This window comes from Sinohyriopsis cumingii, chromosome 14 (assembly GCF_028554795.1).
Source record: "Sinohyriopsis cumingii isolate HCF-2022 chromosome 14, ASM2855479v2, whole genome shotgun sequence".
Lineage (NCBI taxonomy): Eukaryota > Metazoa > Mollusca > Bivalvia > Unionida > Unionidae > Sinohyriopsis > Sinohyriopsis cumingii.
In genome coordinates this window covers 28,693,776-28,837,954 of record NC_142974.1, presented here as the reverse complement: position 1 = coordinate 28,837,954, position 144,179 = coordinate 28,693,776, and the positions used below count along the sequence as shown (strand labels likewise).

General features: G+C 37.6%; 1 protein-coding gene across 13 annotated transcripts; it reads left to right on the top strand.

Moving 5' to 3' along the window:
* Positions 1 to 51,354: 51,354 nt before the first annotated feature.
* LOC149783493 (perforin-like protein 1) lies at positions 51,355 to 131,527 on the top strand. 13 transcript variants are annotated; one of them, XM_089931741.1, is made up of 6 exons: positions 51,355 to 51,600; positions 84,480 to 84,623; positions 114,001 to 114,078; positions 116,469 to 116,575; positions 117,819 to 117,967; positions 126,494 to 131,527. In XM_089931741.1, exons 3-6 carry the CDS (start codon positions 114,055 to 114,057, stop codon positions 127,831 to 127,833), a joined length of 1,620 nt encoding a protein of 539 aa, XP_089787867.1. In that variant the 5' UTR covers positions 51,355 to 51,600; positions 84,480 to 84,623; positions 114,001 to 114,054; the 3' UTR covers positions 127,834 to 131,527. The 13 variants fall into 13 exon arrangements, 10 of the variants coding, with proteins under 10 accessions (XP_089787867.1, XP_089787868.1, XP_089787865.1 ...); XM_089931742.1 differs by lacking the exon at positions 51,355 to 51,600 and adding an exon at positions 81,308 to 81,479 and having other exon boundaries at positions 84,484 to 84,623; XM_089931739.1 differs by lacking the exon at positions 51,355 to 51,600 and adding an exon at positions 81,308 to 81,479.
* The last annotated feature ends 12,652 nt before the right edge of the window (positions 131,528 to 144,179 follow it).

Here is a 144,179-nt window from a genome sequence, read left to right as displayed (position 1 = left end):
CGATTTTTGCGTGGTTATTAACGACGGCATTTTCCGGACTGATCAGTGAACCACATGGTGATTACTGAGATCTCGTACGTGTTCAGGATGGGATAACAAATGAAGGAATTATGACGCAATTGCAGGAGCGATCCCGATGAGACGTTAATAGCCGTAAAATAAATCATCTTGGAGGCGATCCCTGAGCGATCGACAGTTAATGAAGAGACTGTTCAAGTCTTTGATGTTCGCAGGAAGATCTCCCTCAAGCTTTCTATTGGGCTTAAGAAAGTACCAGCACTAAACTCAAGTTTGGATCAGATCGAATTAGGAATGTCAAATCCCACGCGATAACTGGTCGAGAGGGTGATTCTGGTTCGCACAATGCAATAATCAGGTTCGATGTTGACATTCGTGGCGATGTGTCCGTTGTCGGTGATCAATCTGGAGATTTCCTTGGAGATGTCGGTGATGTTGTATCAGCCTGGAGAGATCGTGATCGTTTGTCGTTGAGCTGTCGCTGACAGCGCGGAAGTCGAATAGAAAAACTGATTGTTACTCGTGGCCACGTTAAAGAAGCTGTTACAGATTTCGGCGGAGAGAGGCGTGATATCCTACATCGCCTGTTGGTCTAATTTAGCGGAAGATTATACCTCACCGCAGAAGTGACCGAACGTGAACCGAACAGCAGTGAGGTATCGCTCATAGTGCCATATATAAGTCTCAAGTTTTCTTAAATCGATATAAGTTGTTGTGACTAGAGTGGATTTGATTCAAATCTCCCGGTTCTTTTCAGGCAGACTGTCCACTGCTGTATCCACTGACGCTTGTTCATATAACCGAGAAGACTCTTATCCTTCTGGAGCTTTACTCTGCTTTACTAAGGGCATTGTAAAGGTTGGACCTGACAAGGGAAACATAGGTCTGACACCTGAGCGGTAGGATTTTTCTCTGACTTTTAGTTCCTCCTCAGTTCAGTATTGTAATCACTTAACTATCCGAGCAGCTGGCTCATGTCTTTTTTGTTCTCGTCCTTGTTGTGCTGATTCGACGACCCGTACTTGAGGTTGACATAACTTAACATGCGACGTGCAGCAACCACTTTAAAAGAATTATCCTCGGTAAATGATCCTAAAGTCACATACTACTTTATGCGTGGAAGTGCTTCTCTTACACAATTTTCCAAGCCATTCTTTATTTAAAACAGTACGATTTTGATAACCGATATTAAACGCCAAATCATTTGAAGCGAGATTGATCTCAGAATGCTCACGGTTTGTCTTTTTTCACTTCCGAAAAATTACTCTGAAACTTTTTTTTCTCCATCTGATCCCAATTTTCCGTTTTCTTAGCGATTCAAGGCCAGCTTCGGTTCTTTTCTTCTCTTCATTCTTTTGTTTTAGCAATTCTGCTGTTTTTTTACTTTATGTTTCATTTCATACAGTTTGGCTTTCCTGGCTTCTCCCTTTTGTTCTACTTCAGCGCGCCTCATCATCGCAGCGACGTCACCTTCAGGAGAAGGAACCAACTCTTCACGTAATCGCTGCTTAGATTCCTGAGTAGATTTCAGCCTGTTCAGCAGCTGATCTAGCTTCGTATCGTACGTCATTTTTGCTTTATTGAATTTAGTGATAATATGCTTGAACCAGTCTCTGGCGACATCCAGTTGAAAGGACTGCTGACCTATCTTGTCCTCGAAGACGCGTTGGTGTAACGCCGCCCGCTGTTCGATAAACGTTTTGAGAATGTCCTAATGTTGACGGAGACTAGTGATCTTTTCAAACGGAATGATATATTAGACGTTTTCTAAAGCACATGCTGCTCGAAAGTTTGTTGATATACAAGCCAGGTATGTATAATTCATCAAAGTTATTTCGATATATTTCATAAATCGTTTTCGCATCGCGTTGAAACTTTATGTTTGGATCCAGACATCGCAACCACGTAGCAGTCTTTGAATTTTGCGCGACAATGCCGCAGAAATGATCTATCGCGATCGCGTCGATGTCCCGTTTACACAGACCGGAAGGCAGTACAAACCACCTAGTGTTACGTCGGATGTATTTAGGTACATCGTAGTATGACTAAGGGAGATATAGGCTGCTGAAGCGTTTGTTTATCGACAGCGAAAAATGCTCACAGATGCGGTTCATGCTCTCTCGGTCGATCATGATATCGTCGAACACAATGATCTTATATGTGTCATAATCCCGTTTTTCTACAGGTTGCATCTGATATGGATTCACGTGGATAATGACATCATTGCAGTTTAAATCTCTGAAAACAGAGTTTTCTGCAAGCAAATGGCAGGAAACTGCTATCCGAGATCATGTCTCCAAACTCTCACAGTGTACTTTATTTGTCCTGGATTTAACGTGAAAATGATCACGCGGTCGTAGTTCTTCATGTTGTTCAGGGACATATTCATGAGCAGATTCGTTTTACCACAACCGATCGGAACCACAATCATGTAATGGCAATCTGACATCAAACAATGATGCTGGTGAGCTTTCGTTTTCGCCAGTATATCGAAATTAATGATGCTCATTTTTTTAATATAATTCACGTGAGCCGATCTTATCTGCAAATAAGGTCTTATATTTCGTTTGGAACGCTTATCGGGTCAAGCTGCCATTCTTCTGATAGTCGGGATTAGCTTGAATAAAACGTCAACCACGGCAGGATTCCATAATCTCAACATGAACGGTCACAGCATCACCAGTCTCAATGATATGTTTCCCACCTCCGGATGACAACATCGCACGATGGTCGCACGTCATTAAACTGGCAAAGGCAAAATTGTTGTTGACCGGAGTAGAAATGACAGGAAATATTTGCATGGGAGGAAAACTATTTATGGTTTACCAGCTTCAACAGGACAGACTCTTGTATATTCTCAGGTCGTCTCGTCAACAGATCTTGATGTAGCACTGGCTAACAAACATGATAAAACTGGAGGTGTTATATCTGGACATTTATCCGTTAGTGGCCAAGTGATTAGCGATCTTTCCATGTCATCTCCTCCCTCTGGAACAACATCGCAGAGTTGGAGTGTATAACGCGCTGAACACTAAAACAGCTATGAGTTATCAAGTTTGTACCATGAATCGTTCTTTCTGGATCGACGAAGATGGCAGCGGAAATTATAATCCGATCGAAGTCCAGACCGTTGTAAGCTTCATAGTTAAGAATGATGGTTATGATCAAAATTTGACCATCAATAATACAAAGACTAAATTGTTCAGAACGATATCGATGGAAAACCAAAAATTAGTCTGACTTCTCACCACGTGGCCGATCACGGATAATACCCAGGTGATATCGTACTCACAGCTGAACTCGTTTGCTGGCACAAACTTATCTACCAGTGGAGGAACACTCACAGGAAATCTCGCCCTGGCAAATAGAGTTAAAATCGCAGTTACGTATCATTAACCGAAGACAAACAACGAGAGAGGCACGAAAATATACGTGGATACGCGCCATGTCATAAACAGCTCTGGGCACATTACAAAACTCACAAAATTAATGGAAAACGGTGTGGAGTTTGTGTATCATCATCGCTGAAATTATCTTACCAGGCATATTATGTTTTCGCAAATCACCTGATGGCGTCCGATGATGGAAACGAGTGTCCACGGCTAAAACTACATCCAATTTCTGGCTTCAGGTGCAGTTACCTGCTCAAGTAGCCATCTGGAAATTTCAAGTGCATGGACGCAGCCCTGGAACACAGCGCATTCATAAGTGGAGGTTAGATAGAATAAAACCAGATAGCACTGCTTATGCGCTTTACGACAGTACCTCTCCAATCAGTTCCACTACGCTCGAATTTTACATATACGCCGCACGCACGAAGTATTCCACGTTTAAGTTTACTGCGCTCACGGTAAAATCTCCTAATCCTGTGTTAGGTTATTTCAGATTTTTTACACTAGATGATCTGATATAGATCATTGTGGCCAGATATAAGTCCACAGCTGGAGGCCAAAGGAAAATACAACCAAGCAGGCCAAACTGTCGTATCAGAAAATGCTTAATAAAGTACATTCGTATCTTCGTGGAGCTCCATCTGACATGAAATTGCTCATCAGTGAGATGAGAACCGTATACGATCTTATCGTGGACATCGTTGGCAACAAGTGCTAAGTCGATTTGAGAAATATTACAATAAAAATTACGTTACGTATTATATATAGAAAATGTCTGGCTACAGCAGCTATACTGTCGGTCTTGATGATGGAGAGGTCTTCGTCACCGACGTAATCTTGCACAAACCAGAAGCGCTACATGAAGTCATTGCACCGCTGTTTTGAAATAATGTTCATGTGATGCTCGAACTGACGCTTACGAAAACACAGGGAGCAGCTTGCAAGCACGTGTTACTCAAGCGATATTAGCGTTCGGATTTATCCAGAATTAGCATCGTGAAAATCTGTCACGAATAAGATCTGATCAGACAGCGCTGCATGAGATGCATGAGTGAAAAACCCTTATGAAGCTCTTAAAATTATTTTTGTCATAGACATAGAAAAAACATGGCTGACGTAGTTAACCCGGTTAACGATCCCACCCGATATTTCACTTATGTCATCGTGGAAAATCGAAAAGATCTAGAGGATGCCAATCTGAATGTGTTCCACCTCACCATAAACATTAGCAAGGCAATCGCGTTCACTAAGGTGGGCGGGATAGGTAACGATCTTGTGCTATTTAAGGCGGCGGAGCAGAAGGAGCTCTACGACAATGGCACGCTCAGCATCGTCTACGATAAAGGTCTTATTTTTAAACACTGCATCTCTTGTATGCCTCGAGAAGAACTCATTAAACTGATACATCGACAATAAAGCATTATTTTAATTTTAAAAAGCAAATAAAAACAACCATTTGTCTCTATCCTGTCCAATATCTTATCGCTCCTTTTTGATATTAAAATGGATCTTATCTCTAAATTGTCTAACTGATTATCAAATTTATCACCGATGAGATGAACGACGGATGGAAACAAATCCACGATGAGCTTTAAACATAGAATAATGACGGTATATCGTGGCTCTGATCCCACCTACAAACATTGGTACCGAATCTTACCACGTGACTTATTTTATTGGGTACGCTAAGTACATCTCATTTTATGTTAGCTTCGCAACGACTAAACACGGGATGAACTCTCCATGACGTTCCTCGCACACTTGCGTCATGCTTAATTCTTGCAAGAAACTCATCGAACACCGCTGAATGTTTTTTGAGTCGGTGGGTCTTTCTCGATTTCTCTTATTAATATTTAGTCGTTCTTATGTTTCGGCCACCACAACGCTGACATACCTGCAGCTGACCTCGAAAATCTTCTTGACTTCCAAGGCAGGGTCTAAGTCCTGGACTTCACATCTTGATGAGGGCATTATGCTGTACACAATACTCTCCCAAGGATGCCTTGTTGTACATTTCCGTGCTGCCTTTGGGTAATGCACAGTTATTTGATCCACGCATAGGCATTTTATAACAAGCAATTGAAGATATATATATATATATATATATATATATATATATATATATATATATATATATATATATATATATATATATATATATATATATATATATATATATATATATATATTTGTATAGCAAAAATAACATGCAATTAAAGGAACAGTCGCCGAACTATATATATACCCAAGATTAGACTATTGTCTCTGAACAGACAAAAATAACAATCAATTAAGGAAACAATAGACGGACCATATATACTTCTCGTAATTTAAAAGATTTTATCCTATCTTGCTCGTCGTCTCATGGGCATTACTCGATCGTTGAAAGAGGCAGGATTCTGGAAAACAACATCAGCAATAAAGTTGCTGTATCCAAGATCGAATGCATCTCTACACGATTTGATCGAACAAATCTGAGGAGTCCTCAACAGGATGCAAATAAGCGCTTTACGTCAGAAGCTCGTGGGCGAATACAAAACGCTGTCTGGACAAGAAGTAAGCACCACGCAGCAGTACATGAAGCACCCTCGAGACAAGTACAAGGCGCTTACTGGAAATACCGCTAAACCTTCCAAACTTCGTCGACATCAGCATGTGACCACGAGTCGATCACGAGGAGCTGACATCGAGAAAAAACTACCCAAAATCGATTCACAAGTCCTTCAACAGCAACGCGCTAAAATTACGGAGGTAGCAACATAGTTGTCCACAATGTTTGCACTGCCGCCACCCAGACGTTCTTTAGCAAGTAGTTTATTAAGAACTCCTACAACGCATTATAAACCTACTGTGGATGAAGAACTGTGCTCACACACAGCCATCAAACTTGGAGTAGCTTTCAACGTGTATTTTGTGCGAGCCATGGATTAAAAGAGCATCGACGCTTGGATGAAATGCAAAACGCAGTGACGCTTTAAGTAATATCGTCAGCGCCGCATCGAAGATTATCAAGAGTCAGGATCGGCATGGATCTTTTCAGGAGTCAGTTCTGTCTCGTTTCAAGCTTCCAAATTTACACCGATTCGAGGAAGTGAACAGGTACCCATTCCAAAGCAAATCATCGCGACCAAATCATGCATCAACGTCAAAACAACGACGATTTTTGTCTCGTGTGGGCTGAAGATCATGTCGATCGTGTTTCCAGCTACAAGCCGTATTTTAACACCGTACGCACCACCGGGATCACCCTTCCGGTGGCGGTCAAAGACGTCACTACACATGAATTGCTCAGCGATTGACTCTTCATCAACAATTTTGGACTCGATGTGAAGAAAGCAGGCAAGAAACAGTTCGTTGTCTATCCATGCTGATCTCCAAAACAGCCTCACAGCATCAAATTTACTTTATTACCAAAAACCATTTCGTGTACATCAACGATTTCGGTCGGTTATGCCGATCTCAGATAACATAAAAATCATGGATATTTCTGTTATCCTTGCCAACAATGCTTTCATCAACCACAAAAACTACATGACCACGTGTAGTCGGGATACTGTCAAGAACTAAAAACCGTTCGGATGCCATGGGATGGAACACTACAGTTCGAAAGCCATCACAAAAAATACGCACAACCCTTCCATATCGACTTCGAATCAGAAGCTATCTTTCAAAAAGTGGAAGGACCCTCGCCTGACACGGAATATTCTTTCACCCAAGTGGAACATAAATATGTCACATGCGCGATCGGATATAAAACATGCTGATCTGCGGATGAAAGTTTGTTTTCACCATATCGTCAGCATCGCGGTGAGGATTGCGTCGTCTGGTTCTTTGAGTAACTCGTGGCTGAATGGAAACCATCAACGACCACCGAAAAAATTCAGCAACGATGATTTCACTCAGGCCAAAACATCTGAGGCAATACATAGCAATTCAGCGATGCCACATCTTCAAAGAGTACTTTAAGCCGCATGATAAAATGTCAGAAAGCATTGCCATATCACCGGTCAGTATCTAGGAGCTGCTTATACTAATTGCAATATGCGCTTCAAAGATCCAGACTTCCAACCGGTGATTGTGCATAATCTACGAGGGTATGATGGACATTTTATCGTTGCAGCGCTCAGTCATCCTCGTGTCAAACAACTTCTCGCCGTGGTTTTGAACACAAATTAAATGCATCCCCAGCAATTTTAAAAAGTACATGTCGTTCTTGATTGGTCCTTTCCGTTCATCGATAGCGTTCAGTTCATCCCGGAGTCACTGTAAGAACTCGCTGTAAACTGTCCTAAGTTTACACACCTCGAAAAGAGATTTGGCGTCAAAGCGGATTTGCTCACACCAAAAGGAATTTATTCTTACGAATACATCAATGCGTGGTCGAGACTCCATAACCCCAAGGACGCCTTTTAATCCCATCTGCACCTGTCAGGGATTACCGACGATGAATACCAATACACAAACAAGATACAGAACGAATTTGACTAAAACATTATTGCGACATCTGCCTCATAACGGATGTGCCCCTGCTCGAAGACTGGCTTAACAGTTTCAGGCACACAAGCATAGACCGTCGTCTTTTCGAACCACGCGGGTATTTATCATCCCCAGGACTCTCCTGGGACGCTCTCTGCAAACAATCCGGAGTGACCTTAAAACGCTTTACCGATTCAGACATGTTTATGTCCACTGAACAGATGGAACGATCTCCTTCATCAGCATAAATACACGCCGTCGCCAACAACAAATATGTGAAAAACTACGATCCGACAAAGCCACCAGTGTACATCCTATACCACAATAAAGACAACTTCTATGAATTGGCGATGTCACAACCTCTTCCCGCAGGAGATTTTCAGTGGATCATCGGAGAACAGTTACTCGAAGAAAGACAAGCGTGATACCAGGACGACTTGGGCTATTTCTTTGAAGCCGACCTTGGATATCCACAGCAACTCCACGACGTCCATAATGATTATTCATTCTGCGGTGAAAACATTATTGTCACCAATTCAATACTTTTTTGGGAACAACTGCAACAGAAAAACAAATTAGGACTTGGAAACGCCAAGGTGAAAAAAACTGATACCCAGTCTCGCCAACAAAACCAAAATACAAAATGCATGATCGACTGCTCGAACAAGCTCTCCAACATGGACTAGTCAGTCACCTTGGATGAAACCCTGCATCAACTTCAACACAATACAACAAGCCAGCGCCACCAGCGCATTCGACAAATATTTCTTCAAAGTTAGAGTGTGTTCGGAAAAACCATGGAAGACATTAGGCATCGAAAGAAAACCGAAATCATCAATAACCTACGAAGAAGATATACTCTCGTGGCCAACGATGCCCTTATAAGCATGAAAATGTTCGGTGAGATCTAGTTGCAATCGAGTCCAGAGAAACCAGTCTCAAGCTGGACAAGCCCATCTAGGTCGGTTCACCAGTTCTCAATCTCTCACAAATGCTCATGCTCAAATTTCATTCCGATTTCATCAAACAGAAATACAGAGACAAGGCAACGTTGTTCATGACCGATACAGACTCCCTCGCGTACAAAATTCACACCGACGACGCCTAAGCAGACCCATATCTAAACCGACAACTGTTCGATCTCAGCTATTATCCACAAGACCACAACTTACACTGCGACGGTAATAAATAAAGTGATTGGAAAGTTAAAAGATGAAACTCACGGGGTACCCATCACTGAATTCATCGGACTTTGATCCAAAAAGGTATTGTATCACACTCGACGATGGAACCATCATGAAATAAACCTAAAGGTGTCAAAAAGCCTGTCATAGCACACATCGCTACCAACCATCATTTCACTCAAGCATTACACGAACATCTATAATCTCCTACACTACACTATGAGAACTTTCCGATCACAACAGCACAAAAAAATCTACAAAGCTTATTAACTAAAAAGAACTATACCCATTCGATGATAAACGATACTCCGCTTATGGCATTCGCACACTCGCACATTGACACTACCGAATCACCATATATGTAAACGCCGATGCAAACAATAGTCGTCAAAATCCAGCGTTTTACTGACTACCCACTGACCCAGAATCTGCTTGAGTGGTCTAAAAATATTCATTAATTTGCGTTGGAGTGACCACACCTGGTCCAGAACCCCCATTTACGTATCCCAAATACCCACTTGTTCTGTGCGTAAGCCATCAGCATGAACATTTTAAAACGCTGGTCCAGAACCCCCATTTCTATATACTACCGATGTGCTCTTGGTCGAGAGGTCGAGGGGATTGGTGCGTGCCGGGTGTAATAAAATAAATCAACATATATATAATATTGACCGCCGGTTCGAAATGTTACATAGAAAAGTGACCCACTATCATAAATCTATATAAAAAACGACCCCATACTATAAAATATTTACCTCAGCCATATAATTTTGACCCTACAAGAGGTCAGTTATAGGTTTTAGACTTATATGTATGTAGCAGAATGACCCCCGGTCCATATGTTATGTTGATGAATAGAATTGCTTATTTTTGTCTGGTCTTTACTGGCTAATTATCTCGCAATAAGTGTTCTCTAATATGGCACACGAAATTTAAAACATTTAAATAAGTCCAGGATAAATGTCTTACGGTCTCCACTTAAAAGTTCATATGGTCTTTGGTTGGCCGAATGGTGTTTAAGATTTGCAGCACATTATAGGCTATACATACACAACGGTCGTAGTTTTAGTGGTGAGGCAAATGATCCCCTCCTTCCATGGTAGAACCAGTACTGCATACCTCACGCTATCTGCAAGGATTGACACTTTCATACTTACAAGACGAGCTTACAGCGGGATTCGAACCCGCAGCGGTGAGAAGGTTTGCAACGCAGCGACTTTACAATCACGGTAATTCTTCAGTCAGTTTCTTTTTCTTCTTCTTCTTGCCTTGGCAGTCTCCACTAATTTGTAGAGAAGAAATTTTCAATCTCTCGATGTCGCTCCCTAGTATTTAGCAACTACAAGGAAATTATGAGCAGCAGCATTAAAGACATATAAATGCAGTAAATTAAGGCCAGGCTGCATATTGTACAGAGGCATCATCAATGAAAATTCAAGGCAAACGTTGACCCGACGTTATCCGTTAGATCAAAATATCGTTAAGCTAATAATGGGGCCTGTTTTTCCCACCATTTGTTACCTTAGCCATGAATCACAGGGAATATTATTACGCATATGCCTTCATTGAGAATGGTAGACATTCCGCAACTTAAAAGATACAGACTAAGAAAAAAATTCAGAAGAAAATGCGGCCCCTTTTACAGAGAAAAAAATCAACTTGTGTGTTGTGACAAGAAAAATTGAACTTGAATTTAATACAAAAACGGTGCTTTTGAGTGTACGCAGCCAGAGACATGGAGAGGGTCTAGGAGTTCTGATAACAGGGGTGTTTTATTGCACATTTTCAGCTTATGAACAGCAAAGCTAACCGTAGGTAATTACGTTATACCCCTTTCAAACCATACATCATCTTAAAGATAATGGATAATACGTCGTCGTCAAAGTTTTGATTCAAAAGACATCTCTTCTGAGATTGCTTTGGCAATCGCTGAAAGAATGAGTTAAGTTTGTGCAAATCATGATTTCCAGTTGTCATGACAACGGAAAGAAAAAAGTTAAAACTCTTTGAAACAGCTGCTCAGCATCGAAATAATTTCACAGAAATTATGTCGAGTGACCGTCCATCAGGTTTGTTCAAGCTGGGTGGATTCGTCAAAACAACGTGGCTGCCAGGGATTGGGCTTATTTTGCTTATGCAAGCGTATTATGCACAACTTTAAAAATCTTCATATTCTGATAGGGGCACCAGGTGGCCGAGTGCTCGAGCAGCAGAGAGACTGGGCCCACCAACTTTTTCGTCAAACAGGACCATCTATTAAAAACTCTTCTGATAGAAGTTCTTATTTCACAAAATAAACCCTTCCAGCCAGAAACTATGATGACTAAATCCTCTTTTCTGGCCGGAGGGGTTATTTCGATAGCGATAACTCACTATAAAAAATGTTTCTTGACCGGGGGTGACGTCGACGACGACGTTGGTGGCGTAGTCTCTCTGCTGCTAATCGTTTTAGGATTTTTAGTTAAAAAATGTATCTAACCCAACTCGGTATCGTGTCCGAGGATCATGTAAATTTATCGTCACAAACCCGTGTGGTTTTCGTTGAGCATGACTAAAGAAATTTTTAAATTTATTGAGGTCTATGTCACCACTGCACCAGGTCTGATGAATATTTCTCAGCGTGTGTGCGTCAACTCCGTTAAACACCGCAAGAACGTTACAATTATCTCTGATCACTTTTGGAATTTGTGTATACCGTTGAGTCACATAAATGACATCAGTGTTTTTGTGTCGACCACTGGAGAATATTCTGGCTGGATTTTTTTGTTTATCCAGCATGACATCGTCGTACACAACTAGGTTGTTAATTGATCCATCAATGTCGTCGACGGATGGAGCTTCTTCGATGTCAGTTATAAAATCAATAACATCTTCGTGAAAATCACTTTGATTTTCCATTATCGATTTTGCACTTTCGTTAAAATCTTTTAGCACTTGATAACACCGCTGATCGTCCACAGACGGGGCAATCAAATACAGTTTATCCCACTTCATCCACTTCATTATCAAATTCAACAACAGCTGTGTTTTACCCGACCAAGATGGACCTATGATAATCATTCGAACAGAATTTGGTAGCACTGAGTTATGCTTGATTGGCTCTCGTCGCTTTGTCGCGGAAAAGTCAGTGATTTCCATTAGATATATCATAAAATAATATGGATTTATATTGTGTGAAATGCCGAGCACGTACCCCAACTACGGATACGACAACAATTACAACAAAAAATAATCGACAAGCGCTCACGGGCAAGTGTGAACGATGTGGCACAAAAAAAATTAGATTTATTAAAAAAAAGCGGAGGTGATATCGCAGCCAAGTTAACAGCGCTGCCAGGAGCTCCGTGGGCTAAATGCCCAGGAGAAAAACATCTTCCAGGATATAATTACTGTGGTCCTGGAACCCGACTTGATATCAGACTTGATGCTGAGGATCAACCAAAACCCAGTGAGTATCCGATAAACGCTATCGATGCAGCGTGCCATGCTCATGATGTAGCTTACCGAGGCAAGGATTTGCAACAGCGCCATCTCGCGGACGTGAAATTAATTCACGCGTTAAATGCCATCCCTGATAAATCTTTCAAAGAAAGGTTAGCGTCTTGGTTGATAAAAACTGCAATGAAGGGTAAATTAGCGTTAGGTACTGGTATATAATGGAGTCGATTTATTATTCCCCAAGCGGATACTGGAGAGGTAACGCGGCAATTGATAAACTTGCCAGCGCGGCATCAGTAACACGCGCGGCTGCCAAAAATTGGTTATCCCGACAGGCAATATGGCAAATTTATCTACCGCGCCCTAAACAAATTCACTTTGCGCATTTCGATGTTAGTGTGCCAAATGAGGTTCATCAAGCTGATATATTATTTCTGCCACATGATACTATCCGAAGATGCACATACAAGTACGCGTTAACCATAGTTGATGTTGCCAGTAGATACAAAGATGCGGAACCGTTAACAACTAAAACAGCATCTGAGGTTGCTTCTGCGTTTGAAAGAATTTATCGGCGAGGACCTCTGCGATGGCCACATCTGCTACAAGTTGATCCTGGCAAAGAATTTCAAGGTGCGGTATCATCGTTGATGAAACAACATAACATCACCATACGACGAGGACACACTGAAATTCACCGTGATCAGGCAATTGTTGAGCGATTCAATCGAACACTTGCTGAGCGGTTATTTGGATATCAATACGCGAAAGAATTCATTCAAGATACGAGATCGCGCGAATGGGTTGCAAGATTACCAAGCGTGATAGCTGCGCTAAATAATGAAATAAATCGAACAACCAACATGAAACCTTCCATCGCGATCACAAAAAAATATATACAAATACAACGAAATAATATTTCAACACAGCCAGTGTCGGGTAATGTCACAGTTAGATATTTATACGAACCAGGCGAACTTGAAGGTGGTAAACGAAGAGCGACTGATCCCATCTGGAGTGTTACCACACATAGCATATCCACCGTGACAAGATCCACTGGGAGAAACGCAAGTGTTTCTAGACCAGCAATCTACAGGTTGGATTCAACTGCTCCTCAACGCGGATTCACCCGTGAGCAACTTCAGGTAATTCCCGAGGACACACAATTGCCGCCAAAATCACTGAAGTGACTTAACTAGCGCTGGCACCCCGACGTCGATTGCACTCAAGACAGGTCAACATGACATTATCACGTGTATGACCGCGACTGTTATCTTTTCTATCTACGGTAAATTGTCTTGAATTTTTATTCGAATACTGCCATAGCATTATACAATTACAGCTCGCACAGTGATTATTCTGCTGTTGTTTCAGCGCAACAACGAAGTCAACATCAAGATCAAAATCGCGATTATTTTTTTTGTCACTCTGTTTGTAACCGGCGAGTTTTTTTCTTATTACATCACCATCGGTGTTGTTTTCATTGTTTGATTTAAAATCCGAAGGATTTTCCAAGACAATTCTTCGCAGTTGAGATATTCTTCTGACTCTGGACACCGCCAAGTAGACTAAGTTGGACCATTCGATTCGATCATCAATGATCCAGACAGTTGTATCAGAGATAGTCAGTCCTTGAGAACAATGAATTGTCATTGCGTATCCTAGCGTCCACGGGGATTTATTCATCGCTAGTGCATCCTCAACAGCATCGATGTCAACTAACACAATATCATTCAATACTAAATTCTGTTTCTCTGTCTTTCCTGGAATATCAACATCTATATTTTGTAGCCGTGTATCAGTTGGTCTATAACATAACGGCGTTGGCAGCATTGGAAACTTTTTTTTTTGTAACTGAAATAGCTGTTGTTGAAGTGTGTCTCTGACTATCTTTCTACTCGCCACTATCAAATCGTTTGGTTTCCACACGCGTAAAAATTCGCTCATCGAAGTTTCAGGAATCATCTCGCGCATGATTTCACATTGAATTTTATTCGGTTGTAGCCTGATTAGTGTTTTAAATTCTTTCAGCGTTGCATCAAGTGCTCGGTAATCATCAGTTACTTCTTCGTGATAATCAACAAAATTCCTCAGCCAATCATGCGGAGATGCGCCGACAAACGGAGGTGGTTGACCGTGATCGCCACACATAATCACTGCGGTATTTTTCCTTAGCACCCAATCAAGAAATGTTTTTAACGTTTCCAGCGGCACCGTACATATCTCATCCCAAATTATTATATCATTGATATATTTTGTACCCATTCGATCTGGCGTCCACGTACCGCCGCTGTATTTGAAAAAGCTGTGATAAGTACAAGAATTGACTCCTCACTGTTTCATCTCTCTGGCAAGTCTGTGTGTGGGTGTTAGCACAATCATATCCGAATTTCGAAATAATTCAATCGCTCGAGTTGTTTTACCAGACCCGCCCGGCCCGTTCAAATAAACAGTTTTATGTCTGGTGATTGCATCATCCACAGACGGTGTGGAAGATATTTCTGGCATTGTTGATTTATAATAATCGTCCTCTGTTGCAACATCAGCGGATTCACAATACCCGTGCAACATCTCGGCTTTTATTCTCCACGAACCCCATTCATCTCCGCCGCAGAATTTCATTATATCGTTCAGTGATTCTGAATATTTCTTGTCGATGTTAAATGAATCCGTGGCAACTCTGACTGCGGTGTCAGGAAATCGATTTATCATCGATAACAAATTTATAGAAACATAAGCCAGCATTGAAGATCTCAAATGTGTATATTGAGGTGATTCTCCGTCGATATAACTTACAATTGTGCCCAACTTTTTCCCGTCGGACAAGAACACATCCTCCCTGTTACAAAATATGTCTCTGGCAACCGCGTCGGCGATTATAAAATCCAATTCAGCTTCATCGATAATCAACCGCGAGTGATGCATTTTATGATCAAATGCCGCACCCTGAGTAAATTTACCGATTATTCTTCGTCCAAGATCTTTCGCTGTACTTTCACTGTTTTTGAGTTTAATCTTGAGAATTTCAGGAGCTCCTTCGCGGATAGCATCAAGAGGAGTTTCTGGACGTGCTTGTGTCCATTCTTCGATAACTTCTTCGAGAGTTACACGTTCTGGTGTTGGCAACCAAACTGATGTCTGCGGTCGATAACATATGATTGCTTCGCTGACAGTCAACGATACCAGTATGCCGCTGTCAAGCATGTATCGCAGCAACACCATGGGTACCCAGCGCTTTTCGACGAAGTGTCTACCAAACCAAACATAACAGCACGGATGAAGTCCCGTGGCGAATTCAAACGAAGTCACACGAGCAAATCCTGTCAGGTCAGCGTCGGGTAAAACGCTGTTTACGGCGACTCGTGTCATCGAGTTCGTGGGATGTCCAAACCGCGCAAAGTATTCGCGGCACTCGCCGTTCCCGAGAAAGCTTCCTGGGTAGCAGGCAATCATATCCACGGAAATCATATCCCGGTAGTCATATCGGGTATTCCACAACCCACCATGACCATACTCGACACAACTTAATTGTATATCCGAAAGAAACTGACTTCGGGTTGGTCTCCACGAATTTCTTTCTCTGGCGGCGTGAGCGGCAACACTTGGAACTGTAAAACAATTAACCAATAACTGCTCATCGCTGGCATTTCCCATATACGTTTTTGCGAGTTCTTTCATTTGTTGGTGCAACGACTCTGTTCTGTATAATTCTCCGTTGGGTCTCACAAATTGATCATAGTCGCCATCTTCGGAGCTCCTAAATAACCACACCGACACAGGGTCGGTTTTACTCAGCGCGTAAATAACCTCGTATATGTTTCCACGATAAAACTTGACAACACGGTCTCGTGGAAATATTGTAACCGCATCAGTCCACGCGTGCGAATTATGATCAATAATTTCAATCGGTGTTCCTGACTTTTCATAATGCTTCGAACTGTATAATATTTCCCCGGTTAGTGTTTTTACTGTTATTGAGTATTTTAATTTACTTGATAGCGCAACAACATCATTTATTGTTGCTCCGGTATTCTTAACCGAATCGCCCCAGGCTGTTATTTTTTCACGTCGCAGGTCGGTTAAACCGTTTCCTCGTTTTGTGTTTTTAAAATGTTCCATTACTCGCTCGGCTACACAATTCAACACCAACGATGTAGTCGTCGACGTAGTCATTCGCATCGGAGCGAGTTTATCAATTTTTGGTTTTTTTACAGGATATATTCCATAAATGACTGCGGTTACAGGATACGCTCGAGCGTAATATGGTATATCAATCCCGGTCAGCATTCCTGGTTTACAATTGCTGCTTAACAGAGCGGTCTTTCCGTTAGCAAGAACAGGGTCGAGTTTGTCACGGATAATCCACGTATCGTCGTCGACGTTGACAATAAATTTTATTCTGAAAAAATATTTCTTTTCACGTTGATTAATATAATCAATAATTGTTTTTGCTCGGGCATCAGTCATTGTAGCATCGATGATGTCGTCGTCGCGGATAATTTTAAATGTCGACCATACATGAGATGCGCCGTCGTCGCGGAATTCTTTCTTACCCTCGCTGATAATATCAAACAGATCAGTTAGATGCCGTCGTCGTGGATCCGGGTTTAGCCTGTCAAGATCGAATCTCCCGGCGCCAACTGCGGTTAGCCTAGAAAACTCCTCCATTGTTATATTTAAGACAAATATTTAAATAAGAAAATATAGTATATACAATGAACAACTGCAGATGGTTAAAAGTTGGATCTGTAACAGTCTGTGGTAAGCCCTGTAGGAAGGAATTCTGCGGTGAACATATACAGAGCATCAAACGAGGAAGCACAGGACCTATTCGTTGCCTGCGATGTGGCATTGGTGTCAGGGGTAAAACACACTTATGTGCGGGGTGCGGGGGGAAACGATACCGGGAACTCAAGCGATATTACAATTAAAAAAATAACGGAGACGCGCTAAAATCCGAAAGTGATTATATAACTAGGTTTTCAGACAAATTATAAATTAGACAAATACATGAGGTATAAATGAATCAAGAATTTGTCCCACAACCCACAATCAAGAATTACGAAGCATCTCGCGAGGGAATAGTCAGACACTGTAGGCGGAGAAAACCAGTTGGTGCTGTTAATAATGCTGGTTATCTCCATTTTAGGGTTGCTGGCGGTAAAAACTATTATATTCACATGTTTGTGTGTGAGGTATTTAACGGAGAGATCAAAAAAGGTCTTGTAATTGATCACAAAGATAATAATAAACTTAATAACTCTCTTCAGAATCTGCAAGCCATTACACCAAGTGAGAATTCTGCACGAGGTGACGCTGGTAAATTTGCAAAAATTCCCAGAGCTGTAAGATCTCTCAATAAAAATACTAATAAAGAAAATATATTTCGCTCGATGTACTCAGCTGCGAAGTATTTTGGTATTAACTCCCATTCGGTTCATCGTGTTGCAGAGAATATTATCAAATCAACTTTTTCAAGTAAGTTTGATAGCTGGATTATATTTTATTATGTAGATAACTCTGCAGCGACTGCGTGAAAAGTCAATGATACAATTATTTCCCCGTTGTCACCTTACAGGTACGAGCAGACGATTTTCTGCACAAGGAAGTAAATAACTTCCCTTGTTTTCCCCTTGACAAGTCAAGGTGACAGCACAAGAATGATTTTATCTTCCGGATTTTATCAGGCAAACGCGTATTTATCTTTTTTTTTTCACAGACAATATCGTTATTTTATTACACTTGTTCTCGTTTATGGCTCATCTGTGGTTTCCACATGATCATATTTAAGAAAATACGTTTTAAACAAATCACGCTGAGCTATTTCTGGACTTTCAAGTATCAGTCGGTTTATATACAATATCGTCCTAATACCGTATTGGGGTTTCGAAACCCAACGAAGTTGCACACGTACTCTGTTATCGCCCCGTTTCGGGGTAACCTTTTACCCGGAAACAGGGTTGATTTCAGGGGGTAGTGTGCAACTTGTTGGATGTAGAATTATAACCCCGCATTGTGTTTGTACCGTCCAAGATATATACAATTGTAAAATACAACTGCTGTAAATACTATATGTTTGTGCCGTCCCTATATGTTATGTGTTATCCCCATATGAGCCTTGCTAGCATATCAGATGGTAAGCTAGGAGGTTCACAAATGGGGAATGTCTCGTCGTTTCGCAAACACACCCTCTGGGCCTTCTAGACTGTTATTTGGCAGTTTAGGGGCTCAATCGGGGATAAGTGTTTCCGCCCCCTCCTGAGTTTGGTAGGATGTCATAAGACACCCTAGAGACTCAAAGGAGATGCGATGTTTTTTTATTTTAAAGATTTAAAAATATATATAAATATGAATCAAGAAAATATCAATAATGTGATTGATGCTATTCAAAAATTAGAAAAACAAGGATTTAAAATATTACTAAATGTTGAAACTATTCTGTCAGATTTTGAATCATTATACGAAGCTAAGTGCGCAGGGCGTTATATTCTTCCTGCTCAGTATCGATTCATAAAGATGATCCAAAATAATTTGTATAAATCGCTGGCCAGCGTAGCGGAGACACAAATAAATGAATTTGTTCCACTGTCTCGTGCAGTCGAAAAGATCAGGCTGGCATTGGCAGCTGAGTATGAAACTAAAAAAATAATTAACAATCGGGTCCGGAAATTAAAGCATTGTATGTCCGCTGACGAAGTCAAGGATGATGAAGTCAAGGGTGAAAGCAATGATAGCTTTGTCACCGATGACGAAGTCATTCACGAAGTCAACGGGAAGTAAAAATACCTCACCTTGATTGCATTTTACCTGGAAGTGAAATCGGGTACCTAGAAGTGAAATCGAAAGTAAAAAAAAAGTAATATTTTTTTTACTGTGTAAATTATGCAACTGTCCGATTTCGTTGGTTTTCATAGCAAATCCACTATCAAATCGAGGAAAATGGACAATTTCGCTGGTTTTTACTAGCAATTACCCCTATGAATCTGTGACTTTGGACTGTTTCTCTGGTTTTACTAGCAATTACCCTATCAAATCCACGACGCTGGTCTGTTTTGTTAATTTGTACTAGCAAATACCCCATCAAATCCGTGACTTTGGTCTGTTGCAGAAAAATACTATAATAAAAAATAAAATCCCGCAGGAAAAATAATTATTATAGTATTTTTTTTGCAACTGTCTGATTTCGTTGGTTTTCATAGCAAAACCACTATCAAATCGAGGAAAATGGACAATTTCGCTGGTTTTTACTAGCAAATACCCCTATGAATCCGTGACTTTGGACGATTTCTCTGATTTTTACTAGCAAATACCCCATCAAATCCACGACGCTGGTCTGTTTTGTTAATTTTTACTAGCAAATACCCTATCAAAACCAGTGAAATGGACGATTTCGTTGGTTTTCATAGCAAAATACCCCTATGAAATCGGGAAAATGGTCAGTGGTAAAAAAATGTGTTATAAACTAAAATATTTTCAAAGGATTTTCACTGAAGTATCTTATCAAGATGATCCCGTGAAATGCACGAGTGAGCAACATTGAGGATTTGGTCTGCATCACAAGTAATCATCGTGATATTGTTTTCGCGGAGTTGCTTCAGCTGAAAATCTGTCAGTAAAAAGTCATCATTGCCGTGTTTATCGATGATTATTTTAACAACGCCCGGGGAATGATTTCCGGTAAATATTTTTCGAATGAATTCTTCAAGCGCACGCTTGTCAACGATGGAACATTTCACGTGTTGATACATTTGCTATGTTATTCGCGTTCATTTAATATAATTTATTGTGACAGTGCTGTCATTGATGATGATGCCGTTAGCGTTTCCCACAGTGCTATCATCGTCATCGTCGTCGTTGTCAGCGAAATCACTGTCGGAGACATCTTCGTCGTTGACAACAAAATCACTGTCAGAGACATCTTCGTCGTTGACAACAAAATCACTGTCAGTGGAAACACTTTGTGTTTCATCCTCGTCATCATCATATTGTTGGTAATTCGAAGATTTTTTGGACATTATTATGATATGATATTATTAATTGAAAAATACTTTGTATTTTTACGATGGAAATCGTTTCACGATGAAAATCCTTTAGGATGAAAGTCTTAAGACGAAAATCCCTTAGGATGGAAATCGTTTCACGATTTCACCAGCAGATTAATACTAACAGTCTCCCCACACAGGTCCAACAGTCGCTGTTGTTGGTCAGTGACTTTAAAATTCATCCTTGTCAGCGTTGGGTTATGGCACCGAAGAAACACCGGATTGATTGGCTCCTGCACAATCAAAAATCCAGGCGGTTGTGTAGGGGTAAACGAATACAGTATAAACCCTTGCTGGGCTTGATTTGATATTGTCGTGGTTACGCTGTAACTGCCATCGATGACGTCACACACAAGATTAACCGCGACGACATCAGTGATATTTACTATTCCCGGAGAGATGTGTCTGCCATCACTGGCTTCGGAATTATCATACGCCGCGATGACAGGTTCTAGTTGTATTTGTTCGTGTCGTGCGAGTATGTCATCAAAGTATTCATCGATGATTTCAGTGACAAATTTTTGTAGGTCACCGCGGGAAACATATCCTGGTAATTTGAAACTTGGTAGATCAGCTTCTGTCAGCGAGTACTTATTCAAAAATTTTTGTCTATCAAAAGATGCGTAACTGTTGATTACCTCGTGAATCACAATATCGTTGATGTACTCGTTATCTGCGGCAAGTTGGTTTAGTATCTCAATTTGTTTGATAATTTCTTCGCGCGAACTCACCAGGGTGTTCCTTTTCGCGGCGATATGTTCTTGAAAACGTTGCCGTAGATAACCTCGGTGTGTTTCGTGCGCGACACTGATATCCGCCAGGTACCCAACGATGTCGTTTAGTTTCATGGGAACCCCAACAGTAACCGTAGTTTGTTTATGCTCGTAGACAAAATTAAACATAATATCTGACCCCTGCGCTTGAGGAAAAATCCCACCCTGCAGTTTATCACGGCGGATCTCATTGAGACGTTCTTGATACGGCATTGTAATTTTGTGATACGATTGCGCGTCAGTGATATAATCCGACTTCACAGGTACAGGTATTGGTGGTTTTTCCGTTGGCCACCCTAGCACGGTTCTGATTGAACTGTTATAGATATCAACGGCGTAACCCGGCGTTGAGATTTCGATGATCGTGGATAACGTTGGCTCGTGTGCAGTGATTGATATTTTTGCTTCCTTTCCGGTGACACGTTTTATTTGACGCTGTATTTCTTTGTTGATTTCCTCTATCTGATAACTCCCAGTGGGTAACGCAATAACGTTCCAATCTGGGGTTCCATCAGCGTTATTCTGATATGAAAATACAAATGAGTTATTCGGCGATTGTCCGTGAAATGATGTCGACCTGATATTGGGCCAACTGTGATATACTCGTAATTGTGCCAACGCGATTTCGGTAACTGGAATTGCAGTTGGAAAATTAATGCTGAACTCTGGTTGCGTCGACGACACAGATATCATTGTGGTCCTTGTCGGAGTTGTATTCGCGGCTATGTCGAGCAACGCTTGGCGCTGAATTATTTCCATCGTTATTGTTATTGTTGGTTTTCAAATGAAAACCGACCCCGCGTTCGTAGTCGTTATATATACCGGACATCAGCGTGAATTTAGAATCTGATATGTTGTTGTCGTCTACACTGGATGATATCAACGAGGACAATTTCGAGTAGGCGCTGTTGGCCGCGTTGGCTAGTTGCTGATACTCGTGTAATTTTGTTATCGCACACGAGGATATTTTTTTCGCGATGATGTTGGCGACTCCCGCAATTGTCGCTGAGGCTGAAATTGTGATTGTGATCGCGATTGCAGCAGTTACCGGAGTTAGCGCAGACAATAGCACACCAGTGGATGCAACTACCGCGGATACCGAATACACTGTTATGTCCAGCGCGGTCACACGGCGTTTATATTTTTTTATTTTTGTTGCGCATCTGTCTATGGTGGCTTTCAACGTTGATTGCCATTCGCGTACCTGATCATACCGGTATTGTTGAGCATCTGGCGTCGTTGACATTATTCAATTACGCGGTAACCAATTGAGGCGTTGTTGCGACGAATTCCAAACACCACCAGTAAGATGTTGAGGTTAATTTCTTGTCTGCGGCTTCAAGTATAAATATTTCTTCGGTTCCGCTGTTTAGTATTACGGTTACAACCCCGGAATACTTATCGGTGGAATGTCTCCAAGGATATGTTGTGAAGATTTCAAATTTAGCGGCTGAAAACACAGACAACCTGTACACGCCAGTGACCGTTGCTGTGTATTTGATAGTGTTATTTTGTCGGGACCATGTTGCGAATCCCGATGATACCCTGAATACGATGTTGGTGATATGCCCGGGAGTAACTCCAGTGGAGCAGCAGGGAAGTTGTACAGACCAGAGTTCCAGACCAAAATAAACCTTCCTGCGAGAACTTTCTCCGTAGAAGCCTCAGATTTCATTTTTGAAGCCTCCTACGAAAAATAATTTGCGTAAAATCCCCACCGAGTGCAATTTTTGTGTGCATTCAGGCAAGGAAAAAAGGAAGATTTTCTGGGGGGGGGGGGTCCGGGATATTTTATTGTGTTAATGTGATTTTGCATCTTTGGGCTGCTTTTTCATGAATAAATTTGATCGAGACCGATTCGATACCTACTACGCGGATCATGAAGATTGATCGTGATAAAACCGTGCGGTGTTGCCTGAGCGCGGCTGAATAAATTTTTGAATTTGTTTATGTCCATGTCACCGTTACACCAGGTCTGATGAATATTTCTCAGCGTGTGCGTGTCTACGCCGTTGAACACCGATAAAATATTACAATTGTCCCTGATCACCTTTGGAATCTGCGTGTATCGCTGTGTCACGTAAATCACATCGGTGTTCTTGTGTCTGCCACGCGAGAATATCCTAGCCGGGTTGGTTTGCTTGTCCAGCATAACATCATCGAAAACAACAAGATTATTAACATCGCCGTCTAAATTTTCCACGGTTGGAGCTTCATTAATGTCTGTGATAAATTCGATTGTGCCTTCGTCGGTATTGTCGCTAAATTCCTTTAGCACTTGATAACATCGCTGATCGTCAACGGACGGTGCAACCAAATACAATTTGTCCCATTTTAGCCATCGCATTATCAAATTTAGCAACAACTGTGTCTTTCCAGAACCAGACGGGCCAATAATTATCATCCTTATCGAATTCGGTAATACCGCGTTATGTTTCACTTGCTCGCGTCGCTTCGTGGCGGAAAAATCAATTACATTCATGTTAATAAGATACATGGATCTATATTGTGTTAAGTGTCGCACTCACACAGCTACGTTAAATCCAATCGAAATCGTCACACGCAACAACAGAAACGCAATCAAGGGAGAATGCGAAGTTTGCAAGACTCGCAAGTTTAAATTTGTAAAAAAAAAAGTAGAATCGGAGGAGACATTGCCGCCTCCATGAAAAATCTACCCGGGCTGCCCTGGGCGAAATATCCCGGAGAGAAGCATCTACCAGGATACAATTACTGCGGACCTGGAACAAGACTCGATATAAGACTCGATGATAATGACCAACCAAATCAAGGCGAAGATCCAGTAAACGCCATCGATAACGCGTGTTACTATCACGATCTTGCGTATCGTAGCGGGGATTTACAACAACGGCATCTCGCTGATATCAAGCTAATTCACGCACTAAACGCGATTCCTGACAAAAGTTTCAAGGAAAAATTGGCGACTTGGTTGATAAAAGGCGCAATGAAAGGTAAATTAGTACTCGGCGCTGGTAAATAATAATGGAGCAGATATATTATTCTCCGCGAGGATTCTGGCGAGGAAAATCAGCAATTGCTAAACTCGCCAAGGCCGCCAAAGTAAAACAATCCGTTGCTGAATCGTGGCTATCGAAACAGGCAATTTGGCAAATATATCTTCCCCCACCTAAGAAAATACCATATGCGAGTTTCACCGTCAGTGTCCCTAATGAGGTCCATCAGGCTGATCTTATGTTTCTTCCTTACTATACCGTTGACGGCGTCACATACAAATACGTGTTAACGGTCGTTGATATCGCTAGCAGATACAAAGAAGCCGAGCCGTTATCGAATAAAACAGCAACAGAAATTGCCAAGGCGTTTAACGAAATTTACTCACGATCCCCATTAACATGGCCGAAGCTTCTCCAGATTGATCCAGGACGAGAATTCCTCGGTGCGGTTTCTTCATTGATGAAGAAGAACAACGTGAAAATTCGACGTGGTATTGTAGGTGTTCATCGCAATCAAGCTATCGTCGAGAGATTCAATAAAACACTCGCGGAAAGATTATTCGGATACCAATACGCACGCGAATTCATTCAAGATAATCGATCTCATGATTGGGTATCGAGGTTGCCTCACGTGATTAACGCGCTAAATAACGAAGTAACTCGAACAATAGCAATGAAACCCGCAATTGCAATTACAAAATCGAATATACCATTAAAGCGAGATTCTACGATTCCGCCTGTGCTAGGTAGCGTCACGGTCAGGTATTTATATAAGCAAGGTGAGGCCGAGGGAGGCAGAAAAAGAGCAACCGATCCAAACTGGAGCGTAACAACACATAAAATATCAGCCGTAACAAGATCATCGGGAAGACCAGCAATTTATATCCTAGATTCGTTAGCGCCACAACGAGGATTTACCAAGGAAGAATTACAAATAATACCAAAAGATACTCAACTACCGCCAGCGTCACTAATGTGATTTGTTCGAATTCTACCTAACTGAGATAATTTTCTTACTCTCGACACGGCTAAATATACCAAATTTGACCAGGAGATTCTATCATCGACGATCCAAACCTGGCCATGCACAGTCAATCCCTGCGATGAATGTATCGTTGTTGCGTATCCTAGTTTCCATGGCGATTTTTCTGCGTTTATCGCGTCATTGACAAGATTAATATCAACGAAGATAATATCATTCAAGACTAAAGTTTTTTCCTCTCCGCAGGGTAAAGTAACACTGATATTTTGTTTCCTGGTATCAGCGGGCCTGTAACAGAACGGCACCTGCAGCGTTGGAAATTTCTCGCAGTGCAACTTGAATAACATTTCCTGGATAGCATCACGAACAATTTTCCTACTAGCAACAATCAGATGATCGGGACGCCACAAATCCAGAAAATTATCCATCGGAGTCTCGTTGATTATTCTTCTCTTCACATCACATTGAATTTTATTCGGTTGTAATCGAATTGTTTTCTTAAATTCGGTCAGTAAAATATCAGTAGATCTATAATCGGCGTCGATTTCCTCATAATAGTCAACGAAGTTTCTGAGCCATTCGTGAGGCGATTCACCATCAATCGGATCAGGCTGGCCGTGATCTCCGCACATTACCACGGCGGTATTTTTCCCCTCTAGCCAGGTCAATATCGATTTTAGCGTGACTAGATTAACCGTGCAAATTTCATCAAATATAATGATCTTGTTGATATATTTGTTTCCCATGCGAGCCGAATCCCATAATCCACCGCTGTATTTGAAATAACTATGATACGTGCAAGAACCAACTCCGCGTTGCTTTATTTCTCGCGCTAATCTATGAGTCGGAGTCAACACGATCATATCGGAATTTGCAAATAAATTTATCGCTCGCGTTGTTTTACCGCTACCACCAGGACCATTCATGTAGACGAATTTTCCGCGTGAAATCGGGTCAAATGCAGATGCAGCTGCCGAAAAATCTTCAAATTTATCTCGATGAAATTTATCGCAATCTTCGACATCGGCGTCTTCACAATAATCTAGAATATCCTCGTTTTTTATCCTCCAAGTTCCCCATGAGCTACCATCGGTGATTAAATTTTCTAGCCTATACTGGTATTTCTTATTGATATAAAACGAGTCCGTTGCAACTCTTACCGCGATATCAGAAAATTTATTTATCATCGACAGCAAATTTATACTCACATAAGCGAGCATCGACGACCGCAAATGTGTATACTGCGCTGATTCTCCGTCAAGGTAACTAATCACGGTACCTAACTTTGCTCCATCAATGATAATATTCTCTCTGTTGCAGAATATTCCTCGCGATACCGTATCGGCGATGATAAAATCCATCTCGGCATCGTTGATAAACAACCTAGCGTGTCGATGCTTATGATCAACGGATCCACCTTGAGTAAATTTACCAATTATTTTTCTTCCGATATCTTTCGCGTTGTCGCAATCTGTCGGCAGCCACACCTCGGTTTGTTTCCTATATGATATAATTGCCTCGCTTACTGTCAACGACACTAACATTGACGAATCCAGCATATATCTCAACAACACCGTAGGAACCCAACGACGCTGGGATAAATGCCGACCAAACCAAATATAACAAATCTTATGCAAATTTTCAGCAAACTCGAATGACGTAACACAAGCGAATCCGGTCATGACAAAATCAGGCAACGGCCCGTTAATCGCTACTCTAGTCATCTCGCTGGTAGGATGGCCAAATTTAGCAAAATAATCCGCACAATCGCCATATCCAAGGAAACTTCCAGGATAACACGCGCTCATGTCAACGGAGATCATATCTTCGAAATTGTACTTGGTATTCCACAATCCGCCATGGCCATACTCGATACAGCTAAGTTGAATATCATCGAGATATTCATTCCTCGTAGGTTTCCACGAATTTCTCTCTCTGGCAGCGTGAGCAGCAACAGATGGAACCGTAAAGCAATTCGTTAATAGCTGATCGGGATTCGACGAATATTTCACCGCGAGATTTCTCATCGATTCGTGTAATATTTCATCACGGTAAATATCGCCGCGTGGCAAGATAAACTGATCGTATTTTTCTTCACTCGAGAATAACCAAATTGATATTGGATCAGACGCGGCTAATATTTTGATATATCTGAACATGGCATCGGAATTGTCCTTCGCGGCATCTACGGGATAAAATTTAACAACACGATCCCGCGGAAATATCATTACCGATTGCGACCACGCATGTGAATTATGATCGACAATCTCGATTGGTACTCCTCGTGATCTGTACGGAGACGAGTATAATATTTCTCCCGATAGCGTTTTCACCGTGATAGGAAACTTAAGTTTCTTACTCAGCGCAGCCACATCATCCACCGATGCACCATCAGCAACTGTCTTTGCCCACGCGTTAATTTTATCCAACCTTAACTGGGTCAAACCAGATCCGCGTCGAGCGTTTTTCATATGCTCGATAACGCGCTCAGCAACGCAGTTTATCTTCGGCGATTCTTTCATCGCAGGTAGATTTTTCGCGTCAGGATTATTATTTAGCCGATAAATTCCATAAACAACAGCGCTAGATGGATACGCCCTGGCATAATAGGGACCGTCGATTCCCAGTAATAATCCATGCTTAGAGTTTTTATCAAGAATAACATTTTTCTTACCGCCACGCACGGGATCTCGTTTATCGCGAATAATCCAAGTGTCGTCCGGCATTTGTGCGATAAATTTTATTCCGAAGATAAATCGCTCTTCGGAGTGTTCGGTTTTTATGTGCTCGATTATTTTCTTGGCTCGCTCCAGATTCATCGTAGCATCAACGGAGTTAGTTTTCCATGTAGACCAAACATGAACCGCTCCATCATCGAACAATTCTTTTTTCGCCCGATCAACTACAGGAATAATATATTCTGCCTCATCAAGATCAAATGCGTCCATGATTATATTTTAGACAAATGTTTAAATTATAATATGCATTGCGCGTGGATACCAATCGGATCAACAAAATCATGTGATAAATCCTGCAGAGGTGATTATTGCGGTGCTCACATATATGCGATTCGACGTGGCAGTAAAGGACCACAGCGGTGTTTAGTTTGTCAAGTTGGCACTCGAGGAAAGACCCGGTTGTGTTTATCCTGTGGAGGGAAAAATTATCGAGAATTACGGAGATATTACGAAAAGAGATCCTCGTCGGTAATAACATGCGAAGAGGATTATATTAATCGATTCAAGGCAAATTATGATTTAGACAGATAAATATCATATATGAATCCCAAATCGACGATTCCTACAGCAACAATCACACACGAGTTCAGATCTCATCCAACCATCGAGGGATACGAGGCATCATCGGATGGTACCGTCAGAAATGCCAAAACAAAGTATCGCGTCGGCAAGATTAATAATTCGGGGTATCTCATATTCACCGTCAGCCAAAACAAAAAACAAAGAAAAATAAATTATCTCAATCATAGGTTCGTATACGAGTGCTATCACGGACTAATAAGAATCGGACTTGTTATCGACCACATCGATGGAAATAAACTCAATAATAAACTTTCCAATCTTCGCGCGGTAACTCCGAGTGAAAATTGCATCTCTGGTAATTCCGGTAAACATCCGAAATATGCCAAGGCTGTAAAATCGATAAATCGAGAAACAAACGAGGAACTCACATTTACGTCGATGACTGCCGCTGCAAAATATTATAATATTAATCCGGCCTCGGTACGATATATGACAGAAAAAAAAATCAACGCAACATTTTCATATAATCTCGGTGCGTGGATCAAGTTTTCGTATATTCCGATAATATTCGATTCGGAAAGTGAGGACGAAGAATTTTTGAAAAATAATTGAAGATTACAAAAATTTATATATGGACGAACAAAATATAAATGACATCATCGAAGCCATTGATGACCTGAGGAAAAAAAATATAAATCTTCCCTCGGAGTTGGACGCGAATAAAATCCGATCCGAATTCGAGACGATTGTTCAGGGAAAACTCGAATATAAATATACTCTACCGTCCGAATACAAATTAATAAAGAAGATCCAAATCGCGATGTATCAATCACTTGCGACAGTCAGCGATGATCAAATCGAGGATTTCGTTAAATTATCGACGCTAGTAGAAAAATCTAGGTTGATTTTATCAGACGCATACGAATCGAGAAAAATTACAAGCTCACGTGTCAGGCAGCTGAAAAAGCTAGTCGATGAAAAGGTCAAGGAATCCTGAGAATCTTCCGATAATTCCCGAATCTTGAAGATTTCCACAAACAAAAAAAAAAAAAAAAATTAAAAAAATATATTAATTTTGAAATTTTCCTTGGTTTTTATTTATTTTTTTGGCCTGTTTTTTTTCCGTGGACAGATTTAAAATCGAAGATTTTTACGATCTCACCAACAGGCTGATACTTAGTGTTTCTTCGCGTATATCAAGTAAATTTTCATTCTGATCCGTTAGTTTGAAATTTATCCTTGATAATAATCGATTATGACATCGCAGATAAAACGGATTCACCGGCTCTTTTATTATCAAATATCCCGGAGAGACGCTAGGTGAAAACGAATACAAGATAAATCCCTGCTGTGCTTGCCTTGACACGGACGGATCAACATTGTAGCTGCCCTCGACAACATCCGCGTTAAGATAAATCGCGATGACTTCCGTTATATTAACGATGCCCGGCGAGATATGCCGCCCTTGCCCAACTCCGTCGTTATCATGCTGAAGAATTGATTTCGTTTTTATTTTGTTAGTCAGCCACGCGTTATATAATTTAGGGAATAAATCATCAATGGTATCGGTGACGGATTTTCTCATTTCATCAACGTTGTAATCGGGAAATTTATAATTCGGCAGTGTTTCCTCGGTCAATCCGAATAATGTCATAAATTTTTGTTTCTCTCCTGAATTCCTGATCAGCCTGAAGCTGCTCGCGGGAAGATCATAATCAGCAACTGATATATCATCGATTATCGCCCGAATGAACATGCCATGATAATATTCAACATCAAGCGCGAGTTGATTAAGGATCTTCACACGTTCGATGATAAGTTTGTTGCATGATTCTGATTCTTCTAAGATACAATCATGAAAAATTTTTTTTAGTAAAATTAATTGTAATTTATGTTCCTGATTAAAATCCTCAATGGTTCTTCTCACTAAAATGCCATCTATTGGTTTTCGTCTAGGTTGTAAAACATTGACATCGAGAACATCCGAGGGGACCTTAGGAAGAGGCAGCCATGAGAAAATCTTATCCCGGAGAGTGAAAGCAAAAAATAACGAGTTGGATTTGTGATTATTCATGAGAATGATGGCATCTTCGACAAGATCCTTGTGTTTTATGGCTGTTTCGTAATATCCTTCATCGGTGATAAAATCTCTTTTTTTTGGTTCAGGTGGATCTGGAGGGGATTCCTCGTGCCAACCTGGAATAAAAACTTTCAGTTTTTCTGGTTTTATCGGAGGGGCTATTTCAGGCCAACCTAGCACTGTCCTAATCGGCGAATGGTAAATATCTACCATGTACGGAGGGTTTATCTCGATTATCGATGTCAACGTTGGTTCGTGCGAGGATATCTTTATTCCTGGAGTAGCATCGCCGGTTATATTTGATATCCTGTATGCGAATTCCGCATCGATTTGTTCAATTTCGTAACTGCCTGTTGGTATACTAACGGGAATCCAATCGGGGGTTCCATCGGGGTGTTTTTTATTAGCGATAACAAGCGAATTATTTGACAATAATCTACCGAATGATTTAGATCTGATATTGGGCCAACTGTTGTAGACGCGTAACTGTGACAGCGCAATTTCCTTGACGCTAATTGGCGTTGGAAAATCAATGCTAAATTCTGGACTGGTTGAGCTTAACGATATCAGTGTTGTTGTCGGCGGTGTCGTGTTTGTCACGATCTGGGCCAGTTCCGACATTATTAATATTCATTTGTTCAATCTCCGAGTAGATATTTATCATCGAGGAAAATTCTAGATCGGAGATAACGCCATCGTTGAGACTCTCAGAAAGCAACGATGATAATTTTGAATACGCACCGTTGACCTGGGATAGTTTACTCGTGTATAGAGACAATTTCTCATTCGTGCACGAGGATATTTTTTTCGCGATGATATTGAGAACACCAGCGATTGTCGTTGTTGACGAGATTATTATCGTTGCAACGATCGGCGCGATTGTTGTTACCGCGGATAAAATTATTCCCGCACCGGCGACTATTGCACTTGCTGCGTACACGGCAACATCAATGGTAACTAATCTACGCTGGTATTTTCTTATTTTTACCTGGTAATCGTCGAGTAGTTTTTTTAGCGAATCCTGCCATGACCTCGCCTGATTGTAACGGTAATCCGATGCGGTCATTTATTAGTTAATTTTCTAGCCAATTGAAAATCTCATTGGATTAGGTTTGTCAACTGGTTGACCTATCTCGGCAACTACAACCTCGGGTTTACCAACTGCAGACCATATCGATAAATATTCGAAAATTACAAAATAATACACCGGCCCTGTGGTGGTTCTATCCGGTGGTGATAGCGTAAATATTTCCGCGGCATTTTCATCCATAGAAACAATAAAAAAACCAGGATAATATTCGCAAATTTTATGGGTACCTGCTGTTGTCACGTTGAAATTTATCGCCGAGATAAGATATACTCGATATACACCCTGAATTGGTGCGGTAAAGACAAATGTGTTATTCTCGGGTGTCCAGGTAAGATTCTGTGACCGCAACACAAATGTTAGATTGCATGGAAGATTTTTTGTTACCACCTGATCTGGCACGTAAAATCGCGCCAATTTTGGAAGCAATGGCGATATTTTTGTGTTGATATCGTCAGCTTTTGTTGTTGCGTCGAGAAGTTTCGTGTTAATATCTCGAATTTCTCCGTCGTACACTGATGTATCGACCTTTTTACGCGCTAGTTCATATGTCAAGATGTTTCTACTGTCAACACTGTTAACAAGCTCGATGACTTTGTTTATTTCATTGATGATGTCGTCCGATTTTTTATCGACATTTTGACGCGCCAGTTCAAGTTCTATGTTAATATGCTCGTTAATTTTAGCAATATCATCGTTGATTTTTTTTGTTCTCTCGTAGAGGTCGTCGTGTAATGTTTTATCGACTTTTTCATTTGCGATTTGACGTATCGCGGAAGTTTCCTCGGATATTTTAGTAATATCTTCGTTGATTTTTCCTACCTTATCGCTGAGATCATCGTGTAATTCTTGATCAACTTTCCTCTTTACTAGTTGATCTGCGGCAAATGATGTATCGATGGATTTTTTTATCTCCTCGTCAACTTTTTTGCTAAGTTTACTTAAGGCATCATCGAGTCTTTTAAGATCATTATTCAGCCTGTTGAGTCTTTTTGTCAATTTGTCTTGAGCATCGTCATATGCTGCCTTATCGACCTTTAGAAGCAACGTCGCTGATAACTCGTTGTCCTTTTTTTCTACATCTACGATATCAGCCTTCGATGGTAACTTCGCGATAAGATCAGCGATGTCAGTGATGGATTTTGTTACCGAATCTGACAAATGAGTAAACTGCTCTATTCGTTCGTTATATTCGTCTCGCTTGATTATATCAGCTATTTTGACGTTGCTGGTTTGTAATTTTCCTTCGGTATTTTGAAAAACAGCAACTTCGCCAGGATCTATCTCTGACAGCGATAGGAGATTATTGATATCACTCTTGGTTGCGAATTTTGATATATCGACGCCATCTACTTCCTTTTCCTTTTTCCTAAAGAGGGATCTACCATAAATGTCAACCATGGTATTTATCTACGGTATATTCAAATAAAATTTTATGATACGGACCGGATGATTTTGAAATCGCATCGAGGACGTTAATTGACTCTGGGCCGCATATCGGTGGATCCGTTAATGTCTGCGTTGGAAGCGTCGAATACCAAATCGGAATATTCAACGAAGACACGTAACTGATGAATTCCCTTGGTGGCGCTAATCCGTACGAGTCGAAATAAGCAACTTCGCGAGGATTAATCGCGTAGGCGACCCAGTGTGTGCCAGGGCCAGTATTTGAATCGAGATTTATTATTCCTGTCTCGGTAGTGTTTGGTTTTTCTGGTAGTTGATCCCGCATAAATACGCCTCTGAAAAATTTTTTTTTTTTTCTTTGCTTCGCTGAGTAAATCTAAATTTGATAAGGGCGCGCTAATCTTATGCCGGATCCGTATATGGGAGGAGGTCGTCCCAGTCTTAGGCCGGATCCTGGTTTTTGTTGTTGTAGATAACGGTCGAGTGCTGTTTTTTTCATTTGCATATATTTCCTCAAATCGCCTACGGGTAAGCCGCCGGGGAGAAGGGGGAGAAAACCCCCCTCTTTTTTACGGTATCGACCTCCTGTAATTTTTTCTATTATTTTTTTACCTGCGAATCCGGCCACGGCTGATGCTGCTGCCGGAGCAAGCGCGGCTATTATTCCGGGAATTGCGGCAAGTAGCGCTGGGATAAATCCACCTACTTTGACCATGTCTCTGATTGCGCCTATACTAAGACTCACATGAACGCCGGAATTTGCTGATTTGGCTTTGGTAAAACGTCCATGTTGATTCTTAGTTAGCGATAGTTTGTTAGGCCCACCGTGAATTTGATCATTTTTCAAGGTTAATTTCATACCGCATCGCTTTGATATTGCTGATTGGAGCTTTTTTATCTGACCCGGGGTCAGAGTTACGCTGACGTGTTCGTAAGTCATATTAATTAATCACTTAATCTAAATTTGGAAATATTTGATTTTGTCACATTTTCTCGACAGGAGCGTCGATGACTCTCATTCTGCCGCTGATTCCTTCCAAGATCATTGTTCTATCACTGAGAATCACCGCAATTGCTCTTGCTGCTCCGGCTGTGTTAATCCTGGCTTTGAAATGAATATCGACAACGGATTGTCTAAACAAGTCGAGATGTTCCAAGGAAAAGTAATAGATGGGATAAAGTTTATTAAAATCCAACTGTGATATTTGCAATCCGGTATCGATATTTTGATCGCGACCCATGAAACTTAACAAGCGATGATACGCGCGGGCAGTAGAGTAATTTTCAAAATTGATGGATATTTCCTCGGATGGTTCTTGTTGGCCATTTATTCTCAGTGAAACGTTTGTTGCTGCGAATTGATCGAATATCATATGACTGTGAGTTTGATCATATCTGTTTGCGTTTTGAAGAGCAACGAAGCTGTGCCTAGGTGCCGAAACGCCCTGTTGTGACGCAATTCTCCAGGTAAATATTCCGTTAATATTAACATCGAAAGAGTCGGTCATAGTTGTCAACCAGGACATGACGGATTTTCCGCCTTGATTCATGAATGATAACAATTTTTCTTCTTCGAGCATCGATGGAACTATCGCTGGCATCCACAAGGTAAATTTAGTTAGTAATACTTTACCGGCATCACCCGCCTCTCGCCAGATGGCCCTGTTATTACCCGCGGCGTCTCGAACGAAAGTTATTGTATGTTTTGCTCCGTAAATAACTTTTCTGAAATGCCTGCAAAATCCAAAAATGTGAGATAGTGGAATTGCACAGGAAAACGTTCGTTCACCCCCATTTAGCATAAGCTTTCGCGTGGCAAATCCAAGGTTGTAATTGTTATTGGAGCTGAGCATTACAGCTCCAGTATCGGCGGCAGCATTATTAGCGGCATTTCTCGGCACACCGATATTATGCGGAATATGATCAGCGTGATCAGAGTTATCTTTGGCGAACATCATACTAGGACCGGCTGACCTGGTAAAATCATCCGAGTATCTCGCTAGGCCTATAATCGTCGTTGCTATATCAACGTTGTCCGTGATTGATTCGATTTCTCTTCCATCGATCATGTAAGTGGCGCTCTTGAATAATGCCATGATACCGTTGTTAACGAATCCGACCTTAAAATCAGCGCCATAGTCGGTATTATCGTCTTTCTTAATTTTCCCAACAACTTCGATATACGCCTCAGATGGAAGAAAATATCTTGTTGTATCGTGGACTTGAATTTCAATGCGATTATTTGTATTTGGGTCAACCGCATCGTACGAAAAATACTGGAAATCCCGCACGGATGTGTCCCTGCCTACAGGTTCGTCCATGTCGAACACTTCGTTTGACACTTGTGCGAACATTTATTAATAAGATTCTCATCTAAAACGAAGACCACTACCTGAAATGAAGCTTGTATTTGCTACTCCCCTTGTTAGATTTGTCTTAGCAATTTCATTTGCTAGATTTGTCTTAGCAATTTCATTTGCTAGATTTGTGTTAGTAATTTTCCTTGCTACTTCCTGTGCGAGGTTTGTGTTAGCAACTTCCTGTGCTAGGTCGTTTATCTTTTTATTTGCTGCGTCGTTTATGGCTTTGCTGATTTCGGGTGGCATTTCGCTGGTGCTAGGTAATTTGACGGGCTCTCTTTTACGCGTTAAATTTGTTATTTTTTCTCTGACAAAATCGTAGCCTTTGCTGGCTAATTTTTTGATACCAGAGATGAGAGCAGTCTCACCAATCTTTCCCATTGCTTTTGATGCAATCTGTTTAGCTATGGGTCCGATTTTGGGAATTACTCGCGTAACGAGACTTCCAACAATGTCGCCGAGTCCATTGCCGTGGATATATTTGTATACGGGCAATCGAGAGTTTACTATGCGGACCTGTCTGGGTCTGCGTTGATGTTTGTGAACAATCATATTATTTCAATTGTGTTGTTTTAATCGATGAGTTCATCGACGAGTTCCTTGTAAATGTAAGAGTCGATGACACCGCCGCGGAATAATCGCTGACAAATATCTGAGGCCTCGTTGATTATTTCATGAGAGTTATTTCCGGCTCGTTTTCCTCCGATTAATATTTCGAGGCGAGACACATCGTTGACAACGCTGTCAGGGCAAACGGTATATCCGCTTCCTGTCTTTGGTTTTGGTGTTGATGGCGTTGATGGCTCACTAAACCACTCCGACAATACATCTTCCTCTTCTTCTTCTTTCTGTTTTATTTTTTCTAGAAAATTTTGGTATCCCGGGTCATCAAAATTGACGGATTGTTTCTTTGAAGCAAAATATACCGCGGGGATCCAATCTTCTTCAGTAAATTGACCGACGCGTCCAGATTTCATGTATTTGCCTCGTTCACCGAAGCCAACTCTGGCAACGTTGATTAAAGTATCCTCGTTGGTATTAAAATAATCGATGGAATCTTTTTCAAAATGTTGGTGAGGAAATTTTCCCGAGATATCAGTTTTTTTTATCTCTGTTGGGGAAAGTACCGGAGGTGTATCGGGGGATGTGATTTGGGGTGTTTCCTCTTTTTCCAAAGATCGTAGCGTTACCGAAATTTTAGGTTTTCCTTTCCCCCGAGGTTGACTCATATTATACGTAAATCTATCCTGTGCGGATTTTTGAAATCGATAAAAAATCGGGTCACCAGGAGATATCTTCTCTACATTAGCTCTAGCTCGGTATATATTTCTGTACCAAGCATCTCGCGATTTAATTTTATTTAATCCATCCTTCGTTAAAAATTTCGATCTAACGCCAAAGGAATCCTCGGCAAATACACCAAGTTCATCAATATTATTACCAGATATTTCGAATTGTTTTTCTATTGCTTTCCAACCATCATCAGTAAATTTATCCTTTATTACTTCCCGAGGTTCTCTATCGCTTTTTTCTTCTTCTTTTTCTTCTTCTTCTTGTTGCAATTGTTCTTGTAGCTTTTCTTCTTCTTCCTGCTGTAATTGTTCTTGCCGCGCTTGTGCTTTTTCTTGCCGCGATTGTGCTTGTTCTTGCCGCGCTTGTGCTTTTTCTTGCCGCGATTGTGCTTGTTCTTGCCGCGCTTGTGTTTGTTCTTGACGAATTTGATCCAATCTATCCGGAACTACTCGAGTGTGTTCCTCAATGTCTCTCGTCATGGGAATAAGCCCGAGCTTCCTAAGTTCCTTTTCTTCTTTTTTGTCACCATATGCGACTTGCTCGATTGCTCCAGTGACCGGACTTAAAAATCTCGATGACAAATCAGTAAAATGATATTTCGCATCTTCGTAATCACGAACATTTTTCTTAAATAATTGTTTTGCCGGGATAAGTTTCTTTACTGCCGCTAATTCTTCTCGCGCTAATCTAGCAGAATGAGGCTCTCCAACTGTGCTAGTTTTCCGACTCATATTATTTTCAAGTATATTATTTTAATGTGACGTAAAATTGGCCAAAGCAGCCCAAAGTTGCAAAATCAAATTAACACAATAAAATATCCCGGACCCCCCCAGAAAATCTTCTTTTTTTACTTGCCTGAATGCACACAAAAATTGCACTCGGTGGGGATTTTACGCAAATTATTTTTCGTAGGAGGCTTCAAAAATGAAATCTGAGGCTTCTACGGAGAAAGTTCTCGCAGGAAGGTTTATTTTGGTTGGAACGTCTGGTCTGTACAACTTCCCTGCTGCTCCAGTGGGGACTTTAATCAGACTGGTTTTGTTAACGATCTCAGGAATTCCCGATACGATATCCTGCTATGTTTGTTTGATCGTGCTGATGTCGTTCTGTACATCGGTGAGTTTCACATCGACGACTGGAGGAGCCCAAAAGAACTTATCCACGGTATCACTAGTTTGTCGATAGTTTCTTTGGAGTCTTTTAAACCCGTTCACGTGAACATCATACTCTACCTGCAGCGTATTTAGTTTACCGTCGACGGTGTCTACGTATTGTTTGTTTGCGGCATCTTCGGGACCTTCCGGATTTATTAGAACGGTTATTTTGTTGCCGTTCATGCTGAGTTCGCCTGTCATTATGTCGCCGGATTTTGCTACACGCGTCGCTGCGACTCTTCGTGCGTCATCTCGAAGAGCTGTAATTGATATCAAAAAGTGTCTGATTTTGCCGCCGTCAGCGAATACAACGATGTTGCCTGCGGTACTTCCAGAAACTTTGACAATTATGTCACCCAACGGAACGTTACTAGTTTTTAGTTTGCCGCGTTTGTCCTGGAAAATAGCAACCTCATCTGGGTCGACCAGGGACAGATTTAAAAGATTATCAATTTCATCTTTGGTTGCATACTTCGATAAATCGACGTCTTCGCGGCGCTCCTTGGATCTGCTTGATCTTCCGTAAATATCAACCATTATCTGTTATGGGGTTGTTTAAATTTGGAGATGATTTTTCAACGTGTATTCATGCACGACTTTATGAGGAGGAATCGCTGGATGTTTTGTTATCGCGTCAAGAACATTCAAAACCTCTTGACCACATATCGGAGGATCTGTTAGTGTTTGTGTTGGTAACGTTGACTGCCAAACTGGAATTAAAAATCCTCCGGATTTTAATCCTTGGACGTACCTGAGAAACTCAACTGGCGGTGCTAGCCCGTACGAATCGAAATAGATAATTCCACGCGGATCGATCGCGTAAGCAACCCAATGAGTCCCAGGGCCTTCTCGGTTGTCAAGATTAATAATTCCTGTTTCCGGATTATTCGGTCGTGCTGGTAATTCATCTCGGTTAAATACACCTCTGAAGGATTTTACACGTAATTGTTTAGCAGCATCGAGTAGATCAAAATTACTCGCTGAAAGCTTCACCCGGGGAAGATTCCCCCCCGGAAATGTTTTCAAACCCGCTTTGGGTACCATGACGCCGGAGTTCCCGGTAGTTCCCGGTAGTCTTAGACCCGCTCCGTATTGTTCCACTGGAAGTTTCAAACGATTGGGCTGAGGCATAGTTGTCTTTCGGGGGCGTCTTGTTGGTTTTTGTGTTCTTGTTTGTCTTTTTTTTAGACTTTCCTTGTGTAAAATTCCTTTTCCGGTTACTTTCTTTAGTGCCATTCCAGCAGCGGTTCCAACTGCTCCTAACGCGGCTGCCTTTGCCGCGGCGGCTGCTGCTGGTGCTAACGCGGCGGTAATTATTGGAAGAAATGGAAGTATTCCGCCGGTCTTTTTGACCATATCTTTGACCGCGGCCGGAGAGAGATCAATTCGAACTCCAGTCGTGCCCTGCTTCGCGCTGTTGAAATGTTTTAGCTGAGTTTTGGTCAGCGACAGCTTGTTTGGACCGCCCGCTAGCTGATCGTGCTTTAACGTTATTGACGTCCCACATGTGCTCGCGTTTTTCGATTGTAATTTCTTCACCTGACCAGGAGTCAGTGACACATTAACGTAACTGTATGACATTTTATTTAATACGAGATTGATCTAATTGTTTACACGTTGCTGCTAGCAATGTTACATATTTTCCACTGGAGCATCGATGACTCTCATTCGTCCACCAACACCTTCAAGCAACATTGATTTATCAGAGAGTATGGCAGCAATTGCTCTGAAACCAGCGGGACCTGCAATTACGACGGGAGGTCCGTCCGCGTCAGCTTCTGCAGGTGGGAAGAGGCCCACTTCAGCCTTGAAGTGTATATCAACGACAGATTGTTTGGTTAGATCCATATGTTCCAGCGAAAAGTAATAAATCGGATACAACGCTGCGAAATCCAACTGAGATATCTGCAAGCCGGTATCAATATTTTGATCACGTCCCATAAATGGCAGCAGACGGTGATATGCACGTGCAACCTTATTTTCGTCAAAATTTATACGAATATCTTCGGACGGTTCTTGATGTCCGTTTACACGCAGCGAAACTTCACGGACGTCAAGTTTATCAAATACCATAGGATTTCTTGTTTGATCGTTTAATCTCTTATACTCTTGGAATGCAACGAAAATATGTCGTGGCGCTGATACTCCCTGCTGCGATGATATATGCCACGTAAAATGCCCGGCACCGGAACCCACAATGGAATCTGTTGTTGTTGTCAACCATGATATTAATGATTTACCACCTGTGTCCATGAAAGAGAGTAACCGCTGCTCCTCAGCTAATGACGGGGACATCACTGGCATCCACAACGCAAGCCTGGATAATACTACTTTACCATGAAGTGCTCTAGTTGTGGCAACATCATTACCCAGACCATGCCAGATAGCGTCGTTGCTATCACCCTTTCTGACAAGTGTAACCGTATGATTAACTCCAAAAAAAACCTTTCGAACACCTCTGCAGAATCCAAAGATGTGAGATAGCGGAATTGCACATGAGAATCTTCTGGGATTACCCGATAACATCGATCTACGCGTAGCAAAACCGAGATTATACTCGGGATTTGGCGCCGAGACAGCTGTGACAACTCCTGGTTTGTTTGGAGTATCTGCTAATTTATTGACAGTTGCTGCAAAAGAGTCAGCTAGCATTGAATATCTAACAACAGGTCTTACATTCGGATAATCAGTATTATCCTTAGCGAACATCATAGTCGGACCAGCTGATCTAGTGTAATCATCTGAGTATCGTGCTAATCCGACGATTGTCGTGGCAACGTCAACGTTATCCTGAATTGTTTCAATTTCTTTTCCGTCAATGCTATACGAAGCACTTTTGAATAGCGCCATGATGCCGTTGTTAACAAAACCAACCTGATCATATGCTCCGTAGTTTGTGTTATCGAGTTTCAAAATACTACCTTCGACTTCAAGAAACGCTTCCGCGGGTAGGAAATATCTGCTTGTATCCTGAACTCGTAATTCAATTCGACCCGACTGATTGGGTGATGTTGCTTCGTAGGAATAATACTGATAATCGCGCACGGACTCATCTTTGAGTATTGGTGCATCCATGTCGAACGCTGGGTCAGATACACGTTTGAACATTATATAAAATTATCGTCGTCTAAAACGAAAACCACTTCCTGATAGCAGGCTCGTATTTATTTGTTCGGGTATTTGGTTTACTAGCGCCGCAAGTTTTTGATTCGCGGATTGATTTATTACTTTACTGACATCCGCGGGCATAAGTTCAGTGCTCGGCAATTTTACTGGCGGTGGTTTAACCGGTTTTGGTTTACGTGCTAACCGTGACAGTCTGTCCTTGATTGACGTGAATGCTTTACCCGCAAGATTACCAACAGCTCCAAGAGCTTTATCCTTGACAACATCAATCGTTTTCATCGACAGTTGTTTCGCAATCGGTAACGCCTTAGGGGCTATCCTTGAAAACAAACCCGTAACAACATCACCGAGACCATCTCCGTAGGTTGCTCTGTAGACCGGTAATCGTGAATTCACTACTCTGACTGGGCTGGGTCGAGTATCGTGTACTATCATTTTATTTAATTGTTGTTTTCTCTGACTAGTCGCTGTAATAACCATCCGCGAGTTCATTAACAAGTTCACGGTAGATGCCGATATCCATGATACCACGCTGAAATAGTCGTTGACAGATATCAGCCGCTTCATTAATTATTTCCGGAGAGTTGTTTCCGGCACGTTTTCCTCCGATGAGAACTTCTAACCGAGATACATCACCGATGATATTATCGGGGCAAGCAATAAAACCAGACCCTAAACCGCTCCCGGATATTTCTCCAGGGTCAGAAAATTTCTCTTTAGTGGCTCCCTCATCGGAGGATGATTGTGGTCGTTGTTGTCGTTTCTCTATTAACTCTGCCACTCTCTCATTAAATTTTATATAACCAGGATCGCTCGTATCAACGGGTAAATCATGTTTACCAAAATATACCACTTTTGCCCATTTATCAAAGGTATCAATTATTTGTTCACTATTTTTTCTTAAAAATTTTTCTCTCTTATCAAAATTATCTAAAGCAAAAGTGGGAAGATCAACCCCCTTCATTTTACCAAGACCTAATTTCGTAAACAACATCCGAAGAGTCTTCTCTTGGGTCTGCTGCAACGGAGGAGGAAGTCGATATAATTCTTCTGATTCTTTTTCTGTTGGATCTGCGACGACTTGCGGTTTAGCTATTATTTTTTTCGGAGTTGGTTTTTAATGCCGTTTTGTCTGTCGCATTTGGATATCAAATCGATCTGATCCTGACATATACTCTCGATAAAATACATCACTGGTATCTAACCGTTCAACACCCTGTTTTATTTTATAAATCCCATCGAGAAATTGTTGTTTAGTTACCTTTTGATTAGGATCTTTTATAAACCTTTCTCGAGAGTGATAAGCCCTAGCAGCTTCAGCACCAAAAGCAATTATTTCATCTCTATTTCTGACTGGACGATTTTTAATTTCATCCACAAAACCTTCAACGAAATCCGTTTTATAATTAAATCCTTTGATAGGTTTTGGCTGAGCCTTCTTAAGTTCTTCTATCGCCTGAAGAAGACTTTGTTGCGGTTTATCAGGATCAGGTTTTCCTATGATAGCGGTTTTTATTGTTTCAGTAGCTGTTGTTACGGGTTTAAATAATTCTGTTGTACCCTCCGTGAATTCAACTTTTGCTTGCTGTCGTTGTTATAATTTTTCTCTGACACTATCACGAACAGGAAGAAAATTTTTATTGCTTCTAGTCGCTCTCGAGCTAGTCTAGCAGAACGTGCTTCTCCGATGTTGGCCATTATTGTTAACTTAAATTTTTAATTCACAACAGAAATCCTAAAACGATTAGCAGCAGAGAGACTACGCCACCAACGTCGTCGACGTCACCCCCGGGCAAGAAACATTTTTTATAGTGAGTTATCGCTATCGAAATAACCCCTCCGGCCAGAAAAGAGGATTTAGTCATCATAGTTTCTGGCTGGAAGGGTTTATTTTGTGAAATAAGAACTTCTATTAGAAGAGTTTTTAATAGATGGTCCTGTTTGACGAAAAAGTTGGTGGGCCCAGTCTCTCTGCTGCTGCTCGAAAGCGTTCACTTTTACCGACCACAGTCATTTCACAGCTTTCCGCGCGGGTTCGAGTCTCGGTCTCGGCCAGTGTGGATATTTGAGAAGGCTTGTCAGCAACTTCCTGTGTGTAGGTGGTCCTTATCGAGGTTTGCCCTGGTTCTTCCACAAGTTACACTGGCCGCCACTGCATGAATACGTAACGGTGGCCATTGTTGCTGTTGAAAGCTAAGTCATTATGCCACAAAGTAGTCATTGATACAATAATGCATCTAAGAATATTCGTTTTCAACAAAAATAACTTACAGAGACATTAAATGTATTTAACAGATCTGCTGGGTGATTTTTTTCCCCATCGTTTCCACTATTATGCCCAGTAATTATTTATATGGGAATAAAGTTAAGAAATCCGTCAAACAATCTGTTGCTCTGGTTTGATGATTGTTTTATTTTTAATTATTATTGTCAGGCTTACTATCCGAAACGTGACATACTACCCCCCCCCCACCCTCCACTCCCATTCACGTGCCATTGAAAAGAGGTTAGAACAAAAATGAAAATATCCGTACATTGCTAAACTGGGGTGGGGCATATGGGGGGTCAGTGGGGGGATGGGTGTGAGTGGTGGAGTGGGATGGGGTGGGAGTGTACCTACGTGCGCGACTTCGCGTCAAGCTCAAATTCCCCTCAGGCAAGTTCAATTTTCGAAGCTACTTGCGCAATGGCATGTCCGAATCAATTGAGGGAGGGGGTAGAAATGGGTCGTGTTCCGTTTGTAATGCCACAATACATATTTCCAGTTTGATATCAATGTCATAGTCACTCATTTTCTTTAAGATAATGAGAATATATACCACCTGGAGCAAGTTTTGACAAATAAGTAATATTTATATTCTAAGTGATCAGTTACATTTTAATTGTAATATCTGTACGTATTCGGGATTCGCAGACTTTCAGGTTCCTCACCTAGCCTCTGGCAGTTTGTTAAATTGCCGACTTTCAAGATTGTTTTGATGCATGCCACCATTTATAAGGTGAGTTAGGTGTTCATTCTTAATAATGCTCTCGAAGATTTTTTAGACAGGTGTTTGGAAATAAAAGGCACTCGTTGCTATCAATCAAGAATCATAATTCATTCAAAGCATGATCGACAAATAAGAAATGTTAACACCCAAAATCAGTGTTTATGACCTGTCGTTTAGGTGGTAATTAACAGGTGACGGATACGTAAATACTGATTGGCAATTAAATATATAAAATAAGTATTCTCAATATCAATTGCAAAAGTAGGTTTGTCAAATATTTTCATTCATGTCTGCGATTTCAGTGTGTGTAGATAATAATAAGCAGACCTTGAGTAGACCCAACATTCTTCAGACGAACAGATTAGAGGGAAATCGTTAAAATGTTTGGAATATTGAGTGATGAGCTCATTTCTGACTTCTTTTCTTACTAAATGCATACTTAAAATGTGCATGATCCTTTAAAAAGAAAAGTTATATGCATGAAGCCATGATTAAAGTGAAATTAATGCAGTTATATTAATGACTTCATCTGTCTGTCTGTCTGTCTCTCTCTCTCTCTCTCTCTCTCTCTCTCTCACACACACACACACACACACACACACACACACACACATATGAATCTATTTCCAAAACATTTTCTACCTAACAATCTGTAGCACAAATTTTCCAAGGGCAAGTTCAATTTTCCAGTCATTTTGTGTGTGTCTGTCAGTGTGAGTGTATGTGTGTTTCTGTGTTCATGTACATAAGATATGTGCGCACTCATATGGGTATGCTTGCAAACGTGAAATACCCTCATCATATTATATCATTGTATTTTAAAGAAAAAGTGCCAAGAACATGTGCTTTATTTGGTTACCTGTAATGTGTTGTATATTCTTTAAATTAACTTCTGAAATATTAAAGTTTCCTAAAGTGTTATAAATATACATATGACATAACAAAATTGTACTGTATTGAGTCAACTCAATTTTTTTTAATTTCTTCCCACTTCGCTGTTTTTTTTTGGGGGGGGGTGGTTTTCGTGCGGCTTATTTTTTTATATCTTTTTTTGTTTAAATCCATAGACGCCGTCATTCCTAAAATGTTTATTCCCTTAAATATCCACTCGATGGTGATCTGGGATTTTACAAGCAAGAAAGATGTATGTATTTGATAATGTTCTATAGTCATTGCATGTACTTCTGCTCGAGTGCATGCATTAGTAACTCGTGACGAAAAGTTTACACCATCGCTATTTGCTTGACCGTGTGTCTGCTGTCCGTCAGTTCCTGCTATTTTGTTCTTTCGTCTGAAATTTAAATGTCTTAGGGATCAAATTTTTTAAAAAGATCATATTTTTAGAAAAGATAATTTTTGTGACAGCATCACATGATGTGAATACATAATATTTTGTGAAAAGAAAACACATTTTGAAATATACCATAATTTGTGAAAACATCTGATTTGGTAAAAATCATTTTATGACATCACATTTTGTTATTAACATTTGCTCTTTGCTTTTGTTCTATGATTTGATAATTGATATTCATATCAACATTGTAATCTAATGAATTAACAACCCTACTTCTGTTGAACTTTCACTTTAACATTGGCTTTGTTTTAATACTAAAACTTAAGGCAGTGTTGTCCTAATTCAAAACTTGAACTAAGGAATAATGGTATTAAAAGCCTTATTTACAAATTGGTTTGGGTTTTGTGGGGTTTAACGTACTGTTTTTCAAAACATGATAGGCTATTCGTGATTTTTGTATATTTTGGTAGAAGAACCTGGTAAAACCCCAGTAATGATATTAGGTAGCCATGCTTCTTGTCACATCTAGAGAAGACAGATAAGGCATGTTAAATAATTTCGACTTCTGATATGTAAAGGGCAATATAAAGAATAAGAAAAGTAATGATACAGCAAGAGTAAAGTGAACGGTACATTATGTGCCCTCTACATATTTAATAATTCCACATGTCCATAGCTGAACATTTGCCCAGAAACAATTGGTTTTCCTTCAGTCAGAGTGACTTTGACCTTTTGAACTCAAAATCAATGGGTCATTTCCTTGTTAAATGTTTAAGCCATCCGAATGTTTGGGGTCAGTGTATCGTGTTGAACGTGTTTTATTTTACGGATAACATCTTTCTTCGTTCAGTCAGTTTCCTTAATCGTTGACCTTTTAACTCTGAAATCCACCGGTTTCTCTCTTAACCGAATGCAAGCTATTCTGAAATAGTGATAACTGTTGACAGTAGAGAACTCAATTATTATGTTCCCTCTGTCAGTCAGTGACCTTGATCATTGACCATTTGAGACTGAACTATATAGGGCTCTTCTTCCTGCAAGTGCTAGCCATCCACACATTATGTAACCGTAGTTGTTGGACAACTAAAGATATTGTGCTCAAAGCCTAAGTTAACAAATGGACGGACGAATTAATATCAAAACATAACATGCTCGGCAGGTGCATGGGATTAGACAAATTAATAAATGTCAGTGCTGTCGTTGTCAGTGTTGATGAAAAAATGTATGTAGAGGCAGTACAATTGATGTTTTACAATAAAACTATTAACGATGGGCGGAAAGATTGTTTGTATGTGCTTACAGTTGACATTTACGTGGTCAAAAGTTGTTTATTTGAAAATACTTATTGATAATCTACATCATACAACACAAATATAACGAATTACCTAACTTTGAAAGAGGGATCGTAGAAGATAGTATGGGTGTTATAGTAACTGCTACAGTCTCTGGACTTTTATAATAATAGCATTTTAATTTACTAATTTAAGAAATATTCATTAACTTTTCCACTGTTAAACACGAAGCGGATCCTGCATGACGTTTGACTTGTCTAGCAATTATTTATTTCGTATTTATTTTATTTTAATCATCAGATATGATAAAAAAAAGCATTTGAGGAAGTAGTATTAATAGTAGTTGTAATATTGTTTTGTTCTTGTTATTATTGTTGTCCCCAGGAAATTTAAAGAACGAAATGGGCATTATGTTGCATCTCGCGTATATCCGTCCGTTCGTCCGTCTTTTACCATATTACCTCCTGAACGTCGTATTTAATATGTGCATTTTATACCATTTGCAGAATGAGGTGGGGGTTTTGCTTTTACTCCTTTTATGGCTTTGGGAAGATCTAAGGGTCAAATCTACAACCATTTAAAATGTAGCAAAATCTCTGTATTTATAATTACAAAACCTTCAGGTGGGGTTGACCGCTCCGGTGGCCTAGTGGTTAGAGCGTGCGCCTCGGATGCGGGAGGTCGTGGGTTCGATCCCCGGCCGAGTCATACCAGAGACTTAAAAAATGGTACTAACAGCTGCCTCGCTTGACGTTCAGCATTAAGAGGTTAGTGTTAGGACTGGCCGGCCTGGTGTCAGGATAATGTGACTGGGTGGGACATCATGCTACATGTCTGCGGCATGATGCCCCAGTGCTAGACATCACTATAAACTGCTACACTGCAGACATCGTAGCGATATGACTGAAAAATTGTTAAAGCTACGTTAAAAATCAATATCATATCACATCAGGTGGAGTTGCTCGTAAAAGGAATGTAGGTAATGTATATACACAGTTCGGGTATTTGCGATGGTGAGATATGAAAGTTGTCTCCTTTCTTGTTTTTACAGTTACTAACATTGCTTGAAAATGATTGTGCTTTTCGTAATGTCAATGTTTTACTTTAATTTTTACAATAAATCTTGATTGCAAACATATTTTCATACAACAGCAGTTTGCAAAATGTGTTTTGATGTAAAATTATAAGTCTATCTATATAATGTCAAGATTTACAGTAGATGTAGACGACGTTCTTCATTCCTTAGCATTGATAACGACTTAATTTTTAAATCGGCATTGCATATCACGAATAATATATTTTTGTGAACATTGATTGTTCAATGTGTCGATGAAACAAGGTTTGAAGCAGCGGGAAAATCAATGAGGCAACTTGGATAAATTAGAAGGACAGTAGTATAACATAAACGAAAATGGATCTCCTAGCGCCTGTGGCGAGAAGCACAGGAGACAAATCAGCATTTGCTTTCGGCACCATTTCTTCTGTACAAAAATTGAATAATTACCGTCAGCGTTAGACAGATTTTTCACTAGTAGAGTTTTCCTTGGATCATCGAATATGTCTGTCGTGACCGAGTATCCACATTACGATGTGCCCGCTGCGGCCGGTTATAATGTCTATTCTAGATAAATAATCAGTCAGAAACAATGTATTATTTTTGAAATAACCGCTGATGTCTTGTAACAGCAAAATGTTATCATGTACATGGCCCTAAGCAAACTCTTTTCAGTATGAAAATAACAAAACACTGGAAACCTGAGAGTGTCAGTTTAAATTACAAATAAATCACTCAGTGCAATGTGTATTTTTGTTTAAGATAAAGACTGTATATGTGATATATGGAGAATGCATCATCTGCATCAAATGTTTATGTAGTAACAGGCCAAAGGGCTGATGTAGCTATTAGTAACTTTCTGACTTGGTTCGTTTTAGTTTAGCACTCTGACTGCGGGATTCGACATGTTTGCGAGCGCTTCATAATTTGTTTGTTTTCACTTCATAGTCGTAAAGAATGTAATAACAATTCTTTACTTATAATTAACAATTCGACTGCGGCAAAATAAGAACAATTGTCTATTTTCTCAAAACTTTATTATTGTTGTTGTTAAGAAAAAGCAAGCGTGTTGTTTTTTCACTGTATAAAGGTGTGGAACTTTGAAAGATGAGTCAAAGCGAAACAATAGCTATACATTTCACGACAACATGGCGGTAAAACTTTTTATAACCAAGAGTCAGATTTACTTCGTTCCATCGACCCTTGGCAAATATAGGAAGCCAAACTCGTGTTTTAAACCATTACCTCTTGCGAATGAAACCTTAGTGTCCATATCCAGCATAATTAATTTACTAACCAGATAACTTTTGTACCTGTCCTGTTAGGTTTTTCAATATGGTGACTTTCAAAATGTCCACAGAAATTGTTAAGTTGGTGAAGTTTAAGCGATACTTGTGTAGTGGTCTACCGAGGCTGATGTGACTCTTCCTCGAATAACGTAACATTTAAATGTTCAGAAACCCAGACAAATAAAACATTTATTCATACTCTCAAAATATCTTTATTCGTTAAGAAAAACTCTTGACCATTAAACTTTCCTTGAATTGTTACCAAAACACAGATTTGGGGAAATTTTGTACGAATTGTCTCTTCCTCTCTCCTGTGTTGCAGTGTGGCAGTTTATAGTGATGTCTAGCACTGGGGCATGATGCATCAGACATGTAGCACGATGTCCTACCCAGTCACATTATCCTGACACCAGGCCGACCAGTCCTAACACTAACCTCTTAATGCTGAGCGCCAAGTGAGGCAACTGTTAGTACCATTTTTGTAATTCTTTGCTATGACTCGGTCGAGGATCAAACCCACGACCTCAGGCGAGGGATGGAAGAGGGAGTGGTGCGCTCAATGCTTTGTAATGGGCCCCGAAAAGAAGAACATATATATATATATATATATATATATATATATATATATATATATATATATATATATCGGAAAATTGTTGTTTATTCATTTTAAAATTCTGAAATATTTTTACTTTGCACGGCATTCTAACGAGGATTAAACTGGAGCTGCCCTCTATTAAAGTGGATCGCTCAGGTGGACTGGTAGTTAGAGCATCCGCCTTGGATGCGGGAGGTCGTGGGTTCGATACCCGGCTGAGACATACCAAAGACTTACAAAAATGGTACTAACAGCTTCCTCGCTTGGCACTCAGCATTAAAAGGTTAATGTTAGGACTGGTCGGCCTGGTGTCAGGATAATGTGACTGGGTGGGATATCATGCTACATGTCTGAGGCATGATGCCCCAGTGCTAGACATCACTATAAACTGCCACACTGCAGACATCGTAGCAATATGACTGAATTTTTTTTAAAGCTACATTAAAATTCCAAATCACACACACACACGTTAGTTAGTTTACGTACACTTATTCTCTAAGTACTTTAGACATCTCAGATAAGAACATATGGTCCTTTATCGTGTAGAAAACAGGATAATCCTAAGACCCTCGACTTTAGATTGGAAACCACTTGACCCTTGCACATGCTGAAGCCAGTGAGAAAAGAAGAAAAAAAAACCGGGACCGTCAAGATTCTAAGCATGTGTGCTATCAAGATGCTTTCTCAAAAATAAGTTTGTTAGATGAGTCATAGATGGGTTACTCCATTCAATAAACATTGTTCTATTGTTCACAATACAGATGTAATTATTTTATTTTATTTTACGGTATTTGTTAAAGTATATATGAATGTTTTTCTCTCTCTTTCTCTATCTCTGTCTCTCTCTCTCTCTCTCTCTCTCTCTCTCTCTCTCACACACACGCACATACACACACACACATACATAGTTCAATAATGTATCTATCAAATACGATATATATGAAAAAGTGAGAAAGATTTGACTATGTTTATAAGTCTCACATTCATATATTTTCTGTAGCTCTTTCCTCCCTTTCTTCCTATCGTTGTTTACCATATTGTTCATACATTATAGTTCAATGTCACGTAGCTCTATGTCGTATAGTTGACGAATTTTCCCGAAAACGCGGCCGCGGTGTCAAACTCTTTGGTTCACATGAAATATAATTTGTGTGGAAATCAGAGGATTTTTTAAAACGTTTTGTGAAAGGATTTCAATATCAGGAGTCTCAAATTTATGTATATTCCTGCCAAGTCAGTCCATACTGTCCTAATTAAAGTATACCATGGTATATATCACCCTGTACTATTTACCAAAAGCAGTTCGTTGAGTTGTATTCATTCCGATTTTATTTATTCGTTCGTTTCAGGTGTATTGAATATAATGATATGCACTGTTTACCAAAAGCAGCTCGCTGAGTTTTTAAAAAAATCATATTTAATTTATTATTTTCAAGTCCCTTGATTATATCGTTGAAGTAATTTTAAATGATTTAAACACACTTGCCAACGCGATGTAATTGTTGCATTAAGTAATCAGCAGAGTCAGAAGAACTTCATTTGGGTTTATATTTGAATAGTTTATTTTTAATCCCTTGGTAATGGAGTAATTGCTGGTTGGGTTGACATATGTGTAATTTTTAGGGTACACCTATTTATGAATTGGTGGATAGTTCCTATTTCATTTTATACAATAAAACTCTAAAGTTCAGGGAGGATTAGGTATTATTAGATCGTATCTAACTCCACCTCGATTGCCAACGAAGCATTTCAGAAGTTATAAAGGTCAACGAAATTCTTGATGACTCATAGTCACACTTGTTATTTGAAAGGCTGCCTTAACCTTAAACATTTTGTCGGAAAAGGTAAAATTCATACTTATCAGCATCTTTGTGATTCTAAGTGCCTGTTATTACAATACTCCACAAGCATGCGGTATACTTCGGCGGCGACTTTATGTATCAGCTAAAGTCGAAACGATAGAGGGAAGTACCTGATGAAATTAGAGCAACTCGAGCAATAAAACGAGATCAATTGGCACTACTTATATTCAACAGGTGAGCAATACTGTTTTTGCGAAAAAGTATCTATAGAAAATTACGACCGACACTTTGCTTCAATGCTTTCATGTTTCGATTATTTAAATTACTTCCTTGAACAAATATAATGATATTCTTTGACCTTTGCCCCGACACAAAAAATGGTCATATAATTTTTCTTCTTATTATTGAGTGAATTGTGTGGCTTTCGCAACACAGTATAAAACAATCAACGTCCTTTCATAGTTTGTGATCAGGAGAGGGGTTGTATAACGCATGGCATGTAAGATTGTATCATCCACTAAAAAGTTTAGTGTTAGTGGCTTTCATATATATTGGTAATTTTTTTTTTAAAAGGAAAAAGAGCGAAGGGCAAAATAGAACATAGAGGGTACTCCGTTATTGACGTATTGTACACGTATTACATTGGCCTTCCTGTTATATAAGAAACAAGCCAAGCAAGCGAATTATCACTATCCTGTATGCCTCGATTAATGTTTTCAGTATTTATTGATCTTCTAAATGATACAAGATTTTTAGATCTGAATAATTTGCTCCGATTATATTCCCGTAATCTACAGTTGCTTACCATTTATCAACAAACTTTGTTAGGGCACCTTGGCATGAATGCATTCTGAGACCTGAATGGGAATTATGCAAAAGATCATATTTCTGTATAAGTTGGTTGAAATAAAAAGCGTTTGTTAAAGATGTTAGATAGGTTGGTAAATATTTTCTAATATATTTATTATTCAATGGAGAGATGAATGTGTCCCAAATATTTTCATTTGGGATTATCGATAATTGTTTCAAGAACAACATATATGTTGTAACAAAAGTAGACCAAGATGTGTAAAAATCTTTGAGGTCCGGGTGCATGGAAAATAGCATTCTTGTCCTTTTACTAATGTTTTGTAAACTTTTTTTAGCCAATATATTTTAGACCGTTAGAACTTTCATAGAAGTTTTCAAATGTATCATTTTGAACCCACCTTCTTTTTAAATACTACTTTGGTGACGAAAGAATTCGATAAGTTGGAAAGTTATGCCACATTTTTTTCCATCTCGTATATGTATACAAGAACATTAAAAGTCAAAATTAAAATTCACTAGTCTAGCAGAAAGAAGGCGTATTAGGATGAAGAAACAAAAAGATAGTTGAAAAAGCAAAAAACAACAAAATTCCGCCGAAGATGGACTTGGGAGTATTTTGAAACTCCTTAAATATTACTATACCGTCCATATCGAAATAAAATCCTAAATAATTACTAGACCAGACAGAAAGATGTTTAAGTAATGGTGTGGTCTGAAGGGATATTTAAAGGAAAGGCCATGAGCTGGGGGAACTAATAATACTCGTGTTATGAGTGAACCATAACTAGATTGGTAAACAAAAGGTACAGTCAGCAGCATCCATAATTACTTTATTCTATATGGTCTGCACCAAGATATAAATGCAATATTCTTTGAATTTCTTAATTTTCGAAGTTTCAGACACAACTATATTTTTCTTTACATGATGATATATTTTGTCTACTATTATAAAGTTTAATACACACTAATAACTACTTCTGTGTGACATTTGAGTTTGAATAATAAGGGTAAATGCCACAGTTGTATTTACAATTAAGAGAATGTCTTCCTTTGTCAACGCTAGCGCATCACTATTCATGCAATTATTGGGTCTTAGTAAATGAGATCCCTTGTTCTTGGTGTATAGTGTTGATTTCAAAATGAATTGCCTACTATTCAGTTTCTTGCCAGGCATTAACCTTGTCTATGTGTAATCGAGAACCACTGCACTGTATACGAAAGGTGACTATATAATAAAAACGAATCAAATAGAATCCGCTATAAAAAATGTAAGCTCTGAGATTAGGTAAACTAAAGGTTAAAATCGCTGCATACAAATACAAAATTAAGTTCTTATGTGAATGCATGTGAAAGCTTTGGAAGTCAGAAAGGCTCCATTGAGACGTTGTGCCTGAGGAGCAATTCTCCAAAGACCACTTAACAAGATAGAAACATAACTGGAAAATAAAAGATCAATAATTAATGGAGTACAAAGTCAGACGGTGAAGTGTAGATAAAGATCTGCTGTAAGGTAATGGCCTCTCACTGGACATGGTAATTAGTGTAGTTACAACATAGCTAACCCAAGGCTTGGATCTGTAGAAAGCGAGCGGACGGACTTGTACTTTCATTATTGACTGTACATTACATGTGGTTGGAGATGCAAATAATATTTATAAAACCATCATGGAATTTGTAATTGCTAGTATACGTTTGCTCACCTTCATTTGCAGAGAACATCAAGGTGGTGACACAGGAGATTTAACATCTGTCACAATGTGATGATCCGTTTATTGAAAACCTCTCTATCTAAAGTAAAATACCATGCTCGAAATCGTTCATGAAAAATGGTCTCTAGAACATTTTACAAGGATATGCCGGAATGAACGACTGAATTCAGAGGCTATTATGTGAAACTGTTATTAACATTAAATTTACTTTTTCTGGTACCATCGTGAGTATATCACGAAGATGCACAAGATTTTGACGGCATTTGGAGAAGATGTATACATTTTTGGTTATCTTAAATGTACTTTTCTTAGTCACATTCCCAAATAAATGTTGTGTGGGTTTCTTTACTCTTTATATTTGGTGAGCTCATGGTTCATCTCACATTCAATTATGCGTTCGATTAGCATATAAGCATGGGAAGAAAATGGCGTTCAATTAACGATGATAAATTTTAAATATTTCGTAACAGGCTGGGTACAGAACGAATGCTAAAGGGTGAAACAAGAAATTTCAGTTTTAGTGCAATAATGCTGTAATAAAAAGTCGACTTGTTATCAGCTTGTAATATGATGGTTCGAAAGTGTTATTTGAATATAAAAATGCACTTATTTCTGTTCGTAAGCCTGACAAACCTTCGTGGTTCTATCGAATGATTAATACTATGCATGTATGTTGTAGCTTTTTATGCCACCTCAGCACCAAGGTGGTTATGTACTGCGAACAAAAAGTTTAAGTTCGAAAAATGTAACAAAGAAATGCACGGTAATTTAAGAACTAAGTCCTTTCAAATGGGTACAAGAATTTGACCTACTGTCTGTGGACACTGTCAGTGTACACATTTTCCTCGATGATACCTATCATGAGGTATCCATGGTTCAAGTATGTTGGTCCGATACGCGTCCGGCAAAATACCACCACTAACCCACGATTTGTTATACACATTTCGTATGGTTAAATTCCCATAGGGCGGCTGTGGGAATCCATGCGACAGGTGTTGTTTGCATCGGCTGAACTGTTTAGATGAATTGCAAACAGTAGTCAGTGATTCTTTATGATATCGATGGTCATGCACAAAAAACATGTTCCTACTCCGTGACTTCATTAAATCAAGTCAAATTTTCAGGAGGAAATAATAATGATTTTAATTCTCAATAAAAATACTTTTCGCTAAAAATCAATTATCTGATAGGACTTGCATCTCCAGAAATAACCAGCCTAACGTTGCACTCGCCATTTTGAGTGGGGCGAGTGTAATCCCTAAAATTGATAAAGTGTTTCTTCTTTGTGTTTTATATAGGCAATATGGTAAGACTTTCCAAACATGACTTACGTGAAAAAGTATCGACAACAACAAAAGCGACATCTGATGCAACATTTCGTCTCTGTAAGTCATAACGTTCGCCAAGATTAAAGGTCCATGAATTTTGCAAACGTTGTTATATGACTGACAAGAGATAAGATATACTTTCAAATCCGTTTGTTACAACTGTGTAGGTGGATGCCTCAATATCTGTACATTTTATTATGATCAAGAAAATTAATTTATACATGTTTGGCACGCACAAAATATTATTTTTCTTTAACTTGTTACGACATTGTACCTACATCCACTGCTTGCACGTTTATGTCATCTGAAAACATGCAAAATCTATTGCTTTATTTCGCTCGTTCACCCAACATGATTCACTAGAACAATGCCTCCTTCAATGTAATTTTTACTTTGTTATGTGTTCTGGCTAGCATATTAACCAAATGAGATAATAATGTGAAGTTCTTTATTCACCTTCTTTTTGTAAAAGTATAGACAAGCCTGTTTGAATCATCCTTTGCCTGTTGCGTCATGTGAATACAAATTAAACACTGTGTCCAAACAATAGCATATAGATTGGCCCTAACTTTCTTGTATTTATAAAGGAAACATTTTATATGGACATACAATCTAGAAATAGTTGTTAACTTTAAATTCGTGGCTTAAGACAAGCAAAATATACACAAACGCTGCAGTCATGTAGATTATCGGTGTCCGCATTTCAGCCATGGACAGTCTACGAAATGAAAATAAAGATCAGGTCAAACGCAAAATCAAGGATGCATTTTAGGTGTCAAAATAAAACCCGTATCCAATGAAGATCGCTTATTTTGGATGTTTTGAGAACGATTTGGTATCCTGGCAAGTTGCATTGATAGATGAAACGACGTTCGTTAAAGTTGAATATTGTATAATTTTCTTCGTATTCTCACTTTTAAGCGATGCTTAATACATTCGTAAAATGATTTCTTTAATATATTTTTATAACATTTAGTCTAGATTTTATGATAGCTGCGAACTTGAATCAAATATATTCGTATGTAATACTGTTAAAAATAACAAACTGACTTCCACTTTGAACGTGATGACCATTCTAAACATCATGTTTCTTGTTTGTCCTACCTTGGTTGTCCTTTGAGTTTTCTCAAAGACTTTATATAAAAAATGCAGGTCTTCTTACCTGAATATGCAGCTGATTTAATGTATACCATTGTTGCTAAATGCTTTCTTTACACAATCGTTATATCTTCATTGTGTTTTCACGTGCGGTGTGCCAGCAGAACATTATTCCAGTTCTTTAATTTCCAATTCATGCTTTTTTATATATTTATTAAATATCTTTTTTAAACATTGCTCAAGATCATGCTAACGATAGTATTTAAACCGTCAACTTCAAACACTTTTCTTATGCCGAGAGCAACGTTTGCAGACGACAAATCGTATATGGTCTCTATTTTGTTATTTATGCAAAACCCAGGAGAGGGAATATCGATTTGTCTAGAATGATCAATCTACATTATAATAATAGTGTTATTGAAGTTGTAATAAAAGAAAATAAGGTGAACATGACAATAAGTTTGATTATGAACTTTATTTACGTTTATTCTTCTCAATCAACCTTTATTCAATAGCATTGTTAAAATAAACTGTTGAACTTTTGACCCATGAAATATGTTTGTCTCATATATCAGATTGCTACCTATGTTCACAACAAACTGAAAAATATATGAAACGAAAACAAATCTGCAGAGAACGTTTAGCGATCAAACAATTAACCTTATAGAAAGAAACATGTGATGCAGAACATTTTTTTCTTTCTTTGGAAATTAAAAAAATGTTTTCGATAATCTTAATGATGAAATGAGAAGAATTATTATTATTTATGATGCAGTCTGATTGCATATTTAGATGCCTGCTCTTCAACCAGTTTCTTCAAATCGAATTTATGGTCCTGGAACAATACGACATGATTCCGACTACTTGATTGTGCGCCTTCTTCGCGTGTGTTTGCTTTATGATCGTAGGACAAAGTGCCGCTTATGCGCGAACTACTAAATCGGAATTCAGTGACATTTATGGGGAATATATGCAGATAGAACAGAGTTGAAGATGCAAAGTCACCGCAGCAAATATAACCTTCAAAGATATTATGGATAGATTTGAAGCTTTGTCTATGTTTGTATATTTATATGTATATACGTATGCATGTATTTGCCTATGTATGCATGTATGTATGTACGTACGTACGTACGTATGTATGTATGTATGTATGTATGGTTGTATGGTTTTACGTATGGTTAAATGTATGTATGTATGGTTGTATGTATGCTTGAATGCTTGTGTCGTTGCACGTATGGTAGCATGCATGTATGGTGGTACCTTTTATGTATGTATGTATGTATGTATGTATGTATGCATGTATGTATGTTTGTCTGTCTGTATGTATATCTGTCTGTATGTATGCATGCATGCTTGTCTGTCTGCATGTCTGTCTGTCTGTATGGATGTATGTATGTATGTATGCATGCATGCATGCCTGCCTGCCTGCCTGTCTGCATGGATGGATGGATGGATGGGATGGATGGATGGATGAATGGATCGATGGATGGATGGATGGACGCTTGTATGATTGGATGGCTTTGGCGTTGTATGTATGGTCGTATTTACGCGTGGTTGAATGTATTTATTGCTGTATGGTCGAATGGTTTTATATATGGTTGCATGCATGTATGGTGGTACTTCTTTATGTATGTATGTATGTATGCATGCATGCATGCATGCATGCGTGTTTGTTTGTATGTATGTATGTATGTATTTGTGTGCGTGCGTGCGTGCATGCATGTATGTATGTATGCCAATTTTGTGTATTAATATTATCTGTTCTGTCTTGGTAATATACCACGAAATGTATACGTTTTTCATGAACGAAAAACTTGTTCGGCCGAATTTCGTTGGATCCTTACTTTATTGGAAAACTATGAATGTGTTTCTTGTATGACTTGCACGTCCATTCAGATATAAAGACACACCTGTGATTCAATCTTGAATATTGGTTGAATTAATAAATTCACTAGTCTGGTATAGCTAGCGTAGTTGAAAGGCAACGTGCGCCTGAATAGAATTGTAATGAATATAACTGAATGGCGAGAGAAGGTGAGGTAATGAAAACATTTAAGTTGTTGATAGGCGATCCAAGCATTCATTATGTTTCACTAAGTATGCCACTGACGAAGATTTTTATTTGTAATCCGCCCCTCTCTGTTTGTCACTCATGTTGTGAGTTAATTATATTAAAGGAGAGAGAGAGAAATGGATTCATGTACTTATATAGGTGCAAATGGTCTCTACAAGAACATTTTATACATTCAATAAGTAAAACAATACTTCACATACGTACATATGACACTTATATAAGGTAGTTAGGTTTTGTCCCTGCAACCGTCTGCGAAGGTGTATTATTATTAGTAGTAGCAAATTGTCAGTTGTGACCCTCTGGCCCCTTTGGATTCCTTACGCCATGACTTCTTGTTAGCCCAGATCCAACCCATGTCTTTTTTTAGCAATTTATTTATCCACGTATGTGATCAGCCATGGGGGAAGAGTCTACGACGTATGTCAGTGCCCAAGAGCTCATAAAGGGCAAATCAGCAATGTATTACTACTTTGTGTTACTTGTTTGCTAAAAGGTTTGCTGCATATATTAACGATCGATATACTGCAGAGCTACAATAAATTACTGCAGCCGCTACAGGTTCGATGGATAACCAGGCCTCTGCATGAAGAGGGGCTCTTTTTACTTAACATTTACTTTTTGCGAGTCCGCGCTGTTTCTGATTTGTATTTCTAATTGTCGGCTATTTTCCATTCTGCCAGCACACCGTCAAAACATGCCACATTGATTACGTTATCCTCGATTGTCACTGAATATTGTTTACTGATCGTATTGAAACTGCTTTGTGCGGTTGCAACCACCACCAGAGACTTGAGCTGCTATCGATATAGCTCCAACAATATTTTCAGTTGGTGAACCTACAATGATTGATGTCGTCGTGATTCCAGTCAAACCAAGACGAACAGTCGCTGCCGTAAGAAGATAGCAAATAACATCTAAGACCAGAAATGTGCGTTTGCATTTTATGATCAGCACGGTTCTCTTGGTAATTTCATCTCGCAGTTGTTGTTCCACTTCGAATATATTTTATTCTCACGTTAGTACGACTGAGGCTCCATCGTGGTTCTTCTATTAAAAATACAATCGCGTATTTTAATTGTATAATAGGCAGACCTTGTCCGGTTTCATCATCACGTGCAGGTGTGATACATACGCGCACTTCTAGCCAATTGTTCATTTCAGCTGGTACAATTGTCATACAATTACAGGAAACCTCTGCTCGGGAATAATTAAATCTCCGGTAATTGCGCTTACTGGTTGTTCAACGCATCTTTGTTTTCAAGAAAGCACACTGATTACTCGAGAACCTTTTGCATCTAAAGGTTGTCTTTGCCGAATAATTGTTACCCGAACAATTGCATCCTTGTTGAATAACAAACGGGACCTTTAGTTTCTTATTTGAATCAATGGTGGTTTAAAATATTCATTGGTGAACGTAACCATAGTGGATACTCGGGTAAATGCTACTGCACCATTGTAGATACAATCCGGAGTGCTTATGCATATGATGTTGCAGTCAAAGCTTCTACGGTTTTAAGTGTACATGAGAAGATTCCAAGCAGGCCTCAAGTTGGTTGTCGTATATCAGGTTGATTCCATCGTTGATGTCTGTTTGACCCTAACAAGATTATATTTGATTGTCTGGTAAAACCACTTTGAAGTAAATATTCGTTGACAAGTGGAAAGAAATCACCAATGATGCTGACATCCTTTTGTTAGGTCATCTAACACCTCGTCGTTAAATTATGCAACCTCATCACCGCGCTCAGATTCCATAACTTATATACAATGGCAAAATCTAAACTGAAACACAAACATCGAAGACGGTTAAGTAACCACTGGAATAAATGTTGATGACATGATCTGCGAAACTAATGATGTTGGTAATGGAACTGTAAAAATCTATAATTGTACTATTTGGCTGGCTAATAAATAGCACTTCAGATATAAAATCAAACCTTAGATGTCGTTTATCATTTACCAGCAACCCTGTTCCACCCCATGAACCTTTGATTCCAGTTATTATAGCCAAGTATGATCCTGATTCGCGCGCCTTTAAGATGTGACGATTAGGTTTATAAAAACCAATTACATCAAAGGTAAGAATAAATAGTCCACTTGATCTAATGCAATGAAACTAGTTTGTTCCTCTCCTTCGTTGGTTAATTTTTCATAAAAATGGCTCCATGAAGTTATGTTGCTGCAGGTACGTTAGCGATTTGTTATCCCCATATTGCTTTGATGTTGCTTTAGTATCATCAACATACTCTGTGATATAAGTCATCGAACTGTCTCTGCTTCCTCCGTTTTCAGTGACCTCAATCAGGTTCTTTACTGCCTTTAAATATTTAAATGTCTACCATGGAAGGAGAAACCTAAACGTATTCTTCACTTATAACTCTATTTTTAATTGATGGGATCCCTGGCCGGATGTGAATAATACCGAAAATCTCGTGTTCTTTGATTCACTAGTTCAGGCGCTCTCATGTCAAATGCTGGATCAGATATATCTTTAAACTGAGCTATAATGAGACTTTAGTTTCCACTTAACACATTATTACACATTATTTCTTTTTTTTTTAATACAACTACGTGATAGTTTGCCATCCAAATCAACATCCATTGCCAGATTTGTAATCACTGAACCTGACAATCGTAATATATAAACCGAAGGTGGCATAAATTCTTTTGATGGCAGCGTAACTGGCTTTTATGGTGCTCTTGTCTCTAATCGTCGCAGTCGATATGGAAGTGTTTTAGCAACCTCCGATATCATTTGCTTTATCCGATCTACCGCAGCACTTTTGCTCCTGTCAACTACGAGTGTCATTTCAGACCTGCTTTCATAACTACCACTGACTGCGTCACAAGTTAAATTGACTTGCGTTGCTCATGTAACCCTCACAATGTCAGGCGCGATATGATATCCGGTCCATCTAAGATTTGCTTATTTTCGGAAATATCTTTGGGACAACCAAGAACTGCTCTCAACGACGACGACTGCATAATTAACCATATATTGTGGAGATTCAATGGCGATAACGTAGGTGATTGTGGACTCATGTTCACGTATTGAAATTGTTGATTCTTTGCCAGACAACACCGAAAATCTTTGTCATAGCTCATGATTGGCGGCGGTGGCGTAAGTTTTTCAGTATCCCATGTTGTGCTACGACCTGCTGATAACACTAATGTATACATTTGTGAGCAGACCACCAAATGGTTGTCATCGGATATTAGACCAACTGTAATAAAATTTCAGCGATGTATGTGCTATTTCAAGTGTACAAGGCCACCAGCAGTAACAGGTGCGACAACCGTCACACTGAATTCTGGTTTCGCTGTTGAGATTGTAATCATTTAGGTAACTCTCTTGGCTGTATTTACAACCACCTGTTACATTGAAGTATATATTTCGCGCAAACCTAGCAGCGTCCCAACCACACCAGAATGCATTATCGGTGTATGAATTTCGTTCGTCGCATACATCAATCCACATCTTCAACAAGTTCACGCATCAACTCAAGGTAGGTATCTCTACCAATGCTGTCGTTAGTGAGCAATGAATTCAGATGCGATGTTACCAGCACAAACATTGTGTTTCAAATCGATCGGCATGTTCGTTCCGTTTATACAGTCCACCAAGGCCCTATCCTTTTCTCTGTGGGTGTAACCTTTGGTAACGCTTGCTGTATAACAGCCTTCATACTGTTTATATATCCATTTTGTTTATTTTTCCAATGTAGGGTATTCAGGTGCAAGTAGTTAAGTGGGGCACTAGAGCCTCAATGGGAATTAGCATTACAGAGACCCCTGGGTCACTATAGCCTCAATGGAAATTTAACATGGAGAAAAATCGTGGGCCAATATAGCCTCAAGGGGAATTTAACATGGGAAATAGTCTTGGGCCACTATAGCCTCAAGGGGAATTGAATATGGGAAAAAAGTCTTGGGCCACTATAGCCTCAAGGGAATTGAACATGGGATTTTTTTTTTTTTTAAATTTTTTTTAAATTTAAATTTAAATTTAAAAAATTGGTAGGCAATGGAAAGGCTATCTCTTTTCGAGAAATATGGCTGGCCCTGAAAAGGGCCTTTGGGTTTATGTTAATATTAATATTAACATAGATGGCATCTGTCACATCTTCTTCTTCTTCTTCTTAAACTCCTTCTAACTGCCGGTCCATACACAAGTACCCTCTTGAGACATCCTTGTCTTTCTATGTAAACTCTCCTCATCCATTGACTAGTATCTGTCCTATCAACAACAGTCCACTTGGACCTGACATACATGAGCATGTCCGTCCTAAATATCATGGAAGACACAAGGGTGGATGACTCAACTGTGGTCCACATCTTGAAGCGACGAGAATAGGTGAATCAATGCAGTGAACTGCGCTTATTTATAGGTACAGGAAGGATTGAAACGGATTGAATTCATTCACCAATCCGAACACGCGTTACAAAATTCAGTCAGCTCGCATCCAATCCGAAGACAGCAGTCTGTGACGTCACGTGGTCTATATAGATTCGTTAGCGCTGGTGTGCAGTCAATCTATGCGACAGTGATTCAACATGACGGAAACTCAGAAAACGATCCATTGGGGTGCACCAGCAGGGGAGACTGCCCAAGGGAACCCGGACTTACTTTCAGAAGAGGTACATTGGGATTTTGTGGATTTTCTTACCTCGCAAGAATTTGTTCCGGAACCTTCGTTACCTTCTTCATTACCGCAAGTGGAGAATTTTAGACAGAGACAGAAAGAAGAATTGGAGAAATTTATGCAACGACAAAAAGGAAGCGGAACAAGCTTTTCTCCTACAGCAACAGTAACAGCAACAAGAAGAGGTAAGAAAAAAACAACAGCAACAACAGCAAGAAGAAGTAGCAGCAAAGAAACAAGAGGGTGAAAATCAAACGGCTACGGTACTGTTGGACATTTTAGCGGAGTTAAGAAGTCTGAAACAAATGTATCAGACTTCTTTATCACGACCGAAGAGAATACGACCTTCCCGAGCTAAACACGCCAACCCTGTGACTAAACCTATCGTACCACCCTTAGTGATTTCAACCCAATCATCAGAAGTAGGCCTCGGCCGTGGCAAAGGCTTAAGGCAGTTAAAGTTGATTGGTTAAACTCACCCCTACACCAAAATAAAAAGGCCCTCTTATGGGCCACCCACTTCTCTCGAAAAGAGATAGCCTTTCAATTTGCCAATAACTCAAAAATCAACAAAAAAAACCCAAACCATTTTACCCTTATAGTACATGTCTGTGTATGAGTGCGTGAGTGTAGCTTCTTATTTTAAAATCAAAACTCAAAGACACTTACCTTATATCATTCATGTATTCTTTTAATCCATTTTTTACAATCTAATTCACAATTCACCACAGAACACTTTAATTAAAAGTTCATTGACTTCTTCTTTCTCCTTGTTTAGTGTCTCTGTTTTTTGAATTTCTTCACCGTTTTTTCCTCATTTTCTTCCCTTCTTCTTTTCTTCTCCTGTTTCTTTGCTTCTTTTAAATAGAATTGTCTTCTTTCTTCCTCTTCTTCCTCTGAACAATCCCTCTCTTCTTCCGAAGAATCCCTCTCTTCTTCTGAAGAATCCTTCTTTTCTTCTGACTCCTCTTGTTTCTTTTTTGGGCAATCTGGAGACCAATGTCCTTTTTCTTTACAATAATAACAGGTATCTTGACTTTTGTCTTTTTTAGCCCCTGTTTTTTTCTTTTTTGACGGTCTGGACACTCTGAAGACCAATGCCCTTTCGTCTGACAGATATAGCAAGTATCTTGACTTTTATCTCGAAAGGAAGGAGAGTAGTCCGTCGGCTGGTCTGAAGAGAATTTTCTAATGACCCCTCGCAAAGCTCTGACGAAACGTTCCATCTGGGTAGTCTCTTCCATCGTTGTGCTCGGTTTGAGAGTGAAATGAATAGTGAAAGAACAAGACACACACCCTTTTATATACGCTGGTCTGCCATGACTATAAATTAGTCTATGGTGTTTACACTTGAGTCATTTGACGTTTTGCACTCAAGATGAAACGATCCCATTCATTCGAGAAGAAAGAAGAAGAAGAAAGTAAGAGGCAGAAACGTGATCTATCGCCTCGTACCAGAGCTGAAATCATGGCACAAATTCATGCCAGTGATTTTGAAGTGGACATGAGTGAACCAGAATTTGAAACCTCTAAACCAAGTTCGTCACCCTTAGTCAACCCTGAAAAATACTATTCCATTCGAGAGACGGAAAAGCGCTCCTCTAGAAAATTTAGAACCACGGCTTACACCTACACGGTGAAGTTTAAAGATTTCAAGGCTGACGTACCCTTGGAGAAAGCAGAAGAGTTTATCACCGAGATGTGGGATTCTTTGCTCACCGCACTCAAGCGACAATGTCAACCCAAAGAAGACGATCGCTTGACACTATCTATAGATCACGACGGTTTGAAATCCCCTGTTTGGATCGAGTTTAGCAGACCCGCAGAACTAACCCCTTCCAAAATCATGGACAAGATTCAACACGTACAACAATCTAATGACCAGTTTGACATCACCGATGGTAAAGCCACACTGAAAATGGCTCACGTCTCTCTTCCTCAAGGGACTGGACGCAAAAATATGTTATTGGTGAACGAGCTTCGCAGCATTAAGTTTAGCCTTGTCCAAATTCACAATCCTCAAGACCAGATGTGTTTAGCTCGAGCCATCGTGGTGGGACGAACCTATGCCAACAAGAACGACACGGCAGAATGGAAAAGAGCCTGGAAAACTATTCGACAATCGGACCGAGCCAAACAACGAAACGAAGCAGAACTCCTGTTGCAACAAGCCGGACTGTCCAAAGACACACCCTGTGGCATTCCTGAGATGCACAAATTGCAAGATGCCCTAGCTCCACGATACCCCTTGAAAGTGCACCCTCAAGAAGTGCGCGGGCCTCTGTTGTTTCGAGGCCAAGATTTTAAGGACGGAAAATACATTCATGTTTATTATCACGATGACCATTTCGATACCATTACCACCATCAACGGATTCCTGGGATATGTTTATTATTGTGAGAAATGTGACTATGGTTATAATAATCGAGAGCAACACAAGCATTGTGGAATGAAATGTCCAGCATGTTTGGCCTCTCCACCCTGTCTGAGCGAAGAACCAGTGCCTTGTTCAACTTGTCTGCGCACGTTTGTCAGTCCTACCTGTTACCAACAACATTTGAAAACACAAGGTCCACAGAAGAAATGTGCTTGTCAACTCCTGAAATTGTGCCCTACCTGTAGACAAGGCATACTTACCAATAATGCCAAGGCACACGTATGTCGAGGAAAGAAAAAATGTCACATTTGTCACCGCATCGTGGACTTGGAACACCAATGCTACGTGCAAAAATACCAACCCCCACCAGAGAAAGAGGACGGTCACAAGAATAAAGGCAATTTCATCTTTTTCGATTTCGAATGCATGCAAGAGACTGGCATTCACATTCCTAATTTCTGCGTGGCTCATCGAGCGTGCGAGAAGTGCATTCAAGAACATATCTTCAGTCATTGCCCTCACTGCAGCAAGATTCCCGGAGGGCGTGAAAAAATCTTTCGGGGACCAAACACGTTAGCCGATTTTGCACAATGGGTCTTAGACCCCATCGAGAAGACGTGGAGCCAAGAGGACATCGAACGTTACGGAGATTGTCATCGTCATGCCACGGTGATGGCTCACAATTTCTCCGGATACGATGGACAGTTTCTTTTGAGGTACTATACGGAACATGGCACCGAACGTCCTAAAGTGATTTTGAACGGAGCCAAAATCATTTTCATGCAAGTGGGACAAGTGCAGTTTAAAGATTCGATGAGTTACTTGGCCATGCCTTTGAGTCGAATGCCTAAAACGTTTGGAATGACAGAAATGGCTAAAGGGTACTTTCCACACTTTTTCAATACGGAAGCCAATCAACACGCCGTTCCATCCCATTTGCCTGAGGCTCACTATTACGACCCCGACAACATGCGTACCGAACAACGAGAAGCTTTCTACGCTTGGTACCAGGCTCATGCCTCTGACCCCTTCGACTTTCAGGAAGAAATGTTAAAGTATTGTCGTTCCGACGTGGACATTTTACGACGTTGCTGTGGAAAATTTCGAGAACTGTTCATGGAACACGAAGGGGTCGATCCTTTGAAAGAAGCTTGCACCATTGGCAAAGCGTGTTCCTTAGTGTACCGCCAACGATTTATGCCTGAAAACACCGTAGCTGTCATCAGCCCTCAAACGACCCACTATGTCAAGCGTCAATACTCGGTCAAAGCCCTACGCTGGTTACATTACTTGTGCGACAAGGAAGACAAGTGGATTCAGCATGCCCGCAACGGAGGGGGTGAAAAGACCATCGGAACGTATTCGGTCGATGGCTGGGACTTAGAAAACCCCAAGATCGTGTACGAGTTTAACGGTTGCTTATTTCACGGATGTCCCATCTGTTACCCTGACCGTAGCACTAAAAATCAGTTTTTACAACGAACCATGGAAGACTTGTACCAGGACACTTGTCAGCGGCGCCTAAAGTTAGAATAGCAAGGATACCAAGTGGTGGAAATGTGGGAACACGAGTACGATCACCGTATGAAAACCGATCCCGAGTTTAAACGCCTCGTGGAAAGTTACCAGTTCATGGACCCGTTGAACCCGAGGGATAGTTTGTACGGAGGAAGGACCAATGCCACCTGTTTGCTGCACCAAGCCGACGAAGAGAAAGGAGAAGAAATCAAATACTTGGATGTGTGTTCGCTGTATCCCTACGTGTGCAAATATTGTCGCTTTCCCGTAGGGCACCCGCAATTGCTGACGGAACACATCGACCTGAAAAACATTCGACAATACGAAGGCTTGATCAAGTGTAAAGTTTTGCCTCCCACGAACCTATACCATCCCGTCTTACCTCACCATTGTCAAGGCAAACTGATGTTTCCCTTGTGCCGTACTTGTGCTGAAACGTGCAACCAGGACCAACCTTGCCATCACAGCCAGGAAGAACGTGCCTTGACGGGAACCTGGGTCAGCGTGGAATTGTTCAAAGCTCTGGACATGGGATACCAACTCTTAGAAGTGTACGAAATTTGCCACTTTCCCAAGACACAACAGTACCAGAAGGGTGACCCTACTCAGAAAGGCATTTTCGCCGACTACGTGGATGTCTTTTTGAAACTGAAACAAGAAGCCAGCGGCTATCCTTCCTGGTGTCACACTCCCGAAGACCAAATACAATTCAAAGAGAAATACTACGAACAAGAAGGCATCTCTTTAGACCACATCGAGAAAAACGAAGGCAGGCGATCGTTTGCCAAAGTGATGTTAAATTGCTTGTGGGGTAAAATGGCACAACGACCGTGTTTACCCAAGACGGAATATTTGACAGAACCTTCCCGCTACTTCCAGATGATTCACGACAAAACCAAATACATGAAACACGAGGACGTCGTTCGAGAGGATTTGATCTTGGTCAATTACGAAGAAGATCGGGACTTTGTACAAGACGACCCTTTTGGAAATGTGATCATTGCGGCTTACGTGACAGCCCATGCTCGCTTAAAATTGTACGAAGCTTTAGAACTGTTAGGGGAACGTGTCCTGTACTTTGACACGGACAGTTGCATTTACATCCATCACCCGATTCAACATCACCCTTACATCGAAGGAGACCGTTTAGGAGCCTGGACAGACGATCATCCCGACGACAAGATTCCAAGTTTCGTCAGTGGCGGTCCCAAAAATTACGGCTACGAATACCGGGACAAACAAGGAGAAGTGCACACGACGTGCAAAGTGAAAGGACTGACTCTGAATCATCGTACCAGTCGAGTGGTCAACTTTGGGGTATTGAAAGAAGAATTGCAATCGGGAGAGGATGGAAACTTTAAAGTGACCACCTATCAACCGAACAAGATCGTACGTTTACCCACTCACCACATCGTCAGTCGACCCTTGGAAAAAGTCTATCAAATTGTATACCAGAAGCGAGTGCGACTTCCCAATCACTTTACGTTGCCGTACGGTCACGTCGGTATTGGTCTGTATATATAAAGAAACCCTAGGCAAGATAGATAGTTCATTGTTCATTGAAGTAACTTACCATGTGTTGACGAAGAAGAAACCAGATTGGTTTGGCTTGGACCCAAGAGGTGGCCCAGTATGCACGAGAGTTATTCAAGGAAAAAAGTTACTTTTCAACCCGTGTTAGTGTCGGTGCTAGAAGAACCCGTCACCCAGGACGGGACTGTCGTGGACAGGCCTGAAAGACCCTTTCGGGAGGACACTTGTGTGACCTTACCCCCTACTATAGAACTGGTTAGAACTTTACCCAAAACATGTTGTACAGACGCTTGTGTTTATTCCACGTTCATGGTTATCATGTGCCTTTTATTCTTGTACTTAAGCCTTTGGCTTTTATGTATTTTTGTCTTTCGTATTCATGTTTGAAAAAAAACATTCAATAAACGTGTTCTGAAAAAGTATATAAACTCTTGTCTTGTTTGTTTTTTCGTGTCACAAGTGACATTTCTCACACAATGGCTACCTCTGCTGTCCCTGCTCCCTCTTCCTCTACTGTCAAAGTCATCGACGAACACTTAGATCATGCCAGTTGGGAGGCTTTGTATCTTCGCCATCCCTTTAACATGCTCATTGCTGGACCTAGCGGTTCAGGCAAAACCGAATTCGTCAAACGTTTGATCGAACATAAACATCATTTGATCGATCGGCCACCTCAACGGATCGTGTGGTGTTACAAAGAGTGGCAATCGGCGTACAACCTCTTGCGAGAAAGTCAAGGCGATTCCATCGTGTTTGTGGAAGGCATTCCTAAAGAAGACGACGGCATCGTCTCTGACTCCCGTCAAACCCATTTGGTCATTTTCGACATGTTAGGAGAAGACGAAGAAGAAATTAAACTGTGGTTCACGCGCAAAGGGCATCACCGTAATGCCAGTGTCGTTTACATCACCCAAAATTTGTTTCAACAAAGTAAAGCCCATCGCACCATCAGTCTCAATGCGCATTACGTGGTCTTGTTTAAAAGCCCTCGAGATAAATCGCAAGTGCAAGTCTTAGCCAAACAGTTAGGAACGCCTTGGCTGACTCAGGCGTACGACGATGCCACTCAAACGCCACACGCCTATTTACTCGTCGATTTGAAACCTACGACTCCCGAGGATTTGCGATTTCGTGCCCACTTGTTTCACCACTGGTGCCAAGACGTATTGCCTGTCCTGTACACGTCTCCGTCCTCGACTTCATTTCATTCCCCATAAAAAAATCTATAAAAACCTCAGACCCTTTTTCGTCTGTCTCACACAGTGTGAACATGACGTCCCTTCAGTCGCATCTTCCCGTCAAATTGATTCGTGCCTTGTATGGCATCAGTCGAGAAAAAGATCCACAAACACGAGCTCGTGTCTTAGAAGCTAGTCTCAAAGAAGTCTTACGATGGTTCACGGTGACGGCACGTCAATTACTCCAAGGAATCATTCAGATTCCTCATCAAACCAAACGCTTTTTTGATCGAAACAAAGTCGCTTTGGTCCAACTGGCCGATCCCCGCATCGACACTCAAACCAAAAAACAAATCATTTTGAAACCTGGAGGGAGCGGTACTCTAGGAGGGGTCATCATTCGCTCACTCTTAAGATGGGGTCCTAATGCCCCCAAAGTTATACCCAAGACAAAAGTCCAACGAAGCCCCAAGAAGAAAAAGACCAGGTCCCCAAGGAGAACTTCTCCAGTGGCAGGACCCTCCTCTGACCAGACACCACCCCGGAAAAAGAAAAGAAGCCCCCAGAAAAAGAAACAGAGAAAAAGTCCCCAGAAAAAGAAAAGTCCACAGAAAACTAGTCGCAAGAGAGGCACTTCGGCCAGGACGCAACCTTACACTCGCAAACCACGACCTGCCACGGCGGTGACTGCGTCTCCGGCAGCCTCACGTTTGTCCACTTCTCCGTTAATGACACCCAGAACTGAAGAGTACTTGGAGACGTTGATCACACCAAGAACTTCTCCGTTGATGACCCCCAAAAGAACTTCCCCAGTGGCAGGACCTTCCAATTTAGTGGCAGTGGCTGCTGCTCACAAAGTACCTTCTCCCAAAATCAAAGTTCAAGAAAGATCGGGCATGTTACAAAGTTTACTGGATTTGTCCAAGCAAGAATTGGCTCGATTTAGTCCGTTACGTACCCCTGCACGACGTGTCATGCCTGTCCTCAAACTAATACGACGTGAAGACAATCAGTGGCGACGCGTTCCAATATAAAAAAGGCCTGTGACCAAGTCGGGTATCAGTGTTTTTTGGTGCTCCTGAAGACTCAAAGATGTCACCCTCCAGAAAACCCCAAGGAAAGAAAAGGAAAGGACTGCCACCACGTTTAGCCAAACATGGGGACATGTTGTCTGTCCTGTCCAAAGCTTCTCCACCCCTACGAAAAAACTCATTCAAACAGCCTCCAAAGAGGTCATCGATACCGTGTGCGAATGTTGTTTGAACGCTTTGAAAGGCACGATCCCTTTGTCCAAACACCAGAAACAATGCTTAGGCAAACATCGTCACGTTCTTCGCCAAATGGTTCAAAAGAAAATTCCCATTCGTCAAAAAAAGAAGATGTTAGTGCAACGTGGAGGTATTTTACCTCTCTTGTTAGGCCCCATACTGAAAGGAGTCTTGGGAACCATGTTGGGAGGACTGGTGGGAGCAAGATAAAAAGGCCTCGGAAGTTCCAAGATCTCAGAATCGACCCCTGACAACCCCATGGAAGGTCGAAAACTAGCTTTAGTGCCTTACAAACGATGGATGGAATACCATCGGTGGCAAGAACAACGCACCCCGCATTTACCTCCCAATCCCAATGTGAGCGAGATGCCCCAGTTACAACACGAATTTCAGTCCTTGATGGATCGCCAAGATTTGTCCGAAACAGAAAAATCGCAAAAGTACGGTCAACTCTTGCAACGACTGCAACTCTTTCACCAGAAAGCTTTAGACGAAACAGCTCTACCCACTCTGAAAGATTTTAAGACCTTGATGAAAAGTCCAGCACCATCACCAGTACCAGTACCAGTACCACCAGTACCCGTGACCAAGACAGAAAAAGGAGAAGTAGAGGAAGGGTTTTAAACTCCACCAGAAAAAGTACGCAAGTTAACAACACCACCTACCTCCAGAATTGGATGGATTAAAAAGATGATGGCCACCCCTTCTTTCTCACAAGAGAAAAAGAAAGTGAAGACAGAAGTGAAGACAGAAGTGAAACAAGAACCGATATCCCCCGCTCAGACATCCTTCTCCTCTTCGACACCTATTGCTGGCCGCACACGCAAAGCATTGCAATCCAAGAAAATACCCCAAGAGAAAAAGAGTAGCATCCTCCAAGAGTGGATGTCTTATTAACACACCAACCAACACAAAAAAATGGAAAAAGTCTTAGCCAGCATTTACTACGATCCCTCCCATCCTGCAGGTTACGCAGGAGTTCAAAAATTGTATCGTGCTGCCAAAACGCGACTGAAAAGTCTCCGTTTACCTCAAGTGCAACGATGGTTACAAGAACAAGCTACCTACACTTTACACAAACCCATTCGACGCAAGTTTGCCAGAAGTCGCACCCGAGTGGAAGGCATCGATCATCAATGGCAAGCCGATTTAGCCGATGTCTCTCATTTGGCCAGCTACAATCGTGGCTACAAATATTTGTTTTGTGTCATCGACGTCTTTTCCAAATTTGCCTGGGTCGTGCCCTTGACTTCCAAATCCAGCAGCGAGTTAGTGCGAGCCCTGCAACGGGTGTTGAAACAAAGCGGTCGTCACCCTCTTCGATGGCAAACGGACAAAGGCACCGAATTTCTGAACCAAGCTTTCCAAAAAGAATTAAAGAAACGTGACATTCATTTTTTTTACCACCGAGAATCCCGAAACCAAAGCCAGCATCGTGGAACGTTTTCAACGCACTTTGAAAGAACGCATGTGGAAATATTTTACGCATCACCACACTCTGAAGTACATCGACATCTTACCGCACCTGGTGCAAGCGTACAACCAATCTTACCATCGAAGCATCGGACGTGCCCCGCAAGACGTGACTCCCGACAACGAAGTGTTGGTGTTTGAGCGCCTGTTTGGTACGTCCCCGACGAGGGCTGTCCCCAAGAAAAGTGGAGAGTTGGCCGTAGGAGACTGGGTGCGCATTGGCAAAACCAAACGCACTTTCGACAAAGGTTACTTACCTAACTGGACGACCGAATTGTTTCGCGTCACTGGACGAGTGCATGGCCGTCATCCTGCCGTCTATAAATTGGAAGACATGAACGGAGAAGTGCTCAAAGGAACGTTTTATTTGCCCGAGTTACAACGTGTCACCCAAAAAAAAGACGACGTGTACGACATCGAAAGCATTCTCGAACGCAGAACCCGTAAAGTGGGCAAACGACGTGTCAAAGAAGTCAAAGTACGTTGGAAAGGATATCCACCCACTTTTGATTCTTGGATCGACGCTTCGCAAGTCATCGACTATAAAAAGAAGTGACCATCATGCCCTTTCACACAGCAGACGCAGCTACGTTGACCACTCCTCCTTCACCCAGTTCTTCTGTGGGTGTGGTGTGGAGAACGTGTGCCTAAAACGCAAATCGTCTTTTTCTGCCAAGTCTTCGTGGTGTATTGTGTCATCGGGACAGCCATCGCCAATTTGAGTTTGCAACAAGGAGACAAACAATTGTGGACCATTTTATTGAGCAGTTGCATCGGTTACCTGCTTCCTAATCCCTCCCTGAAATTCACCTCGAACGGGAACCCCGGGAACCTTGAGTCCAGTGCCAGTGCCAGTCACCACTTCAATCACAACCAGAACCCCATTTTGGGCGGAGACACGCCTCTGACGTCCACTAACCCCTCGGACAGCCACAGAACTCTGGAATTATGAGTCACCAAAATCAATTTTACTTAACTTTACCCAGTGACAGTTCCATGGAGGTGTTTCCCAAGAACACGTTGTGCTGTTACACGGCCAAATTACCTCAAGCCATCCCCTTAGATCACGAAGCCCATTGGGAAGTGGCTTTAGTAGAAATGATTCACCCGACCCAAGTCCTCAATGTCCTTCCCAATCAAAATTTTTTTGATGTGGAAGTTCATGACGAGCAAATGCAACAGTGGATGGATAGCAATGTCAAATATGACAAGAAAACCCGTACACAAAAGTACACCACCTATCACTTGTTCATTCCCCCAGGCTATTATTTTAGTGGTCAACATTTGGTCAGCACCATAACCTCCAGGTTTAATGTCGTGTTTCTGAAAGCTTTGGAGCATGTCAACAAAAATGTCACCATGGAGTACCACAAAGCAGCTCGTCGCTTCTTGATGAAATTTGAACGGAGTAAAATCCTGTCCATTTTATTTTGTCCTGAATTCTATGACATGTTGGGCGGAGACATGGACATGAGAAAGACCATGATCAAGAAAAACGAATTACCCATCGTTTACGACAACGAGTCTTTTAGCAATTTATTTCGTGCCCCGGTAGAACTGAACCAAGGACTGAATTTGATGTTTGTGTATTCCGATGTGGTGGAGTACAACGTGGTGGGACACACCTCCGTACCGTTACTGCGTGTCATTCCTTTCAAAGTAGATTTTGTCACGAACGCTGACGAGGAAGGTGGAAACACTTACCATGTCCACCGCGAATTTGTCCATCCTCACTATTTGCCGGTCAGCAAGTCGTATTTGGACACGGTCAACATTGCTATAAAAGGAGATTTGGGACAAAATATTCCATTCACCAAAGGAAAAGTCACGGTGAAACTCCATTTTCGAAAACGGTTCTCTCACGACTCGGAAGTAAGTCATGTATCCAGTGTACCGAGGGGTTGCTCGACAGCGAGGACACGGTTTAGGAGACATGTTAAAATCGGCCTTTCGTTCGGTGGCCCCAGTGTTGAAACCGATGGTGACACGCGGATTGCACGCCTTGAAAGATGCGGCACTGACGCAAGGCAAAGAATTTCTCCAAAATGTCATCATCGACAAACAAAACCCTAAAGAAGCCTTCATGAGGGCAGGCAAAAATGTCTTGCTGCAAACGGGTAAAGACATTTTGGGCCGACAAGACACACCCATAAATGCCCTGCACGCTACCGAGTCAGGCATTCAGCAAGGACAAGGCAGAAAGAGACGACGAAGAAAACACCCTTTCACCAGACTTCAAGCGAGAAAGGCCAAGAAAAGAAGAACCGTTCGAGACTTAGACGTTTTCGATTATTGAGAAAGAACAAAAAAAATGATGCACCGAGAGTCTTGCGCTTGTTCCAAGTCGGAACTGGATCTGTTTGCCATGCCCCCTACCATGATGACCATGCAAGAATCCCAGTGGGTGGAATTTCACCCCGTCTCCTCACTGACGGATTCCGCTCCCATCGAGTTTGAAATCAAAGGACAGCCCGAAGATTACATCGATCTGAATAGCAGTTACTTGTACCTGAAAGTCAAAATTCTAGATAAGACTGGAGGTGCTATAGACGATGAAGCAGTAGCTCCCGTCAACAATTTCATGCATTCCTTGTTCAGTGGAGTGGACTTGTACTTGAATAACAAACTGGTCAGTAGCAGCATGGATACTTACCCTTATCGTGCCTACCTGGAAAATCTCTTGACGTACGGAATAGATGCCAAGAACACTCATCTCAATGCCTGTGTGGTATGGGAAGCTGACGAACCTACCAAGTTTGAAATATTGGAAACTGATGAAAAGAAAGACAACAATGATGGATTTCTAGAACGAAGAAAGAGAATCACGGGAGCCGACACAAGTTTAGAACTGATGGATCGTTTGCATTTGGACATGTGGTTGCAAGAAAAGTATTTACTGAACGGGGTGGATGTCCGCCTGAGACTGAATCGTAGCAGTACCGCTTTCCATTTATTGGCTGATAGTGACGGTTACAAAACCAAAATCCTAGAAGCCAGACTATACGTACGCCGTGTGGAAGTGTTACCTAAAGTGGGAAACGACATCAGTCAGACGTTGAGTAGAACGACCGCCAAGTATCCCATACGACGCGTGGAAGTGAAAACCTTCACCATTCCCAAGGGACAGCGATCCATGATCGAAGATCATCTGTTCCAAGGACAGTTACCCAAACGTTTGATCGTTGGTATCGTCGAGAATACAGCCTTCAACGGAGCTGCCGAAAAAAATCCTTTCTACTTTCAATACTTTGGCGTGTCCAAAATCGAAGTCAGTCGCGATGGCAAGACCTTGTGTACCCGACCTTTCGAACCTGACTTTACCAAGAAGAATTACTTTAGATCGTGCTTGTCCCTGTACGAAGCCACCGGACAGTTAGGAACCAATACCAGTCACGGTATTACGTACGAGGATTATGCAGGAGGCTACGCTTTGTGGGCTTTTGATTTCACTCCAGACCAAGGCAGCGACGAGGGACATTTCCACCCTATAAAATCCGGCCAGATTCGTGTGGAAATTCAGTTTAAAGACCGAGACCCTGATGAAACGGTGAACGTCATCCTGTATGCAGAATTCGATAATACCACAGAAATCAACAGTTTGAGAGAAGTCATCCTAGATTACTAGAAACCATGGAAGACTGTTATCCCTCTTTACCTAGTGGAGAAACTTTTAGTGTTGGATTATTGTTAAAAAATGTTAGAGTTGTTGTTGTTTAGTGTTAAGTGATTTTGAATAAAAAATGTTGTGTTTTGAAAAAAATTCCTTTGTCTTTTGTTTAGCTATAAGAATGTTGGATTGATGCTCTTTCATTTCTTACTATCCCTCTCATGACACTCACTAAACGTTGCGACTCAAAAACCGTGTGGGGGATGTTTTCCTTCACGTCCGCGCTTTGACTTTAAGAACCGGGGTTGTTTCCAGTCTAACCATCCATTGTCGACTCATCCTCCTACGAAGATGTACTCCAAACTAGCTAAGCTCAACGAAGCCTACGTGAATTTGCATAGGTCAGACACAGTCTGATACCGAAGCCAGAAGAAATAGAGAATGTGAGAATGTTAAAAATCACTGAAGACCTGATAGAAGAGCTCTTCAGAGAAGAAATGAACAGGGAAAAAGAAGAATGGACAGAGAAGTACAGACTTCAGAGACAGCAGCAACAGCAGCAACAACAACAACAGCAGCAGCAACCTGAAGCTGACAGAGGCTTTGTCGATTGTCGTATCGACACCAAAGAGTTCTTCTTCTCTTTTCGAAGAAGCAGACCTATCGCCAGAAAGTCTATCCTCAGAGGACATCGCATTCTTAGAAACTAAAAGAAGAATGCCATAGCAAACAAAAAAAACCAGCCCTTTTCAGGGCTACCCAATACTCTAGAAAAGAAATAACAATCCATTTGCCAATGTGTGTAGGTAGAGTAGTGTGAATATAAACACTAACTCTTTTTTAAAAAAATGTGAGGGTATGTGTTTGTGTGTTTGTGTTTGTAAGTGGTTAAGTAAGTTGGTATGGATAGTAGATTAAAATGATGTCTTTTTTTTTTGGTGTTTGAGGTGTAAATTTGGGGTTAGATTGGATTGCTTTGTGTATGTGGATAGTCTATAGAAGTGATTTATAAAAAATTTTTAAAATAGTGATGGGTAGCATAAAAAAGTGAGTGAGTGTTTCTTTTAGGTCCGCGCGTTGTTGTTTTTTTTTGGTTATGATCTAGGTAAGATCAATTTTATGTTTTTAGGGGGATGTTTTCCATCACGTCCGCGCTTTCACTATAAATTGAAACTCGCTGGGCAGTCTAGCTACCCTTGTTGATTGATCAACACAAGAATGAATAGCAGAATAAGCAAACTTCTTGAACTCCAGATACATCTGGAATATGTCAGGCGCCTGTTAAATGAACTGGCCGCGGAGGCTATAGTAGAAGAGGAAAGAATGAAGAACGAAGAGGAGGAGAGAAGACAGAGGGAAGAGGAGGAAAAGAAACTAGAAGAGAGGATGTCGTACAATATTCCCGAGACAGAGGATTGGGGTGTTGAAGCGAATCATCCTCCCTCTGCGCTCCCCAGAAGAAAGGTGAAAGGAGACTGGGGAAGAAGATGCGTGTGTGGCGCCAGGCCAGGAAGGTGCAACCATTAGATAGGTGCATCTGGAGTTAAAAAAACCAGCCCTTTTAAGGGCTACCCAATACTCTAGAAAAGAAATAACTATCGATTTGCCAATGTGTGTGTGTGTGTGTGTGTGTGTGTGTGTGTGTGTGTGTGTGTGTGTGTAGGTAGAGTAGTGTGATTATAAACACTAACTCTTTTTTCATAGTGCGAGGGTATGTGTTTGTGTGTTTGTGTTTGTAACTGCTCACGTACGATTGTGTGGATAGTAGATTATGGATTTTGTTTATTGTTTCTTAGCGTATGTGGAGAGTATAGTTTGTGTTTTGTAACCGCTCACGTACGATTGTGTGGATAGTAGATTATGGATTTTGTTTATTGTTTCTTAGCGTATGTGGAGAGTATAGTTTGGGTTTTATTATATGAAATGAGAAAGTAGGGGATGTTTTCCTTCACGTCCGCGCGTTGTTTGGTCATGATCTAGGTAAGATCAATTTTATGTTTTTTAGGGGATGTTTTCCATCACGTCCGCGCTTTCACTATAAGAACCCACCAAGTTTGTCGTTGGAACCATTCTACGGAAGAACCCAAGAAAATGAGTATTGAACTATTTAATGAGCTAAAGGATAGTTGGTACTGGATGACAGATGCAGCCTATGTGGTGGAAAGGCTAGAGAAGGAGTGGATGCATGAAGTTACTAAGGACTTTGTCAAAAGTCAAGTGACGAGTCTAAAACTTGCCAGGGATCTGATTGTGGACATGATTGAAGAGGAAGTTAAAAAGTTAAGAGGCTTCATAAAACTTGACTATGTGAAAGTAGGTAAACTTAAAGAGGCCCTTGATTATGCTATTGAAGTGAGGTGTTTTTTAAAAGATATTTTGGAGTGGACTGAGTGGTCCTATGTGAAATGGGGTTTAAACCAAATGATGAAAGCAGAGGAGATGATGAGGAAAGTGATGAGAGAACAAGTCAAGATAATAAAAGAAAAGTGGTCAAAGGAAAGAAAAGAAGAAGAAAATAGAAAATAAAAGGATGAACTAGAAAAACTGAACGCAAACTGGATGAAAATCCAATAGAAGTTCCGGGCCATGGGCCACCCGGACTGGTTGCCGGAAACAGAAAAGAAGAAGAAGAAAGGAATGATGGACAAAATAAGAGGATGGTGGAAGAAGTTAAGAAGTTAAAAGAAGAAGAAGAAAAACCCAAAGGCCCTTTTCAGGGCCAGCCATATTTCTCGAAAAGAGATAGCCTTTCCATTGCCTACCCCTTTTTTAAATTTAAATTTAAATTTAACAAAATTTAAAAAAAAAAAAAATCCCATGTTCAATTCCCTTGAGGCTATAGTGGCCCAAGACTTTTTTCCCATATTCAATTCCCCTTGAGGCTATAGTGGCCCAAGACTATTTCCCATGTTAAATTCCCCTTGAGGCTATATTGACCCACGATTTTTCTCCATGTTAAATTTCCATTGAGGCTATGGTGACCCAGGGGTCTCTGTAATGCTAATTCCCATTGAGGCTCTAGTGCCCCACTTAACTACTGGTGCAGGTTGGTCTTCTGTTGTTTTTGAGAGTGTTTTACCTCTAACTTTTACCGATGGAAGAACACGTTTTGGCTGAGGTGCCACTGCCTGATCAGAACATTTTCCAGCCACAATTCCAGGAGTAAATACTGGTTGATCCAAATATTCTTCGATGGTAGTTTCACAACTTGGTTGATATGAATATTCTCTCTCAGATTCATAGACTGGATGTCCCATGCAGGACTCTAATTAAATATTGCATATCTTGAGCTTCTTCGTTACTTTTATCCAGCTTTCATCAAAGCAAGTACTTTATTATTAGAATCAAACACCCTGCTAGAGGCTATTATACTCCCAGTAAATTCCCTGTATACCTTTTATATTTTCTATGATGGTTCTTTAATCACAAAATATTTCCAGTTGGTGGGAATTTAAGACTTGCACGGAAGGGGACTTTGTTGATTCACTGCAGACCTTCTAAGTTAAAATTTTGTTTCGGTGCATGCATCAATGACTGGCATCGGGGCGGTGGAAGTAATTCTTTGATGGCTCCCTATTTAGGTTCTCCGACGTCCTCTTTTTTTTATTCTTCAGCACCATCTCTTTCGAGCGTGTAATAACCTCTGCAGTTGATTTTGTTGGCCTTTTGATAGCCTTGTTGCGCTTAGCTATCTTACGAACTGGACCCGGTGTTTCTTCTGTTTCGGTAACCACTGCCACTTGTTAAACTGTGGCCTTTGTTGCACGTTTGGCTATTTTTTTTTTGTTTGTTGGTACTGGTACGCGCTAACCATAGCCATTGTTGTAAACAGATACAAAGAAGCTGAACCATTGGCGTCAAAATATTCTGCAAGTTCCGCAGATGCATTCGAAAGCATTTATGCACGCCGACTACTCACATGATCCCGATTATTACAAATAGATCCTGGTAGAGAAGTTCTCAGATCTCTTGCTGTGCTCTTAACCAAGTTTGTTCAGTATCTGTAGGTACCTGGAGTGTCAGAAGGTGGACAACGTCGTGCTCTTAGCTCGGTAAGGTCCGTCAATGCATTTATGATTTCAAAACGGATTTATACTCCGACACAACCAACAAATTATCAATTGGGGCCGTCATCTGCTGCATCAAAGCCTCCCAGACGAGTAACAGAGGAATTGGAAGTAGTTCCAAGCATCAGTATTTGCTTTGACACGTTAGCCAGTATAAATCGTAAGTTGGTTCACGTATGCACGATGACCAGATGCGTAAGTGGTGATACCCATGGGGAGTATCCATCGCTTGTTATCAAGCTGGGACAAACTCACCTTGGCGCATCTGTATACACCCATACGACGTTTCTGACATCGTATTATATTTGCATACTTTAGGATATCTGAAATTCAACTTACAGTACCTATGAGGCCATTCATTGTTTTAACTTATCCAGTCGTGTATTAAAGACGTGCATGTGGAGAGTAACTGTATAAATGAATGATGCAAAAGATCATAAGTTGACTTATGTCTCAACATCCATGCACAGTGCCCATTACAAACTGTTTTTCTGTGGCTATTGCAATAACTGCAGACAATTGCGAATGTATTATTTCCGCATATATATATATATGCACACACATATTCATAAAAATCGATAGATAGACAGACCGACCGACGGACCGACCCACCCACCCACCGACAGACAGAAAGACAGACAGACATATAGATAGACAGTTATATAGATAGATAGATAGATAGATAGATAGATAGATAGATAGATAGATAGATATATAGATACCAATGGATTGCAGAACAAATAACATTTTATATTTTATAGAAGTAGATGTATGGACGCAAGGATGGACGGACAGAGAGACCGACAGACCGACCCACCCATCCACCCACCCACCCCCAGACAGAAAGACAGACAGACAAATAGATAGATAGATAAATAGATAGATAGATATATAGATAAAAATTGATCTTACCTAGATGGATTGCAGAACAAATAACATTTTCTTTTTAATAGAAATAGATGGATGGACGGAAGGATGGAAGGACAGAGAGACGTCCTACGTATGTTTGTCTGTCTGGCTGGCCGTATGTCTGTTTGTCTGTATGTTTGTCTGTCTGTCTGTCTGTATGTAGGCAGGCAGGAGGCAGGTAGGTAGGTAGGTATGTTTCACTTTCAGTTTCACTAATTTTCCTACTGATCATGCACATATCTAAATATATTTAGAAATTATGCTGGCATGATATCATTCATACAAAGGTAAACGAAAGAAACCCTTCCATATAAACCATGTCGTATTTCCCGGAATAGTTCAAAGCCAATTTTAGAAACAAAAATGTATGACGGAAAACACCTATGCAAGTATGTGTAAGAATTTCACTTTAGACCATGTAGTTTTTGACTCCAGTTAGTGAAAACATCGAAGTATATGATCCAGATTCAGACAGAAACCAACATAAAAGCGAACTGTCGTCTTTCAATTTATCGTAGGTAAGAATCATGATTAATTTATGATAATTTGTTCAATATTATTTTTAAATTCTTGTTTTTTCTGTGTAAATCAATGTTAGTGACAAGCACTTTTATTATTCATTTTGACTAATCATTGTTACAGACGATGAAATATATTGTCTATCGTCAGATCTCTCTGGTTCTGTCCTTGTTTGTTTGTCGGTTTTCGTGAGTTGTAAAAATGGAGGTGCAACTATACACGTACTTATACAGTTGTAAACAAAATAAAACATTAATTGTATTCAAGTATGTATGATACCTAGACAAGGTAATACCAGACAACGTTGTCTGGTATTACAACATTATGTAATTGGTATTGTGAAATAGTCAAGAAAGAGCCAAAATGGATGTCACATGCTCCATCACAACGACGAATTTTCTGGTATGTTATTTTTTAAGGCGAAGTTACTTGTTATATGGCAAATATCGAGGTTCACATATAGCTCACACACATCTCTATTTCTCTCTCTCTCTCTCTCTCTCTCTCCATATTATACACACCACGTATTGGAAGTGACAAAATACAGACAGGGTCACATAAACACCCAGGACAATTATACGTAGATGACTTTATTGCCATTGTGGAACGAGTTTAATTCATTTATTGAATCTAAATTCAAGAGTGAACATGCATAAATCTTCTCCAGCTTAATTGATCATCAATACGTTGAAATTCGTCTTTTGGTGTAGCATCGACCTACTGATGAAACCATTAAATTGTGCTGATTAATACACCTTGGTATCTCTGTTCTTTTATACCAACACTATTTATATATTGAATTGCTTAATACTAACACTTCGATAGCAAAGCATTTTTAACCTAAAACCTACCATTTTCTGGCAATAAAAGCAGTTTGTGTTATTCTGAGTAAATGTGAGAAGCTATTATGGTTTGGCTTGAATGATACACGTACGGTTTAGTTTTGTGTTTCTCTCTTTATTCGATAATATTCACGCCTAGTAATCTGATAATATATTTACAACGGTATTGATTGACTACAGCCTGACACGTTCCGAATGAATAGTTGCACATACACTGGGTATATGAAAATCACATGACAGTCTTTATGAGCACGTCCAAAGGACTTTCCTCTGCCAACTACGTGTCTTAATTTGTTCAGCCTTAATGTGTTGTTCACTGATTTTGTTATCCTAAAAAGCGTTGTATCGTTGGTATAGTGTAACATTGCAGATAACTCACATGGAAGTGTAATCATGCCATCACAAAGACATACGTTACTTGGTGTAATATGAAAATCAAGGTATTCCTACAGTTCAAATTCTTATTTCTCTCCCACTCCATCTAAATTTTCTCTACTTTACTGACGGAAACAATTTGTGTGTCTGTATGTTTGAGCGTGAGAGAGACACTGTGCGTATAAGGGAAGTAATGGTTATTTCCAGGAAAGTATGTAATCATGACTGGTTCATTTGGAGGAATGTGTGTGTGTGTGTGTGTGTGTGTGTGTGTGGTGATGGTAGATCGCCTACGCCAAAAAACGTTTGATATAATTAAAATTATTATTCCGCTTTTCTAAATTGTGAATACGCATTAAAATGCACAAGTATTCCAATCCTGTTTTATGCATATTCCCCATTTCCAGAGGTCTCGAAATCCCCTGATGACAGAGTGGAACATGTTAAAATTCAAGGTCATAATATTAAACCTACAATTATTTCTTAATTATTACTTGGGCTTATTTGCAAGTTGAAGTGTTAAAATTGAATCATTTCAATATATTTGATGATCATTATAAGTTCTTATGCCAAGGGAGCATGTATATACTTATATTGCTTTTTGGAAAACTGTTGGCATAATGCCATAAATCCTATAAGCGTGCAGTACCTATTAAGATAAAGAAATAAAATGGTCCATGATAAGCAACCTGCAGGAAATATCTTATTTCCCTGAAGAAAAGAAAATTCTTTAAGGAAAACAAAAATGTTGAAGGTACATTCAAAATTCAGATCGAAAGAACGAAAAAACAAGGTTGTCTACAGTTATTTTGGGATATGAATCATGTTTTATTTGCAATCGTATCTTAAACAATATTCATTTTAAATCAAAGGTTGTGATTAGCAAATTTTAATCCTTTGTTTTCAATTGCATTTTAATGGTATGGAAGATTGCATCTTAAATGAAAGCTAAGGGAGAGTACAGGCATTTATCGGACGAGTAAAAAGCTTACTTTAAGTAATATTTCGATGACAATATTGCTTATGATGATGACTGAGTTTATGAAAGAAAATATATAAAAGCAGCAGAACATAAATTTGTATGCGGCACGTGTACATTTGTTTGATACATTTATTATCAAGATGATGTTTAAACATATATTGATGTTTGCTTTAATACCAATCCGGTCTCCAGAATAAGATAAAACCAGATTTATATATTAATATAAAGGTATGTGTGCCAGTGTGCACAGCTTTCTCCCTCTCCCAGTAATTTTATCATTCACTGTGATGTCAAGTAGAACTCAACATTATCCAATTGCTTCAATTTTGTTTGAGATTCAGGGTCTTTAGACCTTAAGCTCTCTATATTCAGTGGATAATATGATGATTGTATTGATTTGGTTTTCGTTCTGGAGAAATTTCGTTTATGCTGATATTTTAAATCTGGCATTGAAATTAAAAATACTCTTTTATGAACATCCAGATATGCACAATAGCAATGTCTCTTGATATGATATAGTTTAGACCGCGATTGTAAAAGTCCAGAGTAGTCGATAATTTTTTTTTCTGAAAGACTACAATGGCAACTTAGGACAGAACATTGAATAATCAGGAAGGAATACCTTTTGCTTAAACTATATTGGTAAGACACTTTAGGACAACAATCAATGGCCATTGAAGATCAATAAATGTACCAATATAATCGGTATGTACTATAAATCATTTCTCTCTCTCTCTCTCTCTCTCTCTCTCTCTCTCTGGGTAGCCTCATATTTTATATTTGTCTTTCATTTTCTCCAGGTAGGCAGCTAATTTAAAACACATAATATCCAGCTCAACCAGAACTCCAACCTTCGACAGCTAACGCAAAAGAAGACATGGTGTCGGGGTTACTTTCTTGTGGGTTTCTCTGGATGATCATACATTGCGTAGTTGAATATAAAGGTAAGATTCTTTGGATTGTTTTAACTGCGTACGGATTGTGACACAAGTGTATAATTTTTCAATGGTTACTATTTCCTTGTTCCTAATTAGTCACATGCGCTACATCCAGTTTTTGACGATATTATTATGATGGAAAGGTTATATCAGGTATCAGGTAACCATATGATGATGGTTCTGCAATTTGAAAAATCAGCGAAATACATGGATAAATGAGCTGCAAGTGTCAAAGATGAACGTGGAATTCGTAATCATTTTAATATTTCCAGTCAGTGTCTTCACTTTGTGTGTGTGATTGTGATTTGGATTTTTAACCAGGCTTTAAGAATTTGCCAGATACATCGCTACAGTGTCTGCAGTGTGGCAGCTTATAGTGATGTCTAGCACTGGGGCATTTTGCCGTAGACATGTAGCATCATATCCCACCCTGTCACATTATCCTGGCACCAGGCAGACCAGTCATGAGCACCAAGCGCCTAGCGAGGCATATGCTGGTACCATTTTACAAGTCTTTGGTATGACTAGGCCGGGATTTAAACCCGCAACATCCCGCATCCGAGGCTGTCGCTCTAACCACTAAGGCCACCGGATCGGTACTCTTCACTTTATGCTTCAGCAGACGATACTAAATCCACTGCTACAACTATTACAGTGTGGTTTTCAGTATGAATACTAATTACCCGTAATTAGTCTGTATTGCCCTACAATTAGCTATATTCATTAGTGATTATTTTTCCATTCGGGCAATGTAAGGAATTCATTCGTTTCAACTGTTCCCTTTCATAGACGTGTATAGTCTGCGATATGCTGCTGAATATTTTTCGAACATTAAATAAATTAACATTTCACTATTTGTAAACAGTGATATGAGAAGAATAGTCACCTCTTTTTGCGATATTAAATTTAGTATCTTTATTACATCGCATATAAATTATAATCATAATAAGCTTCTATTCTATAACACTTCAGTTTAATTTCCTACAAGTACGTTTCCTATTGCGTTTCAACCTAGGTTCAACGTTTATGAATAATTTTTGTTTATGGTAAAAATGAATTTGGTTTCTCTCTCATGCCAATAAGGACAACAACTAGAAGTAAATAAACAAAGACTGACTATTTTGTCTCGGACTCCTCGAATTAGGGAAGACATTTTTTAGAATCAGCTATGTTGAAATTTTCGATTATGTGCGCCTTTGAGAAACCAAATACAAAGAGGATTGTTTCATTGCTAAATGAGTAAATAAAATCCATATATGTTAGTGCGTACTTGTTGTTAAAATTTTGCTATGGGAGGGAAGCAGAAACTTTATTTTCCCTAACTTTGTTCCTGTTCTGCTCAACTATATAATTATGTCCGCACTAAAATGTACTGAATTGGCACATTTCGATAGCAAACCATACCATGCTTGTCATTTTGATTGATTAGATGAATTTCGCGATTCGATGGTCCTTGCTTGGGGCTTGTGTTTTAAGTGACGACCCAGGGTACCCGGATGATTATGATATTTCTAAGGTTGTTTTAAAAGATTTTGACAGAAGATATATCCCAAGAAATTGATCCAAAATTATTTTAAAGCAATTTTTCATGTAATAGACTCTCTCTCTCTCTCTCTCTCTCTCTCTCTCTCTCTCTCTCTCTCTCACACACACACACACACACACACACTCACACACACACACACACACACACGTCAGTATAAAGTATATATATTTTGGCAAACTTTATCTTGTACCTCCTAATTATTCAGTATGATGATTGTGTTATATGTGAGAAATTCGACTTCAGTACGATTAATGGTTAACGATGCAATTACGTTTACATTCACGTGAGAAAATATTCACTTTAAGGTATGTGCGACCTCAGTACATTCTAAGACTGGCTTCCGCGTTACATTTAAAGAGGAGCCTTGTACTGTGAATCACCATTGTTACAGTTGTTAAGTGCGAAGTTTCTTTGACTTGTTTCCTGATTAGGTACAAAAGGTTTACGGAGTCGGTGCTCGACATTAACATAACCGAAACTTCTTAAAGGAGAAGAAAACAGATACCAGAGAGGTAGTCAACCGTGCTTAATGAAAATATAAACATGCTTTAAATACGTTATTTAATGACATCACAATCTCGTATGTATCGGCTTCTTTGCCGACTCCCGTTTGGCTATTTCCATTAAGGTCGCATTTGGTAATAAATAAACAGCAAATTCTCCTGATCGAGTAAATCGATGTGTGTCAGGTTTTCTAGTACATAGGAAATGTCTAATTATTAAGATTCCAGTCTATAGCGTGTAGCTTTGACGTAAGGTTAAACATATATTAATTCACAAAGTTGTACTTGGAGCTTTTAAGAGCTACAACATAGAAAGTAAAGTTTTAGAAGGAAATCAGTGACTTAAAATGCTTTTCAATTTTTACGAAACTAACAATGTAAGTATATATGAATATATGGTATGATTTATGTTTTTTTATGACAAGGTAAGGAAATTATTTCATATTCAGAATGAAGAGTCTCTTGATGAAACATTAGCACTGAGCCAGGGTATATAAAGCAGGAGGATGATCAGCGAGGGAGAAAATGAAAGACATGGTTAAAGAAAATAAAGAAGTTTTAAGCAGAAAATGTCAGTTCAAATGTGTCAAACATTGTCTAGTAAATTGCAAAAAAATGGATAAAAGAAAAGAATAAACCAAAACAGAAAGAGATACTAAAAGTGAACAGTGCTACATTCTAGAGCGAATTGCTGTGGAGGTTTCAAAATATCTTTAAAAAAAAAGAAGAGAAATTGCCGCTTACAGCCTTGCATGACCCGCGGAAGTGCATGTGTGACTGCAACATGTGAGCTTAATACATCTGTTTAGCTTTTCAATATATTTATGAATGGCATCGAAAATTCGAATGTTTACTTCACACGTAAACGTTTATTCACTACACAGAATTTGTTTTTACTTACCACATCAAACAGTTCGGTGTCGTGTTCTAGGCGTTGAAGGGAAAATAAAAGGAAATATTTTGTGCTTTCTAAGCATTTACATGTACAAAGAGTTATCTCAATATATGCTTTTGAATAACTATTTATAAGTTAGTGTATTTGTATGGGACAATATGGACAATTACTGTTTAAAATAAAACTACACGACGTTTGGGGGTATAGTAGTCATCTGAGAAAACGAGTTTATATTTTCCCATACAAATGTAAGAACCATATTATTATATATCCATTTTCATATTCTACTTGAGACTTTAATTATACCAGATGCTATAAAGAAACAAAGTAATTGAATTTATGCTGCATTAAAGAATACACAACCGCAGATTCATCAATACACAATAACAATTTTACTTCACAGTAAGTACCGCCCAGCAACCTTTGAACTTCTTTGCGCGCTCGACAGTAGTTTCAAAAAAGAATTGCCGTTTTGGTGTACTTAAAATTGAAATTTAGAGACATGTTTGAATGAACGTACATTGCAACCACCTTTTAATTTGGTCTGGAATGGATTTTCTTTTTGTTCAACTAAATTATGTTCTTTTCTGATTATGGTGGACTGGATTATTGGGTCCATTCAGTGCAATAAGGAGACTGTGATTTCAGCTGGAAATGTACTAGAAATTCCAGTAGTATTGGTGTGTATCAGGTTTTGCAGACAAGTCATTCGTATTTGCAGATCCAAGAAAGTATATTTTGAGGAAATTAAAGTTGCTTCAATGTAAGTATATTCTAGTAATTTGACAGGCATGTAAAATGGTATGACCCTGATAGACTCAGATAGATATGCAATAGCTCGTGGCCTCGATATGCTTTCATATGATATATTTTTTATAGACCGCAGAGAACATTGGTCAGTCTGAACTATTCTATGTGCGAAATTATATTAATATTTCTCCTAAATAACTGTTTCAATGAACTGAATGCTATTTTCAGATACTGTGTCTCTCACGTTTGTTGCTGACATTGCGAATATCACGTTCAATAGCGGGCTTGCTTGACAATTTCGTGTCTGACTCAGCTAACAAATCCGCTATCATTAACATTATCAACTATACTTTCAAAAATGCCTTGTTTATAATGTAGTTCCTAATCAACTGTACTGTTTTAGGCACACTTGTCGTGGACTTGCTTGCAATATCAAGGTGTTCAGTATCGTAAATTACTGCACGACTTTGATAATGTAAATTGAATGGTGTCAAAAATGTGCGTATCATATTGACTGCTTTAAGTCGGGCATGACAAATTTGAAATTTCTTTCTTAAAGTATATAGGCTCATATGTATTGTGAGCATTTAATTTGCTTTTGAAGATGTTAATGAAGTCTACGTTATGAATCTTAATCACCAGCGTATTCTATTCTCAAATGGATCAAGGACGAAATAACAAAGACATGTTACAGCCTGGAAATTATTTACATTATGCTAGTCATAGCAAGTTTTATCACTGGAGGAATCAGATATGCGATGTACGTTGGACTTGAACCGATTTCGTTTTATATAAAAAGTACAAGTTAATCGTTTCAATTCAAGACTTTTCAATCCTCTTTCTTTGTGTGGCACATTTGTAGTTGTTGCACCAGCACAATTTAATTGCTTTAGTTTATTTGAGTTCTCTTTTCTCGAACAAAGTGTATTTGTTCAAACACATTTTACCATATTCCAGAATGGGTTGTATACAAGGCGTAGATATAATTTCTCAAATTTTCGTCTAATATTGGAATATGAGTCCACTCATTACATTAATTCTTGGCTATGCCTTTTCCATTATTTAATATATTTATTTGTGACATAACCAGTCACTGGAGAGAAAACTTCCAAGATCGCTGTGTGCATCAACGTCCTTAATAATCTTTGAGCATATGCTGAATGGAAGGGTTAATTAACTTTCCTAAACTTTGGCAGGGATTTAATTTTTGGAATGGTTGTAAGACATCAGCGAATTATTTGCCCACTGAGAAATTTTCTCCTAGTCAGCTCTGAGGTTATAAGCGGTTATGATGGTATCATCTACTATTAGAAAGAGACTTATAGCATCTGCAAGTAAACTTAAGTTGAAATGTAGGTCATATACAGTATCATTTATGTATATCAAGAATACCTTTAATGGGTTTACATAACACAATATTTATATACAGGCATACATTTTCAATTATTACGCAGACCGCATGCTAACATGATCAATATTTATATTCAGGGATGTGATTCTCCAAAGTCACCTGCAAGATAAAACTGTTAATGTTGATGCTATACTCAAAGTATTAATACGGAAGGTCAAAAATGGCGTGTTTACGAGAGAGAATCGTACATTTTTAATTATTATATTATCCGCATGCTTACGTGATCAAGACGGTTATATTAAGAGGCGTGATTCTCCAATTCACCTCTAACAAGAAAATGTCGATTTTTCAACGCGTCTCAAATTATTCATACGGAATATCAAATAATGGTGTGTTTACGAGAGATAGAGATAGAGGGGGGTGGGGGGTGGGGATGCTACAACTAATAGAGCGGGTATTAGTTATATTCCTATATTCTCTGAAGTTTCCCATGAGTGTTTTGCATCTATACAAGAGTCTTCTTGTGTGTAGAAGTGTATTGTTGTGTAAATGTTATTAACTACAATATTAATCTTGCAGCAGGATTGGGAGTCACTTTCAGTTTCAGGAATGAATGCGTTTTGTTCTTGCTCACTTCGGTCAAAGTCGCAGCAAATTGTATAGTTACTAGTTACTTCGTTTCTAGTGACATGAGGGCATTAAAGATTTGCATATATTGCTACAATATTTAGATTTATATTGTGTAACTTATGTTTGCCATGTTTTGCCTACCTGATTTGTGTCCTGACTATACGTGGTAAACAAGATGTTTAGTAAACTTTGAGTTCAAGACCTAACCTTGCTTAAGAGTTAGGTACATGTGCCATGAGTTTTTCAGAAAATCTATTTCGTCGCAGGTCAAGAGACGTGTGTATGTATATAGGTTTGAAAAACATGTTTACCGTAATCTCTGTTTCAAATCCGTTTTTAGAAATCTATGAGAAGAGTGAATAGTTATGTTCAGATATAATTATAGACGACATATTTATTTAAATTATTCGCTGGGATTACAAAGTGCTCATTGACATTTTAGGACTAATTCACTATTTCATTGTGGTACATCAGGACTTTCAAGATTATTGGGATTCATTCAGAAAATTCTCTACTTTTGGACATGTGATAAGACACTTAGGATTATTTTGGATTTACTTCACAGTACTGTACGTGTTCTTAAATTTTCACTTTATAACTTAGAGAAACAGACTATTTGTTGATTGAACTAATATTGTTGGATTCACTGCCTTTCCGTTCCATATTTTAAGACCTAGACTCGTAACAATATATCGATTGACCGATAAATGTGAATATATTTTCTCGTTATCGTTCTGTTTAAATTATGTCTTGCAACTTAACATTTATCGTCAGTTTTTGTTAATAGTGTATTTTATTCATTTATACAGCGTTGGCGTATTACAATTTAAATGCACACAGTGATGGTGTACATAATTGCTATATACCAACACATGAAAAACAATGCAATTTTTACGTCCGGGCAAGAAAATCCATTTGTATCTTTACTAACTCCGCTTATGCGCCGGGAGAACTGTGGTCGCACCAACATTTACAAAATTTGCTAACATTTTTAATTTCCCTTAATCATTAGTGCTTTACTACAGTGCGCGCTATCAATGAAAATAATTAACATAACGTCCAAAATCTATCCTAATGTTTGGAAAGCTGGGTGCATAACAATTTATTATTCTGTGTGAAAATTTAATGAAATACGTATACAGTCTGTGGAAATCCCACGTATATGGTTTACCTGTCCTTCAGCAGTGTCAGCATTACGGTGCTACCGCTGTAGTTACAACGTTCCTTCCGGAAATGGTGATTCTAGCTGCTTGAAGACTCCGGTGAATCAAGTAGACTGCCCGTCGTCTGCGTGGTCATGCTTTGTAACAACGACTCACTCTGAAGGTAAATTAATACAAAATTACATGATATATTAATTAAAATAAAATAAATTTCCTCAACTAGAGGCTGATTTCAATGCTTGTGGTTAAATAAAGAGTCTTATTTTATCGGATTCTCATGAACTTTAAATAGGAGGTGAACCGACTTTTTGGAGCTGGTGATGAAAAAGAGCTCATCATTTTCCTTATATGATTCGAAACAATTTGAGATCTCTTTCCTCTGGAAACATCCAGCCTAATATTGCATATATATGATATCAAAACAGAACGAAAGACAAACGTATATATATATATATATATATATAGAGAGAGAGAGAGAGAGAGAGAGAGAGAGAGAGAGAGACAAACAAACAGCAGAAGTGCGTTGTATAACTTTGCATATACATACATACTGTATGATACGGTGTGCTCATTATTTTATTTGAATGTATATGACATGCCACTTTTCAGGTAAGCGGGATGTGCAATCCGTTAAACGGGGTTGTGGATCGGGTGATAGCGGATGTAGTGAAAGCTGTTCAAATTGTAATGGGGATACCTGCTACACTGCGTGTAAAGATTCCTTGTGTAACGTCAACGATGCATATTCAAATGAAGTAGGTGCCATAGGGCAATCGACTGGAGCAGTATCCATGCTGACTTTATCGATGTTGATATTGTTCTCATAAAGCTAACATAATTTTCAACGTTATAATAAATATTAATATCTTCGTGTGTTTCTATATTCTTTTCTCGCGAAAAAAATGTAAACAACTTGAATAATTTTATTGAAGATCCAGCTTATTGCGGTGCACTTGGTGATGTGTAATAGGCCCATGTCCCAAGCCTTGATTAATTGCAAAGCTAGTAGCATCTCAGTATTGCAAATCCTTGAAACATACTGTATGTTCAGTTGTTTCTACAGAGATCGAACTTTTGTCCAAGAATGAACGATAGACTCTAACGGAAGAACATACGGTCCAAAAGAAAAATACGTGAAATGAATTACTAAGCATAACTAACGAATACGAAGTTTGTTGTCAGTGTTGGATTGCACAGATAAGTTACAATTTCTTCTCACTGATAACAATGAAAACAAAACATTGCAAAGATATGCATTGTTCTATATAGCATTTCATTATATATATATATATATATATATATATATAGAGAGAGAGAGAGAGAGAGAGAGAGAGAGAGAGATTCAACACTGTCAAACTTAATGCGCTTGTTTCTGGTTAGGGAACACATATTTCATAGTAATTACAAGGTGTGAATGCTGCTGAGAAGTGGTCTAAGACTTAGAAAATGAAGCAAGCCCAGTCGTTCGGTTTTCTTTTAAGAGTTCCTTCACTGCTTAAGTCTGAGAGGAAACGATTTCAAAGGCAATAGAAGACAATTGAGGATTAGATTGTTGCAGCACTAACTTAAAAATAAGTTTATTATACATTCAAAAACAAGATATTAAAATGTACCAGATAGCGAAACATTATATTGCCACAGTGGTGATGCCACTTGTATCGCTGCAGTGGCGATATTTCTGCTTTCGTATCACATTTAGGAAATAAATATGCCCTTTATATATTTTTTTCAGAGCTATGTTTCCATGTCTAGGGGAGTCTTCGTGTCATATATTCTTCTTTTCCGTGCTGTTTGCCTGGTTTCCATCCCCTTCTTCTCTCTTCTTTTCTCACTCAGGATGAACAGGTCTTAGCATATATTATTATTTTCTTTTTTGCAACCATGAGAAGGTGGCATCACAAAAATATCTAGAAAAGAACCTTAAAAATATAAGTAGGTTTCAGGCATTACAATATCCACAACACGTTTCCCATATGAAACGAGCACATTAACCCCTTTTTATACGATATACTGTTTATACTCTATTGGTTAAACGGTTTGGTAAATTATATATCTTTATTATTAGTATACATATACATATGTTTTCCTAAGTAGTTTTACTTTATATAAACATGTTTCCTCATGCTTGATCCACGAATAGACATCTACCCCCTCTGTATGGTATATAAGTTGTAACTTGCGAAAATCATTACGGTATAATTTAATCTTCGTATTGAAGAATCACGAACAGTTGTGTATGTACATTCATGAATCTGTTCTTCTATCAACGGCTCAAGTCTACGTGGAATAACCTTTACGCGAACTTGACAGTAGTGACTGTTGCAATATACGGAGGGGAAAGTTATTGGGATGAAATTAAGGTGACTCATGAAGTTTTTACAAAGTTTTGGGATCTACATGATGTATGTGCTCTATCAGAAAATGGGGAAAGAAGAGGGTTTGAGCATTTCTGCATGATGACGTAGGAGAAGGCTTGATGGACAGACACAATATCAAACACATGTAAAGACAGGCAACAGATGGATGGAGCGTTGGAAGGTTTCAAAATATGTCTGCATTCGAATTTATCAAGAACTAATCACTAATTTTGAACAAACAATATCACGATTAGTCGTTACCGTTAGAAAAAAATTTGTAATAAAGTAATGTATTCTAAGAAAAGTGCATTTTATTAAATTATTATTATTATTATTATTATTATTCCAACAGAGAATGTGAGTTTTCTTGCACGTAGAAGGATGGTCGCACTTATGTGAAAAGTAACTGTGAAAACGCCTGTAGATACAGTAAAGCCCATTTTTAATCGACCGTTATTTTAATGGAGTCATTCGGGAATTACCAGTGATATTGGATAGGATGTTTTGTGGCTGCATGGTAATGTTAAAATTAATCACGTCACTATAACACTGCATAAAAATCAAATATTACGTGCAGAACACTCTGAATCCCTAATTGAATTTAACCTGGATGTAACGGTATGGGACTGTATGTAAATTTGAACACTGCATATTTCACTATGGCGTTTAACGGCAACTTACCTTATGGGACATTTTATGGAAATAGGAACTCAGCATTATTGTTTGCTATGAAGCTCATATAAATTGATCACAGAGAGATAAACACAAGAAATGACAGCAAGACAGTAAATCACCTTTTCCTAATGATAGACAAACACTTGGTTTGATGATGTAACATTTGCACACTTACAAAAAGTCATTTGTTTCGAAATACGAAACAGATCTCATTATACATTTAATGGCAGATGTACGTGCAGTTCAATTTGGTTCGATTCTGCTTCTCAGCTGAGATATTGAGGAATGATGCGACATAATATTTACACGTTATCAAACCCACGATACAATTTCTGATTGTATTATAATGTTTCGTCTAGTTTTACATTTATTTTAATTTAAACAACAAGCACGAATACGTTGTTGTTTCCAAAGTATAGTCTAGATGATGATTGTATGTACCAGCATACAATAATAATTGTATCTGTAGCTGGAGAAAGAAATGAACTATAAATGCATGTTGTTTTTTTTAAAAAACAATTATTCAATCATTAACAGAAATACAAAATCATGTATATGAGAGAATAAATGAGTTAGCAAACAAGGAAAACATATTGTATCAATAACAGGCATGAAAAAAAGACATATTCTATGGCATGATGACGAACACTCATACTTTCAGTCCACCATATACTACAAAAGTACACAATAATATGTCTTGTTTGTTTGTATGACAACAGGTACATACATACAAACTCAGCACAGATAAATATGCTGGCATTGAATGTATAGTTGCTCTATTTAATGGCGATGAAGTCCACATCTCCCTTTGTGGGAACCACAAAACGTATACATATTCATCCATCCACTTCTGATCGATTTGTCTATGGAGACCGAAAACTTGGAAAGGTTTTGTCCCACACTGCTTCTCAATCCATCGCCTGCAGTACACAATTGCTGGACGCGATATTCATATGCTAATATAAACTTTAATATATTATTCATTTTAGAAATGCATATTGTATTTCATACGTGTATTAAAGAAGATTTCACACGTGTATTAAAGAAGATGAAAAAATGTTTCGATGATATCCATTCATCTACAGATGAGGCTGTGGTGAGTTATTATGTTGAGGATGGTTATTGATGTATGATCAATCATGGTTATAGCCCCGATCAAGCGCATATTAAAATATGAAATTAGTGGATGGAATAAAAGGAGATATGCGCGGAAATATACAATAAAAAAAACACGAGCCCCCCTGTATAGAGAATAAAACATTTTAATTAATTAGATAAAGAAAATTGAATCGTACAAGGCCTGTTGTAGAATGCACCTCTACCAGAAAATAAATCAACACATAGTTTTAGAACGCATTTAGCAGTTCCCTTTACGCAGATACGGCAAAATGCATCCCGTAATAGAGTGAGCGTTTCGAACTTCAATTGTCTGGCATGTTTCCATAACATGATAACTGGCTGTCGGTAACTCTCCAACATCATTATAGCTTGTCGCCTGGGGTTGACTTGCACTTAGACGCTCTTGTTCCCTCTTTCCAACTCTTGCGTCACCACCTTTAGTGGCCTGTCTCGGTCGTCCAGTGTTTTGTCCTGCTTGTCCACTCAAATAAAGGTTCAGTCGTTCAGTTTCATCTCGGTCGTGGAAGCTATCTTCCTTTAAAACCAAATAAATGAAGCTTAAGTCTCTGCTAGTTGCTTTACGTTCGGAAAAGACATACATTCTGCTGCCTGATACCCTCGGAACAGCCTATTTCAAATTTTACAAAAGACATTACACTGTTAATTGGCCTTAGGTCTTAATCATGAATCCACTAAAACAAATCCAGTATTTAGCTCCATAGACTTGATCATCTCTCTTTGCATAGATATTTAACATAGTACATATTGATTTATAGCAGTCTGCCGTACATCCCACATTGATGCTCGAATGATTATACAGCTCTTGAACAAATAGATCAAACAAAATTCAATTCTTAGCTTCAATATATTATTACTAACAAAGAATTTCTAAACGGGAAACATCCGACAGATTTAATAATGATCATTTCTTAGCATTCATGCTTCATATATCATTTATAACAAATCAAGTCAAACATTTATCATACGACCAATATCAATAAAGGTTATGAATGAAATCAAGAGACAGCAATGTACTTTGAGGTTCGCTCTATTTATTGTCTTTAGCTGAACCGTCTACTTAAACTCCTGGATAGGTGTCCCAACTACATTTCCACTGGACAATCTTTACGAGAAATTTCGCCCACCTCCGTGTCAAGACCCTTTCGCCTATCGCAAAACTAAACTGTCTATTCTGCGATGTAATTAAGTTTTAAAACACGAGACGTCGCCTCAGAAACAGACCCCACACCGATAACTTATCCAACCAAAACTCAAGTTTATTCAGAAATCACTTTTAACACAGGCTCCTCCAGTTTGGAACAATTTTACTGTTCCGCTTTCCATAATATATCGATCTATGCAAATCTTCAACTTATGACAATTTCAGCTAGTTAAAAGTCCGTTTCTGCAACATTATAACCCTTGACATTTTGAGAGAAGAAAACCATTTTAAACTCCTGTAGAGTTTCGCCCGGCATTCTTCTCAAGCGGAACGTCATAAATAGCAAATCGTGTCTCAAGCAGACGAACTAAAGAGGTAACAGCGTTAGATATGCCACAGATTCAACCATTTAAATTACGATACGTTACAACGAATCCTGCAAAATTCACACTGTTACAGAGGCACTATGTTCAAGAAACATTATATATATATATATATATATATATATATATATATATATATATATATATATATATATATATATATATAAGGCACATTAAGCACCGGAAAAGGAGTAAGGTAAATTATGAAGTGGGTTTCGAAGATGACTAATATTTTGCCAATTCATTTTCTGAATAAAGAAACAATCTTCTTTCCAATTGTGGCTTCATTCCAATGTTATTTTTTCTTCATTACTTACTTTCTCGCCTTTAAATCTTCAAACGTAGAAAGCTGAACTCAAAGTTTGAAAAATACTTGGAATAGTTGTTTTTTAACCTAATGCCTCATATGCAGACGAATGGATATCACAAACTTTTTTTTCACCCTCTTTTTAATACACTTGTTCAAATATATTTCTTATTTTCAAACTTACATGAACATCATAGAGACTCGTTGACATAGATGTACCCCCCCCCCCGTCCCCCGCACGTTCTAGCCAACAGTTAATTGAAGCAAGAGTGACTCAGTGGTTTGCGACTTAGACTCTGTTCCATTAGGGTGAATATAATAATCCTATCACAGGATTAGCCTTTTTGTCTACCGTGGTGTGCTTTTGATCAATGCAATTTATTCTAATTGATTCATCATTAAAAATCTACTTTCGTTAAACTTAGGTAAAACATCAAACATCACTTACAGCAAGACTTCAAGCGCATCTTAGCATTTCTTAAATCTAAAATAAAAATTATGTTGGATTGTCAAGTCATTTGTACTGAATATGAAATGTTTTAAATATAAACAATACCAAAACCGAGTTAGCAGCTGTAATACTTCAATAGCTCAAGCGATATAAGAATATGCGATTACAGCATATCTGTTTACAGTTATGTTAATAGACCTTAAATGCGTGTTTCTATATTGAACAATTCCGTAATGTAATATTCTTTTTGGCGTTTTCCGCGCAATAGCATTTTCTTGGCGTATTTATATTCAATACAAAATTATGAAGAAAAAATACTTCCAGTTAAGATTTTGTAAATAACGATCACGTAACAAATACGAAAAAGCTGTTTTAACAATTGTTAAACAAGATAATATATTTATTATATGCAACATTGTAATAGCATTTTCACTGGTTATTTAAAATAAAAAGACAAGATAAAACTTAGCTCCAAAGAAAGCATAAAAATTAGGCCATTTACCTCATATTAACAAATATATGCTTTTTCCTTTCATTTGAATTTGATTAAATGTGTTGGCTAGTTTTAATGAAGAGGTAAGAAGAGTTTCATAAATATCATATCCAAAAGAACACAAAGCTTTGGTTATTTTCTTTCTTACTCGGGATGCAAATCTGCTTGTTGTTAGCCTTGTTCAGAAAAGCTTTTGAAATAGTGTATAATTCGTAACACAGCATAATTATCAAATTGAATGTGTCATATACCATTACTACGACGGAGGTTCTTGTAGGTTATTTGTTGTATGTTGCAGATCAAGGTATGCATAGTGTACCCTTTATTCATTTTTCTCTCTCATCCCACATATTGCATCTATACTTACGGGAAGCGAAATTAATAAAGATAGACAGGTAAATGATGAGACGGCGAGAAATGAACACGAAGAGGAATTTAAATGAAATTATGGGGTATATTTCATTCATTTAGTAAATACAGATTAATTGGTGAATATTCTTATGACTTTTCATTATTCTATTACTTAACAATTAATTAATAAATGGGAATTCATCTTCACGTTTAGCAATACATATTCATATATCCTGGACGTAATGCAAGTTGATATACCAGCATTATTCCTGAAATGCTTTATATTAACACTTCGGCAGCAAATCTATTGTTAACATCACAACTGCTATAATCAAAACAGTAAAATCTGGTTTTTTTATTGTTTGCTGTAGACGTAAAAGGCAATACAAATTGTTTCTTAGAATAGATATCCTGTTTTCTTTTGAATTTTTTCTCGTGTATTTGCCTTTTGTAATATTTATAACAAATTATCTTGATCATACATTTGCAAGGATTTTGATGTACGTTTGCCTGACAGGTTCTGTATGATTAATGGCGTATACGTTGGGTATACCAAATTCAAATTACAGTACCTATCAGAACGTCAACTGTACTTGCTTGCAAATCACCATGGTCATAACTTTGTTTTAGAAATTATTTTCTAACAGATATGCAAAGTTTCTCAAGATGATATCTGAAAACCGTAAGTTTTCTATTTTTGTCGGCCTGAATTTGTTGTAAACATATTATTCTAGTGTACATGCTATTTAAACACATGAATGTAGTCAGTGCACGGTGTAAACGATTAATCCGAAAGATAAATTGACTTCAATCTTCACATAAGTAAGGAGTGTCTGCTGCAATTGTTATTGTAGCTATTTTCGTCTCTCTCGGCCTTTGTAGATTTATATTATTGGTATCGTGTAACACTGCAGAGAATACCCAGATAGGTGTACATTAGAATGACACAAGTCCTTGTATGGCGTGTGTAGTTCAAAGGTTTCATGTTGTTGAAAGCCTTGCTAGTACCAAACTCTACATATTTCCACATAGTTTATGCTTTTGGTGTGTTTATCTGCTTTTTGTAACTCCTGGTACATGACTTTATCAGATTTTTGTAATTCTTATTCGTGTCTGTAAATCGTACAGAATATCTTTAGTTAGATTTAGCCTACATGACCTGACACTCTTAAGAGATTAAAATTATATAGGATCTATAAATAGATGCTTAGGCATGTGTGACAAGTACTAATAATAGTCTTAATTACGACTATGGCTTAATTTGTCACTGGCTGATGGGGTTCGGGCGGTTCTAGACGAATTCAATAATGGTTTGGTAGCCCATAACGTCAACATAAAGGTAAGAAAAATATGTGCATGTTGTATAATTTTCAATGTGCTTATCTGCAATAACAAGCAACATCCAAAAATGTACAAGTGTTACAGGCCTGTTGTCTGCATATTTCATATCTCTTGTGTTCATGAATGTTTGCTTTTCTAACTACCCTTCCATTCGATTTTTAAGTGTTTCAGTTTTCTCTTTTCTATCTACTAACGAGTGATTAAACTCAAACGTAGAAGAACATGCAAACATGGAGAGATATATTGTTTCACACTGTTTACTGATCGGCTCATTTGCATGATTGAATGACAAACTAAAAACTAACTGAACAATTTCAACATATGTTTAATTTCAGTTTTACCTTCTATAGCATGAGATCACACACATATCTAAAATAGGGTGGCATAACGTCAGTGAAGCTATATATACACTATAAATAGTAATGTTAACAAAATAAAAATTTTGCATATAAGACATCATCACGTATGGAATATCGTATTTCTCTGAAATAGCTGAAGGCCCTTTATTAGAAAATAACTTTGACGTAAAACAACTTTGATAAATTTTGTGCGACTGTTAATTTAGACCTTTACATTTTCTATCGAGGTTGACAAATAAATCAAATATATAATCCAAATTCAGAAGGAGCCACGAAAAACTATACGGCTGTTTCGAAGGTGACTAGAGGTAAGAATGATGTTTAATGTATCCAATCTTATATATGTAACAGTAGGAATAACGCCGATTTTATTTATTTAATCCTGATTTGGGTGAAGATTTTAAATGAAAGTCTATGTTATAGTTTTTGTTTTGACTCATCATTGCAACTGACGACGAAATTTGTTAATCGAATCAAATTACAGTCTTTATGAGCATATTCTAGCGTGTTACATATCCATTGTCCTGCCTTTATCTCAAAATATTTTCTCATATTTATGCCATGTCAGCTATTATGATCTGTGAAAAAACATTGGTCTCTACTTGTTCGGCTTAAATTTTTTTGTACAAACATTTTTATTATCATTTCCACCTTTGTATCACCGGTATCGTGTAGCGAGGCAGAAAAATTCACATGGAAGTGTACATGTTATATTACAACGACAAACGTTCGTGTAGTGTACGCTTTATTAGTTGAAGATGAAGTTTTTCTCTTCTGTCTATGGCCAGATATTTTCACGTATTTTATTGTTTTGTTATGGAAAGTTAGGGATATAGAGAGAACATAAAGGGAATACAAAGAGATGAATGGAGTTATTTGTCATTTTTATTGTCCTATTTCATTAATGACTAATAATTATTAATCATATTATAACAATAGTACACTTATGAAACGATTGCAGCCTTAAGGACAGTTATTATTTTCGTCAGCGCAGTCAAACACATTTATTAAAACTTTCTTTTTATAAATGTAAGTAATTTTTATGTATTTTTATCCCGATTATGCCACTGTTCTTCGTCTTTACCCCATAACCGCTCGCTGATACACGAAGAGTCAGTGCAGAAGCTAACCATTTGTTGCACCTCTAACATTAGAATTAGTTTCATCAGGATAAGATAGCACAGTTTGGGCTACGCTTACTATATATGGGACAATAATGGCAAATGTGATATATTGTATTGCTCTTTCTATAGGTGGCACCGTATTCACACCTGATTTATTGAACGGCATGATACGCAATGGTTTTGTTTGTCTGTATTGAAATATGAACATCATTCACTAAGTTTATTTTGTTTACAAAATAAATGCCACTCGTCATGTAAAATCTACCAAAATATTGCTACACATAATATAAACAGAGAAATCTAATAAGTAATACATGTAGTTTAGACCGCGATTGCAAACGTCCAGATTGATCGATAGTTTTCTTCTGAAAGTTTATAAAAACAACTAAAGTCAGAGCATTGAACAAACAGGAAGGAATAAACGTTGCTAAACTATATTGTAATAGACTAAAGGCTAATTAAAGAACGTCGATTAATGTTAATTGAAGATCAGTAATTGCAACTACATGTATCTCTCTCTCCCTCTCTCTAGCTTCATATTTTATACTTGTTTTTTTCCCCCGGTAGGTAGCTATTTTAAAACACCCGTAATATGTGTCTGGCACATGTCAATCAGACCTATAACCGATGACAGTTGACGCTAAATAAGACATGGTGTCTGGGTCACATGATTGCCAGTTCTCTAGCTCAAACTATAGAGTCCTTGAATAGGAAGGTTAGATAAGTTAGATCCTTAACTGCGCAAGGATTATGACACAAAGGTGTCGTTTTTCGGAAGCTACTATTTTATGGTACATAATTAGTTATATTCGTTACACCCAGCTTTTGACGATTTTATTAAACTGAAAAGGCCATATCAGATAGCTGGTAACAGTATAATACCGATTCAGCAGACATGCGGTGGCCCTTTTGAAAAATTAGCCAAAGGTTTAATGCAATGTGCAGGAAGAAATAAACTACAAGAGTTAAGGTGAAAGTGGAATTCATACTTTTTAATAGTTTCTGTCAGTTTCTCCAACTTTTCTCTCAGCAAAGTCCACATCCACACCCTTTGCCTTTATGGTTTAGAATATTAATATTAGTTACCCGTAACTAGTCTCTACTGCCATACATATAGCTATATTCTTTAGTGATTATTTTTCCATTCGGGCAATGTAAGGAACTTTGTTTCAACTGTCCCTCTCATAGTATAATAATTTGTGCTTATCTGCGACATCGGACTCAATATTTTGCGTAACATTAATTAAATATACAACTCACAATTAGAAACAATGATATTAGAATAATAGTCATGTATTTGCGATACTGAATATAGGAATTTAATAATCATAGATTACTGCATTTGTCTGGGAAAATATGAACGTTTTTTTTTTTTGCTACAAATAATACTACACGACAGTTGGGAATGAAGTATTCATCCAAGAAAACGAGTTCTTACTTTCTCATACAAATGCAGTAACCTTTTATTAGATACCCATTTTTATGCTACCTAAGGCTTAAGTACAAAAAATATGCTTCAAGAAACAAAGCAATTGAATTTATGCTTTATTTCAAACAAAGCACGCAACGGTCGATGCATCAATACATAATAACAATATGAACGCACACATTGCACCGCCCATCGACTTTTGAACTTAGCCGCGCTTGACATTAATTTCGGAAGGAATTATCGTTTTGGTCTATTTAAAACTGAAATTTAGAGTCATGTTGTGAATGAATGAGCATTGTGTTTTTTTAAAATTCTACTCATCTCCACTGATTCTTGACTAGATTTTTAGCTGTGTCAATTCTACAAAAAGTACATGTGTCTGTTTTTTGAATAGGGACGGATGCGCCCTGATTCAGTTGCAATTATGTTTATGTTCTGTCATTAAATGTTTGGAATCATAATGTAGGAAACACATAAACTCCTTCAATTGTAATTATCAAAAAGACTCTATGGAATGTCACGCTCTTTTCAATTTTAGTACCGTAAGGAGAACATCATTGCAACTGGAAAATACAGTCGAAATTACAGTACAATTTCACAGTATGTAATAAAGGTTTAGAATCCATGCCATAGCTCATGTAATTCAGATTTGCAGAACTAAGAAAGTACATCTTGAGGAAATTCAAGATGCAAAAGTGTAAGTATATTTTTTGCCATTCTTATTACCAGCTAAAGCAAACATGAGTATGTCTTGTCAACTGAATGCTCTTGGTAGGGACCCCCGCTATGTTATGACCTATATGGCACCTATCGCTAGACTAAATCCTAAAGTTGTATCAACAAAGCGAACGCTGAAAATTGCAAAGTAGTTGTTGTGTGACAGCGGAAATAATAATTCTTCATTGTCTTGGCTTACTGGCTCGGAGGCCCTTATTTTATACCGAAACCTGCAGTTGCATTTTCCCCACAAATGTAATACTTTGACTTATAAAATGGTACTTCTCTGCTAGATATGTGATAGCCCTGCCCTCATAATGCTTTTCTATGCAATGTTTGCATGCCCCAGAGAACAGTGGTCATAGTCTGAAACATACCACTTGCGAATAGCTACGAACTTTTCTCATAAACAACTGTTTAAGTGATCAAAATTCTCAATACTGCGTCTCTCACGTTTGTTGAGCACATTGCGAATATCATGCTCTATTGTTTTCTTGTTTGAAAGTTTTCATTTGCGACTCAGCTAACTCCTCCACATTGTTTTCACTTTATCAATGCTAGTTTCAAAAAGACTAAACAGCTGCATTAGTTCATCCAACAACAAATCTATAAAACTGAAACCTAAAGTGTCCACTACATGAGTGGACAAGGTTTGTTTACAAAGTAGTTCCTAATACACTATTTCTATTTTTAGGTACTCGTGTAGTGCATGTGCGTGCAAATTCAAGGTGTTCAGTATTGTTAATTGTTGCATGATTCACAGAAAGTAAAGTCAAATAGAGTATATAATATTTTTATTACCTCACGTATAAATTCTACTCATAATTATCAATCATCTATACTATAATTTTGGTATTTATAATGCTGCTCTATTGCGCTGGTTATTGTTGCCAAGTTTATTTTCATTCCTTGTTAATATCATATATTTCGTTGTCATTCCACTTTCTCTTATTTCGTACATTCGTTTATTGTTCGATTGCTATTCATTGATTCTTTATTTCAGCTACTCTTGTATTAACTCACTTATCTGCCTTGATGCGTCTTCACTCGTCCGCTGCATTCAGTATTCCTTTTTACTGGTGGTGGAAAAGGACATTACTTGATTAGTTATTTAATTACTGTATAAATAATAATTATTGTAACAAAAAATTGTTTTAAACTTTAAAGGCAATTGTTGTAAGTCAACCGATACAGTCTTCAATTAGAGCAACAAGTATTTTTCTGAGTTTGTTTTGTTGACACTACTGGTGGCTGAGACCAAGGATGCTCTATTATTATTTATTTTCGGGTTTTTAGACTTCTTCTGTGCCGGACTTTCATCTCCTCGCTAGTAAGCAATACATTTATTTCTTCTAACCTTTGTATGTGGATGGAAAGTAAATTGTGTCTTCCTTTTCCCTATGGTATTAAATCTTTCCGAACACTCACTTTGTTAGAATTAACCCCTTTCAGAACATAACACCTGTTTATCCATCAGTTATTGACCAGTACATTTTTTAATTATGCGTGGAAGCGACCATCCCAGTATTCCGTTAGAACCAAAGGCAGAAAATTCTGACACCAATAATGTCAGAAAAAAAGAAGGCGGAGATGTACTTGTTAGTCTAGTGTATAATATGTTTAACCTGTGGTGGTTCGTGCTTACATGTTAATATCCTGCTAGGGGAAGGAAGCAAGCATCTGGCCTAGCTAATGGTTTAAACGCTGAACATAACGAAAGCACTTCCTTTTCAAATTTAGAAACTTTATTATCCGTAACTTAGTTTGCGATTCTGCTCAAATATGGCAATTATATCGGCACTGTAACAGTGAATTGGTTAATTCCCATGGTAAATAAGACAATGTGCGTCATTTCATTTGGTTTCTAGTATTCCATTATTTGGTGGTCCTTGCTGCAGCTAGCATTGTAACTGACTACTCTGGGTACCAGAATATTACTGACACTTTGTTTATTTCTTGTGGAAGAAATATCCTAAGGAAATTAAAAGATCTAACAGTGTGTTTACGCAATTTTGCACATGATAGTAACGCTCTCTCTCTCTCTCTCTCTCACACACACACACACGCAGCAATATACGGTATTTATACTGGTCAATTCTATCTTATACATCTAAAGTGTTTAGTATGATGATCATGTTAGATGTGAGAATTTCGACTCAAAACTACGAGATATTTTAGTTTACACGTGCCTGTGAAAATATTCCCTTCTAAGACATGTGTAATCTCGGCACGTTTTTTGAGATGTGTCCACGTGTCGTAACTGGAAGAATGACGCATTACGAATAACCATTGTTGTACCGCTGCCGAACGTGAAGTTTCTCTGGATTGTTTTCCGATTACGTACTCATAGTTGCACAATACATACAATTCTCCCACCCCCACCCCAAAAACTGCAAACAGTATCATCTATTGGACGATTAAGTATCATATGCAGCCGCTATTAAAACAAAACACACACACACACTCAGGGCCGGCGCCAGACCCGGCCAGACTATCTGGCGCCCTAGGCAAGGTTAGATTCTGGCGCCCCCCACCCACCCCCAGGAAAATATAAATTTCAAAATTTATAAACAATAAAAAAAATTAAAAAATGTGCCCCCTGAAATCAGCGGCCTAGGCGGCTGCCTAGTTTGCAAATATGGTAGCGCCGGCCCTGCACACACACACACACACACACACACACACACACAAGTTGATCACATTCTTAGTACACCTTGGTGCACTTCAACTCTCTGGCTTGGTAACACATATTTCTCTTCACTAGTATTTCCGTCTGTTGCAGACTTGATATATAATCCCCACTGTTGTCGAAAACATTCTTAACTATATATATATATATATATATATATATATATATATATATATATATATATATATATATATATATGGAACTTAACATAATTGTATGTATGTATGTATGATTTCAATATATTTCACTTTCAGTTTCGCCTCATATCTCGCGATGAGGCACATATTTGAATAACTTTTGAAATACTGTAGACATGATGTCATTCAATACATGTACCATAAACATAAGGTAAACAAAACAAATTCTTTCTTATAAACCAGTGGCTTGTAGAAATTGTATTTCCCTCAAATAAATCGAAGCCAATTTTTAGAAATTACATAAAACGTAACACTCCTTTTTCAAGCATTTGTGAGAATTTCATGTTAGGCCGTTTTTTTATTTTTGTATGTGGTTAGGAAAAGAAACAAAATATACATACGGAAGCCACCAAATATTCATACGGTTGTCTTTCTGTTGGCTGAAGGTAAGAAAATGTTTACAATATTTGTTTTAAAGTAACGTATATTTCATTTGATTTATTTTAACATGATTTTTTTCTTTTCAAATCAATATTCGAGCCACTTTTATTCTCTTTTGTGACCATTGCTACAGACAGTGGTATTCGTTCTTTATCGTCCGATTACTCTGTCCCCAACTCTCTCTCTCTTTCTCTCTCTCTCTCTCTCTCTCTCTCTCTCTCTCTGTTGATCGATTTCTGTGTCAGTTTTATAGTGTAAGAGACAAAAAAGATGCATAAATCTACTTAAACATTTTTAAATATTCTGTTTATAACCCTTGGTGTTGATTCGGAAACAGATTTAAATATCAAGTGCGTTAATGTATGTGTGACACCTAAACAAAGAAGTGACAGAATGACCTTGACTCGACAAGCGTTTATTTGGTATCGTGTAATACTGACGAAAGTCTATGCAGTCACATACTTCATTACAACGGCAAAGGTTTTGGTAGGTTACTTGCTCTATGAAAAAGATACCTTTTCTTTGCAAAGACCAATGATTATATATAGCTGACACTCATCTCTCTCTCTCGATCGATCGATCGATCGATCGACATATTTTATTAATTGAAAGTGAAATTAAGACAGAGGGAGACATTCAGAGAGCCAAAAAGAGGTAGATAGTGTATTTTCTGACAGTTGTGGAACATGCTTTATTCTTGTATCATATCTGCATTGAGCATGTATATTGTTTCTCGTTATAGTCCAAATTTATTGTTCTTTAATAAAATGAAATTTGTCTTCAGATCTTGCAATAGTCAACGTATGAAACCGTGCTAATATGCTTATCTATACACCATGGGTGTGTCGCAATTTTTTATACCCACATTATTTGTACATTGAATTGTTTCATACAAACATTTCCATCGGAAGGATATTCTGATATCAAAACTAATATTTTCTGGCAATAAAATCAGGTCATATGAGTACACGTGAGAGGTTAACATGGTTTGTTTTCAAAGATACACGTACTGGTTGTTTTTGTGCTCCCCTCTTTATTCGGTAATAGTCATGCCTATACCTAGTAATTTAATATTATCTTTTCAACGGTTTTGATGGACAACTGCCTGACATGCTACGAATGAATAGTAGGATATGATTTGGGGATACACTGTTATTATCTACCACCATAAAAAAGTAACTCAGTTTTGTTTTTGTGAGAGTTACGTTTGAAAGTAGCTTGCTTATACAAATATGGTTAAATTCATTTTGAGTCAGTAAACGTATGCATAGTGGTGGGAGATTTTCTCCAACCTGTTTTACAAAACGTAAATCCTTGGAACAAATTATTTATATACGTGTTGGATAGAGAAAAAGCACACAAGGACATCAATACTGTTGTATTGGCTGGTGTGGAAAAAAGCGGTTATATGACTAGACCGACTGACAAAATCTTTTACAAATATAAAATTTGTGCAATGACATTGTACATACAGAGCGCCAGAAGCTGTAGCTTGTGTTTGTGTCCATTGGTACTATAGAGAAATAAACACATGACAAAATTACGTATATTGTTCACTCGGACGTTCCGACATGCGCAACCAGTAGGTGGCTAAAACTGATATTTCTTATCAGTGCACATATAACCAATACGAATACAATGAATACAGTAATTGACATATTATCGTTTTAGATCTAAATTCAAATTCATAGTTTAATACTCTCATTTATGAATATTTTTCTAATTGCAGTTCTCTGTTATGACAAAGTGTTCACCTATGCACATGTACTCATAATAAATTAACTAGAATTTTAGCAGCTTATAGACATGGCAGTAACCTACTGATTTGTTGAACCGGCCAAACGCAGCCCAGATCATTCAGGGGTGTAAGTTTCCGGGTATGCAAGTTATTTCGTTGGGTTCTTTCCATTTACTTATGTGTTGTAATTTTGCGCAGTTTAATTTTAGGTTTCGAGTTAAAATGAGTCATTTCAATATATTTGACTTTCATTTTCAATTATTACTAAGGTAGCATACATGTAATTACATGGTTTTTGAAAAACGTTTGGCTCAGTGCCATTCATTTGAAGGTAAATAAAATAAAATGTTCAATACAAAGCTTTATCAAACGGGAAATATCGTAATCACCCTAAAATAGATCAAATCGTTTCTAAGGAAAAACACTCAGCTTAGTAAACCATTGAGCTCGTTAGTGAGTATCATTATTGAACCCTATTTGTTTTCTTGCACAGTAATACTTAACAACTTGTCTTTCATTCGGTTGGATTTATGAATCATGTTTTGATTTGTAAGAATACGAACTCTTTTATATAATATTTATTTAAAGGTAGCACACACGCTCATTTCAGATCATTTTGCTGCTGAATTTTTTTTAAATTTTTTTTTCTTGTTTGTTTTATTTTCGAAGAATGGTTTATGAAAAACACTGTCTTCATATGGTGATCAAGGACACTCGAACACAAGATGTACATTGGCGAATTTATTGTGAATACTAAACCTATACTGGAATATAGTCAAAATGTCATCAGAATGCCTATAAAGCGCTATTTGATCAGAATACTTGATATGTTTCGCTTTTAGGGACAACCAGTGACCCGTTACGGAAAGTTCATTCCCACATCTATATTCTACGAACTAGCAGTGCAGCATGCAGAATTACGATCCTAATAGAATACCTACCCATCCACCAATCTGAGCCAATTCGTATTTCTCCTCGAATCAAAAAATCATATCCTTGTTCTTGCGTTATTCAAATCTGCACTAATAATAATAATAATAATAATAATAATGTGTTATTCGTAAAAGAGTTAACTCCCTTTAGTTGCCTGTGCGTCCGTATACCGGTATCTTATCTGTTGGAGAAGAAGGATAGAGGTTGTGTATGGTATTATGACAGCTTGAGTTATTGTGTAGTATTCTACCTTTACACTATTTTAGTTTATTGTCTAATAGTATGATATGTAGTCAAAAGACAGTGTTACAATGCTTTTATGCTTACAATATGTTCCGGAAGATGTTATTGTGAGTCTATTACGTTAACTGTTCTCCTTGTGCATTCAGAAATGAATGCAAAAATTAGTATGAATATATATCGACATGTACCGAAAATCATTCCAAAGTGTTGGGTACATGGCTTTCCGTCCTTGGCTTTCATATTTTTCTGGTGCTATTAAATAATAATAATAATAATAATAATAATAACATGGAGAAATAAGGTCACAATTTGGGACAATACAGTTGGGAACTTTGCTAATTTAAGGACTAGCTTAAAAGGAAACCACTATCAGCAGTGTTGTTGAAATCGCACTGATTTCGTCAGAACGATTACTTGGACACCTTAAAGCAGGATATATCGGAAATAAACAATTACGCATAGATCAAGCACCTGTCATTCATGTAAGTCTACAACTCAGTCAGTATGGTATACCCAGACATTCAGATAGTTGTAGGAATCAATATATGAGCGGTTCCAAGGAAAACGTCCAAAAAGACTAGCAAAATCATAGGGCATCAAGATCATTTGGCACCCGACACTGAAGTACCTTTATGAGGACAAAGACAGATACACACGAGTTCCGGTGACGATATAAAGCGTGATGCAATGAAGAGTAATAGCAGAAACGAGAACCACCTAAGTTTGAGTCAATTACATGTTTCTTTCTGTAGACAATGCATTGACACAGATGAATATATTGCTATTCACCATTATCCGGCAAACAGCTGGCATCGTAGAATAGATATAGTACAATGTCTGTAAATAGGAATATGGATAGAAAGAATACAAATATGCATGCAAGAACTGATGAAAATGACCATACCTCCACAAGAAGGCCAGTGGTAAAGCTCTGTCAGTGCTGAAGACTGAATAATGACAGAATAGAAGAAACTGTAACCCTATGTTAAGGGACGTGACGAAACCTCATTCCCTCCCCCTAGGATGAAAGTGAATGAATCAAAGAATTATTCCCAGCAGCGGAGGTCTAAAGAAAGAATGAAACATATTTAGGTAAAATTCTTTCCCGGGGCATTTAATAAGGGATAGTGAATAACGAGCATCTTAAAGCGCCATGACGTGGCTTAAAACATTACGGTAAGAACAAGTCTCAGAAAAAATTGCAATAGTATTGTAGTATAAAGACCTAATCGTCAGCAAGGACGATAAAAGTGTATACAGTCAAGATATCCTACTATCGTGCACTTGCTGTACTGAGAAACTTCAGAAATAATACTATGACAGATAACTTGACTTTATATAAGCATTACAGAAATATGTACAAAATAAGACAACTAGGCACAAATGCAACCTACACATAGTGAAGGGAAAGGGACGTCTGGAAACCACTTTCAGACAAATAACTTGAAACTAGACATTTAAAATGTCCAGACACCACGAATGGAAAAATTAATAACACCGGATTGAACCAGTACTTTTCAGAATTATTTAATAAACAATATGATATGGACCAATAATTCAGATTAAACGAAAGTACTAAATATGGACAGTAAGCTAACTGAAGAATTGCAGCATGCTATACAAAGTATATAGTTGGGTAAATAAGGTGGTATTGATGACCTTTCGAGCGATTTTTTAAAAGGCATTTGGAAATATTACGGTACCTATCTTAGCGTCAATGTTCAATACATTATTCGATTTTTGATACTTCCCGTAAGAGCTGGACCACGGCTGTTATCGCACCATTCATGAAGAGGAGAATATAAATATACCTGAAAATTATAGATGTATATATGATACTAAGTTAGGATCAATTCAGAATTATGGGTCTGAACTTTGGGGTTTCTACAAATCAAATGACATTGAAACTGTGTATGCCTCATTTCGTATTTTTGGTATCACAGCCGCTGCCTTGGTTAAAACCCCGGCCGAGTCATACCAAAGACTTACAAAAATGGTACTAACAGCTGCCTCGCTTTGCGCTCATAGTTAAGAAGTTAGTGGAAGGACTGGTCGACCTGGTGAAAGGATTATATGATTGGGTGGGTCATCATGCTACATATCTGCGACATGATGCCCCAGTGCTAGGCAACACTATCAACAGGCATACTGCAGACATCGTAGCGATATGACTGAAATTTTTTAAAGCTAAATAAAAATCCAAAGCGCTCGCGCGCACAAACACACACACACACACACACACGGTATTAAAATACACTCCGAGCGGTTGTATCTATAATGAGTCAGCTATTATGTCAATGCAAGTTGCAAAATACAGATTAATTCTTTCTCTAATTAAAGATAACCGAGGATAGAGTCCCAAAATAAAATTATAACATACAACTGACATGGAGCGAACACTATAACAGTTGGGTAAATACAGTTAAGAATCTGCAGGTTTCATACGGGATGGGAGAATTTGGATTATTCTAGGGGTGGGCGATGACAAAGTATTTTATATTAAATTTAAATAACGTTGTAAAGATATTTTTCAACAAGAACTAAATGGAAAGTTAAACTCAATGGATTGATTACGACTTTATAATAAGATAAAAAACGATCTGAATTGTCAATAATATATAGATTGTTTGAACATTTGGTTCAGTGATAGCTTGCTAGGCATACCGAATTTAATCTTTCCCATAATGGTAAAAACAGGTAGGTTTAAAAATATCCCCTACTTTGTAAGACTGTGTCCTTTATGTGCATATATAGAAGATGCGTTTCACTTTGCTTTTAAATGTTATATGTACAAAAATTTGAATAAGAACAATGTACATTCATACGTTCACTGGAATGCAAATCACATAAAGGTTTTCACCGTTGTGCAGAGAATCAATAATAATGTTATTGTTAGTTTGTTGCTGTGCCATTTTTGTAATATGCGCATGTCATTTGGTCTGAAGGCCTTTGCTAATAATGATAATACTATTATTATTATTATTATTACTATTATTATTATTATTATTGTGGTTGTTGTTCTTGTTGTTATTAATTGTTGCTTTATTTAAACCATTTAATTGATTATTTGTTTTGTATTTTATCAATATATCTAGCCAAAAGTAAAGAAGGGGTTTCGGTAACATAGTTTTAAGAAAAACAACCAATATTATGCGTGCAAAATCAATGCTCATATATCAACATATAATTACAATTATGTGTATACATCCATCATTTCGATATACATATATTACATTTTTACAACATTCACACTAGATTAGTTTGATATACTTTATTTTGTAATCTAAAATATGGGTTTATGCCTTTCAGGCGTTGCAAATACAACTGACAGTTCAGGAATACAAATGAGCAATCATGGATAACATTTGGTACAGTTTTAAAATCAGAGTGTAAAAGCTCCCAACAAAACTCGTTCTGAATCAAGCAATGGATTTCACGACTCATTTAAAAGTTCGATTTGAAGGCACGTACAAACATATGTCTTAAAAAGAATAATGCAAACTCTATTCATGATGAAAGAGGTTACAGTTAGGGGTAACCTGTGAAAAAGATACAATTTATGCAGGTGAATTTGATCTACATGATCAAAGTGTGATGCGTAAGGGAAAACTAAAAATAAAGATGCATTTCAAGCATCTTACATGTTCTTCCTTTTGTCTTCTTCTCAGATCATGTGATCTTTTTATTTCGAAGTTCAGGCTAGGTACACACATTTTATGCATCATCATTACTGTCATCATCATAATTTTCGTCATCATCGTAATTATGGACGTGGTTTTCGTACAGATTGGCATCCGTACTTGTGTTAATAGTTGCAATGAAATTCGTGCACATCACCATCTTTTCGCACACCAGCAGCAACAATTGTATTAGCAGATTTTTTAGCTGTAGTAGAAAAAGTTCCAATAAGTGCTAGTAGAGGTAGATGATGTAGTAAGCATTGAATAAAAATGATATAAACATATGTAGCATTTCCTTGCTATATTTTATTATAATATATACTAGACAGTAACTATTTTAGGTTAAAACTCCATAGTGTTGTAATTTCATATCTCCTGACAGTCTAATTAAATATATTGTTATTTCTGTCTGACAGCATTTCAGGAGTGCATTTCAAAACTTTACAAGTCTTGGTGAAAGCAGTATCAGCATGCCCTGCCTGTTGTCAAATACGGTATGTTCATAAGATATGGTATGTTCATAAGATTTGTAATATATATATATATACCTTGACATATTGGCAAAACCTTTTGTCTCTGAGTACATCACATGTTCCTATTTTTTTTTTTCATCGTGCCTACGTCCCTGGAGGATCGGGCGAAGACCTTTTCGCATCATGGTGTGTATGACGCGCCCCTTGTATCTTCAGTATCAATATAAGTGTAATTTTCTTCAATCCTTAATACATAATTGCTTCGTTATCCCAAAGAAACAATCGATCATCTAGAGCAGTTTACCTTAGATACATGATTTCAATTATGCCTGAAGAGCAAGATCAGCTTCAGTTTATCGCCTCTAAGTTTTTGACGTAATTAAACCCTTAGCGCAAAATGACAACACAAACAGTACATCTGCCTTGGCATATAATTATCACATCATGATGAAAACTTTCGTCTGTACAGCCAATAGACAATTGTTATTCACTTTGAATGAGTTGGGTCTGTGGCGGGAAGAACCCAAACATGTACCGGTAGCGCAAAACGAGACCGACACAACTACTGGAAATTACCCGCATAGAACCAATGTATTCAGATTCAGTAGGCATTGCTAATAACGGGTGAGATGGTTTATCTGGATGACAATATTCACACTAATTGTCGTGATAATAAGAACCTATACTTAGACAGTTGTCTCCAAACAACGGCACTGAAGATCGTGGAAAAGTTACATGTTTGGAGTATAGTCTAGATAACTTAATTTCACATTGTTTGCTGTATTGATAATTTTAATAGATCTTCGACCGTTGTAAATGGTTAACTTTAAACGTTCAACAGAGAGATCTATGTCTCCAATTAAAGTAGAGAACTGTAGCAAAGAAAAATCAATATTTACACGTTTTGCAAGTTTTCGCTTTCACAACATCATCCATTCCAAATGAGAATGAAATAGTAACACACACACACACACACACACACACATACACACACATACACAGACACACATATATACACACATACAGGTAGATTTGTGTCACTTGTCGTAAACATGATTGCGCGAGGTGTTTTTTCTCTGACAAGTGCCTTTCCCTGCGCCAATCATTGACAATTATACTTTTGCGATATAATATAATATAATATAATATAATATAATATAATATAATATAATATAATATAATATAATATAATATAAAAAGAACACAAAATAATATTGGGAGAATATAAGATCAGATAAAAAAAATGCAACCTAATGCATAAAACAGAAAAGACGTCGAGACGATAAACAGGTAACTGAAAAGTGTGAAAAATGGAATATATACCAAAGCTTCTGTAGAATTTGTGCACGAAAGAGAAATTGTATTTATTTATCTATATGAATGCTAATGAAACATATTTTCACCATTTATACAATAAAATGCACACAATGGAACATGCATGTTTATTTATTCTTTGTCACATTTTATAAATCCAGTGATCATTTATTTGAATCTGCATTTAATGTTAGAACTATTTACTTTCTACCTTATCTCTGCCAACAAAGAAATGACATATTTGAGGAAGAGAATTGTGAATGTATCGTTACTATTGTAAAAGGCAAAGATATATATATATATATATATATATATATATATATATATATATATATATATATATATATATATATGTATATATATATAGTTTACCATTTTTTGAATTATACAAGACAATTAAAAAGAAATTTAAAAGTAAAATGTCAGCCAGAGAGAGACACGTGCATTTACAATTCAGAATAATTGGGCATGAATATGACCCTTTGGTTAGGATACTACAGCAACCTGACGAGTTATGGGGCTAAGTCAATAGTAAACATATTGATGTCTGGCTGGGACAAATTGCAAAACTACCAACATATACAGAAAAGGCTTTTAATAAACTTAAATTTAACCAATAAATGCAACTTTCTTGATCCTCAAAAAGAGAAAAAGTTGAAAACCTATCCATCAACATTTATAAATGTTATAGTGGCTTCAGTTGCCGCTTGTTCAGATAATTAGATGAGGATTCAAAATTGCAACCTGCTGCTTAAATGGTCGAAACGTTTGATTTTAGAGAGGGCTAAAATCTGAGATTATCCAAATAGTATTAGCTACAAAGTCAATTTGCAACTTTTCTTGACTTGGAATTTACTAAACCTATATACCGGACGATCGCAAACTACAAATAAAAAAGTGTGCTTGCACATACTTTTTATATTTTAGGAATGAGCATATTTTTTTTATATTCGATACATATTATACTAACTAGCAACTCGCAAAAGTTATACTTTCCACATAGTTGTAAACTATCACAATCTGAGCATATTTGCTGTCGCATAATGTTACGGTTCATATTTTGTTTTTTATCTGTATCCAAAATATTCTGTTTTCAGTCAAGCTGCAGCGAGCAACGCTGCTTTCTCATCCTTATCACCATCGGGATCTTTTCTATACCAGTATGTTTCGTAATAGTCACACTTACTTCATCAGAGAGAGTTGAGTAAGTATCAATTTCTGAGTGCAATCAAACTCCATGCTTACTAAAAGTAGCTTAAAACTAGTCGAAAGATAAAGCATCCATGAACCAAATCAGTTTCAGATGCAGTTTATTGGGATTTGTTTCTGATTTGTTTTCCTAGTCTGGTAAAAACATCCAGTTTAGACCTTGCTGTAGAAGATTCAAAATGCATTGCATGACTAACCATTCGTATATATATATATATATATATATATATATATATATATATATATATATATATATATATATATATATATATATATATATTGGCTGACAAATTCATTATCTACTATAATTTATATACACATGAAAGAATGCCTGTGTGCATGCGTGAGTGAATGGGTATATGGATACATACATGCATACATACATACAAGAGTCAAATTCCAGTCATCAATATTTCTGCAAAACAGATGCACTATTTCTCCAAGCAACATCGTAACCATTTGTTTTAGGCATTTCTCAATTCTAGCTCGTGGTTTTCAGACTTTTTATAAATAATTACTAGACAATCATATTACCATGAGTGTTTGAAATATGCTTTTCACGTTCAATAGGTATTTCCGTATATCCCTACAAGTATTTGAGTGAGCTGTGCTGTCTGATTGTTAGACTATCAACATTTGCGTCTGAAAAATGTCCAATATGCTAACATAAAGGCTGATATGCATTTGTTACGTCATAACTCCTCATGCTTAAATTTGTCTGCTCTTCTATTTTCGTTTGTCTTTAGCAGGTGTCGCGTTTTACCGTTCAAATTTATTCCTGAACTAAACTTATATTTAACGAAATAAGCCAAAAGCATGGTTTTTATTTGAAAATCTCTGACAGTGTTATTGATAGCTTCCCACCCACAACTATTCAATTTTATTGACAGGATTGGTGAAATGTTCTCAAAAGTATAGGTTCTGCATTTTGGGTAATTGTATTTAGGTTTAGCTTTTTGAGCCAGTATAGATATATGGTACTAGATGTTCATTGCTCTACCACTTTGGACAAAACGATATCTACAAGCTACTCTACTGGTGGTGTGTGTGTGTCTGTCTGCGTGTTTGGCGTATACAGTCCACAACCATATGACCCTTTTGATGTTAACGGCAGGCGCATTACCTACATCAGATCCTGAGACATCTACTCCTTTGTGGATAGGGTTAAACCTACATTTAGTTTTTAATTATATCCATCTTCGTCATTGTCGTTGTTATTATTGTTACAATTGTTGCAGAAAATCTCAGGTGTCTCAACAGCCTCCCCAGATGGCTGCATCACAACAATCGAATCAGTCTTCACAGACCCCTAATGAATCTTCATTAAAACAGCAAGACACGGAAAATGCACTCAAGGACTTATTGGATAAACCGCAGTTGAATATCGGTAATGTATATATTTATCTACCAAAATTCTTACCGGTTTTTTTGCAGGTAATTAATTTCAATGATTATGAAATGTTTGCAACAAACCACACACTTACGGACCGTGCGAACGGTGGTGTTGTGTTACATAACTACGACCCATTCCTCAATCAACTAATGTTAGTAATGAGGAAATTGCCATTTATACAACAACCATGAAAGTTATATGTTTAAAACTGAATCAAATTCAATGTACACTATCTATCATTTATTTTCATTGATGTTCTCGTTCAGAAATTTGCTATCCTTTACTTAATTTTCTTGGTTTGGAAGACTATATGTTGTTTGAATTTATAAACTCGCCAGAAAACCTTTCATTAATAACTAGCACATGTAATTTGAACTTCAACTGATTAAAGTGTTTCCAACATTTGTGCACATATTCTTCAAGCAGAGTTTCATTGCTATGACACCACATAGGCAAAACGTGTGGGATGTGATGGGTTAGTAAAATTAACATTATTCTATTCACTAACTGGTTTATGCATAACTGTGGATAAAAGAATTATAATTAAGTATTGAACTAAAGTTTAAAATTAAAATCTTATATCAGCAACCATTTCCTTTCCCAAATCTCTTGTGCAATACTCAGGATGAGTTAAGCTACATAGTATTCCACTATGTGATATTAAACAAGAATAAAGCTAGGAAATTGGACATTAGGAATGAATTTCCTGAACTCTCGATATATATATATATATATATATATATATATATATATATATATATATATATATATATATATATATATCCACAACATGATTATAACTCTAAGTCGCAATTCCTCCTACGTTATTTTTGTTTTTATACAACACACCGGGCTTAATCATTGAAAGGGAAATAACCTAAAACTTGTAAATATATTCAACATATAGAACAGGAAAACATGTAAGCAATCTATGTATCGCTTATTGTGATCAACAAACATGAACAAAACATTAATGTTACAACACATCTATAAATAACAACGCATTATATATTTATTATCTATGTTTTCGTCCCTTATTAGATATATTTAACATTGTGAAATGACTAAGTTTTACATTTCATTTTGATGTAGCTCTTACATATTACTATTCCTACAATAAATTTATTATTGGTTTGTTGCCGATGCATCTTTAATGTGTTTTCTCAGCTATGTATAGTATCTCGATCATAACAGTCTATTTTACTGGGGCCTCAAGTAACTGAGTGGTCAAAAGTGGTCTAGTGTGTTAGACTCTCTGAATCGACCTATGTGGGTATGTGAGAAAGCTTTCCTGTAGTATCCATTGGATCGGGGTTTTTCTAACCAGGTTTTTCCCCTGTGTTTCCTGTACCAGTTATACTGACTGTCGTTTATGGCCTATCATTCACTAAGAAATAGCATTAAACCCCGAGCAACAACATCAAAATGTTTTAAAAGGCACATGCTTATATTTGTACTATTATTTTGATTTACTTCTAACCAATGCAGGGATTAGAAGATTTTGGCTCGTGCGAACAAATGAATAACTGCACAATGGTTCCAAATGCAGGACACATTTTAAAATCTTTTAGTTTCCTACCTGTTGTGCAGATACTTTGTGTCCAGATTTATATATGGAGTCATAAATTAGACAGTTTAGGTGAAACTTGCATGTGACCCAGCAAACTTAGGCATATAAATTCATCGACCATAATGACTTAACTACGGATGCAACTTGAATATACAGTAAAATGTAAGACATGTATCGATTATCATTTTATGTCTGTCTGTGTCTAACGATATACAGCTGAATTCTCCGCTATCAATTTTCGTTGTGTTTTACTAGATGCAGGTGAAATCTCATCAAACAATTAATTTTTCAACTGTGTTTCTTTTAATATTAAAACATTTAAACATTTTCAGGGTGAGGACTTCTCAATTAGGTCATCCAATTTAAATATACATTAAAAAGAATATTACAGAATTTGTTGCACTGAAAACATACCTTTTATTCATGCTATCGATACACATCAAAATACATTCAATCAAAACTTATATTTCCTTTCTATGCACCCTACTTGCAGCTTATATATATATATATATATATATATATATATATATATATATATATATATATATATATATATATATATAAGGAAATTTGATAAAGAATTCGATACTTGATGTACCTATTCCTAACCTATATAGAAAAACAGTGAACATTTCATTAATACGTTTACTAAATAGGAAAAAATTACATCACATGAATATGCAAAGTGTAAAAAGACTAATATAACAAAAATGACTTAGAATTTCAAGAAATGAATTAGTATATACTTGACTCTGACAATCATCAAGGTTCATGTGATTTTGCCAATGACCATGAACTACATAAACAATAATTTCTATTCTGAAAGTCTGACAGTTTGGTTTTATTGCAGCCAGATTTATGGTGAGAAGGTACATCTATCTTATCACTTAAAAAAATCTTTTAAAAACAAAACATAAAAAGACACACACCCCACCCCACCCCACCCCAACAAGCAAACCAAAAAACCCAACCAAGCCAAAACTGGCTTAGTAGCTGCATTTCCTTGAAAAAACGTAATTGGAGGTAATTATCTTGGAACATCTTTCATTCCTGCCATCTTTGCAATCAGAAATGAATTGAAAACATGAATTATTCAATTTATTTTTTACATGGGGTGATCAATTTAATACGGTTAAATATAAACAAATTTAGGTACAATCAAGAACTTTATCACACCAATTTTAAAAGTAAATTATAAATTTCTTCTGCTTTACCATTTAAAGACTCATGGTACTAACTCAGTTCCCATAGTAAACCTATGCAAAGACCATGATATTAATAATTCAATAACTTAAAAATTTTGAGTGCTCATGATCAAACCTATATTTATCACTGTAGATGAAACCTGGATGTCAGCTTCTGTGTTGAGGAAAAGATATGAGCTGCAGCATTTTCTGGACCTGCATGTGTTTGAAACATGTTCTTTCAATTCCGCACCAAGGTATCAGGTGCTAATATTAGCAATGAGTGTTCCAAACTCAAGACTGTGAAAGGACTGAAATTCCATCAATAAAACAATGTCTTTATTTACCCCTAGGGTCAGCTCTCAAAAGATTCTTTTTCCTAAAACATAACTTGCATTATTAATCAATCCTGGTCAGCCAAACCCATATATAGCCAAACCCATATATACTCTATTTTATGTTCACCCATTTCCAGGCTTTTTCCCATTTTTCCATATCATTAGTACCATGTGTCTTATATTCATCCTTGATTTTCTTGACAGCCCTAGGAAAATTAGTTCAATACATAAGTAAACAATGTGCATTGTTTTGCTTGTCAAAGATTACAGTAGTGATTATTACATTATATTGCAAGTTCATCTTCACCTAAAGACCAATGGTGCATTTCAGGCAACATTTAAATATTTGATCTTTATCTAATAAAATCAGAAAAAATTCTAAAATAAAGCTGTATAATAAGAATCATCTTTTTTAATATCACCATTTATCGCTCTTCTATTTAATACAGAAATACATTACCAGCCTTGTCATATTATGTAATTAATGAGCAAAAGGTCAAGGTGACCATCTATATGTATATGTATTATTAAAAAAAATGAGATTTAAATGACAAAAATTACCTAAAATCCTCCACCCCAAAGACATAGAATTTAAAAGTAAAGTAAGGTACACATAAGTCTATTACAATGAAAACATGAACTTTCAAAACATTCACGAAAGAAATTAGTGGGATGAAAAGTCATGAGAGGTCACCACCATTAAGCATGTAGGAAGAGACCGTAGCGATCATATCTGAAGCATTATGTTTCAAAACACAACTAGGAAATATCATACTGCTTACTGTCATTACTCTATAAATGGTAAAGTGTACACATTTTATATATGTATCGCATAGATATAAACCAAAGTGCAAAACACTCCACATAACATAGTCAAATGTACACACTGTTCCCCCTCCCCTTTCTTGGCAACAGTTGATATATCTGAATAAGTGTTTAATATCCCACTGAAAATCACTCTGTGGTTTACAAAAGGTATTAAGTTTGCTTGTTATCCACAAACAGAACCATTTGGTTGCATTTATAGTAAAGTTAATTGCACTTGCATATGAAGTGTCACTCTATTGCTGTGGCTGTCTATATGACTCACAGTACTAATTCAGTTCCCACTGAAATTCCATCAAAAAACAATGTCTCTATATTTTTCACTTACAACTAGGATAAGCACTCAAAAGATTCTTTTTGCAAAAACATGACTTACATTGCTAAGGAATTCTGGTAAGACAAACCCATATATACTATATTTTATTTCACCCATTTCCAGGCTGGTTCCCATTTTTCCATATCATTAGTACTGTGGTGTCCTTAAGCAGTTTCTTGACAACTTTCAACTTTGTTAAATAACTATCGTCTAATACATAATCCAAGTTTAAAGAAAAGGTCTGCTACTGGCAATCTACAATTGGAAGTGAACCAGGTAATATCAATTTCTGTACATATTGTTTTCATTTAAAATTGTTTTTTTTTCACTCTGCATTATAGCGTTTGAATAAAAATATTTCACAACAGACCTGATACCAAGTAAAGTCATTCAAAATCTGCATGGTTTACTTGAGGGACAAAGGAGAACCATCCAATAGTAGAAAAGTATTATCAGCATCCTGTACTACCGTAATCTAAATTCCTTTTCATTATAACAAAATGTAATTATTGTCTGTGTTTGTTCATTTGCAATTCCTATCATTAATATAATATTGTGCAAGAGGGTCACCAAGACGACAATCATTAAGCTGAATCTGAGTTTGATGATGGTAATCCTTTCTAATTGTGAAGCTTTGTCTGATCATTATATACCAACAGGGCGTTTTGAACCAGTGGCTGATCAAAAAGGGAGTATAACTCTGTATTTGAACAAGGAATTCAACGAAATTTAGATGGAATGCATTCATTTCACTTTCTTGTTTTAAAATGGGGTAAATAGGCTACATCAAGTATTTATAATGATACGACTCTATGGTAATAAATGAAGCAACATAAAGAAGTAAACCCATCAAGTTTTGCACAACTTAACAATTTGATTTTCAAATTTATATATTGAAACTTTAAGAGAACTTACAGCATTAGGAATTGAATAAAAAATAATCTTAAAAATATTAAAGTCCACAAGAATCTAATGTTTCAAAATTAATTCTAGATCCTCAAAGTTAACCAACAGGTCTAATATGTCAAAAACGCATTCTGAAGAAGACTTTTAACAATTCACAAAAGGTTCAGAAAAATAAATTAGTCTAATGAGCACTTTATATTTCCCAAAAAATAATCCAAACAAACGTTTCCTCTCAAATACAACACAGAACAAGAACAGAATAATAAAAATAAGAAACCTGACCAGCGTTAGTTACTATATTTACAAGTCAAAGGTGTAAACGTATTTTTCTGCTACTCAGACGTGATAATTTTCAAATATCCCTCATCGTAAAGAACCATCCTGACCTAACCCATTCAATGGGAAATAACTTAAGGGTCACCAGCCATACTCTTAACAATTTTCTTTTTTGCATCAGATTTGCATTACGCAATTAAAAGTAGGTATACTCACACAGAAAGAATACAACATTTGTAAAGAAATTTGTAAAAAAAAATAATAATTCAATCACTCGAAATAGAAGTATACAATGCTGTTACTTCCCCTTTAGCTATGATTTCCCATGCCAACCGGAAATCACGTACATTTATCCCCACAAGATGAAGTACGTGTTTTTTGTAGTCACAAAATAAAAACACTATAAACTATGGATAGGGAACATTTAGATGAAACTACTGAAAACTAATTTTCTGTTCAGCCTTACATCAATGTGTGTACACGACGCACTAGATTGTGCCGCTTTCAAAACTGTTCCATTGTTTCAATTTATTTTCAAAATTCCCATTAATACAGGTAAATGGGAATCAATAATGGCTTCCCTATGTCAGCCAACTTTGTAAAAGAAAAGAAATGAAATCGGCATACTTAAAAGAATCCAAAGGAACCAAAATTGGATTCCTTATCTCGGCTGACTGCATTAAAAAAATGTAGGCGCACTTAAAAGAATCCAAAGCCAGTGACCCTTAGTTCTTCTATGAACACACCTGACCAACCTGCGCAAAGGGAAACAACACCAATCTTGTCAACATGTTTACTACTATTATTAGTAGTAACTTTATGATAGCTATTAATAGATCCTATGCAATCTACTTTTAATATCTTAAAATAGAACCTACCCCAAAACAAAATTTTACCTATCGATAATCACTACAATTTACAGTCATTAATAAAAATAAAAAGAATTAGTTATACACAACAATAGTCAAAAAAGGCCATTCTCTCCCCCTCCCCCCATAACCTATGGTTAAATTCTATTTTGCAGATCTTCCCCAATCTTCGCACCTGAGAAGAGTTTTACATATACAGGAGTAATTGATACACTAATTTATTGACTGACTGACTGATTTACTGCGTTCTAAGCTCTGTCTCTTTTTCTCTAAATAGGTAGCAGGCAGGAACATATTTCCATATGCATGTATTTTAATTACTATTACCCCAACCCTTTCATGATTGGCTTTATGATTCAACACTAGATTTCCGACAAAAACATAATTGGTTGACCTGCAATTGATATTTTAAATCTCTCTCTCTCTCTGAAAAAAAGAAAAAATAATAAGCAATCATGTTTTTACCATGTCTTAATGCGCGAGGATCTCATAAAATGAAAGTTCATATCAATCAGCGTTAAAAATGAACTGTTGTATTGTTGACCTATCCACAGAGATGAAACTTCCTTTCAGATTTTAAGCAGATGAAAACCGTTCATTTGTCGAGTTTGCCACAGCTGTGCTATAGTTCAGAATAGCAATCAAATCTAAAACAAAAGGAACCACAAAAATGTAAACAAGGTCAATCAAGCATGTGCCATTAATGTGTTGATGAAAGAAAGATATTTACCTCACCAGCAATTTCAAATCTTAATTTAAGCATAAAGAAGAATATGCCTTGCAATAACTTTCAGTTATTTGACAAAGTTCAGCTAAACGTTTATAGTGAATGTGTGTGTGTGTGTGTGATTTGGATTTTTAACATAGCTTTAACAATTTTTCAGTCATATCGCTACGATGTCTGCAGCGTGGCAGTTTATAGTGATGTCTAGCACTGGAGCATCATGTCGCAGACATGTAGCATGATGTCCCACCTAGTCACATTATCCTGACATCAGGCTGACCAGTCCCAACACTAACCTCGTAATGCTGAGTGCCAAGCGAGGAAGCTGTTACTAGCATTTTTGTAAGTCTTTGGTATGACTCGGCCGGGAATCGAACCCACGACCTCCCGCATTTGAGGCGGACACTCTAACTACTAGGCCACTGGAGTGGTTTTATAGTGAATTTACGAAGACAGCGTGTACATGTGGAATGTTAGGACATTGCATGGTATTGACACACGCATTTACTTTTTTCTAAGAAACTAGTATTTAATTCCCTTTTCATTTACACATATACATGTTATGAAAAATGCGTTGATTGACAGTCTAACCTATTTGGTATGTGCTTTTCTTTTTACAAATACATACATTTATATGCTCATCCTTTGTAATATTTACTGTGTAATGAAAGCATGTAGTTTAAATGTTAAGAAACCTGTAACCAGAGCTTATTTATTTTATAATAAAAGAACAACCATAAGATATTCATATAAATTAAAGAAAAGTGTCACGATAGATAGGGAAATGATGCTGTCAATCACAGATATGCCTAGCCTTTGCAAAGCATGATTTATCTTTAGGTCACATAAGCCGCCTAGTCTCATATACTTTCTAAGCTTTATTTATTTATTTGTTTATGTATGAAACCCTACCTAATAAATTCCAAATTGTTTTTCTATAAAATTGCAAATACAAATATGAATTGTGGAGGGACTGGCTTCATTTGAAAAATAATCCGGTCAAATAACCGGCCAGACATGAAATGTGCTATGCTTTATCTGAAAACTGCATCAATTCGAGATCGTTACAAACGGGTTATATCGTATGTTGTAAAACTGCAATATATAAAAGAATGCACTTAACAGCCTTTTAGTTTAATATATTTCTCAGCTCAATTAGTTGCAATCCTATGAATGATCCGACACATCTAGAGATGGATGGAGATTTTCCAACGTACAAAGTCTATTAGGTTATGGCTATTATATTTTGCTGCTTTTAGATGACAACTATTTTGCAGGGATCAGTCTTCACCGATTTGCTAAAGAATTTTTATACAATTTTCAAAAATGTATTATCGGTTAATTCATTTAAACTGTAATACAATAAAGTGAAAAAAGTCTATATTTATATGCAATAACAATAACCGTGTGTGCAGCTGAGTGGGTAGTGGTGACATGGCTATTTGTGTTTAAGAGACTGAATCACAATAGTTTTATTCAGCATGTCTTATACTTTATTGTATTTTATTTCAGTACTTCGTAGCAACACAAATGACTATGATTGCCAAGACACAAGAAGCAAAAAAACCTTTCCAAATCTGGGATACGCATTTATGGGCTACAACATCCTAAAGGGTTTTCCATTAGCCATTGGGCCTGATCCTGGATTCACATACCGAATATTTAGACCAGACTACAGTAATGGTGGCCAGACTGCGGATTGTCGATATAGCATTCCCAGGGGTTTGGTTATCACTAGGGATGTTTCCTGTGTGACTTCCTTCTCCTCTCAAATTGTCCAAACCCAGTACGAATTGCTCAAAGCACTATCTACAGCTACTACAACTGGAGGTGGAGGATGGGGTTTCAGCTTTTCAGCAAGTGCAGGGTACAGGCAAGTTGTATCCACTGTCTCTGATGCAAAGGTGGTTGTGATATACTCCAGAGCAAACTGTGATTATTATATCAGCAAACTGGAGAAAACACAACCTCCGCCTTTTGATCCAGAGTTCTTGAAATGGGTAATAAAATTGAATAAAACTATTTCCAATGAATCTGAACAGGAGAAAATTAAATATTTTGAATTTTTTGAATACTATGGTACACACTTTCTTCACAAGGTTATTTTTGGTGCTTCCTATATACACGAATACAAAATGTCAGCTTTAAACTATACTTCCATGCGTGAGCTAGGTGTTGACATCGCTGCCACTGCTAGTTTTTCATCACAGTTGATAAGTGTGCAGGCAGGTTTTAACCTAGTGGAATCCAAGAAATCTGTAGCAAACCAATTTCTTTCCAATGTTCAAGAACGTACGATAACAAAAGGCGCGCCTCCTCCAGCTGACGGCAAAGACACGACCTGGGCTTCGATTGTACAAGAAACGCCAATTCCAACAACATACGTTCTAGGTTCCTTGGAAGATCTCTTCACTCAAGATTATATGGAATCAGTGGGAGTGATGTATGATGAAATGAATACTAAAATAACAGCCTATAAAGGAGAATACTGTCGTTTCCTACGTGAGAAAGGACTTCTTGACAACTGCCTAGATTTTGTCGACGTGATAGTTTTGGAAGGGACTCAGATTGTTGGAGACGTAAGAGTTAAGACATCAGGTAGGACCGATTGTCATGAGAGTTGTCTGGAGGACAAATCATGTGTAGCCATGGATTTCTGCAATGAGTGCACACGAACTGACAAGAATTACAACAAATGTCACATGTATAATGAAGATGGATATATGGAAGCTGAATCACAAACTGCCATGGAAACCACAATATGGATCTCAAAAATAAAGCGTCAGTTGGTGTTGTACAATACAGCAGTCATCGGGCCTGAACGATTGAGTTCTTATTCCGAAAGCATTTAGGACTGTTTGCAAAGATGTCTGGAGGACGAATACTGTGTGATCATTACATATTGTAACTGTTCTGAAAAGACAAGAAACTGTAAACTGTATCGTCAGGAAGGAATAATTAGGCTTAAGGCAGAAGATGGGTCCCAAACACATTTCCTTTCCAATAAGATTAACTCTATATATGACATCTTTACCACAGGCCAACCCCAAAAACTTACTGGACCAAACTGATTCACCTAAAAGCAAAAATGATGCAGAAATAGTTTGCTCATATTTTCAGAAATATAAAACCACAAAAACGTGTCCTAATAGCTATCAAGTCTTTAGTGGTTGTTGCTTGTCTTTTTTAATGAACAATACGTAATATCAGACACAAGATACAGCTACATTTTCTTAGGAACGTGTCAAAATAATAATGGACTTCAAGTCATTTGTATGAGATTCATCTTTCACAAGTTAATTCTTTCTGACAAAAATAGACATAGAAACGCTATATGAGCAGAAGAATACAGCCTCAACAACCTCATCTGCTGAATAGTTCTCAATCACATATGATTAAATGAGTCCGTTCTGTTTTCTAAGTTTTGTCATTAAATGCATCAATGAAATAATTGCAATAAATAATTAAAGGGTAAATCAATGCACTTTTTGTGAAATACATAAAGCATCATGACCAAAAGTAATGAACATCAACATCTCACCATGTTTATACCTTTATCTAAATCTTAAAACGAATTAATTTGTAGGTTGTTATCCTTATACAAATATTTTCAATCCATTAAATAACAAACAATGAAATGTAATTTGCTCTTAAAATCATATAATGAAGAATGGATGTTAGATCAAATTGTCGTTACATAATATCAAGCAGAGAGATATTCAAAATTTCCTACTGTCATACTAAAACAAAAATATAATTAAAAACTTTCAAGGCCAGAAACAGCTAAGTACCCAAGGATCAATACAATGGGGGTAGTTAGTTTGACACAGGATAGGTACACAGGGGGTAGATCTACATATCTAATAATGTGCAGTTTGAATTGGATTCAAAATTGGTAATTAGACCTCGTTTATGGTTTTGGTTGAAATGGCAGCACATGTACTTCACTGAAAATGAAATACAAACTACTGAATTTGTGCTTAGTCCGTTACCGCTATTGAAATTATACACTTCTGAAGATTTGTAGTTTAGCCGACACCTATACACATTTGCAGTCAGGTTGGCTATTGGAGGCAGTTTGTTTCTAGAGTGGACTAATTCTTGTCATGAATATGGTACCTGAAAATTTACATATAGAAGTCTGGGCTAACCATTTCTTTCCAGCCATAAGTCTCAATTGATAATGCTAGTTCATTCAGTTTTTGGTCTGACAGTTTAAAATCTTCTTCTCTCTCTCTGTGTCTGCCAGCCTGTATGTAACTGTCTGTCTACATATTTGCACACACATACAAGCACACATTAAATCAAGATTTTATGATGATTACTGATTCTCTTCCTATAAAATGAGACATGTAATTCGCCTGGCCCTGAACAAAAAAGCCTATTAGTTTGCCAATTTAAGGGTTGAGCCTGGTGCACTTTGCTCCTTATTATTCATGCTTACCCCATTCACAACTGTTTTTCTTATATTTTTTCCACACTGTTTTACATGTGTCTCTTTAGCATGTATTCAGGCAGATTTTGGCCTAGCAATAAAGTATACTTGCCTGAAAGCTGTCGCTATGTTCATTATGATTTTAGGCAAAATATACTGCAAAAGATAAGTCTTTAAAAACCTTTTATATTTCAAGCTTTGTGATTTTTCCATATGGTGCTATAAGTCATAGGATTATATAGATACAACAAAAATATATGTACCATGATAATAACATCTAAAAAGTTACTTCTGTCATTCCCTGGCCTATACGTCCTATCGTATGGAATTTATGAAATCTGTACATAAAGGAATCAAAGAAACCTCCATGACACACAAAAATTAACAAGAATTTCACTTGAATGCAATGAAACCTGAATGTAAATAAATGAGTAGGGCACATTTTTATTTGTTAGCATATGTAACATCTGCTAAGTGGACCTAGTAGTGTTTGGTTTGAAGGGTGGTACCATAACTAATAGTTCTAACGCCACCGACATTCTTGGAGAAATTATGTACTTATTTAATCTTAAATACAATAAAGATATAATTGTATAGACTGGTTTAAAATGAAGCCAACAATGAAGTACAGATATATAAGCTTGTTTTGTGACCAGATATTTTGTATATAGTTATACATACTGACCATTGGGGCATATGCAAGACTTTAATCACACCTTTGTATATTGTGTTCCATGGGCAACTGTAAATAATGTGACATTATGTGTGCTGACTGTAAGGTTATTTGAGCTCTGTATTTTCTACCTGATGGATATAACTGTGATTTATGTTTAGCATTTGCATATTAAATGTGAGAAACAAGACTGGATTAGATTAGGGTGCAAATAAAAGATGTCCAATTTATGTGCCATTTTGGGGACTCTTGGTGGATAACTTGGTAGAGCAGCAGACTCGTAATACAAGGGTCACAGGTTCAAATTCCATTCAAATCAGTCACTCTCTGCTAACTTTTTTTGACTCGAAAAACATGTCTTGGCACTTATTCTTTTGGCATGACTCAGCTGATAACATATTAAAATGGCTGCAAATAGCACACAGCCAACAAATGTTCACTTCTATGCTCATCTATGGCAAACCATTTCTTAAAAACAAACAGGTACAAAAACATAAATATTTATATTTGTTTTGCTAAAAACAAAATTGGAATATAAATTTCTTCAAAGAGGAGCAATTTTAATAAACTAAGAACATTGTAATAAAGATTCAGAAATATATTTTAAATAACAACATAAAATACCAATTAGAATGTGTTGATCCATTAGATTATTATGGGTGCATCTTGAAAAAGTATTGAATTCTCTATATTTTTGATTGTGAATGTCGTTTTAGAATATGTATATCTTGGTACATATGGTGTCTTTATGACACAATTCAAAGTAAGATCACTTTCAATGCTGTCAAATAAAACAATGATGTCACATTAAAGGGTCGTTTTATTGTAATTTCTGAGCACACCATTTTGTAACTGATTCCTTGTTTGAAATATAATCTCATCATTTAATGCATACACCTTTCTGCATGGAACACAGTACACAATCAAATGTTGCAAAATTAGTATGTTTGAAATTTGTTAAACATTTATTGGCAGTGGGTTAAAATCTATACTAACATCTCTCAAGTATATTTAACTCAATTTGCCTCATTCACAACCATGTACATAGTAACTGTTGTCAGCTCTTGTTAGCATTAAGAACCTATTAAATTGAATAGTTCAAAGATTATTACCAGGATGAAAGAGGAAGGGAGATAACTGGGTCAAGTCTTGAATCAGCAGTACACTGACTCATTACTTGAAAAAAGTTTAAAAAGTGAACCCCTTAAACTACATCCGCTTCTTTATATCATTATACTGTTTCTTTAAATGAATGCATTGTATGTAGGTTCATATTATTATATATTATATTGCATTTATAATTTGCATTCTTGCTGATCTGTGTTCTTTAAACATATTCTTTTCATTTTACCTATTAAATTTTTTTCAGGCATTTTCATATATGGCTTATTCTATTCCTGTCTTGTGTAATAACCTCAATAAATATGTGTAGATCTTATTACAATCGTTTCTTGTTATAATTTGCATTCTTTTTAAATTCTGTCTGATATTGTTAAGTACATGTTCTTTATAGGCATAAAGATTTCATACTTTAGGGATATTTATGCATCGTGAGGAAGGGAGTTGGTTTTCAATTCTTTTTGCTGGGGGATATATCAAACCATGTCTTATTGTGCAATAACCATGTCAAAAGTCAAAGCATTAATCAGCACATACTGATCCTAATTCATAATGATAATGTATGTAAAATAAAGGATTTTACAGTTGCTTAGTGGATACAGAATTTAACATTAGAGGCATATGGATGAAACTTAGTCCTAATACAACGAATAGGCTTTCAGAACCTATTCCTATCTTCAAGTACAAATGTCACAAACCCCAATCTTCACACACAGCTCCACATAACCCCATTCACTTTGTAACACAAATAACAAGCATTTATTCCTTCTGTAGTGGCTACAAGTCAGACAATATATCACACTGCCACTCTGTCACCACCGTAGATCACAGCTTTACAGCACTTCCTTTGGATTAAGAGATTGTTTTTGTGGAGGATAAAAACCATTAAAATGTAAAGGACATTGATATATATATATATATATATATATATATATATATATATATATATATATATATATATATACCATGTCAAAGGGAGTTAAATTCTGCATCTGAAGGGGTTGTGCTGCTTATAAATAAGGAATCAAATTGGAGAAGAACCAAACAGAAAATGTTTACCTGCCATATCTTAGACAAATATATGGATACGGTACCCCAATGGCATGGGGACATTCCCAAGATGCCTATACTACTACTACATCCCTACCAGAGGCAAAACTTTCAGTGAAGTAGTGTTCATGTGCAACAGAAATATCTGGGTAAATAATTTAAAACCTTTAGATGCATATTTGGCATATGCATAAAATCAAAATATTAATTAGGCAAAAATACCAAGAAAACAAAAATATGAACTTTTTAGTCTTTCAAACTCATCTGGAAAAATTAATAAACCAGTTTTACTTGAAATTTCAAAATAATTTAGGGTTATTGTAATATTTAACACTAAATTGTCACAGTATGTTTATAAACATTACAAACACAGGATGCAAGTTTTTATGTTGAAACATTATGTGTTGTAAAAGGGATACAACTCAACCTAATGTGTAGTGTTTGCCTATTTTTCTTTCTTTCTGCTATAAAATTTGTTAATAGAAACATAAATTAACTGCAATCCAAATTTTTAAAAAAATAACGGTTAAAGAGAGAAAGACTAAAATGTATGCACCATATGTAAACTTATCTTTATAAGAACTTCTGGTTGACAGTGAAACTGCATCATTTCTGCATTATCAATACATTGGAAGTCAAATTGCATGGGCAGGGACCAGCCTACCGCAGCATGTAATCCTCCACTACTCTCAAGAAGTTCTAGAGTCATGAATTATTTTAATAAAATAACCCAGTACTTCTAACAATCTGATCTATTTCTAAAACTGTATTGGTTTGGCCAAAAGATTTTTAAATTTTGTACCAATGAATAACGCAAATAGTCAAAAATGTTATCAAATAACCAAGTAACATTACACAGTCTAGGTATTCTTGACATAATAGTAACCCTATATATTTTAATTATGTTAAACTGCTTGTGCATAATTCGGAAAACAAAACAAATAAAACAACAGGAACATTATCAAAAGGTTATATATGACGAACAGGGACTACTATTTAAATTTATAATGATGTAATCTTTGTTCTGGCATTATCTGTCGCCCACATGCAACAAAAAGAAATGTTTAATTGATTAAGGCGTATCTGCCCGATTTTCTCTTTACATCGCCTACGTTTTGGACATGAGTGCAAACAAACACAGCAGAAAATACACATTGCAATTAATTCTGATTTTAGGAATACTACACAGTTAAGAGCAATAGGTCCGGTTTCTGTCAAGCATATTCAAAATGTCACAGACCAATTTTTTTTTACAGAGGTATTCCTTTGGATATATGTATTTTTATAACTGTTTGGATACATTAACGAGCATAGTCTACATGGAGCTGAGCAATTAAAAAATGTATGGTACTTAGCGATGAAGACAAAAACAATAAGTCTCAATGTCACATCTCTGAGAGCAAAGTACTTAAAGACAAATTACTTAGCATGCAATTACATAGACTTGCTTATAGAGATTAATTTGAATTAATTTGATATCCAAAATACATGCTACTATTCATTCATAGCGTATCCGGTTATGATTATCACCTCGTCAACAAGATCCTTGTAAAAATAAATCCAGATGAAGAAGTGATCGATCATACCGAATAACGATAAAAACCACATTTAATTCAATAAAGAATTTGTAATAGATTGGTTCGTTAAGGATTGCAAGGAAGTAACAGCCACAAGAGCGATTAAATCTCTAGACAGTTTCTGGTCATGGAGCAATCGTTATTATTATTGGCCAAACATGTAAATGATGAAAGATTCGTTGAGACCATTAATAGGTTTGGGACAATGAATTCTAAATTTACTAATATGTGTATGACACACTGCAAACTTGAAACAGCGCACCATAATGATACGCCTGATTTAGCTCAGGTGCTGGTTTGTTTATTTTTTTACTTTTTTTTTTTTTGCTGTTGTTTTTCAAAATTAAGAATAGAACTTGAACTTTGACAGAATATTACATGTGTATGATAATCTAAATAGGGATTCGCTGTGGTATTTGTCTAATCCAACACAGCTATGCAAAGGCAAATGAAAATTGTGATACTGATGATGAATGAAATATACATTTGATGGTGACTTTCAAAATTTAAAGTCAATATCATGGATCATATCTCCTCACAAAAACAATAAGATTAAGCCCTGAGCCAATACGTGCAGGTGAAACACTTCATTTGGAAATGATGAACATACTAGATGATTCAATAAACACACATCTTGTTAAACAGTCTTGATAGTAATGACCAATGGTGGATCTTACAGGTGAATTTGGAGATACCAACACATTTAATGCGACAATTCCAAGGACTACCTCCTAGCTCCAGAGAAATTAATTTAAGATAAAAATGAGTTATCTTTCTTTGTTATGTATGTTTATATTACGACTCTAATGTCTTAAACTAAGTAACAGAAAGAAACAAAGAAACAAAGGCATAAAGATTTGTAAACCAAATAATTTCATTATGTAAGTTATAAAATGAAAAGTTAAGAGGAACCTGTAGTACTGTAAGTTAAATCCAAAATAATCCTATATAGTTCTATCAGAAGTCTAACGAATAAAATGTTCCTAATTAATGCATGGTCTTGAAAGTGTTGATGTACTAATATCCATGAGTATTCTAAAGTGTCAACAGTATGATACATCACTATGACATGGTTAAGAACTCCTTTGAATGATTTGACAATAATCCCGAAATGTTGTTTTAGTCCAAAGTCAATGAGTACTTTGTAATTCCAATGAATATCAAAAGAAATAATTCCTCTCAAATTATATCGCAACAGGATGTGTTCAGATATAATTTGAAATGAATTACATGTTTAAATTAGCCATTGGAATTACAAAGTGCCCATTGACATTTTGGATTACTTTGGGATTATTGTAATTCATTCAAGGACATTCTGTATTATATCAATGTGAAACATCGCGACTGTTGGCACTAGAGCCCATTCAAGAATAGTGGTACATCTTCCCATTCACTAGGGATATCCGAACATTAAAGAGTTGGAATTCTTTCAGAACATTCTATTCAATTTGAATTTGTGATACAACTTTTAGGATAACTTGGGATTTAATTCAAAATAATGTGTGTTCCTTTAAATTGTTATTTTAGAGAATTAAATTATTTGTTGGTTTTACTAGACTTGTTTGGGTTTTTTCTTTCTGCTACTTAGCTTAATACCTTAGATTCCTAACACATTGCAAATTAAATTGATAAAATATTGCAAGGGCACTAGAAAAACCCTATGAAAACTGGTATATGCATTGGAAAACATAATGTAAGTATGTCATTTACTACTTGTTTCGTAATATGTTAAGCAAGATGAAAGAAAACGTTTGCAAAAGATTGCAAGAAATGTGTGTTCAAAACTAAAATGCATTTTGAGAGGACCAAAGATTGCTTATTCAACCACATGCAAACCTTATCAGACCATGCAGTCATCAGATTCACAATGAATAAAATGTTGCGTTGTCTACGTGTGGTTAAAAGAGCCTTTAGGTTGACAACGTAAATACTTTACCTTTTGGTTTCATCAATAATTTGAATTTAAAAGAAAAATATAACCTTATCAGAGGTCTATATACTTTCAAACAGGTCAAAGGAAACAACATTTTTATGGGGATAGTGCTCCCATATAAACTCTTGTTATGGTGACGTATGGCAACGTGTTTACCTTGTCAACCAAACACCTCCTGTCATCATACATAAGGAACCCTGCTTTGCTCATGTTGTTACCCAAAAAGATCATTTGCAGTTTCTTCTGCAAGTGAGGTAAATCATTTTCGTCTAGCGCATGTGTTTTGTGAGCGAACAAATAGTCATTGACATGGTGCGGATTATGTATTTGCATCTAGATCAGCTTCTGATAACCTCCCCGTGTCAACAGGATGTGGTAATTTAATAATGATGTCCCCTATTCACCTAACGTGTTCATTAATTCCCATTCTGAAGTTTTTATCCCACGAATACTGTATCCTTCGTTTCACTATTGTATACATCCTAACTATGAAGTTATAAAACAACTGTATGCAATCACTACCTCTATAAACTCTAAGCCTTGGACATTTTTTACTGGAACTAATGTACATATTAAACCCTAATGAAATATGCATGCTGCTTTCATTTTGTCCATTATTGTGCTGCTGATGATGATGTCGATATACATGATTCGTCACTTTTAACGATGCATAACAATCAGGACACTTTGGAACAGGTACATATATACAACTAATTTTCAACCTACTTACGTACCTACCGTCCTACCATCCTATCTATCTATCTATCTATCTATCTATCTATCTATCTATCTATCTATCTATCTAATCTATCTATCTATCTGTTTGTTATTATCATAGGCACTGCTTGCATTGCTGAAACAATTAAATATCCTGGGTATGTTTTGCGGTTACACCATTTTGCATAAAAATGCAGATGGCAATAGAGCTGCTCCTTTTGTAGGTTAATGCTAACATATTTTACCAAATCATCAGCTAACTAGGCGAAACATCAAGCAAGCTCAAGTTTTAATTGCAGTACAAATAGTGGTGTAAACTTTTGCAATTTCAGTGCTTTCTTGAGTTTATTATTTATCTTGTCTCAGTCTCGTTTTCGCTACTTTGTTCATTGTCTACGTAGCTATTGTACTATCGTACTATCACACTATTGTACCCAAATCTTTAAATGTGTGAGACTTTTGCCACTTTAAACATCTGCCCTTGTGGGTAGTAATAGGAGAGAAACACTTATCACCCACAGAAAGAGGCCACGTTTCCTTTCTGATATTTGTGTCTCTTTGATAGTAATTTTTCAATTATAACCTTTTGTGTTGCTAATTTACCAGGGTTGTTAAAAGCTGTTATGCATGGAACAACCAATTTCCAGCAGCTTTTCTGGCTGACACGACGCTGCTTCTTTCGAAGTATCGTCATCTGTCCTATTCTTTATTTGTTTATGTGTCACAACGAACATCATCCCATCACCTTTCAGGACAAGATTGACTGCTTCTAAGCGCTTACATAGCAATTTTTAACATTTGTTGATATTGTAATACATTTGGAGTATCCGCCATCTGCATCTAGCTCTCCATTTTGAGGGGTTCTTAGATTTTTGTGATTATTTCATTAATTTAGGGAAGTCATCCTGGGAAAATAGTTCTGGGCCCGAATAATTTGACAGTTGCTATGGGCAAACGTCACAACTTGCAGTGTTGATGGGATTTCAGGACGGCATGGGTTAATTTCTTAGGGAGTTCAGGCAAGATTTGCGAAATTGTCCTGGAGTTGAGTAGTCCCTATTGAAACCTAATTGGTGTATTGATCGGGTGAGTCCATGTGCAGTATTTGTGATGGGAAACTGGTGTATTTTGTAATGAAATCATTGAAAAGGGACTATTCCGTTGTTAGAATATGTCTTGTGTTGTTGCTATGGTAAGTATGGTGTAAGGTAATAGGCAAAGTGTGGCTTAAAAATCATCATTTAACTGGCCTGAGGCAGCGCATGTAAAATAGTTCCCTGTACTTAATGGGTGAGTTATATATTTTTATGGCATGAAAAAACTGGCGATATGTTTCGGAAATGCAATAAGGAGAAACCATGCGATTGTGAAGCTAAGCTGCGAATGTGCAGTTGGATATGTGTGGTCATGTATTAGTTAGAGAAAAATCATTGATAGTCTGGACGCGTTGGTACTTCCAGTTTTCAACAAATTGTGTATAAGTCCTTGTAAATCAGGGGGAAAACGTGTGACTTCTAGCGAGATTCACACCATGCATTGACATCGCTCGGTCAAGAATCCGCTTTGGCTTGTTACAATATTCTGTCAGCCGAATCCTCATCCATGAACTATTGGTTTATAGATTCAAAGCTTATCACAACCAAGCTATGAGGTTAGTTACTGTTACTGCCATTGCAAATGTATCTGAGAGTAAATGTGTGCTGTTTGTATTTCAAAATAAAGCAGTGCTGTAATGTAAATTACTCAGAAATAACGCATTGCGCGTCTGTTCAAGCTATTATGACAACGTTTGATGAATTAATTTCTCATTTATCAATGTACATTGTATATATTTTTGTTTTGATAAATCTCTGTTTTGTTGTTTTACGAATTTTGACATTACCTGTCCAATCTAATTCTGAAAACCCTCTGTTACTTGTAAATTTTCAGGCCCTATTGAACGTTCAAGAAAAGTATGTGATAGTGCACATGTACACACTCACAGGAGTGTGTATATATATATATATATATATATATATATATATATATATATAGAGAGAGAGAGAGAGAGAGAGAGAGAGAGAGAGAGAGAGAGAGAGAAAGAGAGAGAGAGAAAGAGAGAGAGAGAGAGCATTGTATTTCTCTATGTTGAACTATCGTTTTTTCATCCTTTTCTCGAAGTTATCCTTCATTTGCCTGTTCAAATGTTTTTGTTTTGTTTTGTTTTGTTGTTTTCGTTTTGTTGGAGGTTGTTTTATTTAGAAATAGAACAATACAATTTCTTTTGTAATAATCAAGATCTTTCCCACTCAGCTGAAATGAGAATTCATGAAAAATTGGTTTGGAATTTGCCCAAGTTACATATCACTTTGTAATTTTCAGTACCACAATTGTAACATTATATCATCGAAGTAATCAGTGAATCGTATTCATTTCAAAATTTTATGGTCGTAGGTGTGGGCGAACAATTATTTTAAATTTGGTGTTTAGGAACTGTTATTCTGTAGTAATTTTCCCCGACATCTTAAGTCGGCCATTTTGATGGGTGTCCCCGTATTGAGGGTGGGGTTATTAAGTTGTTAATAGACTCATCGGGTAATTTGATACATGGTAACACTATATAAAGGCCGAAGGCGGACTGATTCGGGAATCTAATGCGAATTGTCCTCAGAGAAAGAAGACTAGAGACAAATAAGAAATAAAGAAGATAATCGTGATGAAAGTATAATAAATGATCTACAGGTGAAGTGCCTAAAAGGGCTTGCCGCGACTCTAACGATATTAAAAGCGACAAAGAGAATCGATCTTTAATTCCCATAGGCTTGCGCCAATACCAATCTCTGGGTCAAAACAGAGTGAACAGCAAAAGAGGGAATTTCGCTACCAAAGATGCACATATTTACTTGGACGTCATAATATTTAATCTACATAATACGCATAATATGACAATTATATCAATTAATCAATCACATAAATTAGAGAACTTAAAAAAAAAAATAATGTTCGAGCCAAATATTAAGTATTCAAATAGGAATATATACCGACAGATAAAAAAAATTATTTTCTATAGTTTTTGTACAACGTTGCTTGTTGTCAGAAATGCTGACTAGCATCAGATTAGATGTTTAGATGTCTTTTACGTCCTCACTGTTTGTTTTTTAAGTTCATACATGTCACACATGTCAGTGAATGCACATCTATAATGGACACTTTCACAGAGCTCTGAACATTAGCTAATTAACTTCTCAAACTGTTTGACTTTATTGCAATTAATTTAGATGTATGCATGTGAAATGTGTGCATTGATAGAAATAGATTCTGTAATTCAGAGACAAGATCAGTATCCCCCCCCCATTCATCATCATCAACGGTTATGGAAATGGCAGCACGCACATTGATTTTCACCAAAGTATTTTTCATCGTTGTATTTATCTGTTTTAAAATGTGGCTACATTTAGTGTTTAAATAACTCGTAAAGTGATATCTGCCCCCAACAATGCTTCAGCACAAAACAAACCGAGAAGTTTTAAAGCATCGCTGCCAGATCGACCAAGAACAAATTAACAGCATTAATATTTTAATTTTCGATGTAGGTTAGATGCTTTTGGAAAACAGTCGGGCTGATATCCAACTTACTGTATCCACTCTCTCTTCGCCAGCTACACTCAGTTGGGAACTCTTATTATCAGTCTATTTTCTCCTTTGACCATTGCTCCTTTGAACCCATACCCTAAGGAAAATGTTCATCTTTCTGGTCGAAATCTTTTCAAGCAGGACTTTTGTGAATTGAACTGTTGCAAACAATTCAACCATTAAACGCCATTTTAATCATATTACTTTAATAGTGTACTGATGCGAACCCGTCATACAATGCTCGAAAAAAGGGAATATTGTAGGCACTGCCGTCTTTAACAAGTTCAATTTCATTTGAACACTAATGGATTTCATCACGGAAGGAGGGTGTAAAAATTATCACCATTACCATTACCAACTACCCTGCAACAAGACTTAGTATACCATATCACTATTACCAATTACCCTGCAACAAGACTTAGTATACCATATCACAATTACCAACTACCCTGCAACAAGACTCCGTACACAATATCACCATTACGAATTACCCTCGAACAAGACTCAGAGTACCATATGACCATTACCATTTACCCTGCAACAAAACTTAGTATACCATATGACCATTACCAGTTACCTTGCAACAAGACTCATTATACCATATCACTATTAACAGTTACCGTCGAACAAGACTTGGTGTACCATATCACTATTACCACGTGTCTTGCAACTAGACTAATAGTATACCATATCACCTTCATCAGTTACTCTGCAAGAAGACTTAGTGTACAATTACCCTGCAACAAGACTCGGTGTACCATATCACCAATTACCCTGCAACAAGACTCACTATATCATATAACCATTACAAATTACTCTGCTGAGAGGACTCCGTATGACATATCTCCATTACCAATCACCAGCATACCATATTATCTTTATATGAGGTGCATGCAACTATGAATAGCATTGACCCAAATATAATGTTCTGACAAATAAGCGTCTACACTACTGACATGAAATACAGAGTTGAAGAACAATACAGACTTTAATATGTATGTGTATTATGTGAAAATTTATTTCCAACTGTGTAATTCAGAGTTTTGTGCATGTTTATGTTTTTGGCTGTCACATAATAATAAACTACATTTTGTCCCTTTTGTCACAAGCTTTTGGCATCTTTCTCAAAGATATCTTCAGCTGATAATGATGGATGTGAAAAGCTTATAATAAAAAAAAGAAAATGAGTACCATGACTATTGGCATTGAATAGAAAACTTAAAAGTGAAATATTTAATCTAATGATCTCCTGGATTTTAAATTAGTGGCACATCAGCAAAATCCTGGCTGAATAAAAGTTTTGTTCTGCAAGTATAAAGTAGAAAATTGGAAATAAACCTTTAGGAAGAAAAACACATCCAAATAACAAAATCCATTATGTTGGCACATTCATGTCAGATCCGACAAAACGGTTCATATTCAAGTTTTAAATGTAAATTCTTATGATAAAATATAATGATCTTAAAAACAGTGTAAATATATATTGTTAAAAATTACTGAAACCTTCAGTAAGATAAATCCTTCCAAATAAAACAATATTTTCTCCAGCACGATAATGGTAACATGGTAGAAGATGCCACATTTATTTAAGAAGTACAGAAAAAGGTTGGATGGGTAAAGTCATTAAAATGTACACTAATTTGTTTTTTATTAGTCCATATTTTTATAGAAACTCAGACTTTTTCTGGTGGGATATCATCAAAATGATGCTTGATAAGGTGACATCAGTAGTTAGAAGTCTCTGAAGTTGATACATTACAGGAATGTACTCCACCATCAATAGACACTGGCTTGTTACACATTCCAGTAGAGGGTCATACTTCAGGAGGTACACAGTGTCAGCTATATGTGTCTCACATTTGAGCAGTATAATACCACCTCATCTGATTTCTTCAGTATGAATCATGTCAACTCCATTAGTGTCATATGTTTTGAAACTTGTTTGTTCTCTTTTCATTGGGCATATTTTAATGAGAAATTTAGAATATGTGATTCATATAATACTTGAAAATTCATATATGGGATCTTTCATTCAGAAACAGGTTATTGTAGGGCAGTTTCAGATGCTTTCCTTGCTCTCTTGTCATCTTTATTGATTTGACTAAGTAACAAATAGTACAGCAGACTTTTTTCCAGACAGTATAAGCAGATCAGATTTATTTAAGATTCAGTATATTAAAGAAATGTCAGATTTAACATTCTGCAAGTTTTTCAGTGCTGAAATTGAATCTCAAAAGATAAAGAAATGAGATTCTGGAGTGTTTTCCTTATGGTGCAGTGATTTAAGGAGAGAAATAACTTGTATGGTGAAGATGTCTGCTTACAGCAAAATATGGCCACTATAATGTTTGAACTGTGTACAGCTTTCACTAGCTTACTCTGGGTTGGTGGTTCCTACGAATGTTTTCCTGGGTTATTCCACCACCAGTTTAACTGGTTGCCCTGTACAGCCCATCTTTCTGTGAGAAATGGCTTTAACCCAGATAACAACAACATCAGTTAGATAACATTAAAACTGTATATAGGAACATATGGCCAATATAAAGTTAGAATTGTTTGTATATAGGAACATATGGCCACTGTAATGTTAGAACTGTCTGTATATAGGAACATACAGCCTGGGCGACGATAATGTTAGAACTGTTTGTAAATGAACATATGGCAACTGTAATGTTAGAATTGTGTGTATATAGGAATATATGGCCACTGTAATGTTAGAACTGTCTCTATATAGGAACATACAGCCTGGGCGACTATAATGTTAGAACTGTCTGTATACAGGAACATACAACCTGGCCACTATAATGTTAGAACTGTCTGTATACAGGAACATACAGCCTGGCCACTTATGTTAGAACTTTCTGTATACAGGAACATACAGCCTTGCCACTATAATAATGTTACACATGTCTGAATGCAAAAACATATGGCCACAATAATGACAGTCTGTAGATTCTTTTGAATTAGTTGGTGGTTTAGGAGCTGATATATCCTGTTCATTAAAACCTGCAAAAATTTGCAGCCAATCATATCTGCAGACATCGGGGTATATTTTATACACTTAATGGTATTCTCACAGCCATGGAGCTAATGTTGGCTGAAGGGTTCTTTTGTATATATGTTATATTTCTGGAGAATATCCTATGTTTTGCAACTTGTAAATCCTCATGGAATAGTAGAACTTGCTGTACTGTGACCATTTTGAATTTGAGCTAGATATTGCCGTTACCAAATACTGGTAAGTTTCTAAAGTGTATACAGGTGTATTCCGGGAATATTTGCATGCAGGCGAAATTGCACATTTTAATGAACAAGTGACATCAGACCCACTTATTGTCCATCAGGATCAAAACAGATTTGTGGGGTTGATTAATTGGACTAATAACCATGGAGTTGATTTTGTGATTGATTATTTTGCAGCATTAGGAAGATATCTGATGCTTTTAGATCATGTGCGAGCTGATGGGATCACATTTGGTTTTGTACTGTGTGTGGTCTGGTATTTGGGATGAAAGACATCAGATGCAGGGTTAGATGGATTAGAGAATACTTGTATATTATACAGAAGTCCCAATATTGTTCATCTAAGAAAATATGATTATTAATTTGTCTAAATACTTGGGCTTTCTGAAAGTCATATATCAATCATTCAAGGAGGCTGTCACCCATCATTCATTCAAGAAGACTGTCACTTATCATTCATTCAAGGAGGCTGTCATTTATAATTCATTCAAGGAGGCTGTCATTTATTGTTCATTCAAGGAGGCTGTCATTTATAATTCATTCAAGGAGGCTGTCATTTATCATTCATTTAAGGAGGCTGTCATTTATTATTCATTCAAGGAGGCTGTCACCCATCATTCGTTCAAGAAGACTGTCACTTATCATTCATTCAAGGAGGCTGTCACCTATCATTCATCCAAGAAGACTGCCATTTATCATTCAATTAAGGGGGCTGTCACCTATCATTCAATCAAGGAGACTGTCAGTTATCATTCATTCAAGGAGACTGTCATTTATCATTCATTCAAGGAGGCTGTCACCTATCATTCATTCAAGGAGGCTATCATTTATCATTCATT

Coding starts and splice junctions, on each gene's coding strand:
- LOC149783493 (XM_089931738.1), top strand. CDS start 106,918: ATGTGGTTAGGAAAAGAAACAAAATATACATACGGAAGCCACCAAATA. Junction 116,576..117,818: donor ACTTCATCAGAGAGAGTTGA/GTAAGTATCAAT, acceptor CAATTGTTGCAG/AAAATCTCAGGTGTCTCAAC. Junction 117,968..126,493: donor TAAACCGCAGTTGAATATCG/GTAATGTATATA, acceptor ATTTTATTTCAG/TACTTCGTAGCAACACAAAT.